A 144179-nucleotide genomic window follows, 5' to 3' on the forward strand; every position below is an offset into this window, starting at 1 on the left:
CAGACACGGAAATAAAATTTGGAGCTCTCTTATTGTACAGGGACATAATTTTATTTTTACTTCAATTTTTATTGTACCTGAGTTTTTGAATGTACTTCACTCTCACCCCTCTACTAGTAAACTTCCAACCGTCCATCACACAGAACCGTCCACCACAGTACGTTCCAGAAATATGTTCCCGTTTTCCAGTGACGAAAGAGCTTTCAATATTGAATCATATATTCGCACAGATACTGTCGTCCGTTTGCCTAGGTCGCATCCCGGGGGAAACCTGCTTCTGTTCGCCCCTCTGCAAAGTCTAGTAGCTGGGCTGTCTTAGCTCTTTTCTGAAAACATTAATTTCTGTTAGGAATTGGACATGTACGTAATATTATAAAATTGTTTAAAATAACTTAAATAAAAGGGCCTCGTTAAGTCATTAACTGTCACGTGATTCCCCTCCCCCTTTCTACGACCCTCCGACAAAACCACTTGAATGGACAGAAGATAGCATTTCTGAGTAATTTTATTTTTTCGGATCGGGCAGAAGTGAAGATTAAATTTACAGTACGTAAGGTACTCTTTTATAGAGTAGGTATAGAATTATTTCAACATGAGTTACTCGTACGAAGGACGAAAATGGTAATTGGCATTAGGTTCCTTAGTCTATAGTGCGATAATATGCACAAAAGAATTGAAGCCTGTTTCGAAATGAACGGCCACCATTTTCAAAATTGTGTTTAAATATCCATATTATGATTATTTTTTAATTTAACTTCATTCTCTATATTGTACGCTAATGTGCTGTAGACAGTATAATATACACTGATAATGAATACGTTCGCATGGATAACTCAGTTCGTGAGTAAAAACACTCATTCTTAATAGAGTACTGTATTTTGATTAAACAAAAACCTAATGAAAATTATCAAACTCAAAATCGTGATATTTCCTAGTTTACATAAAGGATGAACTACTTTTCTTCCCTCCTATACCTAGTAGAGTGATTTCTATTTTACGCCAGTATCATCGAACTTCAGTCTTGGAAGGGGGAGCAAGCGGTGTTTCCGGTTCTAGATCTTTAATCCGAAGATATAGCCCGGTTAATGTTAAAAATGTTAGTAAAAATAAAATGATGTCCCTGTATAAGTTTCGCTTACAACACACAGCGCGTATGCAGTAAACAAGAGCCCCTGTATATATGCTACTTGTGGACAGTCGTGCGAAATTCTTGCCTACATACAGGTGAACTCCCATCAAGACTCGCTCCAAATTTTAATTCTGTATCTGTACCTACATATCAACCATAACCTCAATCAGAAGTACTTTGGATAGAGTACAACAAAACTTTGTAATACCTTTATTAGTCACAAATGAACATTTTTCTAAGAAAAAAACTATTTTTCCCCTAAATGATAATAATATTTTACTTGATAAGCACTATCTATTTTTTACTCTTATTATTAGAAAAACTGTTGAGGGAATCCACGATCGAGGGCATTAGCACATAATTGCACCTACCGATTGAGCTAAACCGGTGGATTAAATAGGATAAACTCATTGTAAATCTTCGATCTCATTCGCCAGGTACCATTTCGCTATCACCATTTAGGCCTAAACACTGTAGCCATAAAATTATTGAAACTAATTCATTCGCAATCATTATCTGAATTTGTCTCCGTTCTACCGATTCTTCTCCATATTATCTGTTAATCTGAAATATTTGTTAGTTCAATTTATTTCAAATAGCTGTAGAGGAAATGGTAGAAATATGAAATAGGAATACAAATATGAAATTGTGTGACATATGACCTGAGATGTGTTGTACTCTAGCAAAAGCCTTCTAAATTACTACGCACTATACTCTCTTTCGCGAGAATATGTTTGTTTGCAGTTAGCAGCTGAACTGTTGAAGCGTTTGTCATTATTGTGCTTTCGAGGAAAGTGAACATTTTGGCGGCAAGTTCTTTTCTTGAATATACCTTGTTATTCCTCAATGTTAGAAATATTAATTATTTACATTCTTAGAGGGAAATAATGTACGTTTACAGAAATGTATGTTTAATTGATTTTGTTTTTAAATTATGATATGTTTTGAGGCAATGACTTACAACATCAGTGTGTCACAAATATGAAATACTAGTATTATTAGTATTCCATCTTTATTCCCTGGTTTTCTGTTTCGTTACTAGTGTTGGCATCTGTAGGAGGAGGGTAAACCGCACCTTCCAACAAACTTAGAAAACAGTGGAATAAAAAGGCAATGCAAGAACCATAAAATAATATATATTATTTAATGTACCGAAGCACATATGATATTTCCATGCAGATATTCTGCGTCATCATACGATGAAGGAGTAATGGAACGGAGAAAAATTCTCTCCGGCGCCGGGATTTGAACCCGGGTTTTCAGCTCTACGTACTGATGCTTTATCCACTAAGCCATACCGGATACCCACCCCGAATTTTTCTCCGTTCCATTACTCTTCATCGTATGATGACGCAGAATATCTGCATGGAAATATCATATGTACTTCGGTACATTAAATAATATATATGATATGCGTAAATCACTCCGTGATTTAAGACGGCGCTTATTCCGTCGGATCCCGGCCAACTAGTCACTCATAACGAGTGCACCTCAGCACATGTATGGACTTCGTTCCTACGTTCATAGACCTCTATGACGTAGTGCAGAGGGTGGCCACTAGAGGGAACCCAAGAGTTGGAACTTAAAACTGAGACGATTCTGTCCGGCTTCGGGGTAGGTATCCGATGTGGCTTAGTGGATAAAGCATCAGCACGTAGAGCTGAAAACCCGGGTTCAAATCCCGGCGCCGGAGAGAATTTTTCTCCGTTCCATTACTCTTTCATCGTACCATAAAATAAGTTCGAGAAAATACGTGAAATACGATTCATCTGGATTCAGTATTAATGAAGGTGCTGCATGTTTGTTTTGTGCGTTTCTTAGTAGACGAAATACTGACTGCAATTTTGCTATTCTTGTAACTTTTTAAGAGTACTCCATAACTATACGTCTATTTTTGTGAAGAAAATATGTCCGATTTTAAGGAATTTATTTTTTTTTCAAACATTTTATAACGTTTTACGAACTTCTAAGTCCGGTGTATCAATCACAGGGACATTCAGCAATAAACAGGACGATACTTTACGTTCAGTATTCAAAACATGTAGGTTCCAAAACGAAAAAAACAATATGGTATTCCATATTTGTAACACTTTCTCTGTATGCAAATATTATATAAGGAGATTGTAATTCAAGCAAATTAACTGTTTACCGCGAACAATATGAACGCAATTTAAATTCTTTGCTATGACGGTGGCCTGCAAACCGCTATCGCATCCTATAACAAAATCCTCTTTGTCTTCCCTAATAGACACTTGAGTATAAATAGATTTGCGCGTAAACTTTTCTTGTTAAAACACTGACTACCAAAGAGCGGTAATTGAATCGCAGTACACCATCCACTCTTTCGCCGTACACTAACGTTGAGTGTCTGCCGTCGTTATCACGCGAATTTGCAAGTGGAGTGTCTCTGTGTTCACAAAGTTCAAACTCACGATATTGTTCTCGAATACTTCACAGATGAAATGCTTATTCCTGGAATACGAAAATAATAAAAACACGAAGTCAATATTATATTATTTCATATTCATATGTTATAAGAGGACGTGAATTAATATTAACATTATCAACATCATCATCTAGGCTTAATTCTAAGGATTATATAGCTTGTCTCATTTTGTCCCCATTCGTGTTGAATTTTATCAACAGTAATCTCACTAGAGGTTTTGATTTATCTAGAGAAAATCAAAACTCGAGTGGGATTTAATTGACTATTACACGATTAGAAGAAAGTAGGCTATATAAAGATTAGAAGTAACAAAGTGTACAATAAAATATTAATTGGCTTACGAAAATACAACTGTCTTCAAATGTATTATTGTACCATCTCAACATTACGCTAGATGGCAATAGTGTTTTATGATGATGTTTTCTTGTTACCGGTATCAGTTGTGCCAACTATGGAATCATCATTGAACTCTGTGGACTGTTACTAGGCAAGAAGGCTTTGTTGATTCAGTTTCATTTTTATTAAAACATTCGCATTCCATTTCAATCATCCGGATCCCAGTAATCAACGTCACTTGACAGATGATTTTCAATAAATCTTAGTATTAAACAATCTCTGATACATGATTATCCATAATATCATATAGCAGAAGCTATAACATAACCTAAATAATATAAACGAGTGTTAGAAAAGTTTTATTAGGGATGATGAAATAAACAAGAAACGATTTAATTAACGATGATGGCATAAAAAATAAACATGAATAATTTTAAAAGAAACAATTATTGAAAGTACAATTTTCAAATTTGAATGTTTTAGTGGTTGGTGGTTCAGTTGATGTTATATTGGACGTGTGCGTAAAAGAAGTGAACTCGTTGGTGTACATGGTGTATCCCTCAACTCATTCAGGATTTCCGAATGATGCTCTTCATATATGACCAGTGATCTTTATTAATTCTTGTTCTTGAATGTCAAAATGCGAGTCATATTTGAAAGTGATGTGCATCGACTGGAGTGGTTTGTAATTTTCTGTTTTTTGACGGCCAGACCAGTACAGTTTGAAATGTTGGCAAACAAATAAACAAATGCTAGGGTAGTGATAAAATTAAACAAATGCTAGGGACGCTATAAAATTAAACAAATGCTAGGGACGCGATAAAATTGTGCGATAAGCAGCCATGATTGGTTGAAAGACGTCCTTTCGTACCGTTTTATTGGTCGAAAGTAGTGTGACGTAGTAAAAGTGTAATAGTCAAAAGTAATCTCACTAGAGGTTTTGATTTATCTAAGAAAATCAAAACTCGAGTGGGATTTAATTGACTATTACACGATTAGAAGACAGTATATAAAGATTAGAAGTAACGAAGTACTCCAATACAATAAAATATTAATTGACTTACGAAAATACAAAACTGTCTTCAAATTTGTACCATCTCAACATTGTAAATATTACGCTAGTAGATGGCAGTAGTGTGTTATGATTAACTGTTTTCTTGTTATCAGTTATTCAGTTGTGCCAACTATGGAATCTTCATTGAACTCTGTGGACGGTTACTATGCAAGAAGGCTTTGTTGATTCAGTTTCATTTTTATTAAAACAGTTGCATTCCACTTCAATTATCCGATCCCAGTAATCAACGTCACTTGACAGATGATTTTCAATAAATCTTAGGATTAAACAATCTCTGATACGTGACTATCCATAATATCATATAGCAGGAGCTATAACATAACCTAAATAATATAAACGAGTGTTAGAAAAGTTTTAATTAGGGATAATGAAATAAACAAAAAAAGGTTTAATTAACGATGATGAAATAAAATATAAACATGAATAATTTTAAAAGAAACAATTATTGAAAGTACAATTTTCAAATTTGAATGTTTTAGTGGTTGGTGGTTCAGTTGATGTTATATTGGACGTGTGCGTAAAAGAAGTGAACTCGTTGATGTACATGGTGTATCCCTCAACTTATTCAGGATTTTCGAATGGTGCTCTTCATTTATTTGTAAATAGGGTTTCAGGGAAGATGTATAGCTATGACCAGTGATCTTTATTAATTCTTGTTCTTGAATGCCAATGCGAGACACATTTGAAAGTGCTGTGCATCGACTGGAGTGGTTTGTAATTTTCTGTATTTTTACGTTCAGACCAATGCAGTTTGAAATATTGACAAACAAAGAAACAAATCTAGGGTAGTGATAAAATTAAACAAATGCTAGGGATGCGATAAATTGTGCGATAAGCATACATGATTGGTTGAAAGACGTCCTTTCGTACCGTTTTATTGGTCAAAAGTAGTGTGACGTAGTAAAAGTGTAATAGTCAAAAGAAATCTCACTAGAGGTTTTGATTTATCTAGAGAAAATCAAAACTCGAGTGTGATTTAATTGACTATTACACGATTAAGAGAATAGTATATAAAGATAAGAAGAAATAAAGTACTCCAATACATAAAATATTAATTGACTTACTGTAATTATATTTCACTAATGTTAGCTTCACTAAAACGATTGAACGGAGTCGCCATTTTCAGGTGACTGTCTATGCTGTGAACAAATGACAATCACAAAGCATGTTTTATAGTACCCTAAATAATTTGCAATTTGAAATGTTGGCAAACAAAGAAACAAATGTTAGGGAGGTGATAAAAGCAGAAGAAAGTATATAAAGATTAGAAGAAATAAAGTACTCTAATACAATATATATTGACTTAATAAAATTCTATTTCACTAATGTTATCTTCACCAAAATGTTTGAACGGAGCTGCCTCTTTCAGTCGACTATCTATGCGGGAAACAAATGACGATAGCAAAGCATGTTTTATAATACCGCAAAGAATTTACAGTTTGAAATGTTGGCAAACAAAGAAACAAATGCTAGGACAGTGATAAAACAAACAAATGGTAGGGAAGCGATAAAATTAAACAAATGCTAGGGAAGGGATAAAATTGTGCGGTGAGCAACATGATTGGTTGAAAGATGTCCTTTCGTACCGTTTTATTGGTCAAAAGTAATATGACATAGTAAAAGTATAATAGTCAACCAAAAGCATCCGCAAGTAGACAGATTCCAGTCCCATCCAGTAATTATGGAGCATCACTATCGCTTAAGAAAATAAAAACATGGCGTAATACAATGAATACACACTAGTTCTTATGAAGGGAATATGAACATTCATTTCGCCATAGTAATCAAAACATATCCTCTGGAATAAAAACAATAAGAACTTAAGCGTAAGGAAAAAAACAGGGAATGTCCAGGAAACCATTACTGAAAAAATCAAGTGTTATGATTGGACATTCTGTAGTCCCAGTTGCCACCAATACAATGCAATCCACACCACAAAAGCTAAAAATAGACATTCCCAGTTTTCCATTACTCTTCAATTGTATCTACAAACGGGTATGGAGCTTGCTAATACGAGTAACTACATTGGCTCGGCTCTTGTAGGGCCGAATTCTGGAAGGATTCATATAGTTAAGTTTGCTTTATTGTGCGTCCTATAAATGCGATGATTTTCCTAGTCCGGCGGGTGGTCTGGGTGGCATTCGTGAATTCGATGCTGACAGGTGAGCCATCCTGCCTTCGCTGTAACAAAGCCAGTCCCATCTTCTGACGAGCACTGTGTTAAGCCCCAAGTCCGCCTATATTAACATCGGAAAAATCCTCTGCAACCACTGCTTTGTCCACCATAAATACCATCATAACCTAGCCTGGGATCGAACCCGGACCGCATGGATTGAAGATGAAAGCCATAGAAGCGATGCTAAAACAGTGAGGATCACGTAAGAGAAGGCTAATGTTACCTTCTCTCCAGTGTTGCCAACCAATACCAGATAGGTGTAGGCCTGTAAGAATATGGTTGTCGAATACTCCTTTGTCACAATTTTACGTAAAACATAAGCTTTATCTCTTACTGTAAAATTTATAATGGGAAAGCATGCCACCGCTTTTTAATCCTCGTTATATTTTGAATACGGGTTCATCGACTCTAACATCTGGACGAGTTAACAGGGAGCTAGTTATTCGACAGCGACGTAATTAACAACTGAAAGAGAAAGTAGATTATAATTTTTGTCTCTCTGAGCTTCATCCGCCAGAAATTCCATATGAGCTTTCGCGAATCTTGCTTCCAGGTAAATAGCAAAAAAGCTTAATAAATGTCACTCGACAATGACTTCATTATACAGGTATGCTATAAACAGTAAGTATATACCCAAAAATCCCTAGAAAATAAGTATTTTAAAAATGCTATACAAATACAAGCACAAGTATACGCACAAAATACATATTTATATTAAATACATACGTAAATGCATCCATACATAATAATAATAATAATAATAATAATAATAATAATAATAATAATAATAATAATAATAATAATACTTGCAATTGGCTTTTAAGGAACCCGAAGTTTCATTGCCGCCCTCACACAAGCCCGGCATCGGTCCCCATCCTGTGCAAGATTAATCCAGTCTCTATCATCATATCCCTCATCTTTCAAATCCATTTTAATATTATCCTGCCTTCTACGTCTCGGCCTCCCCAAAGGCCTTTTTCCCCTCCGGTCTCCCAACTAACACTCTATAATATGCATATCTAGATTCGTCCATACGTGCTACATGCCCTGCCCATCTCAAACGTCTGGATTTAATATTCTTAATTATGTCAGGTGAAAAATACAATGCGTGCAGTTCTGCGTTGTGTAACTTTCTCCATTCTCCTGTAACTTCATCCCTCTTAGCCTCAAATATTTTCCTAAGCATCTTATTCTCAAACACCACTAACCTATGTTTCTCTCTCAAAGAGATAGTCCAAGTTTCACAACCATAAAAAACAACGGATAATATAACTGTTTTATAAATTCTAACTTTCAGATTTTTTGACAACAGACTGGATGATAAAAGCTTCTCAGCCGAATAATAACAGGCATTTACCATATTCATTCTGTGTTTAATTTCCTCCCGAGTGTCATATTTGTTACTGTTGCTCCAAGATATTTGAATTTTTCCACCTCTTCAAAAAGATAAATTTCCAAGTTACTATAATATATTAAAATTATACACAAAAGATAACATGTTAAAAAGCAGACAATTGAGTAGCTTAATATCAAAGACGGACATCTGACCTCAATCGAAATTTAGATAGCTGTGGTTTTTTATACAATTTTTCATGCTCTTTCCAGTTACAGTGAAACCATATGTAAACTCTAACACTACATTTATAAAATAAATTGTGTTAAGTATTACAAAGAACACTGTGAATTAAAAAATTGCCTCTAGATCAAAACTATGGAGACGACAGATGTCCGTCTTTGATATTAAGCTACTCAAATGTGCTAATGTTGAATGTGAGATTTTAACAATACAAATCAGAACGACTCTTTATGTAATCATATATGGAGTTGCATGATATCTACATTTACAAACGTCTGGTTGAATTGTTGCAAAATAGCTGAGAAGAGTAGAAAGGCGAATATGCAGCGCCATGTACAGTGAACTATATAATAATAATAATAATAATAATAATAATAATAATAATAATAATAATAATAATAATAATAATAATAATAATTCTTTATTTATACTGGCAGAATTAAGGCCATAGGGCCTTCTCTTACACTCTACCAGGTCACAAAAGTATACAAGCAGTGAAAATTTAAAAAGTTAAAGAACAGAATACTAGCATATTACAAAAAATAAATATACGCAACGCTCGCAACACGTGTGGTCTTGTAATTGGAAATGCGTGGAAATGACAATCGTATGTATGTTCTCAGGAAAAGTGCCCGAAAAATTACGTAATTAATCTTCATACCTCTACCGAGAATCGAACTACGGTAAAGTTTCAAATAGTCTGCTGCCTGAAATGCTTAAAAGAACTTAAAGAGAAGTTGAAGAGCACATCGAGTGATGCCCCACTTATGCAAATTGTTTCGTAGACGTCAAAAAAGTACGGTAAGAATGGAGGACCTGGTCCTTGAAAGTTTCACTATTGCGTGACATTTTAAGGAAAAAAGCGTAAGTTATTTTATATCAGAAGACTAAATGGCGTGTTCCATATCACCTCACGTCCAATTAAGTTTTTATAACTTTCTTTATGAAGACGTCGCTGCCGTTTCACGGCCTGTTATGAGTGGTGTGGAGGGACGTGGGGTGTGCGAGTGCGACAAGTTTTACGTATCTCCTCTTCAGAGCGAGAGAGAGGGAGAGGGGAAAAAATTATATCAGTTCAACGAGAAATGGCTGTGAGATTAGGAGCGGTCGTACATTCGCTTGTGAGATGGCCCAAGGCAAGGTGAAAACTAGTTAGTCTTGTGCTGTCCGCCTGCTCAGAGCCCGCTCTCCCGTGTAAAGGCACTTGTTATCCGGCGAGTGATAACTGTTGTTGCTCTACAGTCCACCGTGAAAACATATCTCCAACTTTAGTACAGAACAGTTGCAAAACATTCTTTCATTTTTGTGTTACAGACGAGGCTATATTACATTTCCACTAGCATACGGATTAGTCCGGCATGTTTTTTTTTTATTTTTAATTGGTTATTTTACGACGCTTTATCAACTGCTGTGGTTATCTAGCGTCCGAGTGAGATGTACAAAAGTGATAATTAGGGTCCGTATTCCAGCTACATAAAGACTGAAGTTTTTATTTTATTTTATTTTATTTTATTTTAAATCCATCACCAACAGAAGCAGGCTTCCAATTACAGGTGGCTTACATAGATATATACACAAAATACATAATAAGAGAAAAAAACCAACAAAACAAACAACACAAACGAAAGAAAGAAAATACATAATGGTAATAGATGCTAGAATATAATATTACTGTTAATATAGCGCCAAATGTCAATATAATGATGCAAAATTATTTAAAACTAGAGTAAAAACATTATAATACACTTCTTCATAATTTAAATATCTAAGGAAATACAATTCTTTTTAATATTGTATGAAATTTTTTAATTGTTAAACTGAAATCCAATTGAGAATCACAGTTTAAAGACAGAGAGTTGTAAGTAGTACACATAATAAACAATGGAGAGTTCTTGAAGAAAACAGTTCTAGGAATAGGAATAATAAAAGGTTGCCTATGACGTAATTCTGTTCTGTTTACATTGAACTGAAGGAATTTAAGAAAATCACAGTTATTCAATATACCGTTAACAGTCTTATAGAGTAAAATTTGGCTATTTATTATTGGGTATATAGCACGCTGAACACAGATGATGCAACGGATAAGGATATAAACAAACAGGTCGTCGCTGCGTGTTCGAGTAGTACAGTCAACTCCCGACATTCTGAAGCTATACTAGTGAACACATGCTTGAGCCGCGATGTTCATTTTCGTCGTGATCTTTGCAATGAATAATAACGTGCATTCGTAAGTTACGGAACTTGAACATATGCAGATGTCACTTGAAATTATTTTATATTGAAAGAAATTCTTTCAATAGCACATGACGTCATTGGTGCGTGATGTACTGTAGTAGTAGATATTTTTTTCGTGTTTCATTAGCATATTGCATGTCGCTCATCACTGAAAACCCACTAATTTTCTACGTACTTTTCTAGAAATTCCCTAAAATGTAGATTATGTAATTTATGAATTGGGATGTTGGTACTGAACATCAAGGTAGGTTACATAAATCCATGTTCGAGTTAATAACTTCATACTTTTCAGATTTTTATGGTACTCTTTCTTTTGGATTATTTTCAACATACTTTGTGTGCCTTTTGATATTGCAGTTTCTGTCATTGCACTGTTTTTGTCACTTTTGCGTTTATTTTACACAATTTATATTTAATGTTGTCTATATTGACAGTGAAAATATTAGTTCAAATACCTCAACTACGCCCTGCAATATTACACGTTTGAGCGTCTTACCTAAGGCATTTTACCTCTGCAATGAATCTTCAATCAGCCGCAAAGATGTAGTTACTTAAATAATACGACTAGTAACAGCTGTGATCGATAAGACTACTCACTTTGACTGCATCCCGGTTTTGACTTTCTAGAGAAAGAGGACAGAGGATGCCTAACTCTTTTGTATATGAAGGAACTTTTACCTGCGCTGTGACGCCACATAGGCCTATACTTCGAATAAGGCAACTTCATTCCAATTTATAGGCAGTTGGAATATGAAGCCTAGTGATAATGCTAGCGAGATGAGTCCAGGGTCCATCCCCGAAAGTTACCCAACATTTGCTCTTAACGGGTTGAGGAAAAACCTTAGAAAAAAATCTCAAACATTTAACTTATCCCAACCAGGATTTGAACCAGGGCCTGCTAATTTCACATTCATACGTGCTAACCCTTACTCCACAGCGGTGGACTTCCGGAATGTTCTCAATTGTTACCGAGGACACTCAGACACAAGTAAAGTGATTAGGAAACCAAATTGATGTAGAAACATCATATGAATTCTTTATGTGTTAAATTCTCAAGAGTAATTTATTTATTAAGGCATTTAAAACCTCTCATACCCAAACATATCTAAAAAAAAACATGTTCTGCATTTTTCAATGAGGGTAGCAGCGAATATATTGAATAAGCAGTAGCTTCTGTAGATCTAAGTATTTTTCAGTAATGTATCTTGTTAATACTATTTTGAATTATATTTTTATTTTAAACTAGCCGTACCCATGCGCTCCGCTGCACCAGTTAGAAATAAATATAAAGTAATTACATAATTAAAATAGGACATTTGATCCAGGGAATATTCGTGTTTGATAGAAGGATAAATTCTTTTAATATGTTACTTAATTTAAATTGCATCCAAATAATTAAAATGCGATCATTTTGGTCCAGAGACACTCATTTGGTGCAATGACAATCCCTTTAACATGTTTCTTAATTTTTATTACATGCAACCATAGTTTAATGAAGATTTACATCATTTAGATTTAATGTGTATATTTTATTTTACTTGTTATAGGTTTCCATTGAATTATGGTAATAACTTAATTTTAACCCTTGTTTTCTACGTACTCAGTAAATGGCGCTTGGCCCACTATGGTTCTGAACCCTTCAAATAACTTAAATTATATTATATAATATTACATATTATATTATATTATATTATATTATATTATATTATATTATATTATATTATATTATATTATATTATATTATATTATATTATATTATATTATATTATATTATATTGTATTATTTCAGAAGTTAGTGTAATAACATTATAGCATTATGTCCATCTAGAGAAACTACACTTTCCAATGGTGAAATAATAATTAATTATACAAATCGGTTAATTTAGCTTCCGATATTACTTCATACAAACACAGAAACATTCTCTGTAGGCTATCTTTCATAGCTTTCGATTGTTGCTGTCCAAGGCCCCTTATAGACGAAGTCATTTGTTTTTTAATTCATTACACGGCCTTACATGGCAGTTATTTTAATTTTAAAACTCATTTATCTCATTAAATATCAGGCCTATCAACATTTTTCAAGGAATAAAACTTATCGGAAATTATTTTTAAAGAAACGTTTGTTATGTAACATTTTTCACAAAAATCAATAATACGCGAGATATTTCGATTTATTTAATTCAGGCCCCTCATAACCCCCCTTTTAAATAATGTATTTTGAATGACATATAGTCTAAAATCTAAGTTACAGCGAACTTAATTTATATTCCAATTTTCATTGAAATCCGTTCAGCCATTATCGCGTGAAAATGTAACAAACAGACAGACAGACAGACAGACAGACAGACAGACAGACAGACAGACATACAAACAAAAATTTCAAAAAAGCGATTTTCGGTTTCAGGGTGGTTAATTATATATGTTAGGACCAATTATTTTTGGAAAATCGAAAATTACCATAAAAATTTCGATTAGACTTATTATTAGTATAGATGTATTTGTTCTATCTTGGTTTTGTGTTTTTCTCAAAAGCAAAATATCCCTAGATAAATTATTTTTTATGTAATATGACCATTTGTGAATAAATTATGTTTTACCTAATAAATAACAGAATCACTGAAATTTGCATGAAAAATCAAGCAGAAATAATTGATAACGTGAAGCTCGGCTTCATAAGGAAAAAAGTATCCCAGCAAAATATCCTTGTAAATGGGAAGTAGAAGTGTAGACAATAATTAAAGTAAAACTCCTACCTTGTCTCATAATTTTAGATCTTTGATGAAATGTCTCATTCCTCATGGAATTGTCCTGTAGTATATGAAATAGATTTTTATAATTTCATAACCTCCTGAAGTGGTGGAAGATTTACCAGTGTTATTGTATATAATCCAGAAACATGGGCGCCTTGTGACATAGCTTTTATGTCAAGAAACCGCCACCGCCGCTTAGATCCAGACCGCATTAGCGATATACTAATGATCAACAATAACTAAACAACTATGTCTGTTTCAAATCAGTGAAGAGTTCTGATCATGTTTCAGAAAACGCAATAATTTATTTAATTATCATCTTTTTTATCCCGTGAGGGGTTTGTGCTAGTCCCCCATCGGGTGCCTCCCTAGGTGGCGGATTAGGGAATGCCTCCTATATATAGGTGATACCGAGGAAATGAAATACTCGGGTGGACCAAAACTAGCACCCCATGCCCGGGGTAACAAGGGTGAAGACTTCAACGGCTGGAAAGGCGGAGGGAGCACCCCTTCATACAGTGTTAATATACATGATGGCCTGATTGGATACCATAAGGTAGCAGCCCTGACACCAATCTAGCTCTGCGTGGTGCTGGTAACACCACCAGAGGACTCCAATTACTCTAAAGCTCCAAAGATGGATACAAGAAATAAAGGAGCCGCAACGGGCTTAAAGCCTACAGCTTGAAGCAGAAGAAGAAGAAGAAGAAGATCATCTTTTTATAGTAGTATCCTCATAGGTGGATGAGAAACTAGTACCGATACCGGTACGTAGTGATATAATAAAACACTGTTATTTGATTTATAACTAATGTGATAAATAAAGCGCGTTTTCCTAGTCCCACATCGTATATACGTCACTGTAGGTACGTTAACAGAAAACCACATTTCAAGTCACACAGAGTTTGTGTGCACTCGAAAGTTGGGTTTCTGGCGCATTGTCAGTCCACTTGACTTGTGTGGATATAAAGGGAGAAATTGGGACAATGTCGGGTGTAGGCCTAGTTCCTGAGTAGCTCAGTCGGTAGAGCATTCGTGCACTAAGAGAATTTTTTTATTGGTTTATTTTACGACGCTGTATCAACATCTAGGTTATTTAGCGTCTGAATGATATGAAGGTGATAATGCCGGTGAAATGAGTCCGGGGTCCAGCACCAAAAGTTACCCAGCATTTGCTCCTATTGAGTTGAGGGAAAACCCCGGAAAAAACCTCAACCAGGTAACTTGCCCCGACCGGGATTCGAACCCGGGCCACCTGGTTTCGCAGCCAGACGCGCTGACTGTTACTCCACAGGTGTGGACACTAAGAGAAGGATCCCTGGATCGATACCCGGCCCCGGGAAAAATTTTTCCCTTGATATTATTCAAGTCTGCTTTACATGGAGCTATACCTGAAAGCCAGATTTGCATCATCAATATTACTATTAATGGATATCGATGAATAAAACTACTTAGCTGAAATTCCTCCGAGGTAAGATCGTTTCTCATAAAAAGCATCGGATATTCGAAATTCACAGCTATATCATTTAGCAGAATGTGATTTCTTAAATACAAGAGTGTTAAATGTGTCAACCGGATGATCACTGAAATGTGATGCTATTGACCTCGATTCGGTTCGTCGCAAGTTCGATCGAGAGGTCAGCATCACCATTAACTGCTGTGGTTATATACATCATGTGTCATTCCTCTAGGTTTAACATGGAGTCACAAGGCAACCTTGACCGCAGAAAAGAAACTTTCTACCATGCATAGCACCTTATTTGTTACGATAAAAACGAAATCGTCATAAATATCATTTAGTTAAGGACTACACTTGAAATGCTAGTCCTGCGCCATGGCTGAAGTACTAGTGGTTCGGGCTGCAATCCCAGAATACTGGAATTCGATTCCTCGTAAGAAGTAGAGAGTAGTTTCTTTTTTGTTCTACTATATTAATTTCCCTGGCCTTATATGTAAGATTTAAACATTAATTACTGTCTGGAGGTTCCACGCTTTCACGGCGATGACGTTGTAAATATTTTGGGAGTTTCAACCACACACGGAGAATGCAGTGCTTCGACGATCCAGAAATATGCTAGAAGTTCCACCTTCAGAATCACACCATTTTATATTAGGAAAGTCTTTTATTATGGAATCTAGTCCTTCAAAGTTATGAGCGATTTCATTTCTCAGAGTAATATAATTCAGGTTCTAAACAATTTTGAGATTAAATTTAATTTCTGTTACGTTAGGTCAGATCACGGTGGCTACAGGCGGGTTAGGACGATCCCTTGGCATGTCGGCCATACTGAGGCCTATTGTGCACCCCGAATTTATGGGATGAATGAGGATGAGAGTGTACCAGCCCACCGGCCACATGTGACCCCTCCACCCCCACTGCGGAACAATGACCTCAAGAAGCGTTGCTGCGTTACAACATGTTACATTTCGTGTTCTCAAAACTATTGGACATATCAAAAACTCATTTCATAAAACTTTTTCGCATTGACTTTATCTCTTACCACTGCGAATTGATGTAATAGGTTTCTTACCACGCTGTATAGTACTGGTGGCAGACTAGCCTTGCGAGGGCACGACCCGGAATATATTCGTGTATTTAGGCTTACAATGGCCCATTCTGCGTCCTAACTACATACGATTAGGCCTATTGCTCAGTCCAAGAGGTGATACGAGTGGCATTCATGAATATAATTTTTCTGACAGGTGGGCCGTTCTGCCTCAGGCGTGACAGAGCTAGGTCCCATCTCCAGATAAGTAGAGTAACGGTGCTTAATTCCGTAAAAACCCTAATCCCGTGAAAAAATTTCAATTGACTGTCATGGAAATGATATCTCTGACTTTTAAGTTTTTGAAATACCTAACAGATGCCAGGAGATGTCTTCTTTTCAATTCTATTGACTACCCCCTTTTGAATAGAAGCAGTCGACTGCAGAAGCTTTTGTTCAGTGAAAGGTGGTTGACCAGTAAGTTCTTCTTTCTCTTGTGACCGCTCCAGAAGAAACATTTTATATTTGAGGAAAGAATTAATGTAGCATTATAAAAATTATATATTAATGTAGATTAAAGTCAGTTGAATCAATGTGTGTGATTGTTTAAACATTATGAGACAATAACAATGCTACAGGAGCTTTCCCAATTTCGGATTTATTTTCACATTTCTCTTTCCTGGTTCACTTGACCAGTCATGCCAACGCTAAATTGTGAAAACTAATGCTTGTGAAAGAAAATAGTTCGTGGAAATAATAATAGAAATAAGTTATAGAAAACATCAATTATAATTATAATAAAGTAATAGGGCATATATTTAACTTAATTACTGCTGTTGTTAGAAGTATAAATAATGAGAAATAATTGTGTTATAATTCAATTTATTCAAATTTAATTTTGTATTGAATTTAACTTTCAGTTTATTTTGTTTATAATATATTAATAAGTAATATGTGTTTCTGTAGTTACACAAGTATTTTATATGAAATTTGTCACTTAAGCCCTTTTTCTATGTTGTAATTTTTTGCTTAATTCATATTAAAACAATATACCATGACTTTAAAATGTTTTTCCAAATACACGTTTGTTTTCTCAGCAGTTAATGAGGATTATTTTAGTATCATGGAATTAGGAAACCACTATCACGGAATTTGGATACCTGTCACGGATTTAGGAGCCACTGTATAACATTGAAGAATCACATATTATATATCAAACTAGTGAAACTGTTGACACTGAATGTTCTAAAAACTGTAGCTAAAGGTCCAAATAACGTCATTCAGGTGTTATTGAAAATTTTTAGTACAATTTTGGCTGAAATATAGACTTTATTAAATATGTCACGGAATTAGGCAACTTTACCCTGCTTGATGAGATCCATGTCCTTCCCGTATCAGGATCTGAGACCAGTAGTACTCCCCCAAGACTTCACGGAAGAGATTTTAACTATAGAAGATGATAGATGAAATAAGAGATAGATAGAGAGTGTTGGTGGACTGAAATGAAGGAAAGGACGTATCCGGAGAAAACTCTTTTCAACATCTGTTTTGTACAACCAGCACAACGATCTGGCCGGGGATAGAATCCTAGCCGCCTAGATGCAGACTAGATTTCTATCTCTAAACCACAAAGGCGGAAAGAAATAACAAGAAATACAACATAAATACCCAATATGTAATTTTACTCGTAATTTCAGTTCGTGGCCTCCACGGAACATTAAAACACTCGTCTATGAGAATAATGCCATCGGGGATTGAAATACGGCTAAGCTACAGGAATGAAAAATTCTCTGTTCTTGCTCGATATACAGCCACATATTCGTTTACACCAGAATAGTAAAGCAACTACAATATATATTTTTAAAATAAACCTGGCTTTTTACCTCTGTTATGTATGCAACAAAGCTTCAACACCATTCTTGCTCCCAAAGGTAAAATTTACATATTCAACTATTAAAATCTTTGTAACTACATGGAAACTTTCAGTATACAGCGTATAATTAAGATTTCCCTGCCAAACAAAACATTGTTGTTTCTAATTTTTTTTACTTTCAAAGTTAAGGACTTAATTAAAAAGTTTCGTACTCCATTAATCTCAGTCAAAATTATAAGCCACAACTCACCTCATCTAGCCTCCAGATTAACAAAATGAGGATATATATTTTAATCACATTCATGATCGCTGTTTAATTACTCTCCAACTCTACATGTCTCTATATTATTCGTGGTATACTAGGTTTTATTCAAGAAGTACTGGCTAATAAAGAACCACCTAACACCTATTGAAAATACCTCCACTTCTAATTTCATTATAAGTGTCATTTAATAACAGTAATGAACCCAAAATATTTAGGTGTCAGTTTTGGTGACGAAATTATTTTCGATAAGAAAACAAGTATAATGACCAAATTTATATAAAATATTACAAAACGCTATATGCTACCCCTTATTAAAACCAGACAAAAAACCTTCAATTATTAATGAATAGGCCTATATTTGGCTACTCCTAATATTCTTTGCAGTGTGCTCTGTTATTTGAAATTAAAGGTAGTTTTCTGACTGATATTAATGAATACGATTGTAATGTTGGGGACCGATTACAAATGAAGGTTTCAGAGCCATAGTGGTCCAAGCGTCATTTATTAAAAACGGAGAAAGCGAGGTTTAAAGTTAAGTGAATACCATATTTTAATGAAGATTGACATATCATTCAGGTTTAATATGTATACTTTATATTATTTGATATATGTTTCCATTGAATTATGATAATTACTTCATTCTAACCCTTGTTTTCTACGGTTTTAGTAAATGGCGCTTGGCCCAGCTGAACCCTTCAAATGTTACTGCAGCATGGTACTTAGGCCGGGGACGTGAGCTAGTACGAGGACATTGATTTGGTTCTGTGATCGATTACGGGAATAAGAAAGTGAACATAAACAAATCTGGACAGCTCTAAAAGTAAATACTGTACGAGTATAAGCTACATAGCATTAGAAAGATATATTTTTACGTCCTTTCGTTATGTGCAGAAGAATTATCATAGAATTATTCGTGGGTTAGAGTTTCCTTCTTTCTTTTCTTGTGTTACAATGTGCCTGTGTATAATATCGCTTGTAAACCTCGTATGTCTGTATTATATAATTTAGCCTACGTATAATGTTCCCATCATTCACTTCAAAACATCAAATTCCGCTGCAAAAATAAGCGCCAGAAAACCTTTAACCATCGGCATTATTATTCAACAGGTACACTGTTTACGCATGCTACGGTAGTGATTGGCGAAAGGAGTATTCTGCAGGTACACTGTTTACGCTCCCTAGAGTACTGACTGGTGAACGGATAGTAAACTTGAAACCACTGTAACGTCCCTATCGGTCCCCAACATTACCAGCCTATTGATAAATTATTGCAAAATACTCTAAAAGATGTAGCATGTTTACTTCATACCATGGGATCAATTTTGTATCCTTGTGTTGTAGAAGTCAATCGACTGGGATCGGAATCAGCGTTTGACAGCCGTCTGCACCTCTCTGTCGATCTCATGATATGACATAAGAGTATGTCTCGTTCCGGTGAGAAATATGTTGAAAAATAGCTCAACAATTGCTGTGTCTCTTCCAATAAATTTTTCCAATGAAATTGTGTTTTCTTTTCTGTTAACGGCCCTTGGCATATTTATTTTTTACGGCCCTCGTAATTGCGGTCGAATGGTAAAAATTTGTATCTGCCCTCATCAGAATGTTTGGTTGTGAGGAAGTGAGGTAGAATGGGACGTTATGATTTATCTCGAACTAAACACTGTTATTAATATTAATAATAATCCGAGGCACGACAGCCCATGAAGGACCACGACCGACCAGCCGGCTGCTGGCCTCTCGTTCACATGCCGAAGCAGAGGTGGACGATCATCCAACCAGAATGGAGATATCGTGTGGTTAGCACTATGATCCCCCCAGCTGTTATAGCTTGCTTTCATAAACGGATTTCGCTACCTATCGTAGTTTCCCCAAGTGCATCACGATGCTGTGTGAACACCGGTTCCATACACTGGCTGAAATTACATGAGAATATTTCTGTTGTGTTTGGGTAAAGGGAGATAAGTCATAAAAATGAGTTCGGATATAAGTGAAAATTAAACTTGGAACCCTTATTACAAATAATTTTCTACACAAATAAAACACATCAACTGCTAGTATTCTTTGATTTTTTTTTTTTTTGTATAATTTAACTTGTGTGTTCATCTGGGGAACAAAATTCCATCTGCACAAAAAAATGACTTATACCCCTTTACCGAACACCACAGATTTCTTCCCCCCCCCCCCCATGATGAGTCTAACCAGCGTGCATTCTGTAACGCGAGTTCTAGACAGGATGCCTTAGACCACGACGCCACTGCACGGAACCTTATTAGTCAAGTAAATATTTGGAAAATTGAAGCCGTAGCTGTCTTCAGGACCCAGTAATAATTGTGGCAGAACCATGGTATTACGATTATTTTTCCGAAATTAGTAGGCCTATATAAGTAGGCACTACCAACGAATCTCGATAAAAACTATTTTCCAAATGTGAATTCGCCGGCGAGGAACTACACTGTTATTGTTAGGTATTTATTAGAGTATGCGTGCTAAAAAATCTACAAATTTTTCACAATCAGTGAAAGCCACAGCGGGAGCAGTAAAAAATGAAAACATGTATGAAAAAAAGAATTTCTGTTCTCTTAACCGGAGTTCCTACTGTCACAGCAAGAGCGATGTAGTAGTAGTAGCGAAGTATCTAAAGCCAATGCCTGGATTTTTAATAAGTCTGGGCTATCTACATCTGAATGGGTAACCTGCCTTAAAATGGATGCAATTTAGCAGCAGTTAGAGGAGTACCTGGCCGCTCTTTGGACGGATCCCGGTGCAGACAGGGATGCCCGGAGACTGAAACCCTTGCCCACGTCCAAGGCCAGTGTAACAGAGGCTTACTCCTACGAAATGCCAGACACCATCATGCTCGATCCTTAACTGCAGCTGTTTTGAAAAACAAAAGTCTTGGATAGTAGAAGAGGAAGGTTTTTTTGCCTTGCTACTAATGGCTCCTCTAGACGTATTGACATCATAGCGTATTCCCAGACTACCAAAAAAGGTTATATAATTGATCCTACCATAAGGACTGAAACGGAGAGTAGCCTGCCGAAGGATGTGAATCAAAAAAAGATAAACATTTATCTGCCAACAGTTGATTACTTCAAAGCAAACTACCAGCTTGAAAACATTGATGTGATTGGTCTTCTTATTGGAGCTCGTGGAATGATTCCCAAGTTCTTTGAAAGCTTCAGGAAGACTTTTGAACTACCACAGACACTTACTACTGACATCATAACTTCAGTTTTGAAACGCTCTTGCCAAATTCTGAGTCATCATATTTACTCTCTTTAATTCTTTTTTCTTCACTTTATAATTCTGCAGTGCCTGGGAAAATTGACATAAGTCAGTTTCCACAAACCTTTTTTGATAATTTATTGACAACTTTTACTGGTTTATGTCGATTTGATTTTTTTCTGTATGAATTATTGTAATGGGAGAAATACTTATGTCTCTTTTTCCAAGCGAGCAGATGTTCCGTAAGTTGTCAATAAATTATCAAAAAAGGTTTGTGGAAACTGACTTATGTCACTTTTCCCAGGCACTGCAGAATTCATATATGTTTATTTTAATTTTCTGTCAACAAAATTTATGTAAACATTTAATATTGTAAAATTCATGTAGGAGAGTATAGGCCTACTGAGTCCTTCTGGGCTACCTCCAATGGGAGGCAGTTAACAAAATTAATTTATAGTATATGAAAGCATCTATGAACATCTTCAGCAACTGGAAGAAGCAGAAGTACTTCTTCATCAGAAGAATCCATACCTATTCGCGACTGCGTCCCGCTTTAATGTGAAGACAACGACGAATTTCGTAGCGATCGCGGGATTGCAAGTTTCGCTTTCGCTCCCGCGTACCGCGTTGGTGTGTGTAAGCAAGTCTGTCCTTTGTACACTATTGTCTTAAAATTTAACTGGATTATTTTCAAATCACTAGAAAGCTACTTCAAAATAATGATGGGACAAAATACAATGATTATAGCATATGTCTAAGTCAATATAATTAGTTAGCACTTTGAAAACGTCATTAGAATACAATGACCCCCTTCCGGTAGGAAAATCTTTATAAACCTCCTGGGCACGCTGCCAAGAGCGAGGCTGGAAGACAAAACTCTAGAATCATGCACCCGTAATTTAAGAGATATAATGAAGACCGGTTACAGTGAAGGCTACTGTAATATATAATAATCAGTCTTCCTCCCGGATCTGAAATCAGGAGTAATCCACAGTGTTTCTAGTACCGTCTACATCGCTGAGCGGTCAGTTGATATAAAAGTAATAAACAAGTGCAAGGCAGCCTGAATAATAAAAAAGGGGGACGACTTCTAAAGACGGGTAAGGCCTCCAGTCAAACAGAAGAAAGAGAAACCCGCTTGTGAAAACTTGACTAGTTAAGTGTCCAGTTATTCGATACTCGACAGTGATGCTACAAACACTTAACAACGCGCACCAAAACACAAGTGAGGGACACTTATCACCGAGAAGTGACCAGTCTATTCACCATTTCGTGTGCTGAACTTGTCAAGTCATTATCACTTGGCGTATTAGCTAATAAATTCGGTTTTATATCGTGACTTTACATTTATTTCAATTCGCGATTTTATTTACTATAAAAACAATTCTGAACGTAATACTGCAAATGAGGTTATTTCTAAGTTAATATAGACTTTTAAACATTAATTTTTAACGACTCTTAAATACAAGCGAGTGTTGAGGTATCCCGCATCTGGTACACCAGACTTTCAAAAGACGTCAACGAAGCTGAAGAAATGAAACTTTTACAGGTAAGTGTAGTAATAGTAGTAGTAGTGGTAATAGTAGTAGAAGTAGTAGTAGTAGTAGTAGTAGTAGTAGTAGTAGTAGTAATAGTAGTAGTAATAGCTTGCATTACTTAGCGGATCATAGCATTTCTGAGCCATTAAATTATGTTTCTGTTATTTATGAGCATATAGATTTTGTCAAAGATAATTTTTTCCGTCTATTTATGTAACTGAGGTTCTCTTCAAGAATTTTTTAAGTCTTATTTTTTTTAAGTTATATTTCCGACATAAATGTATTAATATATAAATATGTTGCAGCATTTTATTGATATTAATTTATATTTTCTAATTTTAAAATAAATATTTTATAAATTCGTTCACAAAAGTTACTTTAATTTAATCGAATTAATTTTATAATTTTATTTTAGTTTTATTTCATTTCATTTCACATTTTTATTTCGTAAAAATAAATAAATAATTATTTTGTATTCTTATTTATACGCCATACTTATTCTTCTACCTAGTAGTAACAATAGCATATCTGAGAACTTTCGTCTTTGAATTCTGTTTCCATCATTTGTGTATAACCTATTCTCTCAAGGATTATCCTTGCGCTCTATTTAATCAACTACAGTACCCTTCTGATTTTCCTGCATTAACATCTAAGTATTTATAGGAATTTATTGATGTTATATTTCCTTTTAAATGGATCTCAAGTGAAATTCCGACACGTTTAAAATAAATACTTTAAAATTTCGTTTTTAAACTAATTTTGATTTATTTCAAATCATGCCTTTAAATTTATATGTTTAGTTTTATTTAATATCTTCAACATTTAATTGTAATGGAATTAATTAATTGTTATTATAATTCCGTACCTATATGCCATAGCCATTCTTCGAGCTAGAGGTAGAACAGAAGAATTTTTACATCCCTAATGAAATAAGTAAAAGCAGTGAAGCTTGGATCTCTCCTACCAATAAGAGAAAAGTACCTACTTAGAATAAATTGATAGTATAAAATTCTTACAAAAAACAACAGACTTTATCATGTTAAGATATAAATATATTCTAGAGAAATTATAGACTGGTCCACAGTGGTGGCTATATGATAACGCGTGTTCTTCCCAAAAAAGAATTTAGACAGAATTAATAACTTCTCTTCCTTCTAACAGATTTTTATTAAACATTGTACGGAAGTTACAGGTAGCATATATTTTTCGTGCACAAACTATATTTATGGTTCCATAAGAAGAACTACCCCTTTAAACAAAATTTATAACTTCTCTCCTATCTAACAGGTTTTTATGAAAATTCATACAGAATTAAATTAAGGTTAGACAAAAATGTGTCCAATGTTTCTTTAACCTGATGTTTGATGTGATGTCAATAATTTTACAGGCCTAAAACACTCACACAGTAATTAAAATAGGCATATTCCTTATTCCATTATTATTTTCTGCCAAACATGGAACAGTTTCCGTATGCCTACCACAGAAAAAAAAAAACATTAATTACTGATAAAGTTACAGGTGGAATATATTTTTTGTCTACAAAGTCTGATTATATTAATTACTGATAAAGTTACAGGTGGAATATATTTTTTGTCTACAAAGTCTGATTATATTAATTACTGATAAAGTTACAGGTGGAATATATTTTGTGTCTACAAAGTCTGATTATATTAATTACTGATAAAGTTACAGGTGGAATATATTTTTTGTCTACAAAGTCTGATTATATTAATTACTGATAAAGTTACAGGTGGAATATATTTTGTGTCTACAAAGTCTGATTATATTAATTACTGATAAAGTTACAGGTGGAATATATTTTTTGTCTACAAAGTCTGATTATATTAATTACTGATAAAGTTACAGGTGGAATATATTTTTTGTCTACAAAGTCTGATTATATTAATTACTGATAAAGTTACAGGTGGAATATATTTTTTGTCTACAAAGTCTGATTATATTAATTACTGATAAAGTTACAGGTGAAATATATTTTGTGTCTACAAAGTCTGATTATATTTCTATAAGAGTAACTGCCTCTTTATAGTGGTACATTTACACAAAATTAATAACTCCTATCCTACATAATATGTTTTTATGAGACTTGTATAATAATTAGACCTACAGGTAGCATATAGTTGTAATCAGAATTTGTACATAAAAATATATGCTACCTGTAACTTCTGTACAAAGTTTCATAAAAATCTGTTATGTAGGAGAAAGTTAATTTTGTGTAAATCCATCCCCTATAAAGGAGCACTTCCTCTTATGGAACCGTAAATATAGTTTTTACACAAAAATTAAATAATCAAATAAGGATCTAGCAATAATGAGTGTATTTAATAACAGTGCACTTAATCTCATCCCACAATGTTAATTTTTCAGACCATTGCACTCATTAAGTTACGTACCTAGATGGGAATAAATTTTAATTGTATTAGTTTCCGTATTTTTAATGAAGTTTTGATAGACATAAAGACGATGCTTGAATTGAAAGCAGCATGTGCAATGTATTTTGCGCTTTATTTCGACACTGCAATTGTAATGTAATGTTTGTAATTTTGAATAGAATTACATTTATTTTTAAGGTAGTGTCTTAAAAATGTTTACAAATTAAAAGGTAAGAACATTCCGATTCAGATTTTAGTATCCTCTGTAACTTAAATTACTTAACATACTGAACAAAAACATTTTAACAACACCTCTAACGAACAATAAATCTCGTTTTTATATTTATTTATATTTTGTGCAATAATTTGTAATATTAATTTTATTTATTTAGATTTTAGATCTAAAAATAGAGTTCCAAAAGTAATGTGCAAAAAAGTTACAGACGATGTCAAATGTAATTCTTGAAATGGGAATGAAAGTGTTTGCATAGAGACGAAATTCAACTACTAGCTCTGATAACCTATCTCGGAACGGAACTCTACCATGTCCCAACATATTTTGAAAGTAACTTTACTTCAAAACTGACCGCGGAACATTTTTTTTCTTTTCTGTGTATTTCGTAATTTCAAAATCTGGTAATCATAAAAAACAGCCCCGGAAGATTCATCCCCACATGTCTATGTTTAATAGCTGGCAAAAGTATCAGAGGCCTATCTTTATTAAAAGTGAAAATACTGAATTTTAAAAATGATATGTTTTTAAGGACACATTGCAATAGAATTAATGCCTGGGTTCCTTAAATAAGTATTCTCTGAAATCAAAAATACAATTGAAAACCTCCGTCGAATAAGGGTGTAAGCAACAAATCTACAGCCTAATATATGTTTCAGGAGAAAATAAATAATTTCAGAGGCACATTTATTTTCGTTAAAACCATTTGATTAATCAAGGATGCAAGTTTATTCAGCTATTAGTTGTATTCATTTATTGTTATACGTGAATACTTTTTGTACCGAAGTAACATTTTTCATTAATTTGATGTTACAGCCTTTTTCGAGGGAAGTCTTCAGTTGTAATTAGAAATTAACTATTATTTAATTTTCTAAATTACTTTTCATAATTCCAATTAAAAGAGAATTTAAGAGAAAAAAGACATTGAATACCAAAATCAAATATTCGTATTTTAATGTACAAGCTTTAGTTTTACTACGCTCAATTATTATAAAAAGCAATACTAAAGGAATATATAGGCCTATTATAATGTCTAATAATCCTTTCACCGATATTTTATTCTATTTGGAGGAATCTGTCCCTTAATCGGTAATCAGTGTTCGCAAACAAATAGTAACAACACAATAACTTGCACTACACTAAGCAAGAAAGAGTATTTCCTTCAGAGTACGCTAAAAAGTAGGCAAAGCAAAATAAAATTACAAATATGTATGGATTTATTACCGTCAGAATTACTTATCAATAATCAAACATTAAACCAATAGATTATTACATGAAATGGTACATAATGACCGACGAACATTTTCGCCATGAATATGGCATCCTCAGGTCTCATCGAAGCAATGACACATAATGAACACTTATAATTTCTGGTTTAAATGGAAACGTTAAAAATGTTTGAAAAAGTTAATATGATAGGCAGTGTAAGCATATGCAATTAAGAACATACGTGTAACATAAAATTTAAAACCATACAAAGTATAGAAGAAACAAACAATGTGCTGATGGTTAAATGTACAACGAGATAATAGTAATATGCGTTACAAGAGCGGTATGTTGAAGTTTCCATGTTCGAGGAAAAGTGTGAAAAAGCGAAACGTAGTTGAGGTTTTTTCAATTTCCGAGAATTGAAAGAAAACGTACCGCTCGTGTATCGTACATTATTTTGTGCGAAGATCGTTTATTACATACCTGAAAGAGGAATTTCTAATTAGTTGGAATGAAATCTCCATCTTGGTTTCTGTTCAATGACGGCAAATTTGCAAAACAAAAATATATATCTTCAACATTGTTGCTTTAAAATGTTTTCTGTGTTTACTATACTCCAGCAGGCAGTGATATACGTCTGTCTTTTTTTTTTCCCCAGTCTATAAATGCGAACTTAAAACAAACAGTAAGGTTATGTATTGATTTACTTTTCATTTTAATATTTTAACAATATTATTTATATAACATATTGCAGTAATGACATCGGCATCTGGAATCTTGTTGATTTTTTCACGGCTTCCTTAATGTTACTTGCATCACGAATCCAATAACTTTAGTGGAGTTGTAGAGTTTACTTAACTTTTGCAAATATTTAAAAACAATAATTAACAGTGCAATTTAGGTGAAATTGCAGTGGTAAGTTTCCAATTTATAATTATTAATATATTGAACGTCTCTAAAAATAATATGTTAAAAGCCTAAAGCAGTAAAATGAATGTCGCGCTTGAGCGGTAAGAAGAGGGAAATTGTTATGTGTGTTAGGTTGGGAATACTGAATGTGGAATTTTAGACTTACCGCGGATTCGTTTTGTGCGGAAACCAAGCAAATACGCACGATCTCGCACAAAATAATTTGACAATATTCAATTGCAGGTGGTCATAAATCACAAAATAGTAGAACATGCTATGGTATATAGCTCGCTCATGCTGCTGTTCGTTGGTCAGTATGTACCATTTCATGTAATAATCTAATGGTTTAATTTTGATTATTGATAAGTAATTCTGACGGTAATAAATCCATACATATTTGTAATTTTACTATTATACTTATCGGACCCAACATGCCTTTGAAATTGTAGAGCAAAGTAGCTTTCACTATACTACGCACAAATAAGTAAATTCTTCAGTGTTCTCAAATACTTACAAAAAACAATAGAATGCACTACATTACGTAATATTTTAAGTAGCTCACAACAGACTGAAGTGAACTGCACACATGCAATGCCCGACAAAGTGCGCCGTGTGAAGCAAAGTTTCTGTTTAAATTCAGAACTGTATTTTTTTTATGATTTATGACTGCATAGAGGCACAAGCCCCACGAAAATCTGTTTCACTAATATGGATCCATTGTGTCGCCTCCAAATTTTTAGAAATACTGTAGCTTGTAAATATTTGCATAATACATTGTTATTCCGGAGCACGATTTCTTAGTTTCACGCAATACCCGTCTTCATTTCCCTTCCAAGGGAAGCTATGTTAAGCATTTTGTATCGCCCTTCACTGGAATTGAACTCGCGAACTACTGGCCCAATGGCATGCTAGATCAGCGAGAGCGATCCTGTTTTATAGAAAAACAAAGTTTATTGGCAGTTCAAGATTCTATAAAAAGTAAAGTGCTCTGGTTAGGTTTCATGCATAAAATCATGTTTTTGTTCTTGTTAAAATGCCCACGCCTTCCTGTTCCATTAGCGTTGTAGAAATTCAAGGACTGGGAAGTGAGGGGAGAGTTGTGGGAGTTGGGGCAAACGAACGTAGTCTAACTGATGGAAATGTCAATACTAATTAACGGTAACTGCAAAGTTAATGTGCTCATATTTCAATAATAAATTCAGATTACTTTTATAGATAGCTGAAATTTTCTTTCCTTTTTTGTTGAAATATGTAACGCGAACGAGGAAAATAACAACAAAACCGCATGGCTGTAAATTATTTCTCTCTGACCAACATTTACCTATAAATGAATACAAATATGTAGCATATAAAACATTTACTCTGTTAGTATGCCACAGAATCCCGTACTAGTAACATTTATACTACGCAGGAGAGAAAAAATAACCTCAAACAGAATATACAAATAATATTTTCAAAGTTTCTGGAATGATACAATGGTAAGAGCCGTCAATTGAGTTTCTGAAGAAACGAACAATCCGATTCGTATAAAAAGGTACTGACAACTCATCAACAAGGTTCGATTTCGATTCCGAGTAGATTATCGTAGATTTGTTGTTATTAAAGTAGGTTTGGGGCAGGTTTTTCCACGAAATTTGGATTTTTCTCACATTTCAATTTCCCTATTCCTCCCTTAGTCAATCGCTTTAGTATACCGATTGTTTCAAAATGAATATCGCGGTTTTAAGACTTTGTAGTATTTATTACATTTAACGTACAAGAATAAATAATACATGAAATGAAAGAGCAATTCAAACAGTTTTGTACGCTCATGCACTGTTTCCTCTGTATGCCGTTGAACGAGTGAGAGAGTCTTTCACGCGTAGCCCCTAGAAATCTGTTCGGAAGGCTAGTCGTGAATTAGTTATTTCAGCGACGTCTGTGTGGAGAGTTTTAAGAAGACTCATATGGAAGAACGCAATTGGTTAAACGACGTTGTACCCGACCGCTGGATTGGCCGAAAGGGGCCGAATGACAGAGCTTGTTTCGTATGGTCTCCACGTTCACCAGATCTTGCTCCATGCGATTTTTACCTTTGGGGATTCATAAAGGATGGATACCAGCTGACCTACCAGCCTTAAGACAGAGGATTGAAGCAGTTGTTGCAACAATTACTCCAGACACGCTGCTCAAGGTTAAGGAAGAACTCGCTTATCGACTTGATGTGTGGCGTTTGACGAATGGTGCTCACATTGAGCACTTGTAGCAAAACTATTTGAGTTGCTCTTTCATTTGGTGTATTATTTATAATTGTACATTAAATTTAATTAATATTACAAAGCTTTAAAACGCCGATATTCATTTTGAAACACCCTACATATTAAAATCTTGAATAGTTTAAAGAAATTCTACAATAAAAAACATTAAGTAACAAATCAACGATATATAATATACCCAACATTGTTCTATCTGAAATGAATACTTTTAGCCTATATGCAATATATTGGAGGCTCATTAGAAGATGGAAGACGTAACTTATGTAAATGGAAATGAAGTTGGTACCCTCCTGTTTGCTTATTAGCTTAGTACACTCCTTTTCGCTGATCATCAGTTAACAATGGCCAATTCAGAGGTAGACTGTAGAAAGCTGTAAGTTCTTATAAAAATTGGACATTTATTATGCTCTGAATACAATATGCAAATATCCACAGACAGAACAAAAGTTTTTGCTTTTAGATCGAAGGACCATAAAGAATTAAGGTTGTAATAATAATAATAATAATAATAATAATAATAATAATAATAATAATAATATTATTATTATTATTATTATTATTATTATTAATAATCAATCAATCAATTTAGGGCATTTCAAAACCTAAGAGGTTTTTAGCCTCATTCACGATATATCGTCATTCGTCTCTGTTCTCTGCATCTTCTTGTCGTCCTCTTACTGTAGAAACATTATCATATACTTGGTCTTGCCAACGGAGACGAGATCTACCAAGAGGTCTTGTACATCTTGGAGAATAGTGGAAAGCTTTCCGTAGAAGATAGTTTTCATCACGCTGTAGAACGTATCCTAGCCAACGTTGTCTTCGATTTTTTATTAAGGCCATTATGTCCGGATCTTTATAAATATCCCTTAGTTCCCTGTCGTTCAAAATATTCTCCATGTGTTATTTTCTTGAATGGGACCAAAAATCTTCAAGATTTTGTTCTCAAAAGTAAAAAGGGATTTTGTTGGTTTTTTTTTCTTTTTTTGTTTGTTAATATCCAAGTTTCATAGCAATATAGGAGAGTTGGTAGGATTATTGTTTCATAGCATCTTAATTTTGCTAATCTAGAAAGGAGTTAGGAACTAAGCAATTTATGAAGGGAGTAGTAACACTCATTTGCCGTAACGAGTCTATGTTCAATTTCCTTCCTAAATAAGCCTGTTTCATTAATTATACTTCCTAAGTATTTAACTTTTTGAAACTCCCAACCATCTATTATAAGTGACCCTCTATTATTTGAGGTACGTGATATATTCATGTATTTAGTTTTATCAGAATTAATTTTTAACCCTGTTATTCTTGTTTCTTCTACTAAGAGTCTAAAAAGTTTCTTGATATCATCTTCTGTTTGTCCTAGAAGGACAATATCATCAGCATATGCTAATAAATTAATTTTACCATTGCCCAATGAAATTCAAATATTTTCATTCCTAAGTTTCTGTAATGCCTTTTCTAAGACAAAATTAAGAAGTATGGGTGACAAACCATCTTCCTGTCTCACACCAGATTGAACTTCAAAACTATCTGAAATAACAGTCCCAACTTTAATTTTACATTTCGAATTACTCATACATTCTTTTATTAATTGTATTAATTTTTGTGGTATTCCAATAATAATAATAATAATAATAATAATAGTAATAATAATAATAATAATAATAATAATAATAATTTATTGCTAGATCAAAGATAAGTCACATATTCTATTAATAAAAAAATCAATTTACGAGTAGTAACTCCAGAAAGAGTAGCTAGATATTAGTGTTCAGAGGGTATTCCACAAAATTTTAAGACGTTTTATTAATTAACATAATAAAAAGTAAAAAGAAGACAGATAATGAAGTGATTGAAACTATTTTATACCTTCTCCCTAAACAATAATTTTAAAATATTTTTCAAATGAGAAGCATTAGCAAATTGAATGTTCGGTAATTTAACTGCGTCAGTTATTATAGAGCCTTGGATCGAAGTTGCTACTGTGATTATAAGCTACAGTTGTGGTTCCGCCTCTTGTGATCTAAATCAGTGTTCTGGGTCCTGAAGAAACCAATTTATAAGCTCAGGTAAATTTAAGGGAGTTAGAATTACAGTGAAGGAAGTAATGTTTCCAGAATAAATTGTGTCTCAACAGAGGACAACTAATTATACCGTAACAAAATAAGGGTGTTAATCGGTGTAGAGACAAGAACTACAGTAACAATGAAATATATCTATAACAATAGTCTATGCACGAAAGTACAGTCAACTCGTTTTGTGAACAGTGACTTGCTTCGTTGTCATTGTCATCTCATTTATGCAATCATTTATGTTTATACAAATCAAGATTTCAGGTATAACTCCCTGTAAAGTTGATTTGAATAATTTCGAGGGAAAAATTGTTCCGGAGCCGGGTATCGAACCCGGGACCTTTGGTTTAACGTACCAACGCTGTCTGAGTAATTTTATCAGTGCGGGTCGGACAGAAGTGAAGATTGAATTCACAGTACGTAGAGTAGGTACAGAATTATTTCAACATGAGTTACTAGTACGAAGGACGAAATTGGTAATTGGAATTAGGTACAATATTCTATAGTGCGATAACATGCACAATAGAACTGCAGCCTGTATCGAAATGAACTGCCACCATTTTCAAAAATGTGTTTAAATACCCTTATTATGAGTATTTTTCAATTTAACTTCATTCTCTTTAGTGTACGATAATGTGCTATAGACAGTATAATATACACTGCATAATGAATATGTCCGCATGGACAGCTTAGTTGGTGAGTAAAAACACTTATTGTTAATACAGTACCGTATTTTGATTAAACAAAAACCTAATGAAAATTATCAAACTCAAAATCGCGATATTTCCTAGTTTACGTAAATGGGTGAACTACTTTTCTTCCCTCCTATACCTAGTAAAGTGATTTGTTTGTATATTACGCCAGTATCATCGAATTCTAGTCGTGGAAAGGGGTAGCAAACCGTTGAACCAAAGGTATAGCCAGGTTAATATCAGAAATGTTAGTAAAAATAAAATTATGTCCCTGTATTATTAATATAAGAGGAATATAGAAAATGAAATAAAATAGGAACTAAAATTAAAATTACAGATACAATGAAATTATATACTATAATATTAACATAGGGAAAAATAATATCGTACGTGAATAAAGTAGGACGATTTATGAAAAATATATACAGTATTCCGAAATTATAGAATATAAATATAATATAGGCTGATTAATTCATAAACATAGGCTATAAATTTATTTCATCAAATTGAAGACATTAACACGTTTCTAATTTTCTTGTTATATATTAGTGGGTTACATGTTAGAAGTTCTGGGTGTAATTCAGCTAAAAATTTATACAACCGAAGGCCAAAATTAATGCCATGCATTAGTCCAGCAGATGTGAAACATTGAGGTTCTAATAATGTTGAATTAGTATTTCGTCTTAAGTCATGATTATGCGCCTGTAATATAAACTTATTACGATTTTTATGATAAAATTTTAATAGAGTATATTTATAAATGTGTCGTTTCTTGAAACAAATTTTAATTATTCGTTTTTGTAGTAAATTTAACGGACTAAGATTAATTCTTGTACTTCTACCCCAAACAATAATGACGTATTGAATAATAGACTGAAAAAACGACCAAATAAACATTTCGTAGAACTCTAATGGGTAAATACACCAAAACTCATAGTAGATCCATCGCGAAACTAGGAATTTCTTAATTGAAAATATTTTCAAATTCTAAGGTTGGTTAATCAGAGAAAATAAGATGATGATATGGCGATAATGAAGCAATGTTCGAGTAAGAAAGGAAAGAAAACATACCACACAGCCTTTCTGTATTCCAAAAACCTTTTAGAATCTGCCCGGTATCGAATCCTGGTCCCTTCTAATGAGAAACTCTCAAGTGACATACTGCAACAAGAGAAAATTTGGTGTTAGACACATCAACATCTGTCAAAGAGACAATTTCGCGTCTCTTGATTACTAGCACTACAGCATAACATCTATTGTTGTGCATCTTGTTGTCTGCTAACACAGCTTTGTCGAAATATAGGTACAATCTGTACGTACTCCGAGTTCTACATGGCATCACATGCAAGCTATTCACACCATGGCTTTCTTCCCATTGCCACACCTCAATTCACAGCTAGCTAGAGACGTAGTAGCTGCACCGTTACACCTATTCGCTCTGTACAATGAATATAGATAGATCTACTGTAACTCGCATGCTACATTGTTCCGTAAGACAGTATTTTCGACAGGAACCGTCTGTCACGAAAAGATCCTTCATGATGTCAGTGTATCTTTATATTCTTCTTGTCTATTTTTCATTTTATGATCTGTGTGCAAGGAAGACCTTCTTCATTTCTATTATAATTAATCAACTATGTATACGAGCACCGGACGGGTCAAATGACGTCAATAGAATAACGATTTATATATATTTAGCACCGAAGGTGCAAAAAATGAACCTGGCAGTTTTATAACGGTGACCAGATATAATAATGCTTCTATAATGTGAAACTTATAAATCCAATTTTATCCGTTAATTTTACTACAGAAAAAAAGTTTTAAAAATTTGTTTAAAAAAGCAGAAAGATTACCCAACTAAATTGTTGTTTAAATACTTCAAAGCTTTCAATATTAAAAAAATGTATTATTTCATTTTATTAAAATGTTTTCATAGAAATTTTAATAACTTTGAAAGATATACAGTACACATAAATATAGAACAAAAAATATGAATTCTCTGCGTTTGTGTGAACCAAAATGTCAAACCAATGCAGCTTTTTTATCATAGCATGAGTCAAGGTCCCACATTATTAAACAAATTTTATTCAAATATTATTTTAACCACGAATCCTCTCGAAATTAATAAAAAAAAAGGTAAAAATATTGTATTGGATTTATAGTTCGGGTTTAACCATATTAAACACTTTTTAATCTGTATTCACTTTCAATTTTAATTTTGTTTTTGTTTGTATTGGAATCCCCTCCTGAGCACGAGTCTTACTCATTCAGGAGTGGGCTAGTTTATCTTTCTTTGTATTTATTAATTCGTATTCATCTCAGATTTACTAGCAATAAAATAAATAATAAATAAATCTAATGACTTAAACTCAATCAAGTAATAATATACTAATGTAAGTTATACCCTAGATCATTTACCCCAGATAGGTCGGCCTTATAGGCTTTGACGTTAACAACTTTTGTCAGGTTTACTACGCTGCCATCTAGTTGTTACATAAGGAGTCACGTCATAATTCCCATTTGCATTACATTAGCAACTGTACTGCCATCTCGTGTTCGTTTACGGCGGACGGATGGCGATCCTGGCGGTTGTTCTCTTCAAAGTGCAAACGATTTTAACATAGCGATGACTTATCTGTTAGTCTACATATATGATCCAGGGTTATACAAACGCAGATTAATCTAGGCTGAGTATTTATGCAAATTAGTTGGAACTCAGGACAGGGATATGGCATGTCGCCGATATATATTCTAAAAACTGCTATTCATATGTATTATACAAAATAATTACAAATAATGAACCAATACAATAAGAAGGGTAAAATTTTCATTGTACACCACAAGTTTCCCTTCTAGATAGATAGTAGATAGATTTATTCGTTCCATAATATTCTTACATTTGCTTTATAGCATAGAATAAAGAACATGTCCAATTCTTACCTTTAACATACTGTATAAATGTAATACATATAAACTGCAAATATGAGATATGTAGAGAATTAATACTTTAATAATAATAATATTTTAACAATGTAATATGTTTACCATTTAATAGTATTGTAATATTTACACAGTACTGTGAAATGCCAAGAATTCATCTGCAGAATAGAAAGTGTGAGATATTAAGTAATTTTTTAGTTTTACCTTAAATAATGCAGGGCTTTGGCTATGATTCTTAATGTCTTCAGGAAGACTATTGAACATTTTTTTCGCCATGTAACGTACTCCCCTTTGATAACATGATGAATTTGATGATGGCGTATGAAAATCATTCTTTCTGTGGGTATTTATACTATGTATAGCTGAATTAGTTGGAAAATTTTCTTTATTACATAAGAGGAAATTTATTAAAGAGTATATGTATTGATTTGTTAAGGTTAGAATCTGTAATTTTTTTTTAAATAATCTACATGATTCTCTAGCCTTTGCTCCAACTATTATTCTAATGGCCCTTTTTTGTAATGGGAATATATTTTTACTATCTGCAGAATTTCCCCAAAATATCATTCCGTTGGACATAATGGAATGAAAATAGGCAAAATATATTGTCTTTAATATACTGCTGTTTAGAAATTGTTGTAATGACCTAATTGCCAAGCATGCTGAGTTAAGTTTGGGGGTTGTTTCTTTGATATAATTTTTCCAATTTATTGCATTACTAATATGCAAACCAAGAAATTTGGTTGTTGATGTTTCTAGTAGAGGTATATTGTTGATAGTTGTGTCCAATGTTTTAGAGATTAAATTTGAAGTGGTTTTAAATTGAATTATGTTAGTTTTATTAATGTTTCTGTCAAAGTCGTGAATCGAATCCGAATTCGGAAAAAGCTTTTCCCAAGAGGGTATTTCGACTTTACTAATTCTAGCACGATCAGTAGCACAACGGACCAAACTGTGACTAAATGTACGGACCAATTAGCGTCCACCCCACGTAAAGCCAAGCCAGGCTACACTAGAGCTCTCACAAATGCTGAGCTCCCTGTTCATGGGATCTAATGAAATGACAACGGACAGACACCCAGTCCAGTGTAAGAAAGATATAATTATGTCTTCCATTGCCCACGCCGGGCTTGGTCGGGAGGTACACGTGCTATGAACATACCCACAAATTATAATTAAGCCTGTTTTGTCTATTTTAACGAGTCTTGTAATACAAGTTTGCTACAAACTATAGAGAAACGTGTTTTAAAGTAACTTTCAATGCACTCATGTTCATGAACGTATCTCCGAAAAGGGTTGCCCCTCCGTGTACTTTGTATGTTAATACCTTGCTAATTAATGGATTTTCCGTTCAGTACAGGCGTAAGCTGACTATCGCTCTTAACAACATGAACAAAAGCATGTGGCTGCCTGCCTTTTGTTACGACAAAATAAACGAACTACAGGACATGAGCCTTCAGACCTGAACCTGAACACAATTCGCAATCTGACCGCGTGACCTAAATAAACTGCCAGCGTTTTCTCACATTGTTTCCAACACGAATTGGTCGATACACAGATTATCATGATGGCATATGGCGAATATTTGTAGACTGGCTAATGATACATCGACAGACGTGAGTGCAAGTTTCCTCCCTTTTCCTCTTCCTTTTGGTCTTCACTTCCACTTTCTTCTCCTCCCCATCCACTTCCTCTTCATAATGTTTATTCATACACATATCCTTCCATAACGCCTTGCTCTCTATTCTTTCTGCCTCCACCAGCACTACTTCTTTCTGTACGTCAAGAACTGTCTGATCACAAATACAGTACGATTATTTAGTCCTGACAGTCCCCGGCGATGTGCGCCTGGGTCAGGCAAGTCCATTTAGTTTCGCCAAGGGGTGTTTGGGTTAGTCTCTCGCATGCCGTTGGAGCGATCGGATGTCATGCGTGCGGTACAGCAGCATGTTTCTAGTACAATTAAGCTGTACTGCGTTCCTTTACCGACCGCTCGCCCTTATATCTACTCCAGAGCTCTCCCCACTACTCCTATTACTTCCCCTCTTTCGCATCGCTGAGGTGCCAGACTAAATAATCGGTCTGTACTTACCTTAATTTTTTATCTACCTGTCCCTTCTCTCCAAATCTTTTTATGTCCCCAAAGGCTTTGTTCATAAACATTCCCATTTTTTTTCTACATTACTTCCTTCTTTTACGTGATGCAAAGGGAGTGTCCATAACCATTTCATCTCCTCTTTAGTCCCTCTTCTTCCTCTTGTTCTCCACTCTATTCATCCAGTTCTCCTAAACTACTTCCTTCCCTGTACGTCATACATCACGTGTTCATGAACATTCACATTCTTTCTGTCCCACCTTCCTTCCTTTCATCCTGTTATTTCTTCTTGTCCTTTTTACAGGAACTGTTCATGATTATTACAGCTCATATTAAAAAATTTGCCTCCCTTCCCTCCTTTTACAAAGATCCTTCAATATTTACTTCCTCTTCTTTCTTATTTCCTGTCTTTCCTTCACTTATGCACCTCAAAGAGAATGTCCACGATTATTTTACCTCCTCTTTATCCTCATGTTTCTCCTGTTACTCTACTATATCCTAACCTCTTCTCTTAAACCTTCTGTTTCTCATTCTGCTTTTCACTTAACTCCCTCCTCCTACTTCATTCCCTTCTACTATGCGTCTCAAAAAGCGATTATAGCCAATGCCAGCGTTTCTGGCGCGTTTCCTTGAGTAAAAAGCCAGTTATTGAGCACTTGCTGCCAGTGCAGCTGAGAACATTACCACCCAGCACGTCACGTGAGCAATCTGCCCACTGCATCAAAGGCAAGACACTCGCACTTCGCGTTTCTGGGGTGTGTCCTTGAGTACACCTTCCAGTCAGTGGCATCTGCTGCCACTTCGGCTGAGAGTGGTACTACCTCCTTAACAGGTTTGACGTCAGTAATCTGCCAATCACAGTTGTCAGATTTCTTGCCCAAAATTTGTGAGAAAGGTAAGATACTCACTCTCAACGTTCCCATTACTTATTTCACACGCCAGAAACGGTGGCACTGGCTTTACATGAACATTTTACCTTCTCTGTGTAAGTTACATGAACTTTACATCTCTTCATCCTTCCATTTCTCCATCTACTACTTACTTCGTTCCGCTCCACCTACTTCATTACGTTCCACTTTGCGTCCCAAAGGATGTATACATTAATATTTTAGCTCATCTTTATCCTTCTATTTTCCTTCTGCTACTTAATTCGTCTCCCTCTCCCTACTTCATTTTACCTTCCTTTTGTCCTTCCATTTCTCTTCATACTTGCTTCCTTTCCCTCCTTCTACTTCATTACGTTATACTTTGCGTCTCAAATGGCGTGTAAAGAAAATTTTTACATCATCTTTATCTTCCTATTTCCTTTCCGCTTCTTATTTCGTCCCCCTTTTCTTATTACGTTATTTTACCTAATTTATATTCTTTCTTTTCTCCTGCTACTTACTTCGCTCCTCTCATCTTACTTCACATCCTTGTACTGTGCGTATCAAAGGGTGTGTTCATGATAATTTTACCTTCTCCTTATCTCTCTATTTCTCCTTCTCGTACTCATTTCGTTCCCCTCCTCATACTTCACTTCCTTCTACTTTACGTCTCAATTGACGTGTTCATGTACATTTTTGTCACCTCTTTATCCTTCTCTTTTTTTCTCCTGCTACCCATTTAGTTCTCCTTATCCTACTTTACTTCCTTTTACTGTGCTCCTCAAAGGACTACTTTTTACCCTGTTATCCGTCTTTCGTCTACCTTCCCATTCTCTACTTCGTTCTCTTGTAAATCACCTTATTCTCTCGTCCTTTTTCTGCGCCTCATTTCGTCTTCCTTCTCCATTTCTACTTTTTTTTCTCCGATTATCCTCAAATTCGGTGTCCATGGTTATTTTCTTTGTCCTTAACTCTCTGTTCTTTATCTTTTCACTATTCTTAATAAATACTGACATGAATAATAATTGTCGTCTGTCGAAGTTTATCATTGTGGTAGCCTATATATTTATTTATTTTTTTATTTTATTGTTATTTTACGACGCTATATCAACATCTAGATTATTTAGCGTCTGAATGAAATGAAGGTGATAATGCCGGTGAAATGAGTCCGGGGTCCAGCATCCAAAATTACCCAGCCATTGTAGTATAGCGCGTACCTATCAAAATAGTCTAAATTCGATCAGGTAAAGCATTCAGTATTAGAAAATATAACATTGTAATAGTAAATAACAAAACAATGAGAAACCAAAGAAAAACATCTCAAATTTTTATCTTTTCCCAAGAATCAAGACTGTATACGTGGAGTTTTGAATCTCGTTCCAACTTCCAGGATGACTTCAGTGTTCGCTCGTTTTTCTGCAGACTTTTATAGTTTATTTTCCTAGAATAAAAGACGATTGCATTATGATGCTGAAAACATCAATTCCTTCCACTTCCGAGGTTCAGAAGGCGAGAGTATTCTACCTTCCTTCTGCCGTCCACTTCAATAGCGTGTTTACGCACAATTCACCTTCTTTTTCTTCTCTTAGTATTGACTAAGAGGAACTTTTTTATCTTTGTATAGAGAGTGCCTACGTATTCCAGTGAGCTTTCTATAGAACTCTGTATAAAAATACCTTGTATTTTCCGGTAGTTAATGGCGGTGTCGTCCACATAACTTTTTCTGGAACCGAAGTCCAGAAAACAAGAGAGCTTCACTTCTTTGCCCCTCGTCTCCCTAGGTGTTGTGATCTCAGTTATTTCGATCTCTGTACGAATCAAGCAGGTTCCTGCATTATTGAGATTTTTTTTAAAGGGAGAGAGATGAATATAGATATTCTCTGTATATATTTGAAATAGGAAAGTTGGTACTCCTCTATTTTCTAATGTAAGATTAATACTGATATTCACTGCCTTTAACTTAGAAGAAGTAAAATAACTTAATTAACTCGGATGTATGATTAACGATAAAACTTTTTCAGCAGAAAACAGCGCACCGATTAGCTAATGAAAACAAACTCCTCTCAAGAATAAAACTAAGAGTATACACAGGAGTAACATTACCTTGCTTTTATTCTCAGGACAAAAGTGGATTCTAAAACAAAAGTAATAAAATCCAGGACATCCGAAAACAAAAATTTGGAAAGATTTTTTGCCCCGTCCTATGTAAGGATACATGAGAATAAAAAAAAAATTAGGAACTGAAATGCCTGCATAAAGATCCAGATACAGTAGTACTGGTGAAAAGCCGAAGACCACAATTGCTATGTCATAATTTATGTCGAGACCTAACAAATTTCCTCAGAAGAGGAACGGAGAAGATTCTGTGAGGGAAATGCCATTCGGTAGACCACAACCGCCACGAGAAGACTAAGTAGACAATGATCTCGAGTTATTGAAAGGTTTTCAAGACAAAGCTGAAGGCAAGAATCCGTGAAGAGGTCAAAAACCACTTCCGATTTGAGTGACCATAAATTGCTTTCAATTCATTCCCGTTTCTCTTTTCTTTTATGGTTTAAAAATAATGTTACTTCGAATGACTTCATTTATTCTAACTTTATCAATAGCATTCTTATTTGTAATCTAGCACGCACTATTGTATCGACATACATACATACATACATACATACATACATACATACATACATACATACTGCCCATGGGGAAGTATTTCACTGCAAACCCAGCATTCTCCAATCATTCCTATTTTCTGTCTCGTTGTTAGTCTCCACATATGATCCACATATCTTAATGTCGTCTATTATCTGATATCTTCTTCTACCCCGAACTCTTCTCCCGTTCACCATTCCTTCCAGTGCATCTTTCTGTAGGTAGTTTCTTCCTTTTTCTCTTTCTGATCAGTTTCAGCATCATTTTTTCTTCACCCACTCTTTCCAACACAACTTCATTTCTCATTCTTTCTGTCCAATTCACACGCTCCAGTCTTCTCTATGTCCACATTTCAAATACTTCTATTCGTTTCTCTTCACTGCGTCGTATTGTCCATGTTTCTTCCCCATACAATGCCACATTCCATACAAAGCACTTCATTAGTCTCTTCCTTAGTTCTTTTTCCAGAGGTCCGCAGATGATGCTATTTTTCTATTAAAAGCTTCCTTTGCCATTGCTATCCTCCTCTTGACTTCCTGGCTGCAGCTCATGTTACTGCTTATAGTATATCTCAAGTATTTGAAGCTGTCCACTTGCTCTACTGCCTCATTTAGAATTCGCAAGTTTACCTTTTTTACTTTTCTTCCTATGACCATGGTTTTCGTCTTGTTGGCATTTATCTTCATTCCATACTGCTCACAGCTGTCATTTAGCTCCAGTAGCGTATTCCTTAGTATCATCTCTTCTTCTGTTAACACCGTCATATCAGCAAATCTTACACGCTTTATTCTTCTTCCTCCTACTTTTACTCCTCCCATGTTCTGAAAAGAGTTCTTGACTAAATCCTCCAAGTAGATGTTGAACAGGGTAGATAATAAAGGGCATCCTTGTCGTATTCATCTCCCTATTTAACTTACTTCAGACATTTTTTCCTTCTATCCTGACTTTGACTCGTTGTTTCAGGTTACTGAACAGCCCAATGTCTTTCCAATCCAAATTTATTTTCTTCAGGATGTCCATCAGTTTGTTCCAATCCACTCTGTCAAACGGCTTTTCTATGTCCACAAATAATGCATTTAAGGGTGATGTCATCATCTAATTAAGTATATTACTGCAAACATTAGTGTTTTTCTTATCAGATCAGGTAAAGGAAAATTATCATCACGGATACAGTTAACCTTTCCTACTTTTTCATTAGAATCAGCAATAAATTTTGCAGTAATATACTGAATTAGAAGATAACATCATCTTTAAGAGAATTTTGAATTTGATTGTTTGTCTCCTGTACTCTTCAATTCATATTTTCGAAAGCGTTTTATAACGTACTGCGTATGACTACCATTTTCTTTCCCCTGCTTTTCCTAATCACAGTCATAGGCTTCCCACAATCTTTTGAAGGAGCTTAATCAGAGACATTTGGTTCTGCACTGGCTCCTATTTCCAATTCTCAGATTGCACACTGTTATTCTATACCGCGTTCCCAACTTAATTAGCTAGTGTGGAAACCAAGCAGCAAAGTGCAAATGGATTAGCGTGGGTAGTTAGACAAAATAGTTACCTGTCTCTCTCTTGCGAGCGGTTGAGTGTCGAGTTGCATTTCCAAGACAAGATCGGAGATATCAAGCCTGAAAGTTGCAGATATTAAGTCTCGAAGACTCTTGGTTGGATTTATAAAATTCGTGATGTGCATAATATATAGAATGTATATATTGTAGGCCCATACACTATTAAATTTAAAGTATAGATACACATTTTTAAACAGTTTCGAATAATAATAATAATAATAATAATAATAATAATAATAATAATAATAATAATAATAATAATTATTATTATTATTATTATTATTATTATTATTATTATTATTATTATTACTATTACTACTACCACTGGTAGAGAGAAATCAATAAACATAAATAAATAAACAAAAATAAATAAACGTATGAATAAATAATAAATAAATAATACTTTCATTGCTAGAATAAAGACATATTATTTCTTTTATGTATACAAATCACCCTAGCACTCCCACAAAGAGCACATACTCGTGCTCAGGAGGCAATCTACGAAATATCAAAACAAGTAATTAATTAATTAACTTCTTCTTCTGCCTGACAAGTGTCAGGCCACAAGGCCTGTTACGGTCTCACATAAAATTTTCACGCCATCTCTTAGCAGGACGACCCACAGATCTTTGGCCATGTGGGAGTCTACTATTAATCATTCTTTCCAAATGATGTTTTTCCAATTAGACTGATATTGAACAATGTAATCTAAAACTGGTTGAGTTTTATTTCCTTTAAAATTTCACAAATTCTTTTCAGATCCCATTTAGTATAGCCCGCTGTTCTTCGCATGAATCGCATTTCACAAGCCGTTATTCTGCTTTTATCTGCTTTCCTCAGTGTCCATGCTTCGCTGCCATAACTAAGCATCGGTCGTGCCAATGTGTTGTAGAGACGTATGCGGGTGTGTTTCTGAACCCAGGATGGTTTCATCACACTATTTATAATGCCCATAGCTCTTGTGTATTTATTAATTTTCTGTGATATGTCCATTTCTTCAAAACTGGAAAGATTGTAACCTAAAAACATAAAAAGTAAAAAAAAAAAATAAAAAGAAAACCACAGATATTACAGTAATTGAAGCTTTATATTGCCTCCAAAAACGATATTTTTTTATTGATTTTTTTTTAAGAACGAGGATTAGCAAATTGTATGTTTGATAATTTAGCTACTATCTTGCTATAGAACCTTCGACCGGAGATACTACTGTGATTATAAGCTACAGTTGTGGTATATTTAGTTCTGTCAATCATATGTTATCTGATCTTTTAGTTTTATATTTATGTGAAAACAAATTAAATATATTACGGTTTTTATGTACGAAATTCAATAAAACATTGGCACAAATTTTATGGATATTAAATGTTTTAAATTCAGAATACAACAGTTCTGTGAGAGAATCAAGAAGCTTCTTAAGACATATTTTATTATTATTTTCTGTCCTAGTGTTATTAGCATGCGGGAGGTACTAAAGCACAATGCCATCCTATAATACCGTATTGTAATATAGCTTGTAAAAGTTCGAAGTTAAAATTGTGTGTAATGAGTTAGGTACATAACAATTATGACAGTTAGAGAAAGAGTAATATTTAAAGATACATTAATGTAGTAATGTAATAAAGAAGTCTTCATAGATAGGCCTATTTATAAAGAGGTACCATTGTGTGGAGAGAAGCTACTTCAGCTCTGAAGGGTATCACTTTATCATCTGTGCAGAATCAGTACCCTGTTAGAGCTTTTTCTAAGAGTTAAAGCAAATGAAAATCGCATGGTAACAAATCGGAACTGTAAGTTCGGTGGTCTAGAATTACCCATTTTTTCGTCTCAGCAATTCTTCTTTGGATAGATCTATAACACGGATAGTCATGTAAACAGGCGTCTGACTTCTTCACACTTCCTCTGTATCCGAATTGTTCTCGATTGTTCTATCACGCCACATATCACATGACTATAATTCGAGATCAGTAGACTTTTGAGAAGGAAAGAACGCGTTAAATTTTGCCCTTCTTATACAGGGTGATTCACGAGGATTTACCGTCCCTTACGGAGCTTATTTCCGAAGACATTCTGAGCACGAAATGTCATATAAACAAGTGTTGTAATCTCAATATTTTCAGAGTTACATTAATTTGAAGTTGTTAGTAAAATACCTTTTTCTTTAGTTTTAAGGGTAAAAATATTTTACCAATAGAGAATGAACTATTCAGAAGTGTTATTTCTTTAATTGACTAGTGTTCTGAAGCTAAAAATATATTCTTAATTGCTTTGTACAGATTTTGTTTTCCAATTCTTAACTAACAATTACATCATCCTTACGCACTTATCACAAAAATTGTTACAAATCGTACGACTTTAGGAACTTGATTCTTTACAGCTTAATTATGCATCCTGATGTACAACCTTGAAGAATTTACAAGAGCGGCGTGATTTTTAACAATTTTATTGTTGTGATAAATTCGTAAGGAAATGTAATTTTTTTGTTAAAAATAGGGAAGAAATGATACCCCTGAATAGTTCATTCTTTATCTGTAATATTTTTTTACCCTTAAAACTCAAGAATAATAGTATTTTACAAACAATTTCAAATTAGTGTAGCTCTGAAACTATTTATATTAGGAAAAATGTTCATATGACATTTTTTTGCTCAGAATATCTTTGGAAATAAGCTCCGTAAGGGAGGGTAAATCCTCGTGAATCACCCTATATAAATATTGAAGCAAATCCCTGTTATTAATATAATTTTCTTCCTTTTCTTGATTGAGTAGCCAGAAGATAGCTACTAAATGTATTTGTGAATGTAAGATATTTTCATTATAATAGAATGTAAGCCTATAATATATGTCACTATAAGTTTCCTTCTTATTACAGACACTGCTGTTTCTTCTGGTTCTCATCGGATCAGTTCTACCCAGGAAAGTTGCATCAGTGAAGAAAGATGCAAGTGAAATTAAATTTATACCAACAATACCACCAGAGGACAGAAAAGAAATCTCTCGAATAAGCCGGCAATCTTCTCAGCTTTACACACCGACTGGCAATGTAAAATATCAATACCAACTGATTCCAGTCTCTGTGCATTCTAACGGAGGGGATGGAGCAGAAAACGAAGGTAATGAAGCCCATTACGTCACGCAGCACGTACAAGAACACTATCAAAATCTGCCCCAAAAGCAACAAGAACAGATTCTGGCAGCAATCCGTGCATCCAAGCAACCCAAGTCTCCAGTTTATCATGCCACGCCTCTAGAACCTTACGGTGCCTTGTTGAAACATTCTCCTGGAACCCAATATGAAGAGAAGACGATACTGGTGACACCGAAACCTATTGTGGAACATCACCAAGGTGACAGCAACGGTGGACAAGAGGAAGAAGCAGCAGGAGGTCATGCTTACTATACCAGTAACAATGCGGTTGGGAAACTAACGGAAGCTGTGATTTCAGAGCCAAAACATGCACCTCTAGTCTACAAGACACATCACCATCATCATCAGACTCTTCATCACCACGATGAACATGAAGAGCCTAAAAATGTAAGTCAAAATCTATCCTTAAGGCCAGAATGTCGAGTAAATATATGTTTCATTTACTGAGTTTTCCGTTTGAATTACTAAGCCATATATGAAACCAGTTGACAATTAATCATACTGTGATTCGTTGAAAAAATTGATTCTTTCTGTCTAAAATACACATTTATCAAAACCTGTCGGATCAGAGTCCATCGTCGGTCATCCCACAAGTATCGGATTATAGGCAGAGGAGAATTTAAGTGTGAAATACAAGCTATAAGGCAAGCTAAACTCTTTATTGACACACCTTCTGACGTAACAAAATTATTTAGGGAAAATATTAAATTACAGTTATAACGCATTGATAAAATTTTCTTCAGGCGACAGTGATCTACCAATTATTATGTAGATAGATAGATGGATTCATTGAGTAATATTATACATACAGATTTTATATTATCATAATTTTCTCTAAAATCCAATGCACGGATCTTCTGACCGTACGTGCTTTGTACCTAAAACAAGTCCTACTTTGTAGGTACCCCCCCAACCTACGATTATATCCACTCACTCTCTAAAAGAAGACATAAAAAGTGTACAGTTGGGTAGATACTATTATTCCTTCCTCAGTTCGTGTCACAAACTTCAACAGCTGAAGTTCTAATCTTTCTCGCCTTCAAGAGGAACAATCCAGTCTTTTGTTCCCATTCTCTATTCCCTATGAGGTCCAGACATCCAAGCGAACTCCTATTCTGACTTACCATCGAGGGTGGTAGATATTTTCTCCGTACATGTTTCAATACGACACACTGTAATAAAATATGTTTATAGGAGTCCTTTTCTCTGCAAAGCGGACAAAGACGCTCCCCTTCTTCGTTGACAATTTTATTACTATTCCATGCCCCCAATCTTAGCTAAACCTGCTCTGTATACTACTAACGTTCCAATATGTTTATGTTACAGTAATAAAAAATTAAACTTACATGTTCTGCTCCAACATTATGAATTGGATATAGGAAAGTATAATAACTACTACCTACTCTTTTCTTGAGAATTACTTTCTGATTCCTGAGATTCTGAACTGGATGAAACCAGCTAACATACTAGGTGACCATTTTGTATGTGGAACGTAAACAGCGACGCTGCGATCTCTTATGAGAGAGAAAGACATAGTATATGGCACAGTCTAGTACATACAGTCACGAAGCTTGAGTTGTGAGGGTGCTAGGAATAATACACTGTGCCGATACTATTTCGCATTTTCTATAATGAGGCTATATTAGCGTTCCTAGTGGTTAGCAACTATCTATGGATGCATATTTACTACGTATTGAGCTTCGTGACTGTATATACTAGACTGTAGTATATGGCTAGATCACTGGAATAAAGGACCGATCGTACTGTACTGGTGACGTAAGAGCGGCGCGTCGTGTAGTGCAAGCGACTACCGTTCCACAAACAGAATGGTGGGTAATACGCAAGCTCTTCCCTCTAATACAGGTTGTCTGTTTATCGAATTAAGAGGACGGAATGGTATAAATAAACATTACAAGACAGACGTATAAAATTTATTCCAACCCTATCAACCCTGCATAGATTTACTCAGAAATAATCAAATATTCAGAGTCAACATTTTATACACAAATTACTCGAGTGCTCCAATCGTTATATAAGATTTTAATTAAGCCTGAGTAATATTACGAGCGAGAATAATACAAGAATAATACCTAATACAAGAGTAATATCTGCCATGTAGAGATTAAAACTAAACATTCTAAATAATGATTTAATCACATGGGAATAAATATTAGTATTAAATGAACTAGAGCTTATTCACATATGTACTATAGTTTTTAGAAGATATTATGTGTAAGATTTGAGAACTATAGCTTTAATCATTTCTGAAAAAGCGGGAAATATATTTCTGAAAATGTGAATTAAGAAATCGAATTGAAAATTTATTATTCGGCATTTAAAAGACAATTTTAGCCCTAACAATAGCTAATAGTAATAATGTAAATCTATATATTTTTAATTAACAGAAATTACTGAAATTTATGTATAAATCCATAGGCTAAACTGAAAATGTGTTTTTTCGGTCATATACCTAAATTATCGAGTTCCCTTAATATAACTAGTGATTCACACAATTTCAAATAGTCCTATCTAATAAGATGGTTGTTTGTTGATTCCCAGCACATCTAGATATGGTCGACCAAGACATTATATTCTGCTAAATCTGCCTAAATTTAATTCCAATAGCTGACGGAACCCATTATGCAAGGTAGAATTCATTACCCATCTTCTGATTGAGGTTCTGGCTGATATGTACTTCTATTATCAGGCAGTACCTCTCACTTGACGATATGTGTTTGTATACATCTGAAGCCTAATAGGTATGTGTAATATGTAGCTAGTTGGCGATGTATGCAATGGAGGGGAAAACGAACTGGCACCCTATCCCATTATCTCCTGGCCTAATTGTCTCATAAGTGGTGCCTTCTTGGTATCATTTCTGAGGTTCAGACCTGTCTACAGATAAGTTGACTAAACATAACTGAGAATGTGATAGACGAAGACGGTAACTAGGAGAGGAATTTTCACATTTTTTCTTACTTTCTACACCAGAGGGTACCACTGGGGATTAGTCAACAGAGCCACCTATGCCTGAAAGTGGAAACAATACATTTACGGCAATTTTAAGAATTTTATGATCGCTATTGTTACAATGTTATGTTTTACTTAACGACGCTCGCAACTGCAGAGGTTATATCAGCTTCGCCGGATGTGCCGGAATTTTGTCCCGCAGGAGTTCTTTTACATGCCAGTAAATCTACTGACATAAGCCTGTCGCATTTAAGCACACTTAAATTCCATCGACCTGGACCGGGATCGAACCCGCAACCTTGGGCATAGAATGCCAGCTTTATACGAACTCGCCAACCAGGTTGACGATCGATATTAATCTGTTGAACATTTCAAAGTGCTTTCATATGCCGTAAACTTAGTACAGTACGATTATTTAGTCCTGACAGTCGCTGGCGATCTGCGCCTGGGTCAGGCGAGTCCATTAAGTTACGCCAAGGGATGTTCAAGTTAGTTAGTCTGTTGCCTGCAGTCAAAGCGATCGGATGTCTCACATGCGTTGTGTTTCGAGTACAGTTGAGCTGTACTGCATTCCTTTAAGGACCGCTGCCCCTTATCTCTACTCTGAAACTCTCCCCACTACTCCTATTACTTCCCCTCTTTCGCGTCGTTGAGCTGTCAGGACTAAATAATCGGGCTGTACAGTACAAAACACATTTCAATTTTTCGTCGTAATATGTTGGTTATTGTAAATGAATCTGTACCCAAGTGTCAAGGATTCAAATCCGGTTCAGGATCATGCCTTTTTGTATTATTATTTACAAAAAATCATTTTCCGTGGAAACCGCGGTAACAGATTTTGTTTCCTGGGTGGAGAGTACTGTCTTCCTTTCATTGACATTATAACAATATGAATAAAATTATTAACAATAGCATTTCGCCTATATTTTTCATGGTTAAATAATACTTAAATAGTCATTGATGCGTAAATACAGTAATATATTATCCTTTATAAACCTGAAGAGAAAGATTCCTATTGATTAGAAATGTAATGCTAACCGTTTAAGATTAAAACTGTGATCAACTTTCATGCATTCAGGAAAATAAAAGTGGCTTCACGCTTTCTGTTAAATTAATGAAAGGGAAAAGAAATTTTAAATCATCCCTTTGCAACTCAGGCTCATAATTAAGTATGAAATAACTTAAGTTTCTTCTCTAAATCCTTCCTGGTGGCAGATAAAGTGTACTAGGAATTATGCAAAGTCTATTTCAACTTTCTCTTTAAGCTGATTTCCAGATGAGAAAGTGATTATTGTAAAAGATTTCAAATCTTGTTTGCACCATTACAATCATAACACTCGTGTTTTCATTCCATTAAAAAATTATAATCACGAAAGACGATCTTCAGTTATACGAAACCTGATTCAACACGAGTTATTTCTTCACTCTCTATGCTCTGCTTTTAAAACAAGCTAGACAAGTTTGCGCACACTTCAACTGTCATTATTGGATTAGACAAAAAAGAACGTTTGATAGAAGCAGCTGGAATATCACATTCTTAAGCAAGACGATATTTTCTTTTTTCTAATAATTAATCTGTGCCGATAATTATATATTTTACGTCTTTCAGTTTAATTTTATGTCATATTAGACTATAACTTACGAAAGAAAGTCTTTAATTTACCTTCACATTTCTCCACAAGTATTACTTCAAACGCAGGATTTTTTATATTTCTGAATAGTATAAAACGCTTAAAAGTGTTGAAAACAAATCGAATTTGGCAGAGATTTCTATTCTAATGTACTTACAGCCAATCTATGATGAAAGATTTAATACATTGCATCACTTGTAGCATTTCTATTGGTCAGTATCCCTTCAAGGTCAACACTTGTGTTCACTTGTCAGATACTATAGTTCTACCCTTCTTTTCCTCGTCTTACTTATGGAGAAATTTATGTCCGGTTTTACTTGTCCTTCATACGAAATATAAAGGGAAAGTATTTTCACGGTGCAAAAATCGATATTTCCGGTAAAAATACAAAGCGAACTGTAAGTAATGTCATTAATTTCAGCAGCTAATCTTTGAGATACTTCAAACAAAAAAGTTTAATACAATTTTGCTCGTTTCTCTTCCTTCTTGAGATAAAAATTGTTTTATATGAAACATTTCATAGCGCGTTTTGGGAAAGCCATTGATTGCATCACCAATATCCGCAGTCAATTTAAAAGAGCAATGTTCTATGATAATGAATGATTTAAAGAATTTTAGTTTTGTCGTTAAAATGTGGAGAAATTTGAATCCTAAAAAATGTAACATTTTAAAATTCATTTTCGGATCGAAAACTTACAATTTCCCGTATCAATTTTCTGCACATTTAAAGAAGAAAACTAAAATTCTTTCAATCATTTATTATCATAATACACTGTTCTATTAAATTGACTTAGCATATTGGAAATTCAATCAACGGGTTTCCCAAATCTCGCTATGAAATGTTTCATATAAAATAATTTTTATCTCGAAAAAGGAAGGGAAAACGAGGAAAACTGCATTAAACATTTTGTTTGAAATAGCCTATCTCAATGAATAGCAACCTGAAATTAATGACGTTACTTACGATTCACCATGTATATGTTTTCACAATCCCTGATAACGAAAAAATTAATTTTTGATATTCTATTTTAGGAATGATTGCTCCATTTATAATAACATTTTTCATTTCAATTAAACTAATATAAATGCAATATTTAATAGGTGAAATTCATTTTTATTATATTCCAATCAATGGGAGTTTTATTTTCCATGGCCCCTGGCTTAGTGATATAAATTAATTAGAGGATTAACAATAATTCCAAAAAGATTAAAAGTTAAATTTGTAATAATTATATTACTGAGAATTGTTTTGTTTCGCTATTTTGCAATATCCATATCATTTTAATTAAAAACCCAATGCAATCCTGTACTTTCTGCAGCCGTTCTTGATGCATTCATTTTTTTTTCGTAATTTTGTTTTCTTTCTTTCGTTTCATGACTGGTTTTCATTCTGTAAGTCAATATTATTCTTTTTCTAATATTGATATTGCGACATTCAAACAAAGAGTGCATCTGTTACAGAGGAACTAGTGGAATCTCTAAAAAAAATCCACGTTCAAGCTAGTGATGACCAGAGCTAGGAAGTTGGTACCAAAATTGTTAAATTGTGTGAGCTTGGACTCTATCTCTACCGAGTGAAAAGTAATAGCGCATCTCTCAATGCCAGTGAACCAGACCGACAAACATGTACAGCCGGATGGTAACAAAACCATGTATTCCAATCGTCCACAGCCTTAGAACAAGAACATAATAAAGAAATAACATAAAAAACAATAATTTTTAATTATAACATTCGTAACACCCGAACCAAAATATTTTACCCAGACTTATAAAAATAACATACATAGTATACAATGACGATGCTATCCTCATTATAACAAATAACAATGAACATTTTCATTTTATAAAAAGAAATACTCCTTTAATGTTGAAAATAAAAAGATGCAGTACCGGTATATCTTACTATCATCAGGAGGACAACTACTTTGTAAATATATTAGAGTATCTCGTATGTGGCATATAATATTAAATCCATAATTCTTTTCAAGAAAAATTTTCATTTCTATTGTAATGACAGCTAGGAAGTTCGTATCGTAATTCCGATGTTGAACTTGAATGCAACCGAATGCATAGCAGGACGACACGTCAACATTTAACGAAGAATAATCCTGAGAAAAATAAATCTGTTACACATTCCTGTTTCCATAATTATATAACAGATGAGTTTATATTTTAGGAATCATGCATGATATTAACATTACGTAAATAATCTATACTAATAATAAATCTGTAGCCAAAATTTTTCTGGTAATTTTAGATTTTCCAAAAATTAATTGGTGTTAACATGTATAATTAACCACCCTGAAACCGAAAATCGCTTTTTTGAAATTTTTGTTTGTATGTCTGTCTGTCTGTCTGGATGTTTGTTACCTTTTCACGTGATAATGGCTGAACCGATTTATATGAAAATTGGAATATAAATTAAGTTCGTTGTAACCTAGATTTTAGGCTATATGGCATTCAAAATACTTTATTTAAAAGGGGGGTTATAAGGGGGCCTGAATTAAATAAATCGAAATATCTCCCTTATTATTGATTTTCATTGAAAATATTACATAACAAAAGTTTCTTTAAAAATGATTTCCGATAAGTTTTATTCTATATAAAAATTTGATAGGACTGATATTTAATGAGATAAATGAGTTTTAAAATTACAATAACAACGCTACCTAAGACGCTGTACTGAAATAAAAACAGAGAACTTCGTCTATAAGGGCCTTGGACAACAACAATCGAAAGCTATTAAACATAGCCTAAGGGAATGTTTCTGTGTTTGTATAAAATAATATCGGAAGCTAATTGTTAAATTATTATTTCACCATTGGAAAGTGTATTTTCTCTAGATGGACATAATTCTATAATGTTATTACAGTAACTTCTGAAACATATAGCAAGTAATATAAAGTATACACATTAAAACTAAATGATATGTCAATCTTCATTAAACTATGGTTGCATGTAATAACAATATTAAAAACATGTGAAAAGAATTGTCATTGCACCAAATGATTGCTCTCTGGACCGAAATGACCGCATTTTATTTATTTAAATACAATGTAAATTAAGAAACATATTAAACGATTTATCCTTCTATCAAACACGAATGTTCCCTGGATCAAACGTCCTATTTTAATTATGTAATTACTTTATATTTATTTCTAACAGGTGCAGCGGAGCGCACGGGTACGGGTAGTACAATAATAACAGAATAGCTCACTTTGTTCAGAACCTAAAATGTTCATATAAATTAGCAATACCCTTCAAACTATTCACGACTCTACAGAGCTCCACAGAATGCTACTATGCGTTGTTTATGTGAACATACTGTGTATCGTCTGTAGCGAGCGGGAGCAGGGCGAGGCGCGGGTGAGATCTATACTCCTCGCTGTATTCAGCTGAAATCTACTGTTCTGGTACGAACTTCCTATAACTCAAGCGAGGCGAGTGGAGACGCGGGCGTAATGTGAACTATCTCGATGTCGCTATATGAACGCAGGGAGAGTATAAGTGGCGCTCAGAGCTGCAGGACTCCACTGGCCTTGGTCGAGTAATACCTATCGCGATGACAGGACAGTATCCTTCTTGCATAACACGAGAAACACATTTAGTACTTGAGATGTAAGTAGGAAGAACAAATGCTTTTCGAGTCTCCTGCATGGTGAAAACCCAAATTGCAGAAATAATAACAAATGCCTGTCTATCAGGCCTTACAACACGAAATAATTTTTTTATATAACTTATTGATCAATCACTATTTGTAACTTACTCTTTCTGGGGATGCTAGAGAGGTCTTATATTAAAAAAATCAATATGTATCTTTGTTCTGGCAATAAAGTATTATTATTATTATTATTATTATTATTATTATTATTATTATTAATCAGCGTCTGTCAAAAAATCTGAAAGTTAGAATTTATAAAACGGTTATATTACCGGTTGTACTTTATGGTTGTGAAACTTGGATTCTTACTTTGAGAGAGGAACATAGGTTAAGGGTTAAAAATAAAAAAATAATGGAGATAATTATTACAGTTGTCTGAACACTATTTATTGATAAAATAAATAAAATAATAAAACTGGTTAGAAACCATACATGTTTCGGGGGCTATGCTCCCCCATCTTCAGTGGTTGTACCACGACTACGGTGTAGATGTTCTACCGCGTGTCGTATCTTAAACAGGACTGTGGTACAACCACTGAAGATGGGGGAGCATAGCCCCCGAAACATGTATGGTTTCTAACCAGTTTTATTATTTTATTTATTTTATCAATAAATAGTGTTCAGACAACTGTAATAATTATCTCCATTATTTTTAATCTTCACTTATGAACACTGTTGTATTTTGACTTTTTAAGTATTTAATAGGTTAAGGGTGTTTGAGAAAAATATTTGGGGCTAAGAGGGATGAAGTTAGGCCTACAGGAGAATGGAGAAAGTTACACAACACAGAACTGCACGCATTGTATTCTTCACCTGACATAATTAGGAACATTAAATCCAGACGTTTGAGATGGGCAGGGTATGTAGCACTTATGGGCGAATCCAGAAATGCATATAGAATGTTAGTTGGGAGGCCGGAGGGAAAAAGACCTTTAGGGAGGCCGAGACGTAGATGGGAAGATAATATTTAAAATGGATTTGAGGGAGGTGGGCTATGATGATAGAGAATGGATTAATCTTGCTCAGGATAGGGACCAATGGCGGGCTTATGTGAGGGCGGCAATGAACCTCCGGGTTCCTTAAAAGCCAGTAAGTAAGTAAGTATTATTAATCAGCGTAATTAACGCTATACAGACCACTTATAAATATAATACAAATACAATACGTGACATAGAATTGAGGGCAGCCTTCATTGGGCTTCTCAGTGAACAAAAAAATTGTTAATAAAATTATATACAATGGTTGGTGTGATGATACATTTTTTATTTTAATATGAGGTCCATTGGAAGTCGGCTCTCGATTCTAGTGGGAACTGTGGACTTTCTTCCGAGAGAGTAGCGGACGGCGCCTGGAACATTTTCTAGGTTGTTATAGAACTTCTTAGCTTGTGAATGAATAAACTGTTTGATTGTGTCAATACCAGTTTCTCTGTGTAGTTGGCTGTTACGGAAAAAAACAAGGAGAATTGAGTGAAATTCGTAGGACTTGATTTTGAAATGACTGGATGTGTTTAATTTTACTTATTCCAAAGAATACAGAACATCCTTCTACTCAACGTCTTTCAGCATATCTCTTCCACGCCTCTGGAATTCTCTCCCTGACCATGTTAGAGACTTTCGGACAAAAACAAAATTCAAATTTAAATTTAAAAATCACATTCTAGTTCATGGAATTGCTTGTTGAACACCTGTCAGATTGCGCAACTTCGTCTTAACCCATGACATATATGTAGTAAATATTGTAACTATGCTTTTGTAAAATTGATAGTTAATATGTAATGTATATATTATTATTATTATTATTATTACTATTATTATTATTATTATTATTATTATTATTATTATTAATATCAGTTATCACTATCATCATTGCTATCTCTGTTTTCTTTCTTTTTTCTTGTATTAGCTCGATGAGTGCTCTATAATGTTCTGTAGACTCTCTTGACCCTCTATAGGGCTTTAACTTAATTTGTATTATTTTCATCAGTGTTTGTATTTCTTTTTTGTATTTATATGTGCTAACTGGTAGGATGGAAGAGAAGGCTTTATGGCCTTAATCCTGTCAGATTAAATAAATAAATAAATAAATCAATGATTATTATTATTAGAATTTAGGCTCCTAGGAAAGCAACTAAGTATTTTCAGCCCTCACTTTCTTATCTAAAATTATTTATTTCGGCCTAATCTATCGTCCTTGAAAGTTTATAAAATGAGTTTTTTTGCACCCTGTATTTATTTTCACGGTCACAGCACGGTTTCATTTTTCTACTGCCAATTTTTATTGGGCAGAAAGGGGCTTAACATTTTGTGGATTGTAAGTAGTTTAGTGTTGGTCTACAGGGATGTAGTAGCGATAGTTCTCTTGCATTAATGCTCGTTGTCATCGCCATCACGCATAGCTCTTACAGTAGCTTCTGGCGGATCAAGAGAGACGAAACACAAGGTAGTAGATGCCGAGAGGGAGACGGAAAATGGTGCACGGTGTGGTTTTGGACGGCGCTCTGACTGACGGATGGTAGGCATTTAAAGCAGCTCTGAGGGTGGAGGCTCGGTTGAAAGTCATAAAGTACTAAGTGGAGAGGATTCCATTCCCGCATATACATACATACGTACACACGTACCCAGAGCGATAAATTGGATGTGCTATTTCGCACGATTTGATGAAGGCTGTGTGGGTATAGTTTAGTGCGGGCTGCAGGCATTCAGACCTACTTGAAATCCCTGGCTGGATGCACCCGCGCTCTTCAGGTATATTGCCGAGGGAATTAGTCTTTTCCAGACAGCCAGCATGATTTAACGCCGCATACTTCACGTCCCTGTAGTAGGCTGCACATTGTGAATTCGTTAGTGTTATATTACTCAATGGGGGAAAAAAAATTCATTGTTTCACACGAAATCTCAAATAGTACCGGTAATGAATTTTTTATTTTTGTCGGAGGAGCGTAAAAAGGTACTATTAAAAATTTAAATGTGCATTTTAGAACACATCATCATCATTATCATCACCATAACCATTATCATTTTCAACATATCCTGAATTAAGAAACGAACTTCTTTCATTCTCGATTGGTCGACGTTGTATCAGTCATTCTCGAGTTTTGCAGCAATTCCTGTCCATGGCAAATGTCACTACTATGTTTCATATTTACTATATAAATTAAATTTTAAAATAATCAATAGAATACAAAGAACAATTGGGACAACTTTTTAATTGTGCTTCAAAGTATTATATATTTAAATGATTTCTATAAGCTATTTGAAGTACTTGTAAATATAAATTGTCCAAAACCACAAAATTGAAATAATATTGCTTTTTAACTAGGGACCGGATTTTTATGTAATATCAAGGTGTGAAATATGTCCATATTTACGTAAGAAAAATAAGTTGAATATGTACCAAAATATGTAAAATCATGAAAATATTTAATATCAATATCTGCGCCGGTTTGTATTGTTAAGCCTAGATATTTGTAGTCTGGTACAATTTTTAATTTTCTGTTCTTCATGACGATTTCTACTGTTTCTGGTGCTCTTCCGCCGTTTCAGAGTATCATCATTTCTGTCTTGTTCACATTTATATCAAATTTGTTTTTATTACATCAATTTACCATGATGTTTATTGTTCCTTTTAACTTTGTTACGTCTTTAGAACCTACTACTATGTCGTCCGTTTATGCGTATGAGATTATTCCCTCCTTGATTTTTACAATACAAAGTAGTTGTATGAGAAAAGTTGCCTTTAGTTCATTCATATTTACAGTGGGCGGTAAGGTGTGAGTGCCTCTTTTACTTCCTGGAGCTTAGAGGTTATGTTTCGTCCCGAAATATCCTATCCTTTCTCGGGTAGGTAAAAAGGCTTATTTCAAATTGTAAACTTCTTTTTTCTTTTAAAGAAGTAAAAATGAATAAAACCTCTAAATATGAAGATTTATGTAATATCAAGCCATAATATGCAATGTTGGGAAATATGTAAAAATAGGCTATGTAGTATCAAATTTTAATATATTAATGCTAATTACAAGATTCGCAGAGATTTATTATTTATATACAGCTAGGTTCAAAGGAATATAATATGTAATTACATAAAAATTCGTTTCACAAATGGTGAGAAAGATTCAGATGCTCTTGTTTGAAAACTAACTCCTACTAAATTAATACCAAACCTAGGGACTTTACATGCTCACTTTATGAAATTTAAACGTAGAAAGTAATTTTCAAATGCGTCATAGAATATTGATGTCCTTGATGTTACCTAATATGCTTGTGGTAATAGGCCTATTTATGTGTTTGCAATTTGTTTCTGGACTCTACTATAAAGTGTGCTGATATTAGAGCATATTCCTCCCAGATATACAGGTGGAAAAAAGAAGAATTGCTTTGAAATGTGTAATTGTGCTTCAAGTGTTTATATTATATATATATATATATATATATATATATATATATATATAAAGGTAGGTTAGATCAATTGTATGGCCTTTGAGTTACTTAATATTTTGACAGTAATAATAATAATAATACTGAAATGTCCATTATTTTTGGTAAATGTACGACTTGTTCCTTTGTGTATATAACATAAGTTCAACTTGATACAGATAGTTTTTAAATTATAAAAAATCGAAGCATAATCAAATGTCCTCTGAGTTATTATCCTTTGTGTTAGCATAAAATAAGAACCAAAAAGACTGGGTACCACCAACCATATGAGTATTTCAATTCATTGCGTTGATAAATATAAAAAGTGTGTGCAATAAACCAATTAGCTTAAACTGAAGTATTTCAAGTACCTTGGGGAGTTTATAATTTTCCATTTCTGATCCTCTCAATTGCTGCGAACTCAGAGAATGAGCCATATAATCATCATCATCATTAGGGTTTTCAACTTTTCAGAAGAAAATATAAAATACTGAGAAATGGACAAAATTTCAGATAGAAAATTTGACAAATTATTATTACACTTACTGGAAAACTATTTTATTCTACACTATTAAAAATTAAAATGAACACTTTAGGAGGTATCATCATCATTATCACCATCACCATCAATATTATGATTATCAACATATCCTTAATTGAACACTGCAAATGGGAAGCACTGAAAGTGCAAAAAAGCCTTTTATATTATCGGCAAACACGAAAAAAACATAAAAATTGATATTACAATAATTTGTATGTAATAAACATTGAAGTTCTTAGGCCCGGTTGCAGAAAAACCGATCAGATATGATCAACTATCAAGAAGGGTTTGATTGGACATTAGTTCTATTTTGTTGCATTTAGAAAAATCAGTATTTGATCTGAAATTAATATTCCATCAGATATGATCAACAGATTTTTGCTGATTAGTGATTGATCGTTGATCAAGTGTATGTTGTTTATAATGAAATTGTAGTAATTTATATACGAAATACTGGTAGTACGTAGGTATACCACAGTCTAGTATATATAGTCACGAACCTCAATATGTAGTAAATATGCATCCATAGATAGTTGCTAACCACTAGAATCGTTACTATCGCCTCATTACAGACAATGCGAAATAGTATCTGCACAGTCCATTGTTCCTAGTACCCTCATCAACTCAAGCTTCGTGACTTTAGGCCTATATACTAGACTGTGGTTATACTGTACTGAAATGGCCTAATACATTCTTCCAGTGAAGAAAGCTTCAAATAATACGAAGAATATTCGATAAATATTCATAAATGATGTCTGACGTCATATGATGAATGACGACGTGATTTCCGACCGGGACCGAAAAATTGTTTTTTTTATTTATTTATTTTTTATTTTTTATTTTTTTCCACCGAAACACTATCCGTCTTATTTTCTATTTCATTCATAAAGCCCTATAAGATCCATACTATTAATAAATATGTAGCCGAAATTTTTCTGGTAATTTTCGATTTTCCAAAAATAATTGGTCCTAACATGTATAATTAACCACCTTGAAACCGAAAATCGCTTTTTTGACATTTTTGTTTGTATGTCTGTCTGTCTGTCTGTCTGGATGTTTCTTACCTTTTCACGCGATAATGGCTGAACCGATTTATATCAAAATTGGAATATAAATTACGTTCGTTGTAACTAGATTTTAGACTATACGACATTCAAAATACTTTATTTAAAAGAGGGGTTATAAGGAGGCTTGAATTAAATAAATCTAAATATCTCCCTTATTATTGATTTTTATGGAAAATATTACATAACAAAAGTTTCTTTAAAAATGATTTCCGATAAGTTTTATTCTAAGCAAAATTTTTATAGGACTGATATTTAATGAGATAAATGAGTTTTAAAATTAAAATGACGATGCCACCTATTGAAGTGCAATGAAATAGAAACAAATGACTTCGTCTATAAGGGGCCTTGGACAACAACAATCGAAAGCTATGAAACATAGCCTACAGAGAATGTTTCTGTTTGTATGAAGTAATATCGAAAGCTAATTAAACATTTGTATAATTAATTATTATTTCAGCATTGGAAAGTGTAGTTTTTCTAGACGGACATAATGCTATAATGTTACTACAGTAACTTCTGAGTGAATGGAGGACAGGTAAGATTAAAATAGCTTCTTATGCACAAAAAAACTTGATAGAAAGAAATATAATTGCGTATCACTACATATGCTGTATCACTATTTAAGTTATTTGAAGGGTTCAGAACCATAGTGGGCCAAGCGCCATTTACTGAAAACGTAAAAAAGAAGGGTTAAAATTAAGTCATTACCATAATTCAATGGAAACATATAGCAAGTAATATAAAGTATACACATTAAAACTAAATGATATGTCAATCTTCATTAAACTATGGTTGCATGTAATAAAAATTAAGAAACATGTTAAAGGAATTGTCATTGCACCAAATGAGTGGAATCTGGATCAAAATGATCGCATTTTAATTTTTTTAAACAATTAATTTAAGTAACATATTAAACGATTTATCTTTCTATCAAAGACGAATGTTCCCTGGACCAAATGTCCTATTTTAATTATGTAATTACTTTATATTTATTTCTAACGGATGCAGCGGAGCGCATGGGTACGGCTAATTTTTAATAAGAGGGGTCTATTGTTATCAGAAAAATTTTACCTCTCACGTTTTTAGTTCGGTTTACATCTTTTACTTATTTTGTTGTCCATACAGATGGAATCCGCCTGCTTTACTCCTACAAGGAATATCAAAACTGCAAAGCATTCACTTGTTTTTTTGATCAGCGACCACTCGATCACATTCGTTTCTCCCCTCTTGAAGAGCATCAAATTGGCCGTGGTTGCTAAATAGCTCTGATGCCAAATGCATTCCTTTCTCAAATCAGCAATTAGTAGATCGAGACAAGTTGATTGGAGATTCAGTTTCGTGTAACGCAATGAACAATCAATTAAATCAGACATCAACTGATTGGTGATCAGTGACTGATCTGATTCGAATTTCTGCAACAGGGCCTTATAGTTTCACATCACATTCAACACCTAACTTGAAAAATATCTCAAAATTATATTAATTTAGGGATGCATTTTCATACAAAAATGAACATTTTGGTAAAGATATGTGTGCTATGCTGCATTGCCAAGAAAACTCTGAATGCGTTCTGCATCACCACACTCAAAATTCTTACAGAGTAACACCACTGTACAGTAGACCTATTTCACATCAAGAAATTCAACTATGGTAAATAAGTCCTTCAAATGAGGTGATTTTATTCATATTCAGCTTATTGCATAATAATTTTATTGACATGTGTCGGTCTTCAGCTTACAAAAAGAAATACGAAGATAATAATAATAATAATAATAATAATAATAATAATAATAATAATAATAATAATACTTACAAATGGATTTTAAGGCACCCGAAGGTTCATTGCCGCCCTCACATAAGCCCGCCATAGGTCCCTATCCTGTGCAAGATTAATCCACTCTCCATCATCATAACCCATCTCCCTCAAATTCATTTTAATATTATCCTCCCCTCTACGTTTCGGCCTCCCTAAAGATCATTTTCCCTCCGGCCTCCCAACTAACACTCTATATGCATGTCTGGATTCGCCCATACGTGCTACATGCCCTGCCCATCTCAAACGCCTGGATTTAATGTTCCTAATTATGTCAGATGAAGAATACAATGCGTGAAGTTCTGCGTTGTGTAACTTTCTCCATTCTCCTGTAACTTCATCTCTCTTAGCCCTAAATATTTTCCTAAGAATCTTATTCTCAAACACCCTTAATCTCTGTTCCTCTCTCAAAGTGAGAGTCCAAGTTTCACAACCATACAAAACAACCAGTAATGTAACTGTTTCATAAATTCTAACTTTCAGATTTTTTGACAGCAGAGTAGATGACAAAAGCTTCTCAACCGAATAATAACAGGTATTTCCCATATTTATTCTGCGTCTAATTTCCTCCCGAGTGTCATTTATATTTATTACTGTTGCTTCAAGATATTTGAATTTTTCCACCTCTTCGAAGAATAAATCTCCAATTTTTATATTTCCATTTCGAATAATATAATAATAATAATAATAATAATAATAATAATAATAATAATAATAATAATGCCGAATAATTTGTGTTACTTGATGTAAATCCGATTTTAAAAATAGATTAACTTATGAAGACGAATTCTGCAATCTTCTTTGCCCACCAAAAATTACATCACGATCTGATCGGGAATGAAACCGAGGTCCCCAGATGGAAGATCAGCACGCTATATTTTGAGCCACAAATGTGTCACTCCAATAATATAATTTGATGTGATAAAAAGGTTTTATGATACAAGAACTACCTTAAATGACAGCAGTAAAAGTTTGGTCATAAGCTGCAGTTCATTTCTGATTTTAAACATAGAAACTACTTTTGCTTCAACGTCTCAGGGATAAATGTAGGCCAATTTTCACGTTCGCTTAGTATTAGAGTTGTTACAGGAAATGTAATCTTGTTGATTTATTAGCATGTAGTCTTTAGCAGATTTTTAACATCTTAACTTTTTGAAGTTATAATTACAAGCATATTTCATAGGTTTTTAAGGCACGAACTTCCGGCCCCAAATAATTAAGAACACTAGCCATTATTAATTATTAAAAGAAAAGCGAAAAGACTACTTTAAAATGAAATATGCTTCGAGTCTATCGTCATTTCCTAATGTAAATTTGGCCTACTTTCATTTCGCATTATTCCCGTCTAGCTTATTCTTATGCTGGGTGACGTCATTTTCAGCAGGAAACATCCATCGCGACTGCTTGAAGACGAAACATTCTACACATTACGCTGGCAGGAAGCAGTGGTGCTTATAGTGAAGTATGAAGCAGCAACTTGGGCCTCAGCGCCTCCTAGCGTCTGGGTTTTCACAATGCAGCCCTGCAGATGTCTTACCATATTTCTATCCGACTTACCCTGCATAATGTACAATCAAAGGAGACAACTTGAGAAACCCTCCTGCTTCAGCGAATTGACAGCATGTAGAGAATGCATGTGTATAGGAAGAACAGACCACAGGGTGCCTCGAAAAGTGAGCAACCACAAGCTTTCATTAACTACAAGCATTTAGGCAGGGTTGGCCGTGTAAATTACATTATAGAGGGACATCATTTTATTTTTACTTCAATTTTTATTGTAACTGAGTTTTTAAATGTACTTCACTCCCACCCCTTCTACTAATGAAGTTCAATCGTCCTCCACACAGATCCAAGACCGCATATACCAACCATGGAGAAAAATAGCTCCGAAGGGTCACTGCACTCAAAGCCGCTTTACCTCACTCCACCAACCCTCTCCTCCGCCTGGTGCTTCTCTAGAGACGCTTCATTCAGTGGCGGGTATGGCTTCGATCTCGGGACGTCCGTTTCAGGAAGAGTGGCAGAAAGAATTTTTTGTTACTTACAAAAAGAAGAAAGTCTGTTGCTTAATATGTAGGTTTAAAATTGCGCACATAAAACGCTTCAATATTAAACGCCACTTTGATCGGAAGCATAAAGCAGACTTTGGTGATCTTACAGGTATTTATTTACAATTTTAAAAGCTATTTTCGTAATATTTGTGAAAAGATACAGAACAAGATATGTTTATGGTATTTTAGGGATTTAGATACTTATTATTTTATTAAGTATCTGGAACTGAACTTATTTAAAACTTTGAGTGCATATTATGCCTACCTGATGCGTCGTCTTTCCATGAAAGATCTTCATAAGTAACCGCAATGGACATTGAGATGTGCCTGTTCAATAATCCATTTGTATTTGATGTTGTCCAAGCAGCAGAGCCACTATAGAGATGCAAAAGAGCACGCCACTAAAGTGTTTAGAAAAAATGTATTAGATCTTTAAATACTTACCAGAGGAGCAATTCCCTAATCTGCGCACATTTTCAGTGCCTATTGTATCTATGTTTGGCTCAACTTACTGTTGTGAGCAGTTTTTCTTTTCAAAATGAATATGACCAAAAGTATCTCCAGGTCTAGGATCACAGACATGCATTTAGTTTCAGTATGACGGTTGAGTTGTTCTATTTTAGAGCCAAATATATCCTTTTTAGTTAATAACAAGAAATTTCGAGGGCAATCAATAACAAAAAATGAAAACCAGCAGTATAGGCTATAGTAGTATTTCGTTTCATTCATATCTCATATATTTTGTTTAATATGTTTTAAAGTTAAATGACAGTGGAGCTTAGTTTTACTTTCTTTAGTATTTATAAGAAGAAACAATTGATTTTGTTAATCATTATATTGTGTTTAATATGTTTTCAAGTTAAATAACAATGGAGCTTAGTTACTTTATTGTTTTTAAAAAGAAACAATTTATTATGTTGAGCATTGTATCGTTTAATATATTGTGCAGTTAAATGACAATGGAGCTTAGCTTTTTTCTTTATTGTTTTTAAAAAAGAAATACTTTATTATGTCGATCACAAGGCAGTTCAAGAATTTTTTGTGCACATGATAAAGGAATAGTTATACAATTGAAAGATATATAATTTGCCTAATGACAGTAGGTGGTCGTCATAATTATTTTATGATACGTGTACTTCCTATAAACAAAATACTTTAAAGATTTTGAAACAAGAAATAAGAGCGGAGAAATTACTGATGCGCAAGGTGTGTTGAATCCACCACTGCACTTGACTTACCAAAACAACTGCGTTACCCCTCGCCTGTCAATCAAACGAATGTGGGGTGAATAGGAACGTTCCCTCCCTACTTTGCTGATAGTCCCCATAGCTGGCATATACATTCATAGTAGCCTTACGGTCATAGTAAACAGTATGTTCCAAAAATATGTTCACGTTTTCCAGTGACGAAAGAGCTTTCAATATTGAATCATTTTCGCACAGGTACTGTCGTCCATTTCCCTACGTCGCATCCCGGTTTCCCCCACCTGCTTCTATTCGCCTCTCTGTAAAGACTAGTGGCTGGGCTGTCTTAGCTCTTTTCTGAGAACATTAATTTCTGTTATTCTACGTAATATTATACCCACACAACTGTTTAAAATAACTTAAATAAAAGGACCTCGTTAAGTAATTAACTGTCACATGATTTTCCCCTTTCTACGCCCTGCGATATAACTACTTGGATGAACAGTAGATAGCATGTCTGAGTAATTTTATCTTTTCGGATCGGGCAGAAGTGAAGATTGAATTTACAGTGCGTAAGGTACTCTTTTATAGAGTAGGTACAGAATTATTTCAACATGAGTTACTGGTACGAAACTGGTAATTGGAATTACACACATTAGAACTGAAGCCTGTATCGAAATGAACGGCCACCATTTTCAAAAATGTGTTCAGATATCCATATTATGATTATTTTTCAATTTAACTTCATTCTCTATAGTGTACGCTTATGTGCTGTAGACGGTATAATATACACTGCATAATGAATACGTCCGCATGGACAGCTCAGTTCGTGAGAAAAAACAGTCATTGTTAACACTGTACTGTATTTTGATTAAACAAAAACCTAATGAAAATTATCAAACTTAAAAGCGTGATATTTCCTAGTTTACGTAAATGGATGAACTACTTTTCTTCCCTCCTATACTTAATAAAGTGATTTGTTTGTGTATGACACCAGTATCATCGAACTCCAGTCTTGGAAGAGGGTAGCAAACGGTGTTTTCGGTTCTTAACCGTTTATCCAAAGGTATAGCCAGGTTAATATTAGAAATGTTAGTAAAAATAAAATGATGTCCTGTACATATTTTGCCATAATTCACGTCTTGTGGGAAAAACTAATTTTTACATGATTTTCTAAGTGACGTAATAAATTATTTTCATTAGCATAAAATAATAATTTGGATACTCTTCTCGTATGCGCTTGAAGACGTGTGTTTTAAAATACAGAGACACTGACTCTGTCGCATTGGCACTTAATGCTTTCTGTGGTAAAATAGATAACTGTTGCAAACAATGGATAGTAGTGATGAACCTACAGAAGTCAAAGCTTGTTAAGTTAACTTATAAAAGAAATATTTGGAAAATGTATAATGTGTCTTTTACGTGTTAAATTTTATTATCTGTTAACATGTTTCGGCCTGCTATTGGCCATCTTCAGAACAGGCTGTTGCTGGTCTTGGCGCCTTTTGTTTTGTAGATTGCACCACATAGTTGAGTCACGGTATCTACAAAGAAAGAGGCCGTACGGACTTCAACAAACATTATTAAGTCAGTCTCAGAAAGACCATTGAAGGTGCAGTGCTAGTCTTTGAACCCGTGCACCGTACAAATCAGAACCCAAAAGCGTCAGTTATCAGTAAGGTTCTAGATCTAACAAACTCTATTTCTTACAAAAACGACTATGATTATGATTATGAAAAAGGAAAATAATAAGAATAATATATTGTGAGTTTTTCTTGCCTCGTAATGTTCAAGATTTGTTTTGAGGGAAAAACATAGCATCAAATGTGGTAGGAAAACAGTAACGCCTTTCTTTCAGTATACAGTACATCATGTCTAATAGACAGAAAGAGGCATTTCCTCGCGGTGGTGTTCGGTTTGCCGATACTTCTAATGCGCTTACGCCTATTACCTCATTATTGCTACCGACACGGAGCATTGAGAGTACCATAAATTGCAGCTGTAGGCTATGAAAGCGTCCGATTTTATGGTCCATAATCCCTCCGACTGGTGGTAGCGACATCCTTCACTTTCCTGCATCTACGTCCCATCAAAATCTTTTGTTTTACCCAACATGGGTGACAGTCGCAGTTTCAGCCCGCAGATTCCTCGCTGGAGCTTAAATATCACCGCCACTCATTTTCCTGCTTTGAATCGATTATTTCAACTTTTCGAGAGCTGTAATTTTATTGTAGAGCCCGGATGTTTAGGCATTTAAAACAATTAGAATAGACAGGCAAAAAAGGCAATAAAACGCAAAAAAGCACATAATCTTTAAAAAGGCATTATAAATCTAAAAAAGGCATAATACATTTTAGCAATAAATTTAAATTATATCAACATAACTCACATATTTACTTCGTAGGTGACATATGTTTACTTTAAAAATGCTTTTTTTTTTCGTGACTAAATATCTTTTCACAAACCTTACGTAACAAAACTGTTCCATCGGTTGAAAACACATGGGCACCAAATTCACTAACGCAAGCATGAAGTTTACTTTGCAATGGTTCTTCAATTTAGGCATTCTAGCTAACCGATCTTATACCTTCTGTCACCCGACAATAACTGACTGTTCCTCACTCAAATTTCTTTCTCCTACAATAATAAACACGTTAACACAAAATTGTAACAGTAAGATTTGAAAATATGAAAGCAAACAATTGTAAATGCTACGTGACAACTTCTATGAGAACGAGCATAATATTTAATATTATAAAGCTGATTGTTGATATCATGAAGACATGACAATATTATATCTGTAACTGTGGATTGTCGATCATTATTCATATTACACCAATAGTATTAAAGCACGATTATTAGCAGATTAAGCACCGAAATAAATTACTTATATTTACTATTGTTAGTAAAGTTAGTCATTGTTTCAAATATTTAAATTCATACACATTATATTTCAATTAACTACAAAATTGCAAATAAACCAGAAATGTTGCTTCATAATGACAAAAAAGGCATTTATTAGTAAGAAACACCTTAAAAAGGCAAAATAGGCAAAATAAAAATTGACCCTATCACTTTGATTTACTCCAATTCACATTCATATCTATTCAAATAATGATTTACTTCCACCCAGTAAAAAGGCATTTTGCCAAACATCCGGGCTCTATTTATTTATTAGCTATGTTTTTTCTCTCTGATGCAGTATTTTCTCTAATTACTTCCTTGATATTTTGAGAATTCTAATTTTTTCTATATTACTCATCTTCTTCCCGTATTGCATCATAGACATAGGTAAGCTAACTGGGTTATCCGCTACACAACTTTGTTACACAATAATAAATCAATATCACAAGCAAAAATTACTTTATGCTCGACCATGCCGAAATGTAGTAATTATACACCTGGTAGCAGTCCTTTAATGAAGTTCAGGTTTTCGATTATTCTCGGATATGCAATCGAAAGACAGCTAGCAAAACGTCACGGAGGCTGAAAATCCAATACTGTCGCAGAAGATTATGTTCTGTTACTATAATAATTAGCATTAATTGTAAATAATATTAAAATAAATTCAATTTGTCATCTCGTTTTTCAATTCTAAATCAATTTCCAGGTTATATCAAAATTATTACTCTTCTCTAGATTATATATCAAGGTCAATGACATTATTGTTCCTCGAAAAAAATCAATACTTTCGCGTCTGCGCACATCTCACAATTTACTAGCTATGTACAAGGTCACTTCTGCTCTTCAGTCAGATACGAATAAAATGAATACTTCTGAATAATTTCAAGTTAGAAATATGGTCGAGCATAAAAAGTCGTATGAAACGTGTCTATAATGGTAATTAAGACGCTCGTATCAAAATTATGAAACTCGCTTGCGCTCGTTTCATAAACAAACATACTCGCATCTTAATTACTATCATTATAGGCTCGTTGCATAATGTACTATTTGTATTTAATTAAACTTGTTTAAAAATTACGTTATTTAACGTACCATAAACTTCACAAAAATCTGTTTTCCTCATTCATGAACTTCATTTCAGTCTACTGTTTTCGTATTATATACCGGATACTTATATTTCTGTATACTTATATTTCATTCTTTCATAGGAACACTAACAATATACTGAGTTACTACACAAAATCTTGTTTTTCGGAAGTATTCAAGCTATTCACTCAGCTTTTTCAAGAAATTTCAATTTATATTTCTTAAGAGGGCATTTTTCTCTAATCAGCTTATAGATACTGTATTTAAAAATCTGCAAATTGTCGTTTGATTAAATCATCCTCATAAGTATAGCTATAAGTAATTATTCCATAACTTGTTGCCTATTACATTACAAATCTCACACAAAGTAACTATTTCTACATTAAGTCTACATTAAACCTGTTAAAATTAATTAATTCAGTATATTATTATTGTTCTTAATATATGTTTCACTCTTTCATAAAATTCATTTCAATTTTCATTATAAGGAAAAATAGTTGCCTTATATACATATTGGACATTGTGCCACTGTCACATATTCTCTGACACAGTACATGCAGGTAGGCCACCAAAGGCAAAACTGAGAGGTAGAACTTAAACTGAGGGGATTGGATCTGGCATCGGAACTGAAATCCGGTGTGGCTTAATGGATAAAGCGTCACAACGTAGAGCTGAAGACCCGGGTTCGAGTCCCGGTGCCGGGGAGAATTTTTCTCTGTTTTATCCATCCTTCATCATATTGCTCATATAAATTTTTTATAAGAATTTCTAAAAAAAAAAAACATTTTTTTTCTTCTCCAAGAAGTGACTGTTTCTCCACAATTCCTTATCAGCGCCTTTGGTCTCTAAGATCATAGAAAAACATATTTCGCCTATATACATCACTCCATTTTTTATTTTTTGTCTTTTCATTTCTTATTTCTCGTTTAACATGGGAATCAAAAAATTTGTTTAAAATTCTCCGGTACGACAATTTTTATGTGATCATACCATCTTATCTTTTGTCATCCTGTAGTACTTCGTTAATAGTCTTCCTCATATTCACAGTCATTCTCACAACGGTAACAACTTTCCAGTTGACAACGAACCCAGTCTAGCAAATTATGTAGGAAATTTTATCCGTCAACATTGGCGTGGCGACGGGAAAGTAAAGCCCTGACCTTCCGCTAATGTATCCGACGAAAGTGAGTTTCTCTTTGTTTTGTCCATGAATACCTGACGAAGAGAGCTCACCTTGACTCTTTCATATCATGTCTGAGAACAAGTATATAGAGAAGTGACAGTCATGTTTCCAGTCTACCCAGACGGCGGTCTTTATTTTGATACTGCGTCATTGAAACCTACGTAGCTATACGTGATTACTATACTCCGTTTCATATTGTCTGACAGGAGAAGTAAACATTGCCGGCAGAGGACGAAAGAAATATAACTATTGCTATTCAACCAATGACAGAGGTCTCATTCCACACTTGTCTTGAAGTTGGACACGGTTGAACGTTTCAGACCGCCCAACTTGAAGTCAAGCATGGACTAAGACCTCTGCCATTGGTTCAAGAGCAATTATACTTCTCTCCTCATCTACTGACATTTATGGGACGAAGTATAGTACCAGGATTCACATGCACAAATAAGGTATGAAATATGCATAATAATTCACGGGAATGCGAAAACATGCAAAGTCTGATTTTTTTAAGTTTACTATATTTTTAAAACAAAATGTGATTATGTCAGGAAGGTAAATAATATATTAAACTGTATTTTAGTAATCTAGTTAGTAGGCCTATAACAATTTTCTTGTGTTGAAATAAACTAAGTTGTAATTACCTGGTTGATTAAATTCAGATTACGTCAGCCATCATCAGAACTAGTGGGGTTTTTGCTTATTCCGGTGTCTTCAGTTGTTTTGCTGTAGGGTGCTTTTGTTTATGGTAGTGTGGAGTAAAATAGGGTTGTGTTCGGAGATTCAGTTGTGTATTTAGGATATGTTGTGTATTTATGTGTGTATATATTTCGTACTGTTATAGTATGTTTAATTTCTGTTTTTTTTTTTTTCGCTTGAATATGTAGGATTTTCTTGTCTGTTTTTGTAGCTATGGTTGGTGTTTGTGACGTGTTCTGTGTATGTGAAGATATTGTGTGATTTGGTTATGGCTGTTATGTGTTTTTTGTATCGTGTTTGAAATGATCTCCGAATCTGTCTAATGTAAAAGTCGTTACAACCAATAAATATGAGTTTTTATACTCCTGTTAAGTTTTTGTTTGCTTTGTTTGCATGTTGAGATTTTTTGTAGAGTGTTTTGTGTTGGTGTTGCCTTATATAAGCTGAAACTAATCAACTAGGTCATTACAATTTTATTTAGTTTATTCTAAGACATGAATGTGGCTATATTAACTATATTACTACGTGAAATAAAGGTTAAAAGTGTGTAATCAAGACAAATACTCCATATTTATTGACATTAAGGTTCAATGTGTTTACTTTATTGCTTTATTCACATTACTTTCTCTGGTTGCAAAACACAACTAATTATTTTTGAAGGTTTTTTTGTTGTTATACTTCGTTGTCTACTAGAACATGTTTAATTTTGAAAATGATCGTTCAGCAACACATGAGTTCGCTGGACAAAATTTTAGTGAACAAATTGTCAAATTGTGAAAATCCATGTTCAAGTAAGCCACACTTTTTTTTGGCACAAGAACTTCTTTATTTTGAGCACAGTGCTGTAACCGGATTGTTTTGATAATCCCACATCTATACTGCGTTACATAATGTATGAGAAGTGATGTAAACATTGCTGGCAAACGAAGAAAGAAGGATAATTTCTATTCAACCAATGCTGGCAGAAGTCACATTCCAGTCTTATCTTGAAGTTGGGCGGTGTGAAGCGTTTACCTACGCTCCACTTCAAAAGAAGCCTGAATTGTTACCTCTGTCATTGGTTGAATAGCAATAAATCCTTCCCCCTTCGTTTGCTTGCATTTTTTACGTCGTCTGTCAGGCAATATGGAACGAAGTATAGTTTTATCTTGATAGTCTCACAGTGTGTTGGGAATTCCTTCTGTTAGAGATTCTACAGGGTCATCATTTTATTTTTACTTCAATTTTTATTGTACCTGAGTTTTTGTATGTACTTCACTCCCATCCCTTCTACTAATGAAGTTCCAACTGTCCTCCACACAGAACCAAGGTCGCATATAGTACTGAGTTAGTGAGTATAGTATGTTTCAGAAATATGTTCGCATTTTCCAGTGACGAAAGAGCGTTCAATATTGAATCATATTTTCGCACAGGTACTGTAGTCCGTAGTGGCTGGGCTGTCTTGGCTCTTTTCCGAAAACATTAATTACTGTTGTAATATTATACAACTGTTTAAAATAACTTAAATAAAAGACCCTCGTTAAGTAATTAACTGTCACGTGATTTCCCCTCTTTCTACGATCCTGCGACATAACTACTTGAACGGACAGTAGATAGCATATCTGAGTAATTTTATCTTTTCGGATCGGGAAGAAGTGAAGATTGAATTTACAGTACGTAAGGTACTCTTTTATAGACTAGGTACAGAATTAGTTCAGTATGAGTTACTAGTACGAAGGACGAAACTGGTAATTGGAATTGGATGCAATAGTCTATATTGAGATAATATGCACAAAAAAACTGAAGTCTGTATCGAAATGAACGGCCACCATTTTCAAAAATGTGTTTAAATATCCATATTATGATTATTTTCAATTTAACTTTATTCTCTACATTGTACGCTAATGTGCTGTAGACAGTATAATATACACTGCATAATGAATACGTTCGCATGGATAACTCAGTTCGTGAATAAAAACACTTATTGTTAATACTGTACTGTATTTTGATTAAACCAAAACCTAATGAAAATTATTAAACTCAAACTTGCAACATTTCCTAGTTTACATAAATGGACGAACTATTTTTCTCGCCTCCTATATCTAGTAGAGTGATTTGTTAGTGTTTACGTCAGTATCCTCGAACTCCGTTCGTGGAAGGGCTATCAAACGGTGTTTTCTGTTTTCATCCGTTAATCCAAAGGTATAACCAGGTTAATATTAAAAATATTAGTAAAAATAAAATGATGTCCCTGTACTATTTTACTTGCAATAATTATGCAGGAGGCATTACAAACTAACCCACTTATACAAATCGCAGAAGAAAAAACAAAACAAAACAAAACAAAACATGCATTTGATACTCGGAATGCAGACTTACCAACTAAGAATAACTTAAAAAAGGGAAAGCTGGATAAGGTACGAGTATATTAGAGACAAGTAGATAGGAATATTTGGCTGTGTTAATTCCCGACTCGAGGGCAAGTGAAGCACATGCAAGAAGTGTTTAAGTTTTTTCCATAGGCATTCTTTACATCAGGGCTGGGCACATTACGTGATTCTGAGAAATGAGCGCTGTGTGCTTTAAAGAGCGCGTCTTGCGAGCGCTGTGACGTAAGCATACTGTACGTCATTCAGTGTCGGTGCAGTGGTGACTCTGCAGTATGAGACGAACTTTGAAGACGGAGCTTCCGCTCATACACTAAAGTGGCCCGCTACTCCCAATGCTTTTAATGTATCATGGGAGGAGGTGTTCTTTTTTGGTAGAGAGCAGTGGATTAGCAAAGTGTTTAATTTGGCATAAAACACTCCAACTGATTAAGAAGTTCAATATCCAACGACATTATTCTTTACAACATGCTACTGAATATGACAGATATGTTGGTAATGAACGCCATAAATAATTGATACAGCTTAAAGAAAATGATCTCAGGTACATTATATTACAGTATCTATTTGATATTTACATTGCATTATAAGTTATTATACATTTAGTAATACACATTTTAAATTATACAAGTATTATGATATATCATAGTATAGTATATTACAGTTCATGATATATCATATATAATATTATATATCATGAACTGTAATATGCTATACTATGATATATCATAATACTTGTATAATTTATAATTATATATTACTAAATGTACTATAATAACTTATAATACAATATAAATATCGAATAGATACTCTAATATAATGTACCTGAGAAACATGTTTTTTAAGTTGTATTAATTTATGGTCATATCATATCATATCATATCATATCATATCATATCATATCATATCATATCATATCATATCATATCATATCATATCATATCATATCATATCATATCATATCATATCATATCATATCATATCATATCACATCATATCATACCATTATATTATATTATATTATATTATATTATATTATATTATATTATATTATATATTAACAGGATGACAATAATGCACTTAGTGAATCGGCTATGAGAATTAGCTACAAAATTTGCCACGAAATTGCAAAGGAATTGAAAACATTCAAAAGGTGAATTCATCAAGCGATGTTTAATTATATTGGCAGATGAACTCTGTCCACAGCAAGTAGGTGAAGTGGAAGCCATACGCCTGTCTCGTAGAACCGTGGTGAGGAGATTGCAGTATGCGCGTATGGGTTATGTAAATAAACCTAATGATTTGAGTGTGTGCATAGAGCGAAGTTTATTTCATTAAATTAATAAGAGTGTTATAAATCTGTATGTACAATGGATTGATATCATATCCTTATAAACTGTTATGTACTGACAGACTGAATGACTAGAACAACAGTGGCTCTTGTTATATTAATGAAGGGAAGGTAGCTGTAATGCAAGTCCGCCACTGAGTGAGCGTTCTGCTCTAGCTTGGAATTGAAGTGCCTTGCGGAGCGAGAGCAGCTCTGGCCGGCTAGACTGAGCCGCTCTCATGCCCGGCCCTGCTTTATATGCAAAGGAATTTTCAGCTATCGAGTATACTGTAGTTAAGCAAAAAATATTGTTAAGTTTGGTCACATTGTACTACTGTCAAGCCTAAAGTAATTTTAATTCTTTTATTTAACGATGCTGTGAATGAATGAATGAATGAATGAATGAATGAATAACGAATAAGCTAACATACGAATAAAAGAATAAACAAATAAATAAATGCATTTATTAATTAAAATGAATAAACAAACTAACACATAAATAAATAAATTAATGAAAAAATAAATAAATAAATTTTACAGTAGCACAAATACAATTTGGGAACAAATATAGCTTTGACGAGACGATTCTCAATTATTCAAAATTTAATCTCTTCACCACAGTTCAAGTATGCCATTCATACACAATAAAAGGGGGACATTTGTTTTGATACCGCACTAATACTTGAATGAAATGAGATTACACTTGTTCAATTGCTTTGCTATGTTTATTAATTGTATGTTATTCGAGAGGGTGGAGGGTATTGCAGCCATCCCCATATAAAAGAAAACCGATAGCCATCGAAAGCACATTTCATTCTATAATGGAGCAATAAAAGGATTATTGTATAATAATTTATTTTAATTTTATTGTTCTGGTTTTATAGGCATCAATAACATGTGTACTGGTTTACAATTTGATGAAGCATTAATGTATCTTTTAATCTGCCATCCATTTCTTTCCTTTCAATAAACACCCACAGTATTGCATTCGTCACACAAAATGAATATTAATTAATTCCTGTGCTTATACGTATAATTAAAGCTCATTATTATGCGCACAACGTTCTTTTCCACTAGAATAGTCTAATTTAAAACTAAGATACATATTATCGGAAAGGAAGCTAACAAGCAAATATTCTGATGGGGACTCATAAAAAAGTTACATTTTTTCCTTTCACCATGTTAATAATGTCAAAACAAGTGCTAATACAAATTTTGGCCACTCGATCGCAATTACGAGAGCCGTAAAAAAATAAGTTCGCCAGGGGCCGTTAACAGAATGAAAACACAATTTCAATGAAAAAATTTATTGGAACAGACACAACAATTGTTGAGCTATTTTTCAACACATTTCCCACCGGAATTGAGACATTTGTCATATCGGTCGACAGAGAGGTGCAGACTGCTGTCAAACGCAGTATCTGATCCCAGGCGGCTGACTTCTACGACACAAGGATACAAAAATTGATCCCATGGTATGATAAATGTCTCAATTCCAGTGGGGGATATGTCGACAAATATCTCAACAATTGCTATATCTGTTTCAATAAATCTATCCATACAATTGTGCTTTTTTCTGTAAACGATCCCAGGGAAAATCACTTTCTGGACGGCCTCGTAATTGTGGTCGAGTGGCCAAAATTTGTATAAGAACTTCTTTTGACATTATTAACATGATGGAAGAAAAAATGTAACTTTTTTATATGCCCCCATCAGAACGTTTGCTTCTAAGAGATTAATTCTGATAACTCAAAGAGAAAGAATGGCATGGAAAAATAACAAACGATAAAATTAGGATAGGATAGGATAGGATGATAATAATAATAATAATAATAATAATAATAATAATAATAATAATAATAATAATAATAATAAAATGAAAACGAGTTTAGTTATATGTCATTCTAAGAATCAAACAATTACAGTACTGTGAATCGAAGTAATTGTTAAAATAATGGAGAAAATTTGTATATTAAAAATAAAAATCTTATATTAGAAAAATTGTATTTTAGGAAATCTCACAGTCTAAGCAATCTATTTGACAACCGGGTTTTGAAATTAGTAAATGTCTGACAGCCCCTTAAGATATGAGGTAGGAAGTTGCAATGACGAAAAACTGAAACGGTGAATGATAAAGAGTACCAGGAAGTGTTATGATGAGGTATACTCAATGTACCGGTGATCTAAGATCGAGTATTTAGTTATGACTAGAGCATAAATACACAAGACGAGACGACAGATAACTTGGGGTTGAGTTGCGCAAAATTTGAAATAGAAGAGAGGAGAGAGGACACGATTTGTTTCAATTCTTCCATACTATGCGAACCTTAAGTTAGCTGCCATAAAAGGACAGTGAGGACTGAATTACAAAGAAGATGAAAAGTAGATCTATAATTACGGATTTATTTTGAGTGATGTGTGAACAATTTTTCCCAAATATGCCACGGCGAGCAAATATAAAAAAAAAAGAAAAAAAAAATGATTTGCTCACATTCAAAAGGCAGAGCATATGTATTGGTAGTCCGATGCATCAATGAACGAGACAATAGATTCTATCGTCGTAAATCCGGGGTGTGAAACTGGCACTACTGCCAGTGGTATTTCAATAGATGAGTTGGACGAGTTTATTGCACCCTCTTAAGATACACCAGCTTCGTCTTCAACTGGCCACGTGATTAATACATAAAAATAAGTCTGTCTGGTGAATTGACATTCTGTAATGTTCCTCAGATCTATAAAAACAATCTCTAACGAGTTATATCTAAGTTATATCTACTCGTATTTCTCCTCTTCTAATAGTTATAGCTGTTATATTCACTTAAAATTGACGCACGTCATGGAAATAACATTGTTACATATAGCATAAAACATTACATTACAGGTAGACATCGTTCGACGTAATTTAATTTCATGGGAATGATTTTGTGTTGCGTGACAAATTCAAAATAATTAATTAATTATTATTTGTATCACTTTTTTCACTTGGGTGTACTATAAGCAGTAACACGAGCTGCTGCCAAAAGGGGGATAGCAATGACAAAGGAGCATTTTCTGCGGACCTCTGGAGAAAGAAAAGGGAAGAGACTAGCGAAGTGCTTTGTGTGGAGTGTAGCATTGTATGTGGCAGAAACATGGGCATTACGACGAAGTGAAGAGAAGCGAATAGAAGAATTTGAAATGTGGATATGGAGAAGGATGGAGCGTGTGAAATGGACAGACAGAATAAGAAATGTAGCTGTGCTGGACAGTGTGGGTGAAGAAAGAATGTTGCTGAAACTGATCAGAAAGAGGAAAAGGAATTGGCTGGGTCACTGGTTGAGAAGAAACTGCCTTCTGAAGAATGCACAGGAAGGAATGGTGAACGGGAGAAGAGTTCGGGGCAGAAGAAGATATCAGATGTTAGACGACATTAAGATAGACTCTAAGGATCATATGCGGAAACTAAGATGAAGGCAGAAAATAGGAAAGACTGGAGCAGTGAAAGACTTGCTCTTGGGCAGAATATCATGAATGAATGAAAATGAATGTATCACTTTTCGTTTTTATGTAAATATTTTTATAATAGTATCCAAAGAATATTTAAGTAAAAGACGGACCGACCGATTGACTTTGAAGAGCTTTATACTTCTCATTTTTGGGTTCTTTTAACCTGACATCATTCAGTCATATGACAATACTAGTGTCTTGATTCAACTCGATGCCTAGTCTCGGCCTAACCCACCTCAGTGCATTACAATAACAACGGAAAAACGCCCATATCCTGGACAGGATTTTAAATAAAATGCACGTTTTCAGCTCAGTGACAAAGCTGCGACAATTTACCAGTTGTTTATACAGTACCGTCATTGGCTTACAAGAGCTTGTCTAAGTAAATATTTTACAGTTCAGGTAAAGTGCACATAGATATTAAGACGAAGTGAAGAGAAATGAATGAAAGCATTTGAAATGTGGATATGGAGAAGAACAGAGCGTGTGAAATGGAATAAGATGAAGCTGTGTTGAAAAAAGAGGGTAAAACTGGTCAGGAAAAGAAAAAGAAATTGGCTGGGTCACTGGTTAACAAGAAACTTCCTACTGATAAACGATATTAAGATGCATGGATCGTATGTGGAGACTAAGAACATGGCAGAAAATAGGTAAGATTTTAGAATGCTGGGTTTGCAGTGACAGACATAAATCTTTCCTGCTCTTTTACATACTCATTTCCCGACCCTCCCTTTTCTTCCTCTTTCCTTTCTCTCTTTCTCTTTTTTATTTCTTTCTCTCTCTTTTTATTCTTACTTTCTCTCTCTTTTCTTTCCCTTTACTTTTCGCTCTTTATATTTCTATCTTTCTTTCACTTTCATTTTTTCTCTGTTTTCTTTCTTTCTCTCTTTCTCGTATATTTCTTTCTTCCTCTTTTTCCTTTCTCTTCTTTCCTATCTTTCTCTCTTCCTTTTACCTTTCTTTCTCTTTTTCTCTCTTTTTCATTTCTTTCTCTCTTTCTCTTTTTCTCTCTTTTTCATTTCTTTCTCTCTTTCTCTTTTTCTCTCTTTTTCATTTCTTTCTCTCTTTTTCTTACCTTTCTTTCTCACTTTCTCTTTCTTTTCTTTCTCTCTTTCTCTTATCTTTCTTTCTCTTTTCCTTTCTCTTTTTTACAATCTTTCTCTCTTTCTCTTACCTTTCTTTCTCACTTTTTCTTTCTTTTCTTTCTCTTTCTTTCTTTCCCTTACCTTTCTTCCTCTCTTTCTCTTTCTTTCATTCTTTCTCTGTTTGCTTTCTTTCCCTTTTTCCATTACCTTTTCTTCTCTCTTTCCTTTCTTTCTCTTTCTTTATTTCTTTTCTTTCTCTCTTTCTCTTCTTTCTTTTGTTTCTCTCTCATTCTTTCTTCCACCCCGAGGACAAGGTAACGGACAACATGCACTCCGGTAGGCCGAAAACTATGAATTAATTTGTTTTTATTGTAGTAGGTTATTTTACGACGCTTTATCAACAACTTAGGTTATTTAGCATCTGAATGAGATGGTGATAATGCCGGTGAAATGAGTCCGGGGTTCCAACACCGAAAGTTACCCAGCATTTGCTCAACTATGACTGAATGAATTTCGGAAAAGTAAATCGGTTACTTCACAGGTGTGAAGAACTGGTACCCTGAAGACAGATTTTACGTGTGGAAATGTATACATTTATATAATGTTTTGTTAGTATTATTCATAGCTTAATCAAGTTTGTTTGCATAATCTTTACTAACATTAGAAATAAGATGTCATGAATCTAATAACTTACAAAACTTAGCTGTAATGAAGTAGTTCAGACGCCTGTTATGATGTAAATTTCGATTTCAGATTTTTTATATAATGAAAGAAATATTCCGCTCTCTCAACGGTTTTTTATTACAATTTTAAAACTCAATAAAACCGTTTTGAAATGAGTATGAACACAAGACACGAACCTCCGTTTCGTCCAGCGAGATAAACTGAGGGAATATAAAACATGTTATAGCCCATTATTATGTTTGCGGTAATATACTGTAGGTAATAAAAATTTCCGACATAGCTTAAAATATCTTAAATTTCCCTCTGCACTGTTTATAAAATCGCCATTTTATTACGTTAGCATACAAAGTTATGTCGTTTAAAATAGTGCGCATATCATGGATTTCTGTGAAATTTGAACTTTTCAGATAACAATTAATTTGCATGTCTCGGATTGCAACATAAATAGGCTACAATACGAGACAGAGCAGGACAAAATCAGACACACAATATAGAGTTTTCGAAAAGTCAATGTGCACTTGTATGATTCATTCAAAGAATTTTGTAAACTTGCTAAAGCCACGTCCATGTCGATTCCAGAATAAAATTATATCACTCATTTTCAACACACAGTAATTAGTTGACAAATATAAGTTTCAGCAACTATAATAAATTGTATCAGTTGCTGCGTTATCGAGTAGACGCCATGGTTCTTTTCTAATGTGACGTGGTTTCTTTTTCTCGCCAAATATGTGTTTCAAGAATGAAATAAATATACGGAATTAGTGTAGAAGAAATTTCCAGAAAAACAAGTTCCACATCGTAAAGGATTTCATACTCTTATCGATAAGTTTCGTGAAAAATGCTCAGTGGAGGTCGCCGAACGGAGTGGGTAACCACCTAACTGACCAAGGATAAGATATTGTATATTTATATGATATAGAACACGTCAAAACCATTACTTAAGTTGGCATAACAGACAGTATCGGTCTTGCAATAGTCCACAGAGCCAAAATATTTAAAACTCTTTCCATATAAAGTAATGGCAGTATAAGAACTCAAAGTGGCTGACCGCGAAAGACAATTAAGCTATTATGACAAAATTTAATTCGACAGAGAGTGGTTACATTTTTCACGGATGAGACCTTGTTTCACCTTTCCGGCTGCAAGAATTGGAATTTTCTTCGGAATATACATACAACTCCACTACTTGATCAGAAATTTGAAATTTGGGTTGACATTTTCTCATGTTTTTTATCCTACTTCTTTAAATAAAACAAATAGTAAACGTTACTGCATTGCTACGTTGTATTATTTTTGTTATAAATTGAAGATGAAATTTTGTACGCACGGTTATAAAAAACACCAGCACTGTAAACAAAGCTGAGAGATTTTTATTACCGTACTCTTAAATTACATTTTTTGGAGAACACATCTCTAAAATGTCTATGGCCTCCACGTTCCCCAATCCTGTTATCACCAAATTTTCATCTATGGAGATTAGCAAAATGTACAGGGTATCGAGATTGCATACGCACTCTTGATGAACTGGAAGTTGCAGTAAAACTCACTGTTTGTAGATTTAATTAAACAATGTGCTTTGCAGTATTACATTTTATCGTGTCAAGCTAAGTTAATTAATACGATCGTAAGCATTAGAGCAGATGCTCAAAACGATACCCTCGATGCAGATGTTGCAATATCGCACTAAGTACTATCGATTCCTCTCCGGAATCGTTCGGATGAATCACAGACAACTACTGTCAGTGACACAGTTCATCTGCCCTGGAAGGAATGCGGGGTTGGGGTAGTAGTTTCGCACTAGTAGTGGATGGAGGGAAAGTTAGAAATACAATGTAGCATCCATTAAAAAAACATTGATTTACCAATTTCGCGCCACGTTACTATGGAGTACACTACACATGAAAGTTATATTGCTACGTCTTAACTTTGAATATATATTTACACCAGCAATTCTATTAAGCAAACGTTCACCTTCGTCTTCCAAATACAAATGAACAGAGAGAAATGTTTTTGGAGAAAATAGAAAGGGGATTAAGCAGAGGGTATTCACACCAAAAGTACCGTTAGCCACCAACTTGTTCCAAAGTTAGCCTCACACCCCTCTAAACAACACCCCTAACTTTCCTAAGGTTCAGAGCAGATGAGCTGTGTCATCGACAGTATGTCCGTCCCAGTAGTTATGTCGCATTTCGGTTTCCCCCACCCGTTTCTGCTAGCCCCTCTGTAAAGGCTTGTGGCTGGACTATCTCAGGTATTTCCTGAAAACATTTACTGTTCGGAATTGGACTTCTACGTAATATTATACAATTGTTTTAAATAACTTGAAGGAAAGGATCCGGTATAAAAATAACTGCCACGTGATTTGCTCCATTTCGATGACTCTGCGACATAACCAATCGGACCGACAGTAGGTATATGGGTATTTTCAAAACGAATAAATGAAATTAAATCAATCGTGCATATATATAATTCTGTATCGTGTTTTCCAAATATTCTGCAGCAAAATCCATAAATTTGGAACACGAAATGTAGTTACTTTCACTGAAATGTAAATACTTGCTAAGATGCCAACATTAATCTAAGTATAAGCCTGAATCAAAATTTATTACTTTTTTGGGATTATAAGGGAACTTTCCCTTGGAATCTAGAAGGAAAAGTTTATTGGCTGTACACTAAATGGTTTCATTTATGCATGCCTTAAATTACAGTTGAAGAAAACTATAAAGCGGTATCATACACAATAAGATGAAGGAATTAAATTGTTGTGAAAAGCGACAATCTTTCTTTCTTTCGCTGTTTCTGTCTTTGTCTCTTCCCTTCCTTTTTATCTTTCTTTTCTTTCCATCTCATCTTTTTTGCTTTCTTTCTTTTCTTTCCCTCTTTCCGTATCTTTCTTTGTTTCTTTCTCTTTTTCCTTCCTTTTCACTTCCTCTCTTCGTCTTTTTCTCTCTTTCCTTCCTTTTTCTTTCCCTCTATTTCCTTTCTATATCCTTTTTCTCCCTTTACTTCCTTCTCTTTTTCCTTTTTCTCTCTTTCTTTCCTTTTATTTATCTTTCTCTCTTTCCTTTATTTTCTCTTTTCTTTCTGTCTTTTTCTTTCTTTCTTTCCTTTTCTTTTTCCTTTCTTTGTCCTTTTTCTCTCTTTCCTTCCTTTTGTTTTTCCATTCTTTGTCTTTTTTCTCTCTTTCCTTTCCTGTCTTTTTCTCTCTTTCTTTCCTTTTCTCTTTCCTTTCTTTGTCTTTTTTCTCTTTCTATTGTTTTTCTTTTCTTTGTCTTTTTCTCTTTTTCATTCCTTTTCTCTTTCCTTTCTTTGTCTTTTTTTCTTTCCTCTTCCTTTCTTTGTCTTTTTCTCTCTTTCATTCCTTTTCTCTTTCCTTTCTTTGTCCTTTTCTCTCTTTCCTTCCTTTTCTCTTTTCTTTCTTTGTCTTTTTCTCTCTTTCCTTCCTTTTCTCTTTTCTTTCTTTGTCTTTTTTCTCTTTTCTTTTCCTTTCCTTTTTTGTCTTTTTCTTCTTTCCTTCCTTTTCTCTTTCCTTTCTTTGTCTTTTTCTCTCTTTCCTTCCTTTGGCTTTTTCTCTCTTTCCTTCCTTTGTCTTTTTCTCTCTTTCCTTCCTTTGTCTTTTTCTCTCTTTCCTTCCTTTTCTTTTTCCTTTCTTTGTCTTTTTCTCTCTTTCCTTCCTTTTATCTTTTCTTTCTTTGTCTTTTTCTCTTTCCTTTTCCTTTCCTTTCTTTGTCTTTTTCTCTCTTTCCTTCCTTTTCTCTTTCCTTTCTTTGTCTTTTTCTCTCTTTCTTTCCATTTCTCTTTCCTTTCTTTGTCTTTTTCTCTCTTTCCTTCCTTTTCCTTTCCTTTCTTTGTCTTTTTCTCTCTTTCCTTCCTCTTCTCTTTCTCTCTTTCCATTCTTCGTCTCTTTTCTCTTTCCTTTCTTTGTATTTCTTTCTCTTTTTCCGACATCACCAAGACATCACAGCACAAGGTAATGAGACAACCAACCAATCCGGTAGGTAGAAGATCATTTCTTTCAATGCCTACGCTGGGGATGAAACCATACATAAATTCTTGCTCTGAATGCGCTAAACAACACCTCGCTACCATAAATTTCAACGACTCTAAACAATCTTGTAAGTAGGCCCTAATAAAATATCGCTAAATAATCAATAATATTACTAAGATAAAGAAATAAAAATCATATCTTAGTTAATTTACTTAATGGCTGAGTTGCCTTCATAGAAGTTGAAGTCAAATACACGAACGTCTTAACCTCAGACGTTTGCAGACTGTGAATGATGGGTACAATATTTGAGATTCTTGCTGCGTACATATCGAACTTCGCTCCTGTTCCAGAGTTGTTATAAACAGCCTACTTATTAATAGAATAAATTACGATGACAGACTTAGAAGGATTTGCGAGTAGCACGCTGAAGGCAACAGGAATCCACTACTGCTACTAACTAGGTTAAGACATTCATAACTATAAAGTTTGATACTCTGTGCTCTCCACTGAGAAGTGATGTACAGTAATACAACACGTATCGCTATACCGAGTTCAGCACAAAGGCCTTCAGTTACATTCGTGTATGGATATGACAAGTAAGGTATTGGTAACATCTATTCATTCCACACAAAGAGGAAAATGGTTGTCATAAATTTATTTATAAATGTGGCGTATACAGTTGAGATACAATGCATTACAAATAAATACAAGATTGGAGAAAATACAAAATACAAATAGAGTAGAATAATAATAGCCTAAAATAATATAAGAAAAATCCAGTGAATATAATAATTTTAATAAAATAACGGACGACCGTATGAGCAGATTTCGTATTCAGTCACAGTTCCAAAACTATTATAAATTACGAGATGAATAAATAAATAAACTAGAAACAAAACTAAAATAGGTACAATGAAATACAACAAATAATACAGTGTGTCCACCATGAACCTGACACATTTCATTTGGCTGCCAAAAATCAATTAATGGAAATAAGTTGGTAACATGCATTGCAATATGTAGAGAAACTGTGGAAATTTCGTTGGCTATTTTTAAAAACCCGCGCGAGAGGTTGTACGTGGCGCTGCGGTAGCTTAAGTCAAAATGGCGACAGCGCAAGAGCGAGCACAAGCGATCTGGTGGTATGCTGAAACAAATTCGGTGATTCAAGTGCAACGCAACGTTCGGCGCGTGTTCCAGAAGGACCCACCATCACGGAACATCATTAAGACATGGAAACAGCACTTTTTGGCAACGGGAAGTGTGGTGAAATTGCATGGTGGCGGTAATGTGCGCGTATCAGAGGAGCGTGTAGCAGCAGTGAGACAGGCGTATGACCGAAGTCCACGCAAGTGAAATTAAATGTGTGGTGCGGATTGATGCACAATTTGAACATCGGCCCCTTTTTCTTTGCAGAAAAAACAGTTATGCGCAATACCTACCTCGACATGTTGGATCAATTTGTTGTGCCTCAGTTAATGCATTTGCAGCCAAACGCCATCTTTCAACAGGACGGCGCCCCACCACATTGGAGCCTGATCGTTCAAGAATTTCTCGACACACAATTTCCCGGTCGCTGGATTGGGCGTGATGGACCGAAAAGATGGCCACCTCGATCACCGGATATTACTCCTCTAGACTTTTTCTTGTGGGGATATGTCAAGAACAAAGTGTATACAGGCCACAAAATTCGGCCGCATAAGAGATGCCGTCAATTCCGTTACGCCCGAGATGCTTCAGAAGACCTGGCAGGAAATTGAATTTAGGCTAGATGTTCTTTGTGCAACGAGAGGATCTCGTGTTGAGGTGTACTGATTTTTTATTAAAACTTGGTGAGTTACTCTTGATATTGCAAGCATTCTTTTCTTTTTACCCCAAGCAGTATGAATTATACAGCAATTTCAAATGTGTCAGGTTCATGGTGGACACTCTGTATAATATTAAATTAGAAAGCAACTACATAATTACGTGAGTTAATCAAATAAAAATTATGAAAAAGAAATTATTATAAACTATAATTTTTCGGAAGTTAGAGAATACAAATATAATACAATTAATTTACGAAAAAGAAAAACTTACTTAATCTTATTGAAGACATATAACACATTTTTTTTATTTTCTTGCTATATTGCACTCCATTAGCCTACGTGTTAAAGGTTACGTGAAAAATTCACTTACACAATTCCTTTAACCAAGGGCCAAAATTAATGTTATGTTTGAATCAGCAGATGAGAAACACTAGGGTCCATTAATGCTAAATTATAATTTCGTTTTGTGCCATGATTATGTGCCTATAATACATACTCACTTCGATGTTTATAACATTTTAACAGCGTGCATATTTTATTTTAAATTGGAAATACATTAAATTCCGAATAAACTCTTTCGTTCATAGTGTTCTCTTCTTCTTTAATTACTCCTCTCCTCTCTTCACTCTTCACACTCGTTGGCCCTGGATTCACTTCAGTTCCTCACATTATTAATATCACTATGACTGCTCTAATCGCTTATTTTAATTCTTTCTTCTCCCCATTCTCCCGTTTTCTCTCTTCTTTAATTCTTCTTATGCTGAACCTTCCAATTCTTGAACTATAACACATAAATCCACACCCATTTTACTTTCGTCTACTGCTGTTCCTGTTGTCCGACTACTCTTTTTTTTTACTTTAGATTAGACCATCGCTCTCTCTCTCTCTCTATGTTGATTCTGTAAAGGCAAGTTCACAATAAACTGAGAACGGAAACGACAACGGTAACGAGAACGGAAATAATGTTAAAATAAATGCACTTAAATGTGAGCATTCACAATAGTTAATTGTAGCCTAAATGATAACATTTAAATACATGTATTTTAATTTTTTCGTTCTCGTTCTCGTTCTCGTTTCCGTTACCGTTCCCGGTTTATTGTGAACCAGTCTTAATTCATAGCGCATTACAGTACGTCCATGCGGCTTGACTTCTAGGTACTGACTGTTGGATAAATCAAATTATCGTTTATTTAACGACGCTCGCAACTGCAGAGGTTATGTCAGCGTCGCCGGTGTGCCGGAATTTTGTCTCGCAGGAGTTCTTTTACATGCCAGTAAATCTTCTGATATGAGCATGTCGCATTTAAACACACTTAAATGCCATCGACCTCGACCGGGATCGAACCCGCAACCTCGAGCATAGAAGGCCAGCGCTACACCAACTACACTATCGAGGGTGACACTGTTGGATATGATTTAGAAGAGGATTATGATAATGAATAAAAGAACGAAAATCTTTTATTATGTTAAAGACTGTAGTAACTTCAGAGATTTGAAAGTCTCTGTGAAGTGTAACATTGGAGATAAACCATGGTGCATCAGGAATCATCCCAAGCACCAGCTTGCACTGTCTAGATCAGTGGTCGTCAGTACTCGTTGAAATGGGTAACGAGTAAAGAGTGTATTGGAATATGTATCGTGCAGAAGGGAGAGGGAGAAAGCATACCTGCCAGCAGCCACGGATGCGCCCTAGCGCACCTCTTATCCGCGAATAAGAGACACTAGACCGAGGATGCACTGTGCTGATGACCGCTGCTCTAGACTCTAGATCAGGGATGCAGAACTGGGAGCGAGATAGAGGAGTGGAAGAATGGGAAAAGCATTGTTTCTCCCTCCACAGTTTACAGACGTTGAATGACTCTCCGTGATTGGTCCGCATCTATTAGCGCTAGACATTAAATGCAAATCCCCTCTACCCTACCATGTCAATGTCGCGTGGGGTTAAAGGAAGGGGGTGAACGACGTATTCCGGTTTGTGACGTCTGCCACAATTGTCGCCCAATTATGCATGCCTGCTCGAAATTCTCTTGATGCTTGAATTGGTTGCAGAACCCCTCATTCAACATTTATAAGTCGAAATTGGGCTTAAAATCGAGAAGCATATCAGTCTCTTGAGATGCAGAGGAAACGATAATTTTATGAGAAATTTTATCTGCTTTATTCCTATATTAACAGTCATAAATTAATTGTTGTCAAGAATTCAGAAAGGGACAACAGCAATTTCAAAATTAAACAGAATTCTTTGCCATAATAAAGATATCACAACAAAAACAAAACAAACATCTACAATGCAATTTTTAACTCAATATCACACGGCTCAGAAACGTGGTAGTTGAAGTTAAAGACATTAGCAAAACTACATTCTACAGAGATGGATTTCTGGCTGAGATTTACAAGAGTATAAAGGAAGGATAAAATTATAAATAATTATAAGATAAAAAATAAAAATGTAAGGATCGCTTGTAGAATAAATCAAAACAAAAATAATTAAGATAGTTTGGTCAATACGAAGAGAATGACTGAAGATAGATTGCCAAAGATGTTGTATGATTGAATTATAACGGCAAAAAGATTAAGGGAAAGAGCAGGATTAACATGGACACAAGGAATAATTAGAACAATTAAAGAAAAGGGATTGGAAGATGGAATGAGGAAATAGACGAGAATGGAGAAAGGCTGAGGAATCCTGAAAATGGGTACAGGAAGATGTTTTAGGACATTATAAATCCCTCATGGTCCACACCTGTGGAGTAACGATCAGCGCGTCTGGCCGCGAAACCAGGTGGCCCGGGTTCGAATCCCGGTTGGGGCAAGTTACTTGGTTGAGGTTTTTTCCGGGGTTTTCCCTCAACCCAATACGAGCAAATGCTGGGTAACTTTCGGTGTTGGACGCCGGACTCATTTCACCGTAATTACCACCTTCATCTCATTCAGACGCTAAATAACCGAGCTGTTGATACAGCGTCGTAAAATAACCTAATAAAAAAAGAAGAAGAAACAAAGGACGTGTGAACGCAACTGGTTATCACAGCATTATTAGTATTATTTAGCCGGCCTGGGTGGCGCAAGCGCTAGAGGCACGGACTGTCTCTACCGCTTGCTCCAAAGGGCTGTGGGTTCGAGTCCCGCCTTGGGCATGGGTGTTGTGTTTGTATTAGTTTAAGTAGAAGGAAACAAATGAAAGAAAACAGGAAAACAAAGATAACTTCGGTAAACGGCTTCGGGCCGGTCAAAGAAAAAAAAAGATAGGAAGTAAATAAATAATAAACAAACAAACATATGAATAAATGAATGAATAAATAAATAAATAAATAAAGTGTTGTGTTCACTCCAGGTTAATCTAAATCAACCCTAAATATTATACGGATTGAATCTGAGGTGACGTATGAATAATATTCCGAACAAAATGGGGATAAAAACCAATTTATATTCTTGTTGTAGGTGAAAATTTCTATTTTGGATTTTATTGGATTCAACTTTCAAAATTATATTATTTGTACGTGAGATATGTTAAAGTGAAGTATTCCTCGAACAAGGACCTGAACAATTTTTGTTTGAATCACTGCGTGACCAGAACTGCGCTGAAACAGACTCTGTGTACATACTCCGTGTCGGTCTACATGAGTGTGTTTGTTATAGGGAGCGTCAACCCTCAATTTTGTGATGATGAACCATCGGGATCAATAATGGCAGAGGGTTAGTTATATTAGTTACGGTAATTGTGCGTGACTATAAAATACATATAGGCCTATTGACATGAACAATATGAGATAATGCAGTAGAAAATCTAATTTTTCAGGACTAGCTACGGCATGTAACTTTAAAAATTCGTGTTATAACACAACACAAAGCAAAAGAACAACAAATTCAAGTCGAATGAGAACCATAGTGTAGTAGTCCTGTTTTCTGTTGTTTTGTAAAACAAACATCAGTATTTGCTCTTCGTATTTCCTCATTTCCAATTTTATTAAATTAAAAAAAAAAATTCTGTTCTGTAAAACGTCAATTTCTATTGACCGTATATTTAAAATATGTTTTTTCTGTGTTCTTATTTCACGTTCCGGTCATTCTGGCATAAAAATGGTTTTTATAAACCTTGCTTTGTTTGTTTCCTACTTCTATTTTCAGAGTATTTCATGAAGCATTTAGAAGCCGTACTGATTAACTCCGCTAACAAGAGACCAATCCAAAATGATCAGGTAGAAACCCCTTTGAAGAGTTGTGCATGTTTAGAGACTGCAAAGGGAAGCTTAAATACAAAAAATAGCTGCAAATATCAACTTGTAGTCATAATAAATAGCTTAAAATACAGTATACCGGCATTTGAGTAGCTTTTTGTCAAGCTGTTGGAACATATTTTATACGCTTGATATGGCTTCCTACGATCTTCTGTTCTCATCATTTAGATCTGGTGACTTTATGCAAACATTCGATCTTGAACCTATTTTATAATTCTAGATAACTATTGGCAGAGAGTACAATAAATAATTCATAGTACTGTTGTATTTAGATAGAGCTTGGCTGGTGTTATGCGCGAAAATTTGAGTGGGGGGTGATGGGGAGTGAGTCAGTTTCTCGGCATATTCAGTGGAATAAGAGGGGGAAGCAGGAGAACTGCAGACATTGTGACGTAAGTTATAGCTATGTTGAAAAACATTGGTCACTTACTTGCACTTCACGGGCGATCACAGTTTTTGCACTCACTGATATCCAAATACTCGTACTTAACACAATGCAGTCTTTTCTTTTCACTCTTCCACTCACTAAACTGATTTTTATTGCAATAGTTTGATGTTTCCAAGCACTTGCACAACGAGAAGAAGTGAACTCCACAAAAGCTCCACAGCGACTAACCCAACATATACAGGGACTGGCTCGGGTTCGATTCCCGATCGGGGCAAGTTACCTGGTTGAGGTTTTTTCCGGGGTTTTCTCTCAACCCAATATGAGCAAATGCTAGGTAACTTTCGGTGTTGGACCCCGGACTCATTTCACCGGCATTATCACCTTCATCTCATTCAGACGCTAAATAACCTAAGATGTTGATAAAGCGTCGTAAAATAACCTACTAAAATAAAAAAATATATATACAGGGACATCCATGTATTGTGGGTCCCTATCACCACGGCATGGCGCGTCCTCAGGTTGCGGATAGAGGAGACGGCCTCCAGATATGGAGGGTAGCTGCGAATATATTGAATAAGCAGTCGTGGACAGCCGATAAGGGGTGGTCCTCCAGCTTGGGGGTTGGGCGAAGGGCTAACAACCCATCACCGTAAAAAACAGCTTGTTACGTATCCCTATAATAAGCCTCGGAATAGGACTGATTCTCTGGCACGACCACAGCAAAGGAATAAGGTTTTGAGATTTGGCACTTGGAACGTAACTAGTCTTTATAGAACAGGAGGGGTAACATTAGTAGCTAAAGAACTAGCTAGATATAGAATAGACTTCGTGGGAGTACAAGAGGTTAGGTTAGATGGGAATGGCATATCACAAATAGGAGATTACTTGTTGTATTATGGGGAAGGAAACAATAATCACCAATTAGGAACAGGATTCTTTGTTCATAAAAGAATAAAATCAGCAGTAAAAAAGGTCGAATTTATCAGTGACAGGTTATCGTATTTAGTACTTAAGGGTAGATGGTGCGACATCATAGTTATAAATGCTCACGCCCCTACAGAAGAGAAAGACGACCATATAAAGAATAGCTTCTATGAGGAATTGGAACATACTTTTGATCATTTCCCTAGATATCACATAAAAATTTTATTGGGGGATTTCAATGCTAAAGTAGGACGGGAGGATATTTTTAGACCAACTATTGGAAAAGAGAGCCTACACGCAATTAGTAGTGACAATGGAGTTAGATTAGTCAACTTTGCCACATCGAAAAATTTAATTGTCAAAAGTACAACATTCCCCCATAAGGATATACATAAATATACTTGGACTTCTCCAGATGGATTGACACACAACCAAATAGATCACATCTTGATAGATAAACGGAGACATACTAGTATAGTAGACATTCGAACTTTCAGGGGTGCAGACTGTAATTCTGACCATTATTTGGTGATTGGAGAATTAAGAGAAAGATTATCAGTAGCCAAGCGAGTAGAGCAACAAGTTAATATTACTAAATTCAATATTTTGAAATTAAAGGACGAGGAAGCTAAGCAAAATTATCAGGTCGAAATTTCGAATAGGTTTGCCACTTTAGAAAGTTCCGACGAAGTTAAGAAGAAATTAGATGTTAATAGCGTGTGGGAAAATATCAGAGATAGTATCAAAATTGCAGCTGAGCAGAGCATAGGTTATTATGAAACTAAGAAAAAGAAACCGTGGTTTGATGAAGATTGTTGCATGGTAGTAGAAAGAAGGAAACAGGCAAAATTGAAATTCTTACAGGATCCAGTCGAGGAGAAGAGAGATAATTATTTCAATGAAAGACGGGAAGCAAGTCGTACAATTAGGAATAAAAAGAGAGGTTACTTGAAGGAAAAACTGAATGAGGTAGAAACAAATAGTAAGAATAAAAACATTCGAGATTTATATAAGGGTATAAAGGAATTTAAGAACGGATATCAGCCAAGGGTAAACGTGATCAAGGATGAGAATGGTGACTTGCTTGCAGACTCTCCATCAATCCTAAACAGATGGAAAAACTATTTTGCGCAACTACTAAATGTACATAGACCAAATAGAAATGATCGGGACGAAATTGAAATACAAACTGCTGAGCCATTTATACCCGAACCCACGCTTTCAGAAGTCGAAATTGCGATAGAAAATCTGAAAAAGTACAAGTCTCCAGGTATCGATCAAATTCCAGCAGAATTAATACAAGAGGGCGGAAGCGCATTATATAGCGAAATTTATAAACTTGTACTTGCTATTTGGGAAAAGGAAATTGTACCAGAACAATGGAAGGAGTCCATAATTGTACCTATTTTTAAAAAGGGGGACAAAACCAACTGTGGTAACTTTCGAGGAATATCACTTTTGTTGACGTCGTACAAAATTTTGTCCAATATTCTTTTGAGAAGATTAACTCCGTACGTAGATGAAATTATTGGGGATCATCAGTGCGGTTTTCGGCGTAATAGATCGACTATTGATCAGATTTTTTGTATTCGACAGATAATGGAGAAAAAATGGGAGTATAAGGGTACAGTACATCAGTTATTCATAGATTTCAAAAAGGCATATGACTCGGTTAAGAGGGAAGTATTATATGATATTCTTATTGAATTTGGTATTCCCAAGAAACTAGTTCGATTAATTAAAATGTGTCTCAGTCAAACATACAGCACAGTCCGTATAGGTCAGTTTCTATCTGATGCTTTTCCAATTCACTGCGGGCTAAAGCAGGGAGATGCACTATCACCTTTACTTTTTAACTTCGCGCTAGAATATGCCATTAGGAAAGTTCAGGATAACAGGCAGGGTTTGGAATTGAACGGGTTACATCAGCTTCTTGTCTATGCGGATGACGTGAATATATTAGGAGAAAATACACAAACGATTAGGGAAAACACGGAAATTTTATTTGAAGCAAGTAGAGCGATCGGTTTGGAAGTAAATCCCGAAAAGACAAAGTATATGATTATGTCTCGTGACCAGAATATTGTACGAAATGAAAATATAAAAATTGGAGATTTATCCTTCGAAGAGGTGGAAAAATTCAAATATCTTGGAGCAACAGTAACAAATATAAATGACACTCGGGAGGAAATTAAACGCAGAATAAATATGGGAAATGCGTGTTATTATTCGGTTGAGAAGCTCTTATCATCCAGTCTGCTGTCCAAAAATCTGAAAGTTAGAATTTATAAAACAGTTATATTACCGGTTCTTCTGTATGGTTGTGAAACTTGGACTCTCACTCTGAGAGAGGAACATAGGTTCAGGGTGTTTGAGAATAAGGTGCTTAGGAAAATATTTGGGGCTAAGCGGGATGAAGTTACAGGAGAATGGAGAAAGTTACACAACACAGAACTGCACGCATTGTATTCTTCACCTGACATAATTAGGAACATTAAATCCAGACGCTTGAGATGGGCAGGGCATGTAGCACGTATGGGCGAATCCAGAAATGCATATAGAGTGTTAGTTGGGAGACCGGAGGGAAAAAGACCTTTAGGGAGGCCGAGACGTAGATGGGAGGATAATATTAAAATGGATTTGAGGGAGGTGGGGTATGATGATAGAGACTGGATTAATCTTGCTCAGGATAGGGACCGCTGGCGGGCTTATGTGAGGGCGGCAATGAACCTTCGGGTTCCTTAAAAGCCATTTGTAAGTAAGTAAGTATACAGGGACATCATTTTATTTTTACTAACATTTCTAATATTAACCTGGCTATACCTTTGGATCAACAATTAAGAACCGGAAACACCGTTTGCTACCCCCTTCCACGACTGATACTGGCGTAATATACAAACAAATCACTTTACTATAATAATAATAATAATAATAATAATAATAATAATAATAATAATAATAATAATAATAATAATAATAATAATGATTTATTTTAGCTGGCAGGGTATAGGTATAGGAGGGAAGAAAAGTAGTTCATCCACTTACGTAAACTAGGAAATATCGCGATTTTGAGTTTGATAATTTTCATTAGGTTTTCGTTTAATCAAAATACAGTACAGTATTAACAATAACTGTTTTTAATCACGAACTGAGCTTTCAATGCAGACGTATTCATTATGCAGTGTATATTATACTGTCTACATCACATCAGCGTAAACTATAGGGAATGAAGTTAAATCGAAAAATAATCATAATATGGATATTTAAACACATTTTTGAAAATGATGGCCGTTCATTTCGATACAGGCTTCAGTTCTAAGTGCATATTATCGCGCTATACACTATTTTAGACCTACGTAATTCCAATTATCAGGTTCGTCCTTCGTATCAGTAACTCATGTTGAAATAATTCTGTACCTACTCTATAAAAGAGACCTTACGTACTGTAAATTCAATCTTTACTTCTGACCGATCCGAAAAGATAAAATTACTCAGACATGCTATCTACTGTCCGTACAAGTGGTTACGTCGCAGCGTCGTAGAAAGAGAGGAAATCACGTGAGTTAATTACTTAACGAGGCCCTTTTATTTAACTTATTTTAAACAATTGTATGGGTATAATATTACGTAGACGTCCAATTCCTAACAGAAATTAATGTTCTCAGAAAAGAGCTAAGACAGCCCAGCCACTAGCATTTACAGAGAGGCGAATAGAAGCAGGTGAGGGAAACCGGGATGCGACGTAGGAAAATGATGCAATATTGAAAGCTCTTTCGTCACTGGAAAACGCGAACATATTTTTGGAACGTACTGTTTACTATGACCGTAAGGCTACTATGACTGTATTATGCGATCTTGGATCTGTGTGGAGGACGGTTGAACTTCATTAGTAGAAGGGGTGCGAGTGAAGTACATTCAAAAACTCAGGTACAATAAAAATTGAAGTAAAAATAAAATGATGTCCCTGTATATAATTACTAAAGCGCAGATTTCTGAGCATAATCAAACAGTAAAATAAGCAAGCAAATAAGCACGAAAAATGTTGAAAATAAGCACCAAAATAAGCAAAAACGAATACACGGAAACAGTAAAATAAGCATTAAGTATGGTGAAAATGAGCACAAAAGTAATCAAAAACGAATACACGGGAATATGATAATAAATTATTCTTGAAAACACTGTGGCATATAGCTTTGCGCGATGTAGATTCGTCCGACAGCCTTTTGTTTGTGTACTTTTCTAAAAATACTCGGAGCTGCACATTATTCAATTATTTCCATAAAGAAATGTCGAAACCCGCTAATGCCAAACACAAGTCTTCGAAAAATGTATCCTAGAACTCGATTGTTCATCCACATTGCTTTTAATCAGTTGCTGGTTTAACTTAGATTTATTCTTAAACCTCTCCTTATGCCGCGTTGTATTAATATGCCACACAATGTCATATTTTTTCTTCCCAGAAACGCTCTTTTCACACACCAAACAAAATAAGACTGCCGTCCTCACTGAAAATATTACTTCCAAACTCATTCACACATTTGCGTAAGAATGGTGATTGAGAGGTTTTTGTGGGTGGCATTCCTTAACTACAACAGTGAGCAATCACACACATCTTACTGAACCAACGCGTGTTGCACAATTTGCACACTGCAGCTTGGAACTCGGGGATTCACTACCCATGCACATGACACCATTCCGATAACGCGATAAGTGCGATAATTGACCTGCCTAGTCGCAGAAACTTGGCTGGGAATCCCAAGGTTCTCTCCTAACTAGAACTACGCATTATTATTTCACAACATCCTGGGTCATTCCCTAGCATTGCTTTCTTACGCATTCAACTGAAGTTAATTTTTATTAGCCAAATAAAAGAAAGGAAATCGGTGATAAATTACTGCTAGGAGTGAGATTTGCGCTTTTAAAATTACATTTTTGGGTAAAATATGTTGTTATCATTAAAAATCGTAAAATACGTGAGCAAAAACGTTTTCTTGCGAAATAAACATTTATCAGCAATAACAAACATAGTTAAAACTACTTATCTAGGTGTGTCTTACGGAGTATAACCTTTTTTCTTATCTTTAAAAGTGTAGAAAAGAATATGCATTTTGCTTAGAAATCCGGGGTTATATATATTACTATCAAATTAACTTGTCGGGTTTACTGCGCAGAATGTTACGACGGGCCAAACTACCTAAACATAACTCTGTGTTGTGTGCATTCGATGTGGCTTCTCGTCAGGCCACGCAAGTTTTGTCGATATAAAGGATAAAATTGAGACTGTGTCGGGTAGAGTTCCTGGGTAGCTCAGTTGGTAGAGCGATGGTACCAGATCGATACCCGGCCTCGGAACAATTTTTCCCTTGAAATTATTCAAATCTTCTTTACAGGGAGCTTTGCCTAAAGAACTAGATTTGCAGAAGTAGAAATGTTATTCAGCACCAGAACTTTATGTTATGTTTCGAATGTATTTTTGTGTCTCACTGTTTGTATTGGCACCTTTGTTTTTATAGATAATAAATTCACAGTGATTAATAGTGTATAAACTTGCAAGGGGATTTCGACCTCATGTGGAAGATTTCCTTGTGAGATTAAAACTAAGAAATTAGGTTCTAAAGTTAAAAGCCGCTCAAAGTTTCAATACTATATTCAGTGGACAGACGAGGTACTGTAATCCGCAGGCCTGCAGCTTAAGTTAATCGGTTTGAGAACTGATAAACTTTGTTCCAACCGCGTAATTCAATTATAAAAAAAGTGGAGTTAAGTCACTTTGGCTTCAGAAAGCTTCATATAGTGATCATCATAACAAAATCATGAAACTTTAAAAATACTTTCTCATTATCCCCTTGTTACCGCATCATCGTCATTATCATATATTAAGGATCAGGTGAATCTACTGAAAATTCTTCATTCCTCTCTGGAGCATAAATGGTCGATTCTCTTTAACTGTAGCTGATTCCACTCTCTTCACTTTAACTCCAAGTAGCAAATCATCTTTTGGTTTTGATCCTTTTTTAGTTTGGAAAAACAATCTGAAATTGTAATCAAATAATCGGTATTATAATTTCAGTCAAACACTTATCATATTATAAGAAGGCAGAAAATTAAATTCTGTTACATCGAAGTGCAGTTGTAAACTATCACGAATATTTTCGACTTATTTTTGTAAACCATCCTCAGGTGAGTTTTCTGACAAACAATTATTAGAACTGGGTAAAATATTTGACAAACACATTTGTACACTAGTAATTAAACTGCTCATGCATGCATTTACATGAATTGTTGAGTGGCGTCCATGGCCTTAGAATTAAAATTGAAATTGATTAATATACAAAGTCAGGAATTTAAAAACACATATTTGTACATTGGTGATTAATCTGCCCATGCATGCTTTTACATAAAGGTTAAATGGCGCCTTTGGCCTTACACTAAACACATAGAATCAAAATCTTTGAAACAATCTGAGTTTATCATTTATTTTGTCTCTTTACTTGATTGATTTCTCACATATCCCTCTAATTTTATTTTTAGAATATTTCATGTGGGCCTAGAATTTTAATGCACTAAGATATATGTTTAGACGCCGAAAATGTGGAAAAAAATATTAGACTCGTAAAATAATTAAATATGCACTTCAAATATTATAACATACATTCAAAATGATGTTTTTCCTTCTATGCAGAAGGACGATAATCATATTCAAATAATTGATGAAATTTTCCAGTAGATCAAAATATTTATCGAATATAATCATTAATTCAACAAATAATGAGGACAAAAATATATGAAAATAATGTATGACTTGAGGCTTTCCCGGCGTTTGATGTAGAATAACTCTTCTCGAGTTCTCAGCCAGGTAAGTTGGAAATTAGCTTCCAAGCTTTCGATGGCTAGCTCTGCCATCTTCTTCAGGGAATGAAGTGATGTGGGACCATGTCTAGCCGGTATATATGCAATAGTAGGGCTTCCCGCTGCGGGCCAATCAGGAGCTAGTTCCTAGTCCCGACCGCCAGGCGCATTGTGATTGGTGGAAACGGTAGCCAATCAGGAGCTAGTTGCTGGTCCCGACTGTCTGCCGTGTGCTGGTGGTCGAAGCGTATTGATGGCAGGTTTCCATGCTGTACTCAGCTAGAATAACATCAGCTGTAGACCCCCGTCTCTGTTGAAATTATTGCCATCTAGCTGGATTTCGATGGCTTCCTGGATAACAGTGTGTTGTTGGACAGTGTGCCACTGTCACACACCTGTGACACAGTACATGTGGGTTGGCCACCAAAGTGAAACTTAGAGGTGGAACTTAAAGTGAGGGGATTCAATCCGGCATAACTGAAATTCGGTGTGGCTTAGTGGATAAAGCGTCAGCACGTAGAGCTGAAAACCCGAGTTCGAGTCCCGGTGTCGGAGAGAGTTTTTCTCCGTTACAACCATCCTTCATCACTGTAAGTTTTTTTGTTTTGTAATATTTTTATTGTGTGTTTCAGTATGCTGCGAAATACCAGTTCGGCTATCAGGTTAGAGACCCGAAACATGGAACATTTTTCGGCCATTCAGAGGCACGTGACGGACACCATACCAAAGGCCACTACCACGTGCTACTTCCAGACGGCAGGCTACAGAACGTGCAGTACTGGGCTGACCTGAGTGGATACCACGCACAGGTCTCCTACAACGCGGCTGCGAAACATCCCACAGGACATCAGCATCAGCATCACTAACGACATTTCTGATGTCAGCAGCGCGCTCCTCTGCTTTACAAGTGCATTTTAATGAACTAAATATTCTCCAAAAGCAGTAAATATACCATCACATCTTCATCATCACCATCATCGTTATTAACCTTATCTTATTCTTCATCTGCTTCTGTACTGTGCCTCTTACTTTTGTAAGTTTCGGGATGTTTTACTCCTTGTATAGATTTTTCTCTATATCAACAACTTTACAGAGACAGGTGTTCCTTAAAGATCTTATTGCGAATATTTTTTATTAAGTAATGTCCAAAAATATTTGCTGTGACATATACAGAATTTTCTACATTCAATTATATATATTCATTTTACTTCACCACACATACAGCTTGTCCAAGTCAAGTCTGCGAGTGGGGATATCGGGATGGAATGTAGAGGCAAAACACAGTTGTCACATAGGTCACTTGACGCTCAGATTTCAACGTGTGCACATCGTTTAAAATACACTACGGAGCGCACGGATTTTTTGTTCTTGTCTTCAGATAAAGGCAACAGTTACGCTGTCTCCCAGCCTCCCCCCTCATGCAACTTTCTCTCCTACGCCAACGCTTGCCAATCAGAACGCCAAACCTCACTGTCAAGTAGAAGTAGAAGTACAGTCTATTTCAAAGCGTCTTAAATTGTTACCGCTCTATGAACTGAAGCGCAGTAGGAAAACTTTGCTGTCATATGAGACTGTACTGGTCTCCTCTCGTTACCGCCTCCTTTCACTGCAGAACTGCCTCCAACTTCCCCTCTCGGCTCGCAGACTTAACTTGGTCGAGCTGTAGTAGTAGTAGTAGTAGTAGTAGTAGTAGTAGCAGTAGTAGTAGTAGTAGTAGTAGTAGTAGTAGTAGTAGTAGTAGTAGTAGTAACGAAAAAGTTCTGAAAAAGCAAAAACTCAATTTCGAGATTTTAGCGGAAATACACGTGTTTTCTAGCACACTGCCTTCATGTGTCTATACAGTACTTACTTACAAACGGCTTTCAGAAAACCTGGAGATTAATTGCCCCCTCACATAAGCCCTCCATCAGTCTCTAACCTAAGAAAGATTAATCCAGTCCCTAGCATCATATCCAGCCTCCCTCAAATCCATTTTAATATTATCCACCCATCTAGTTCCCGGCCTCCCCAAAGGTCTTTTTCCACTCAGGTCTCCCAACTAACACTCAATATGCATTTCTGGATTCGCCCATTCATGCCACATGCCCTGCTCATCTCTCTTTCTGTACAGCATTCTCATAAAGTATTATGCGGGTTTCGTTTCTTGTTCAGTAGGTTAAAGTTTCCTAATCCTTTTTATACGTACTCTCCTCTATGGACATTGGTTTCTCTATGACCATGAACCTTATTTTCCCTCCCAGATAAAGAGTCCATTAACAGATGTTACTCATTGGTCTAGTGTATTTTGGGACTATATAAAGAGTGGCTTAAATATACCCACGGATGAGCTGTCTTCTGATTTTATTTAATATATTTCTTACATCTCTTCATAACACTTCAAAATGTTATTTCTCATGCTTCAATTTTTTACATTCTATTTTCCTTTCTCTAAATTCCATAATCATATCCATAAATTAAACTGAACACTCAGAGTCTGTATGAAATTCTATTTCTCCTCGATTTCATTCATTTTAAATATTTGTGTACTTTCCGCAAAATGTATCGAAATTTATGAAGTGTAGTGCTATATATCTCTAACTTTTTGACATGTATTTCACATTCAAAGAAAGCCTAGGTGGAACAGTTAACTTGGCTTCGCACATTGCTCTCATTCTTGTCTCTATAATTATAAAATATTTTATCTATTACATTTTTGGTTTTTCTATTCTACTGTCATAAATGACATGTCTTTTGTTATGACTACAAATCCTGTTTTAGATTAATTTTTCGTTTCCTTGAATGTTATACAAGTCCTCAGAGTCAAAATTTGTGTGAAGACGAGTAGCTTACATGGAAAATAATGCATTTAATTTTTTCACTTAGGGGAATCGTGGGCAGAATGGAACCAGTAACATTAAATTGACCATCCAATGTTAAATATGACGTAGAGAAATCTGAAAATTTGTAGATGTGTTCATAAATCTTCATAAAATAATACAAAAATGACAAAATATAATATATAATGCACATCATATAACAAGAAGATATCAAAATGGAAATGGGCTGTCTCACAGTCTTGACTTTATGATTTTTATTTTCATTTTTTTAAGATATCTGCGAATGTACGTTTTTTAAGAGTTGAATTTCAGTCAATTCTTGGGGCGTTCTTCTTGTTTCTCTATATTTCTTTTAGTATCTCCGACGATCTCTCTAATTCCATTTTTGTATGGAGATTAGTCTTTCGTTCGTAATTTCTAACCATCTATGAAAATAAACAAAACTATCACTACTACTATCGCGAACAACTCAATTTTTAGTTACAAAATGATATATTATACACCTTTTATTTTCGTAAGCAATTTGTATATTTAATTTACTTGAAATTTATAGTAAAACGTACTATACAAGTAGGATCTGCTATGGAAAATATGGTTATAAAAGTGATAGGTAACAAAAGCTGGGGAAGAACGGAACCAAGGCCAGTACCGCCCCGGACCGTCCTGTCCCACACTATGAGGTTAGGTTTCATTTTTACAACCCCGCAAAATTTGTGATGAAACACATTTTAAATAATATATCAAAATGTAGTAAACAGTATAGGTTTTTGGCTTATATAGAGAAGAATTGTAATAAATACTTTCATTGTTGGTAAGTTTTGTCACGAAAATTACAACTCAGAATATAAAAACAATTTTGTTGTTTAAGTTGTAGATATTCAGTGATTGCCTAATTTCTTCGTTTCGTATTCTGTCCCTCCTTGTTACACCCATCACTGAGCGAAGGAACCGCATTTCTGAAGCTTGAATTCCACTTTTATCTCTACTAGCGAGGACCCACGATTCTGCTCCATATAAACCCGCTGGTACTGCCATCGTCTTATAAAACTTCAACATTGTTTCCCTCCTTGCCTTGTTTTTTAAAGTTCTAGTTATTGAACCACACATTCGGTTGAATATTTCCGTTTTTTTTTTACATCCGCTTCTTCAAAAGGCGATAGTGTGTAACCAAGGAATTTGAAATGGTTGACTTGTTTAATCAATTTATTATTAATAACAAACTTGCAACGAATTTACGTTGGACTGGAGATCCCATGTGGAACGAATGAGTGATGAAAGAATGCCTAAATTAATCTTCGGGTATCAACCTAAGGGCTTCCGTAGTATTGGCAGACCAAGAAAACGATGGCAAGACCAAGAATAAGGAATATGTGAAGTTCGCAACAGGTCGAGAGGCCTAAAGCGTGATGGTGATGATGATCATGATGATGATGAGGATGATGATGAATATAAAAACAAAACACAATGAAATTCAGCATGAATCTACATGTTCCAAGCCTTCTAAAATGGCGTCCCTTGCTTGTTAGCGCTTCACATGTAGCACTTGAAAGTTATTCTAGAGATTACCACCTTTCAGTAAAAAATAAACGAGCAGTTCCGTTTCGCCCCGGGGTTCCGTTCTACCCGGTTATCCCCCAAATGTATTTTCGTAAGGAATTAATTGACTTCTATTCCATAGTATAATACAATAGCATTATCATTTTACCACATAGGTTATTTCATATGAATATGATTATGATGGTGGAGAATGTGAAATAGAAAGCAGTTTCACAGAGAGCAGATATGGACATTGAAAGTACGAGTATGTTACCTACACATTTTTGGACATGATGAAAAAATTTCGAAACAGCATTAAGGTGTTCTTAATGAGTCTAGTACTTTCTAACAAACAATTCCGAGATATGAAGTACATTACAAAAGAACACGAAATTATATCGTATGAATCAGCAAAACTGCTATATAATGAATTACTAACTCATCTAAGATGTAGAGCAGAGGACGGCTTTTCAGAATAGCTTTCCTGTTGTACAATGTTAGACAACTTAAATTCATACCTAATAATTTTAAGATAGTGTCATGTTTTGTGACAATGCTACCAAAAAACGAATATCGATCATTTTCCTAATATTTCTTAAATAATTTACAATTAGTATTTTAATATTGGCGGATAACTCTGCTGGGGTATGTGCAATATTGAGTTGATCTCAATAACTCAAGTAAGGGGTGAAAATAATCCCACCTTTGTTATAATGAATTCTTGTTATATTTGTTGAAGTTTTTTAGGCGTTATGAAGATGTTTATTTGAGTGTATTCTTAGTCATGACATGTGCAATATTTTTTTTTACATATTATTAATTTTTGTATTGTAAAACTAAGTTTTTTTAATAAATATTATCTTTAAAACCTCAAAAGTGACTCCTATTTCTTTGTGTTGATTTAATAAACGTTACCCAAATATCACAGCAATTAATACATACGTATATTAAATCCATATTCCCCTTATAATATAACATAATATAATGTAATGTAATGTAGTATAATATAATATAAATATAATATAATATAATATAATATAATATAATATAATATAATATAAATATAATGTAATGTAATGTAATATAATATAATATAATATAATTAATATAATATAATATAAATATAATGTAATGTAATGTAATGTAATATAATATAATATAATTAATATAAATATAACATCAATATAATATAATATAATATAATATAATATAATATAAAATATAATATAAAATATAATATGATATTATTTACAAATCACAAAAATTAACAAAAAATTTCTACAACAAAGTTATTCACCATTCTATAGGAATGTAATGCACTTCGGTACTCAATAACTATTTACAAATAATACTATGAGTAAAAATATAATTACATTATACATAAATTAATTGTATTATATTATAATGATATTAATAATTATAACAAGGGCAAAGCTATCTCATTCCCAAGCTACGAAAGGCTGTGGCATGTTAAGGTTCCCATTTCACGAGGCAATTGGCACTTAGTAGCGTAGGGGTGTCAGTCTTACTGTACATGTTGGACTCCTTGGCTCCTAGGAAAACGCCTTCTTACTCATTTTTCACAGAAGCTGAATGAATTCCAAGACCATAGTACGAATGGAAGAATTGAATATGTGCAATTTTCAAAAGGGCAAATACCTGAAGAGAGAAAATGTTCATAATTTTACTCTGAACAACAAAGCTTCAGAGTTAGCATTTTTGGGCCAAAACACATTATAATATGAAAGAAAAAACATATTTAAGGCATTATCATATGATTTTCTGGCTTTTTTATTTTGGATATGTGCCCTTTTAGATATGCATGGACAATTTTTTTATATAAATAAGCAAGAATTTAAAAACAAAATTGGTTAAAACAATAACATAAGGTATTCACACTGCAAATGGATAAATACCCGGCGGCAGAGGTAAGTAAAATTACACTCATTAATGATAATTAATAATGAACACAATTAATAAAAAATACAATTAATAATAAATTAATAATACTAATAATAATAATAATAGAAGATTAACTCCATATGTAGATGAAATTATTGGGGATCATCAATGTGGTTTTAGGTGTAACAGATCGACTATTGATCAGATTTTTTGTATTCGACAGATATTTAAGAAAAAATAGGAGTATAAGGGTACAGTACATCAATTATTCATAGATTTCAAAAAGGCGTATGACTCGGTTAAGAGAGAAGTTTTATATAAGATTCTTATTGAATTTGGTATTCCCAAGAAACTAGTTCGATTAATTACAATGTGTCTTCGTGAAACTTACAGCAGAGTCAGTATAGGCCACTTTCTATCTGATGCTTTTCCAATTCACTGCGGGCTAAAGCAGGGAGATGCACTATCACCTTTACTTTTTAATTCGCTCTAGAATATGCCACTAGGAAAGTTCAGGATAATAGAGTTTGGAGTTCAATGGGTTACATCAGCTTCTTGTCTATGCGGATGACGTGAATTTGCTAGGAGAAAATCAACAAACGATTAGGGAAAACGCGGAAATTCTAGTTGAAGCAAGTAAAGCGATAGGGTTGGAAGTAAATCCAGAAAAGACTAAGTATATGATTATGTCTCGTGACCAGAACGTTGTACGAAATATAACTATAAAAATTGGAGATTTATCTTTCGAAGAGGTGGAAAAATTCAAATACCTTGGAGCAACAGTAACAAATATAAATGACACTCGGGAGGAAATTAAACGCAGAATAAATATGGGAGATGCGTGTTATTATTCGGTTGAGAAGCTTTCGTCATCTAGTCTTCTGTCAAAAAATGTGAAAGTTATAATTTATAAAACAGTTATATTACCGGCTGTTCTATATGGTTGTGAAACTTGGACTCTCTCTTTGAGAGAGGAACAGAGATTAAGGGTGTTTGAGAATAAGGTTCTTAGGAAAATATTTGGGGCTAAGAGGGATGAAGTTACAGGAGAATGGAAAAAGTTACACAACGCAGAGCTGCACGCATTGTATACTTCACCTGACATAATTAGGAATATAAAATCCAGACGTTTGAGATGGGCAGGACATGTAGCACGTATGAGCGATTCCAGAAATGCATATAGAGTGTTAGTTGGGATGCCGGCGGGAATAAGACCTTTGGGGAGGCCGAGACGTAGGTGGGAAGATAATATAAAATGGATTTGAGGGAGGTGGGATATGATCGTAGATACTGGATTAATTTTGCTCAGGATAGGGACCAATGGCGGGCTTATGTGAGGGCGGCAATGAACCTCCGGGTTCCTTAAAAGCCAGAAAGTAAGTAAGTAATAATAATAATAATAATAATAATAATAATAGTTAATAGCAATAATAATAATATTAATAATAATAATAATAAAAATAACAAGGAGCATCCTAAATTAAATGAAGCACGATCACTTAAAATAACATTTAAATTAAATCTAATTTTACCTTAAACCTAAGTTCGAACTAAAATCCACGAGTATGATATGTTCATACATGCCAAATGTCTTGCAGCACTACACTCATTTCGCTGTCAACTCACTTACTGCACTGGAACTACGACACATTTCACTGATACTATCCTGATTTCACTAACACTTCAAAAACATTTCACTGTTCAAATACTTTGCACTACCACTATAAACTATAAAACTCCACTAACACAAACACACTTTACTCACACAAGACACTTCACTAACAAAACACACTTCACTAACAAAGCACAGTTCACACTTCACTGACACAACACACTTCTTCACTGATACAATACTTTAAATAAAAAAACATCAATTACGCCCTTTAAATAGTGTGTATAATACACTACCGCCTATTAGTAGAGTCCTTAAGCCTATTTTTAAATAGCCTACATTTTTGGTTATTGGTAAAGCCTTTAGTAAGTCTGCAGGTAAAGCATTCCAATCCCTGATAGTACGATTGAGAAAAGAAAATTTTCCAGTGTCCGTCCTATGTCTTCTTTCCCTTAATTTATATGAGTGTCGTTCCTTGAAGAGTAATTTGGCGGCTGCAACCTATGTCGGAGCCTTAACCTCATACTAGCCACCGGGCCTACATGGCTTACAACAGGGATAATCTACTCTTATTATTTTCTTTACTAAATATGTATGTACTTATCACCCAATGTCAAATGCTATAACTAATTATTATATTTATCCCTAATTAATTGAAGATTCAAATGAGACAAATTACTATTACAAATAATACTCTTGTAGCTTATGTGTACTATAGAGTATCAGACATGTACTGCAATTTCGCGATCGTGTAACTTGGCTGAATTCGCAGTAAGGTTTCATTAGAAGAGCAAGTAACTCGACGAAGTACAGTGCATTTGATAGTGTTCCACTTCCTTTGCAAGACAATTAATTCCCAGACATTATAAAGCTAAGTCTGTGTGCAGTTGCTGAGAACTATTGTAATTTACCCCAGTACGCTTCATCGCAGTATCCCAGATGAGAACCACATTGATGCAGGGTTGAGCAAATACATTTGAATCTCTGATTTCAAAAACAACCTATACGCCATTTTGAGAACAAAAATACCCGAAAGTTCCGGATAGTTTCCGGTTACACACGATATTCAGCATTGCTATGAGTGTAAAAGCTACCTACTTGGTGGATATAGATTGTTTTTTTCACTCAACTTATTTCAAGCTAATGTGTCGCTTGTACCACAATTTTCTACAAAGAAGAGAATGAGGTAAGTCGCTTTGGTAAATGTGTGTTATACCTTAATTAATTGTTTTAATCACCTGCTTATAGCGAGCAAAGTTTTGATTCAAGCATATCAGTGCCCTGTACAAGTCCCTGTACTACCCTCAGTTGATGTAAACAACACGACTTGTATAATACGCAACGTAGTTAACTTTATAGGTTCGGTGTCCGAACTTCAATCCTTACTATGGGAGTAGTGATTTATTTATTTATTTATTTATTTATTTATTCATAACAGGGCAAAGCCCCAATTACAATAGACAGTACAGATATTTGTTAAAAATCATAGAATTGCATATAACATGAAAAAAGATAAAACAGATACAAATGCAAAATACAAGTGTAATTACAAATTAAAAATTAAAAAAATAACAAATGGATACGGCCTAAATAAGAGAGACAGATAGGCCTATAGATATAAATGAAAAACACCAAATAAAAATAAATTAAAAAGAGTTAAGTATAAACAACATAGCCAAAAATGTAAAATGTAGCTATAATTGGCAAATTACAGAGTAAATATAACATTATGTTAATAAATTCAATATGCAGTATTATATAGTAGGCCTAATAGGCTTAATTTATTTAAGAAATTCACTACTATAGAACACGTGTTCCAATTAGTAGGATATGTCATTATAACTATAACTAAAATGCAACTAGAATTTAACATATGAAACTATTGCTGTAATATAACTTTTTCTTGTACATATTGTACGATAACGAAAAATCTAAATCCTGTTTATTTGATAGATGATTGTAAGTTCGAAGCATTAATAAAAGTGGAGACATTTTATGAGATTGTGTTTTTGATGTCTGTAAATAAAAGAGAGATCGCTTTCTCAAATTTGATTTACCAATATTAAAACTAATTAGCTGTAGAAGATCAGGGTTGTCTATTAAACCATTTATGGTTTTGAACAAATGCATTTGTTGTGTACTTATCCTGCGACTACTGAGAGATGGTACATTAAATGCAACCAGCATGGATTCATAAGATTGGAATATGTTGTAATATGAATGTTTTTTCATATGTAGCAGTTTTAGGATTTTATTTATTTATTTATTTGTTTATTTATTTATTTATTTGATGCTACAGTTATCACAATAGAGATAAGAACGATCACGGTAGAGATGATAATGGCGATTTTATATACTGATACTCTGGAGATAGTTTTACTTATAGAGCTATCTCCCAAACATTAATACCGTTTATGTGACTGAAAAAAGCTATACTGAAGAGGAAAAAATGCTTGCTCTTCGATTTGCAAAATCCACCGCAGTGCCTGGAACACAATTTTCATACAGTCCTGCTGTTTAGGATGGGTATTATACTTGCTAAGCAGTTTTAAAATGCAGCTGAAACAACGGAGCATCCTGTCTGGAAAGATGATCAGGCTATTTCATCTCAGCAATGAAAGGTAAGCATTTCTTACAGAACTTCAGGTTTAACTAAATCCATGTGACAATAATTTATTTCAGGTAATAATTAAAAAAATTCGAATTATGTGCTACATGTTAAATTACATAGCGACATTCAAGAATATGATCAAATATAATTATTAAATACAACGAAGGTGTGTGACATAATTATCGCGACTTACACGGTTAGCTTACGCTTGCAGTGACATAATTTTTATCTTTGTAACCTATGACGATTCCAAGTTGAAATTTATCAGTTCATTATGCCACTAATTGAGGCGTACTATATATTTTTTTGCTTAAAATAGAACCCCCGCATTTTTAAATATGAATATATGAAAATTGTTTCACCATGTTTTTTTTTAGTGTAATTGAATATATGCAGAAAACAATATAAGCAATAGAAACTATCACATATTAAGAATGTATCACTCAATTTTTGTAAATTTATGTGGAGACGTTGTTGATATATATAATTTTAATTGAAGCGGCGTGCTTACAAAAAATATGATTTTTCTTCATGTTTGAAACGCCACTGACAGAAAACGAAAAGCACAGGACATATGAAACTCGGCAGTTTTAGTTAGCGCGGCAGGTTAAACAAACTTTCAAATTTTGAAAGAAATCTGAGTCGGTCGGGTTGAGCGCCTTATTGATTTGATATGGAATGACCCAGCTGTCAGACTGAGATCGGAGTAGAAATGATTCAGGCGACGTTTTTCACTGTTATCTGGTGGCAGCGATTAATGGTGAAAGTAGCGATGGGAGGGATTATACCTAGAGGTGATATTGGCGACGTCTTTGATTGTTACTCTGGTGGTAGCGGCGATTAAAGTGGTAAGGATATAATTATATGGAATTGATTAAAGTGGAGATGATAATATGGTGGTTGCAATAATGATAGTAGTGGGGAAGTGTTAACAGCGATCATTGTAAAGGGGATATTGGAGAGTAAATGTTACTATGGTATTAGTGATGATTATAGTGGTCAGGATTAGGATAGGAGTGGTGAAAGTAGAAGTAATAAATGTCTCAGTTATTTGTAATTACTCGGTTGACAGTTTTGGTTACAACTGTTCTCAGGTTGGGGCAGGAATAATTAAAGTATAGTCCGAATCAGCTTACTTAATTCCCTAAGAGTGAAACCTAATCATTTTTCCCCTATTACTACATAAGCTAGTGGATCACCATTATTTTCTAGTTGATAGGTTGAATTTTCTTTTATGGGTCTCGTAAGCAGGGATTACCGACGACAGGAATGCGAACGAAACAAATCGATAAGGAAGAACGGCCAACAGGAAAGGTCACGAGATAACGTGAATGAAATTCAAGAGTACAGTCAGAAGAGAAACGACATCGATAGAATCAGTCTTACATTGAGATAATTACATTACGATTATAATTTCAGCTCCACTGCATGGGAATAAATGTCTTGTTCCAATTGTTTTATTTTATTATGTAGTGATGGAGCGTTCCCCTCACAGAGTATCATTATTTTATTCGTAAACGTAATGTTGCACGTTTAATTCGCTTCGCATTTTTCTCTTGCTACGCTCTTCATTTCCACAAGCGATGTTCCCATCTGTTCATCTTCTTGGAAGAGGCAGTACTTCCATCGGCCCGTACCTCTCGCTCCTTCGACGTGCCTACATATACACGTCAGAACAGATAATAACGCCACCAGTGTTTTTCGGTAATCGTTCCTTATGCGAGCTATACCAACTTTGTTTAGAATTTCGAGTACTGACAAATACTAAAACTGGCAGTTATTTTTTAACTGTTATGTTGGCAGTAATAATTTCCGTTTGCAGTAGAAGAACACTGGGGAAATGAAAGTAACTAGTCTCGTGAAATTTCAGTTTAATTAATATTAATTAGTAACACCGGTATTAATATTAATATCAATATATATATATTTCTGTTGTGTTGCGTTGTGATATCAATCTGACACTATATTCATAGCAATAATCCGATGCACTACAGTCCATGAAGGACCATGACCGACCAGTCGGCTGCTGGTCTTACGTCCACATGCCGAAGCAGAGATGGACGATCATCCAACCAGAATGGAGGCATCATGTGGTTAGCAAGATGATCCCCCCAGCCGTATACCTGGCTTTCGTAACCGGATTTCGCTACCTATCGTAGCTTCCCCAAATGCATCACGATGCTGGGTAGGCACCGGTCCCATACACTGGCCAAAATTTCATGAGAAATTTCTTCCCCCATGAGGACTCCAACCAGCGCGCCTTCTGTAACACGAGTCCTAGGGAGGATGCTTTAGACCACAACGCACGGCGCGGGGCACACTACTGTATATTCAGGTAAGTGTATTTAAATACGAGTAAGATTTAACTTATAGATCTACTTGGTATGAAACATGCACGTGGCTAATCGCGAGAATAGCGAGAATTTTAACAACATTATTAGGAGAAATTATTTTAAGTATGCTATACATTTTAAAGTGGTATTCAGCTCTCTGAGTTCATACTGATCATTTCACATGATGCAACCAAACGCACTTTTAGGTTAGATCTCATAATCGTAAACTGTTCAGTAAAAGCAATGAATTTCATGTTTCCAGACAAAATACATTTTAATATTTTATCACACTAATGACCAAAATTATGCGTGAAGTTCAGGAGGAAAAATTACTATTTCATAAATTATTAAACCACTTACAAAACACCTCCCAACATAAAGATGAGACGTGTAAAAAGATAAATGAACAAGGCATTGTTGTTTTTATATTAAAATATTATTATTATTATTATTATTATTATTATTATTATTATTATTATTATTATTTCAGTTTATGGTATTGTAATTTTACCTTCCTTTGTAATATATGGTATTAGGGCCTAGTTGGCAATACTGGAGAGACGGCCAAATTAGTCCTTTAGTAACCACTCTTACGTGGTCCTCACTACAGAGGTCATACTGGTAATATTGATTGTTGTTCTGGTGGCTTCTTTGGTTATTACTTCTACGAATAGACGGAAAAGATAACAGTCAGTGTCACCAATAGTACATAAATATACCCGCATTATAGAATTCTAAATTTCATCCCCATCAGATGACTTTATAAAGCGATATGTTTAGCGGAAAACCGCTAATATTGTTAAATATGAGAATAATTTATACTTACTCTACCGGCACATCGTTATTTTCTTCAACACATTTTTACCGATCTCAATAACAGTAATACCTATTGATAACTAGTAGAACTATTTCAAAGTTTGTCCATTTGTTTTATCTAAGGTTCGGATAAAATTAGCTGTATCAGGATAGACATCCTTGGTCTGTGCGTTTTGTATAAAAACATTAACTAGTTGTCGTGTGTCCCCCAGCCGTCAGAAGTGACGTCGTGTTTTCAGTTCCTAATGGCTATACTGTCCATTCACTGATGTTTTTGCTATAGGGTGGGGAGAGCTCATCCCAGCAGGTAGAGTTTTAGCTAGTGGAAGGGGGTAATGTTTACTTAGTCTGAAATAAATCAAGGCCCTATCTTGTACAGTTATACAGTCTATTCTAATACAGCTACTTTTTCCGAACCTTGGTTATATCTTTAGTTCTGACTTATATCGTGGTAAAAATTTCGCTTACGCTATCACAAAGTTCTAGGTAAGATATTTTTGAACGCCAATGTACACTTCTTTTTGTCTAAAGGTAATGCTTTATTAGTGAAATCAGTCTTCTGTTTTTTGGCTACTCTTTTCATTTCTCGATATTCTTGACATCTTAGGCTATGATTCCATTGCATCTTCCAGAATCGTCTTTCGATATCTTCGTTTTATTCTTTTCCCAAAATTTTGCCTTTAAAATTGAAGGGTTCAGAGCCATAGTGGGCCAAGCGCCACTTATTAAAAACGGAGAAAGCGAGGGTTAAAGTTAAGTGAATACCATAGTTTAATGAAGATTTACATATCATTTAGTTTGAACGTGTATACTTTATATTACTTGCTACATGTTTCTATTGTATTATGGTGATAACTTCATTTTAACCCTTGTTTTCTACGGTTTTAGTAAATGGTGCTTGGACCACTATGGCTCTGAACCCTGCAATTGTTATAAGAAAATTATTGTGAGTGACCGATAAAGGACATTTTTCTATTGGTAAATTTTTTATTAGTATTCTATCTTCTTCTAACCTATCAACTACTGCTCTTTTTGATCTGTTTTCTTATCTGTTCAGCTATGTCCTATCATTCTTCTTGAAAGCCACATTTCCACTGCATTCAAAATATTTCTATAACTTTTAACAGCTCCATCTTTCACATGTAAATAACCGAACATTGCACACATACATTTTATTTAAAATATCGCATTCACCGTATGTGCTGCATATGTGCGCCATATTCTAGGAGAAGTAGTATTCTCTTTTCAGTGCTGTAAACATTAGCTATGCGTGTGGTACATGTAAACTCTACTGAAATAACTGCTACTGTTTGCGTGATGGATTCCTTCAGTAATTAATTGATGTGGGTCTGCTTGAAAACAGACAGCTGACTTGCAGGGTTTTAACTTCTGTACCGGTACTGCTCACAGAGAGACATAAGCTAAGTACACCACTAATTTGTATTTCAGACACGAGAGCAGAATATAACAAAACAGTAATGGGAGTGCACTCCACACAAACATCTTTCGTGAATGTTAATTTTAGAAATATTTTAGCTACAAAACTACAACAAAGGTTTGTTTCTATAAAAGTAACTAATTCAAAGACAGAAAGTTATTCTAAAACTTAAAATTATGTCAATGTAATTATATGTCTACGATAAAGTAAGTACAGTGCATATCCCTTTTAGTTCTTTGGTAAAAAATCTTGGCATTCACATGGATAATAATCTCAACTGGGACATGCAAATCACAGAAACCTGCAGAAAAGTATATTCTATTATCCATGTGCTAAAAAGGATAAAAGTTCATCTTCCCCCTTGCTTAAAAAAGTCCCTTGTGCAGACCCTTGTATTTCCCTATTTTGACTATGCTGACATTTTACTGACTGACCTTTCCAGCGACAACAAAACGAAACTTCAACGTGCTCATAATTTGTGTGTACGTTTTGTAAGCAATGTTCTTAAATATGATCACATTACCCCATCCCTGGAAGCAATAGTTGGCTTAAACTAGATAAGAAAAGAAATTTACATTCACTTCTCCTTCTCTTCGAAATCTTGAACTCTACAATTCCTTCGTACCTGTCGTCTCGCTTAACTTACCTTTCTTCCCGCCACAATCTGAACACACGCTCTCGCCATGAAACAATACTAACAATACCATCCCATCGCACCTCCTCATACTCATCCTCTTTCACAATAGCCCTGCCAAGACTCTGGAATTCGTTACCTGCTAGCATCAGGGACTGTCGAAATAAAATTCAATTCAAACGCAAACTTACTAGGCACTTGGTCAGTAATTGAGACTCGTTCAGACATGGTTTCTTGTAAATAGTTCTCTTAATCTATCACAAAATATTTCAATATCCGGTAATTTCATCACTATAGAATTTTGTTATTGTAGGTTTAATTTGTAATTCAGTAAATACAAAAATATTATTTGTTCTTAACTCTTATGATAAAATGTCTAGCTTTCATTAATCAGGTATTCTTGTCGTACTTTAATTTTTATTGTAATTGTAATTGTAAATTTAATATTAATTGTAATTTTATTGTTCATGTTATAGTTGTAATCTCCTGGTAGAGGGGCAGAGAAGGCCTGACGGCCTTATCTCTACCAGGTTAAATAAATAAATACTACTACTATTAATATTGTCCAATGTTGGCAATTAGACCTTTTAAATGATTTCGGACCACTACCGCAATAGAGCGCTACAAATACTATTTCTTTTCCTGCTTAATGGTGCTTCATCAAAGGAAAAGAGTAGTAGAAGTTCTGTTATATTTAACATGTAGAATCACCTCTTAAATTTGGGATCCGGAATTCTCGTTACCGGAGCCCTAGTCATTGTCCCTCATCACTGCTTTTTAGTAACCAGTTTTCTGATCACCACGAATTTTCCTATCACCAGAGTTCTTTGTCATTTCGACATTTTTGTCTTTGCCTCATTGGTAACCTGTTTTGTAGAAATGAAAGGTGAATAAAATTATCGTACATACGACACAAATTTAATTTAATACATATAGTATTTTGTAATTTATGCTTCTAAATTTCCAGCTAGATTACGTCCGATGGCTTTTCTTTATAATCTGGGTATTATTCAATAACATGATAAATCCTTTTACCCAAATCACCGTATTTATTTTTACACGGAGGGGATTGTCCTCCTTCTAATCGCTCAATATCTTGACGTGTCCTTTCTGTTTCACTTCGCAGTAACTGAAGGACATAAGGAAGAATGAGGTTTTCCCATGAGAGTGTTCAGGCGCCTATGTCATAACTCATATGTATTAATGGCTCGAGGAAGATTCTCTCTAATCCTTATACAGGGTGTTAAAAAGTATCCAATATTTTAGGAGCTGACAGTATGCATCAAAACAAGAAAATAATGTCTAATAAACATGGACCCTACAACACATACTTTCTGAGATCTGAACACTTGTTCTTAGGAGGTGCTCAATGTGACATCCATTTATGGCAATGCATTTCTCTGACCTAGAATACAGCAGACTACCAGGTAATCATACCGTAGTTGACACTTCTGGCATGGAATTATGATACGTCGCAAGGAATACTGAAAACAAAAGTCTAGTTGCGGATATGAGCGATGGTTAAGCAGAGTTTATATTGTGAATTTTGGTAATTAGCATGTGTGGGCTGATGAAAATCCCCGTGTATTTGAAGAAACAAAGCATCAGCACCTATTCTCAATCAATGCATGGGCAAGCGTTCTTGGTGATAGATTAATATGGCCATACGTGTTACTACAGAGATTAACTGGGGCTCGTTATCAAGACTTTATTATTAACGTATTACCGATGGATTGGTCGGGGAAGCTCCACACCTTGGCCTACTCGTTCCCCAAACCTAAATCCCCTAGACTTTTGGTTATAGGGACACATGAAGAAATTGGTCTATGCCACTCCAATCAACGACGTGCAGACACTACAGGATCGCGTCTTCCAAGCATGTCAGCACATTTCAATTTCAAAGAGTGAGTGATTCCTCACGCCGAAGGGCAGGGGAATGCATTGCCATGAGTGGACGTCACATTGACCACCTCCTATGAACAAGTGTTCGGATCTCAGAAAGTATGTGTTGTAAGATCCATGTTTATTAGACATTATTTTCTTGTTTTGATACATACTAAAAAAATCCATGGCGTTACAGCCCTTTGAAGGGCCAAGACCGACAAGCCAGCTGCTGGCCTCACGTCCACATGCCGAAGCAGAGGTGGACGATCATCCAACCAGAATTGAGGTATCGTGTGGTTAGCACGATGATCCCCCCAGCGGTTATAGCTGGTTTGCGAAGCCGGATTTTCGCTACCTATCAGATGCTGAGTGGGAACTAGTCCCATACACTGGCAGAAATTTCATGAGAAAATTTCTTCTCCCATGAGGACTCGAACCAGCACGCATTCCGTAGCGTGAGACCTAGGCGGGATGCCTTAGACAGCGACGCCACGGCGCGGGACTGATACATACTAGCACCTCTTAAAATATTGGGTTGCAGAGGTTACAATTCACCCTGTATAACATAGGCTAAATGCAAGACAACTTATACAAGTTCAGTTCATATAAATGAAGATATATCTTCAGTCCTTCTGACAAGAGTTCAATCAAATTCCTCTGTATTTGTATGTTGAAAGGCTATTACAATTTTAGCAACCTCAACGGTTATAGGATAAACGAAAGCAATTGCAGATCACTCAGTAGTCGATGAGTTCTCAACACGCCACAATGTGCAGAGGCGATACTCTGTGACCGGAAGGCTCCAGGTCTGACACAAACGTGTAATAGCTTTCCTCTGTGCACGTGTGCACGAGCCCTGATGGGCACAACAGGTGACGACATTATCACGCCGTTCCGAACACGTCAAGCCTGCAGCCTGCAGTCCTGCATTCCATTACACACGACTCAGTAACTCCTACATTCAAGCTGTTATACAGTATAATAACCTCCCATTGTTCACTGCGACTTTCAGCTTGTTCACTTTTTTGCCTTTATGCCCGTACATGCCTTCGATAAATCGCTATTACATAATATATTTTTTAGCTGTTCATAGGACGGGCTATTTCCCGTAAGTCTGTAATTGCTGTCACTAATTTTACGAAGTATTGTGATCCTGAAGATGTGTGAAGTATTTTCACACGATATCTGTTTTCAGTTTTTTCTTAGCCTATACATGTCGTCTATTGTCATTCCGACCATCTGTCCTTATTTTTGAAACTCTAAGTCTGATTTCGTTTAAGTATTATCCCGGATGAAAGTAGCCTAATATATCTTTGATGGGCGATCATAAGAGTACAAGTCAATGTTTGGCGAAATTGAGATATGTACAGTTTTGTCATCATCAGCTCGATATCTATGTCTGGTAAAAAGAGTACAAGTCAAAACCTGCTGTAGAACGCCGCATTCTCTGATGCACATAACAGTATCTTCAAAATCATGTACGATGTTAAACAGTTTTTTTTTTTGCTCTCCTGTAAAATAAGGTTTTTTGACTTGTACTCTTATGATCGCCCATCAAAGATATAATCCCATCGCTCTAATTTCCGGCAACCAATCACGTTGCAGTTCGGCTACATTTAAACGTATACGTCTTCTGATTCGCTGATGAAGACGTTATGCATTTCCTAATGCTCGATAAATGCTTAATATAATCGCCCGCCATTTTGTCTCTTTCGTTGGCGTTCGCAGAAAGCACACGAGGACGTCATTTGCCGCTCAATTACATGCTGAATAACAGTGCGTTTCATTTATTATCATAGGAGCTACGACATGATAATGTTTAACGGTGTGGCAAATAGATTCCTCGTCTGGTAGCTCGGCAACGAAAGAACAAAAAATGGGGAACGATACTACCTACCTAGACTTTATAGAGCCTTCACTTCCACAGACGTAAGCAAAGAGCAGGAGTCACGCCGGGAATAACAGCGTCGCGACTATAACTGTGCGGCCACCGGCGTAACTCAGTTGGCTAAGGCGCTTGTCTGCTGATCCCGAGTTGCGCTCGGGCGCGGGTTCAATTCCCGCTTGGGCTTATTATCTAGCTCGGTTTTTTCCGAGGTTTTACCCAACCATAAATCGAATGTCAGGTAAATAATCTATGACGAAACCTCGGCCTCATCTCACCAAATACAATCTCGCTGTCACCAATCCCATTGTGAGGCCCGCCCCTCTACGGCGGCCACGGATCGACCCTCTCTCTGTTCATAACGATTTTCCCGAGTTGCATTCAGCTTTTTTGAGAGCAGATTCGATGACAGAATGTTCTCAACCGAATATTAACAGGCATTTCCCATATTTATTATAAGTTTAATTTCCTCCCGAGTGTCATTTATATTTGATACTGTTACTCCAAGATATTTCGTTCTTTGTTTAAATTTCTACACTAGGTTTTGTAAATTATCTTCAGAATACGCTAAACGTACAGAGTCGTTTGATTAAGTGATTAAATTTAAATGTATGCTTTGTCTGAATGCAATTTTTTACTTCTTTATTTAATTTCCTTGTAATTTTATCAATAATGATATTAAAGATTTATTTAGATAAACAGTATTTTGTCTCAATTATTGTCATTTTATGTCTTCTTTTTCTTCTTCTTCTTCTTCCCTTTAAGTATTAGGCCATATGGCATGTTACGATCTCACAGTTGAATTTCCAATCCAGTGCTTCTTTGGACGACCGAGAGATCCCTTCCCGTTTGGACGATAGTGGAGCATGACTTTTGGGATTCTACGCATGCGACGCAGATGATTTATCCAGTTGTTCCGATAATGTTATGCGTGATCATTTACATCTTCATTGCGTTTGTGATCCCATTTCGTATATCCCGCTGTATATCTCATAAATTTAATTTCATTAGCCGTTATTCTGCTTTCGTCTTTCTTCCTCAATGTCCACGCCTCACTGCCGTAATAAAGTTCAGGTCTCTCCAATGTCTTATATAGGCGAATTATACTATGCCTTTATACGAGGAAAGATTTCATAATGTTGTTAATTATTCCTATTATTTTGGTGTATTTAGAAATTTTCTGTGAAATGTCAACTTCATCGAAAAAAGATAATGTGTATCCGAGATATTTAAATAATTTACTCTTTCTAATATTTTTAAATCTAAACTTATTTTGCTAAGCACAGGATATTTTATCTATGTATATCTCCTGAATGATGCAGACCCTATGCAAGATTTCGTGTGATGTTTCTTCTTTCCAGAATATTAAATACACCCTCTAATCATAGGCCTACTATTTGAATCATTATATAACACACAAAAATTCAACCTGCCATCATTTTCCAAAACATTCCAAGACACAAATCGGCATAAACTTCTGCTAACGTCTAGTTAGTTTCAATATTTCCTCTTCAAATAACATCTTTTGTTCGCTCTGTAATCTTTCCCATACTTCCTTCATCACCAGTTCATTCGTTGCTAATGTTTTCCCTCCTAGGCCTAAGCTTTTCTTCAGCGGTTCAAACAGGTGAGTTTCTCGCACGGGGATAAAGCTGGGATGTATTGGAAGTTTGCGGCGGCATTTGCAGCTACGTTCAGTAGGACTTCCAGTGTGATTTTTTCGCTGGGAGGACGGGCCTTCTACAGAGGGAAATAATGCCTTTAGAGAATTTTTCACGTTTTCTGAACCTCATGGTTTCTTACAATTCGAATTAGTAAAATTTTTTTATTCAGTACGTCTATAACTAATCATTGATAAATACGCATAAATATTGGCCATATTTAATTTTCAAGTTTCAATTCAACAAACGTTTTCAACTCTACAGGTGGAAGAGTCTGCAGATTTTCAGAGCGAATAGCTCATGCGTATGTAAAAAAAAACTATAGTATCATATATATTGGTGAAAAATTCATAGTTTTTTAGAAAAAAAAAGTTTTTTTTAGAAAAAATGTTTTTTTTTCCCAAATGTTTAACAATCTCTTATTAGGTAACTATTGTAAATAGGATCGTGATTTTTGTCCATATCGATAGCAAATCTAATAAATAATAATTTATCCCTCTTGCATATTCAATAGCGTGGACGGTTTTCGTGTAAATTTAATTTTAAAAACCTATAATTTCAAGCCACTGCACGATGCTAGCAAGTGGCATCGTCAAGGCAGAGAGATACACAGAGTTCGTTCACCTCTTACATCTGTATCACGAGTAAAGTGTGTTAGCGGCGATGTTGCCGGACTGCTGAAACATCAAACTTAATTTTCTAATTAACCGTGCATTCAATCACAATAAGTAATATAGCTTTTCTATTCATCCCTTTCAATCTGAAAGGTTATTTCACTTCCAGCCCGTATAACAATTACCTTCAGGTCAATATGTTATTGATATAATTTATGAACACAAAATTTGTTAAAGTCGTTATATGTTTCCAGGAATATTTTCCTGTATATAAATACATAAGTTCATAATTTCTGATGGCCTATGTAGATTTATATTATAGCAAATAAAAAATGTTAAACATGTTAACATTACAATGACACACTAATATAAATTACACAATTAGGCCTACAGACCGATTATTTAATCCTGACAGTTCAGCGACGCGAAAGAGGGGAAGTAATAGGAGTGGTGGAGAGAGTTCCGGAGTAGAGATAAGGGCGAGCGGTCAGTAAGGAAATGTAGTACAGCTTAACTGTACTGGAAATACAACGTTCTACCGCATGCGTGAGATCCGATCGCTCTGAATACAAGCGACTGATTAACCTGAATAATAATAATAATAATAATAATAATAATAATAATAATAATAATAATGTCTTAATAATAGTAAGAGGAAAATGTTGATATGTTTAGACATATGTAATTGTAAGAGTTAAACAACTACAATTTAGTATTAAATAAGAAATTTCGGACCAAAGAATGATTAACATAATGAAGGAAAACTAAAATGTTAAAAATATAAATCTTATCCTACAAAAGTAATATTTGAAGAAAAATCATATTCTAGAGACGAAAGCAGTTATTTGACAATCGGCTTTTGAAAGTAGTTGATTCCTGACAGCCCCTTTACACTATGTACACTTGAATACGTTATTTTTACTATTTACACTTTCATAAAGAATGTAGGCTTACATTGATCGAACATATTTATACTACACTATTGTACACTATTTACAAAATAAGTAGGCTATATTTTTATTATATAAAAAGTGTTGCATTAGAAAATACAACACTGTACAAAAATTGTACATAATGTGTGATCAATGTAATGTAGGCCTGCAGTCTTTATGATAGTGTCGATAGTAAAAATAACGTATTCTAGTGTACATAGTATAAATAATTTATATAGTAAATATTAGTGTAATAAGTTAAAGCTATTTATGATTTGTTCTGCCCAACTTGACCAAACAGAAGTCGCGTGAGCAGCCCGCCAATTACTACGCTTGTAGCCTCATGGGACAAAGTACGATCTCTAGTAATATCAGCACTGACACTAAAATATCAATCCATAGACGAAATCTGGAGTTAAACGAGGACATATTGGAGCTGGAGCAGACTTTAATGCCCAAATCATGGCGTGTTTATGATGGTGATGGCGATAATAATGATGTATGCAAACATTATTTAATTTAATTTTCTAAGGGAAATATCTAAATAATAAATTCTTGAGTTTTCCGAATAATCTTTTGAGTTTAAATGAGACGTTAAGAGTAAGGAATGAAATTGAATTTATAAACTTTTGTTGTATCTGTATTGTATGTTTGTTCTGAAATTTCACCTTAATGACATTACGGAGAAATTCTGTGTGTTGTTTATTTAACGAATTTATATATTTAGCAGAGAATGCAGGTTTTGATCTGCACATTATTCCAGCAGCTGCTAAGCCACTCGGCGTCCCACGACTCCATCCGCTGAAAGCCGTGTAAGCTTCAGTAAAACCCTTTGACATGGAGACAACTGAAGAGATACAAAAAAAATCCTCTAGCCATAAAACGTATTTAAATGAATGGACTGTTGGTTCAGACGAAAGAACTTCAATTCACAACAAACGGTGTTCGGGAATTTTATTCACGTGTAATTACTTAAAAATAGCCTCATTTTTGTCATCAGAATAATTGATATCAATCCCCAGTGTTGTGAAGTAGTGGTTAGAATACCTGGCTACAAAAGTAGTGTTTTGGGTTTGAATCTTACGGGCCAAATTGTCTGTTTAGGTTTTTCCCGGAGTTTCTCATCAACTGATTCGAAGCAAATGTTGGGAAATTATGGGTCGATTTCTAAAACACGGACGAAATCGTGGTTCCAAACCTCGGCTTTTAAACCGCGATCGAGGTCTGAAGCCTTATGCGATTTCTAAAAGGAAGTCGAGACGCGGCTTGAGAAGAAACCGAGGTTCGTGGGTTTCATATATGGCAACGCAGCTAAGAATCGATTTTTATTCCTCTACACAGTCGATATTAGAAATAAATGAACATCGGGATTAATATTTTTATTGAATATTGTAGTAAGTCACGTTCTTTTGTGCGAGATCGTGCGTATTTGCTTGGTTTTCGCACAAAACCAATACGCGAAAAGTCGAAAATTCCACATTCAGTATTTCCAATATAACACACACAACAATTTCCCTCTTCTTACCGCTTAAGTAACATATTGATTTTACTGCTTTAGGATTTTAACATTATTTTTAGAGACATTCAATATAGTAATAATTATAAATTGGAAACTTACCACTGCAATTTCACCTAAATTTCACTGTTAATTATTGTTTTTAAATATTTGCAAAAATTAAGCAAACTCTACAACTCCACTAAAGTTACTGCATTCGTGATGCAAGTAACATTAAGGAAGCCGTGAAAAAATCAACAAGATTCCAGACTCATCATGACGGCTACTTTGACCGGCAAAATTAAACTTGCCGATGTTATTACTGCAATATGTTATATAAATAATATTGTTAAAATATTAAAATGAAAAATAAATCATTACATAACCTTACCGTTTGTTTTAAGTTCGCATTTATAGACTGGGGGGAAAAAAAAGACAGACGTATATCACGGCCTGCTGGAGTATAGTAAACACAGAAAACATTTTAAAGCAACAATGTTGAAGATAGATGTACTATATATATATATATATATATATATATATATATATATATATATATATATTTGCAAATTTGCCGTCATTGAATAGAAACCAAGATGGAGATTTCATTGCAACTAATTAGAAATTCCTCTTTCAGGTATGTCATAAACGATCTTCGCACAAAATAATGTACGATACACGAGCGGTATGTTTTCTTTCAATTCTCGGAAATTAAAGAAGCTCAACTACGTTTCGCTTTTTCAAACTTTTCCTCGAACATGAAAACGTCAACATACCGCACTTATAATGCATATTACTATTGTTCTCAGCTAAGGTATTGTTATATTTACTAATTTATAGAATATACGTGCGTTTAAAATACTATCATTACTTAGTATTTAATAGGGAACGGATTTTTAGGTACCAGAATGATATTACACAAATAATTAGCACAAGTCGAGCGTTTATGATGTAGTTTATCGTTTGTTCATAACTACTACCAACATTAACAACCTGAAAACCCGGTTCTGAGAAATTAATAACCTAAATATTAACTGGATTAAAATTTCAATTGAAACTAAGATATAGTATGGTTTTGTTTTGACATATAATAGGCTAGTACTACGTGGAAAGCCCCAGTAGCATAAAACTTAAAATAAGAAGACAAAATTACGTTTGCTTCATATTCTTGTAGGCCCACAACATTTTCGACTATTAAATGAAATGTCCAATACTACTGTAAAGACTAAGAATTAAGATATATCGTCCTATAGTAATAAAGGTATAATTAATATAAAAAAATTATATCTTACATCCCTGAAAGCAATAAGAAGATGTAAAAATATTGTCAACCTGTCGCCTCTTGCATTTCGTTGCAGTTTATTATTTAGCATTCCTGCTGAATTTTGTGTTGATTTCTTCGAAAATCGAAATATTCGCCAGAAATTATCGTCGTTATATAGTTACAAAGGATTATTCTTCTCTCTCATCACTCTAATCCGAAGATTTAATACTCGTAGACACAAATTTTCCTTTGATAAATAATCATCCAGCTGATCTACTACCTCCATCTTGTATACATGAAGCCGTGGTTTTAAACCTGCCCCAGCCGTGGTCTCTGCTTCAGACCATGGTTTCGAGCCGTGGCTCAGAAAAATGAAAAAGACCTCGTTCTATAAATAAATACGCGGTTTAAAGCCATGGTCGTGGTCTAGACCTCGTTTTAAAAATCGACGCTATAAGAGTTGAAGCCGTGGTCTAATTTTCCATCATTAATCTCAACTTTATCTGTTATAATTCAATATTTTTAAGGGGACATGTCGGTCAAAATTATCAAAATTCACAAAAAAAAAATATTGTCTCATTTAATAGTATGTACATTCAAGAATCTTACTTCAAAATTTCATGGCAAAATTCGGTCTTGATTACGGATATAGAAAATTTTTAGGCATATGAGGAGCATAAGATCCTGAAGAATTTTTTTTTAATTTATTGAGTACGCCCCAACGAGTATAACTCATATGTAGGGGCTATACAAGAACACATACATATGTTATAAGATGTAATTGAAAAAGTCATGAAACTACAGTCTGTGAAAACAAACAATAACACAAGAATTTATTAAAGAAAGAAAGCGAAATAAGAACAAATAGTAAGATGACATAAAGTTTTGGGCAGAAGGAAGAAAAAGTTTGAAATCATGAAATAAATAAATCTACTGAGAATTAAAATAATTAATCTTTCCAAAAACGTATTTTTAAACAATTCTTAAAACACCGACAATTTGGTAAAATTCTCTATTCTAAAGGAAGTTGGTGAAAAGTTGTTGTTAAAAATGGTTAAGGCCTATCGTTCCATAAGTTACTGAGCTATGCTGAGAAAAAAATATACTCGTATTGTCTTTTTGTCTTGTTAAATAAGTATGTATATCTTCATTAAACTGAAATATAATATTGCTATATTATAAATTGTTAATAACTTTTTACATGAAAATGGCAGTACCTAATTTGATAATTGATTCAACTGGTAGCACGAAAGAAAATTGATATAGATATTTAACTGGAGTCAAATAATGAAAACCCAATAAATTTCTTAAAGCTCAATTTTGAATAATTTGTAAAGGTCTCAAAGCAGTTTTCTTATTATGTCCCCAAATAAATTACATATACATTCATTAAGTGAGAATGGATAAAAGCATAATATACATCCAAGAGACAGGATATAGGCAAAGATCTTTTAAGCCTTTTCAAAATACCAGACATTGGAGCAATTTTCTCACAGACAGCCAAAATATGCTTATCCCATGTTAAATGTTCATCAACAATCAAATCTAAAAATTTAACTGATGCAACTTTTTGTATTACAGAATCATTAAATTTTAATTCTTTCGGAATAATATAATAAAATGAAGGTTTAATGAAAATCGTATACACAGTTTTTTCAAATTCAAAGAAAGCCTATTTGCGCTTAACCAGTTTTCAAGAGTAATAATGTCTGCCTCAAACTTTTCAAACAGTTCTTCAATGGAGTCAGTAATATAAAATACAGTAGTACCATCTGCAAACAGAGTGGCAGTTCCATGTAAATGAAGAAATTTTGTCATTGACATAAATTAGAAAGAGAAGAGGTCCCAAAATTGATCCTTGCGGCACACCACATGATAATAAGAGAGTGTCACTTTCCAATTTATTCACTGAGACATATTGATACCGTTCACTTAAATAACTCCGAAACCTCTGTAAAACAATACCTCTAATACCATTAGATTCCAGTTTACGCAAAAAAAATTGAATAATTAACGGTATCAAATGCTTTTCTAAGATCAATAAACAAACCTGCTGGAATCTTATTTTCGTCCAGAGCTTGTTCTATACAAGTAGCCATGTCAACAGCAGCATTTAAACTAAATGATGATTTCCGGAAACCATATTGATGAGTGTAGAAAAATTCTATTCTTATCAAATAATTATATAGTCTTTTCCATACATTTTTCCAAAATTTTATAAATAACAGGCAATATCGAAATAGGACTTTGTCCGCTCTTTCCCGTAACTTAAATTTATCAATAATCCTTTACCATTTTCTCAGAAAGCTGGATTGAATCTGAGTTCAAAGAATGAGCTGAACAAGACGAGCGGTAAGCTATATAATTACCGAACTTCAAACGGCATGACTCGGTAACGAAAAATCAGATTTTCGCATGGTTTTCAGCAACGCTTGTGGGACTATTATTTTAAAGAGCAACATTTTTATTATTTCCGGAAACTAATTTGTGCGCCACGACAGTGTAAAATGATATCAGCAGCACATTTCGGCCCTTTTTTTGCCCTTGAAGAGTTAGGAATCATTTTAAGTTCAGGTGGACTCCTGAGCTAATCCAAAGTTATACAGAAAATAAAAAATCTCATTACAATATTATATAATTAGATATGGAGGTACTACACATCACACCAAAGAGTCCAAACTATGGGCGAATGCAGACTAGAAGGAAAACTATTAGTAAACACGAATAACTAGTACTGTAATATTAATTCCAATCACGCAACTTGAGTTTGTACAATTCACAAACAATATTAGTATTTTTACTTGTAATTTGTAAGTTATCTTTCTAGCATTATGCAACAGAAATATTCTACATATCCACAGGTTACAAATATCATGTAAATTTATTAATTGTATTGGTTTGTAAATATTATGTAACAGAGCCCAGATCATTAGACCAAGCAGAAATTGATTCCTTGCCCGAAAGTAGCTCCGGATCAGGAAAAAAATGCGCTTACTGTCGGAGCTAAATCAGTGGCTTTATAAACTACCTGACACTCGTATTCCGCTTGTGGAACACTTGGGAAAAATCCGAACAAATTAATCCTACACAATTCTTCATTTATTGTTGTATTCTAGTAAAATAAGAATTGTCTTTTTTTGTGCTATGTCGATCACTACAACTTTTTTTCCGGGTTGCCAGGTGATCTCTCTCATTTCTAACGCAAGAGAAGTGATTTCAGTTGGCATATCATCTCTGTTCATGACATTATTAAAGGGATACATAAACCGAGACAAAATACAAAGAGTGAAAAATATGGTGATAAATTCAAATTGCCCAACGTAAGATTCATGTAGATATTAACTGAATTTCTGTTCTGTACTATAAGAAATTTTATCCCTGATTTCGCCTGTGAAAACACTAAATACCTCCCACATGTCGCAACTGTTATTTGGTTTGCCTGCACAAAGGTGAAAGACTAAGTCAGACACTGCATAAAATAGAGAATTGGGAGTTACGTTTCTAGTCTCATTTTATGTGCTTTGACACACTCTCCCATGTTTTGTGTGCTTCTTGAACTCCTTTTGCTAACACACTTTTTATTTTCTTGTTCAATTACGTAACTCTAATTGTTGCCTTATTCAGTGTAATTGTCCGATTATTGAGTCCTCTGAAGTTAAGTATTTAAGCATAATTTTCGACAGTCATTTAAAATGGAACCAACACATTAATTACTTTCGTAATAAATTACGTAAAATAATATATTATTTTGTTTTATTAAGAAATTACTTGTCAATAAGTTCATTACACACAATATACTTAAGTTTATTTCAATAAGTAATTATGTACGGAATTATAGGATGGGGTAGCTTATTTAAATCCAATTTTAATTCAATTTATTTTTTACAGAAGAAAATAATTAATAATAATAATAATAATAATATTTATTAATACTATACACTTGAGCTACATTAGGCATTGCAGCCCGAAAGAGCAGAAGCTCGTGCTCGGGCGCAGTTCAGATCAGTTATACAAAATATATCACAAAATTACGAGAGTTCATTGAGCACAATCACATTAATAAATGGTAAAATACATACAGCATGTAATAACAGGGTCTATATACAAATAGAAAATACAGAAGTACATGAATATTAGAGTAACAATTTTAACTCAATTAGCTTAAACAATTAAATAATTAATCTGATTTGTTTCTTAAATCTATGTGTGTTAAGTGTACTTAGCTCAGGGTAAGCTCTAATTAATGTATTATATATTTTGGGTCCAAAATTTCTGCTGTGTTTTAATCCAGCAGTTGTGTGGCATTTGGGAGTATTTAGAAAGAAACTGTAGTTTTGTCTCGTCTGGTATTCATGAGGATCATATTTAAATTTATTGTGGTTTTTATGGAAGTAAATCAGCAATTTTTGTTTATAAATTTGCTCTAGATTTGATACGCCAAATTCCTGAAAAATTAATTTTGTTGGGTAATCAAAAGGTTTATATAGACAAATTTTGATAATTCTTTTTTGGAGCAGATTTAAAGGACGGAGAGTCGATTTTGCCATTCCTCCCCAACCTAAAATACCATACTGAATTATTGATTGAAACAGAGCTAAGTACACAGTACGCAGAACATAAACAGGTAAAAAAGAGCGTAGAATGGAAAATTTGTGGATTGTTTTACGCAATCTGTTACACAGAAAGGAGATATGCTTGTCCCATTTTAAATGTTGGTCAATAATAATGCCTAAATATTTAACTTGTGAGGATATACTCAAAGCGTTACATGAGCAAGTAGGTAGGTTACAATCATGTATAGTTATACTTATATTATTATTTATTTCTAGTTGCTCAAGGCCATGTGATGTTAATGAAAATGGTATTAATTTTGTTTTAGAAACGTTCAAAGAAAGTAAGTGAGCATCCAGCCATTCTTTAATAATATTAATACCACTGTTAGAATTTTGATAAGTTTCATTCCAACTCGAACCGCTAAATATAACCACAGTATCATCAGCATAAGAATACAGAGTACCAGAATATTTCTCAATGTCAATTTTAAGTAAATCGTTGATATATATTAAAAACAAAACAGGACCTAAAATTAAAATATGTCTTCATAAACCTATTGATTTTCCATCTCAAAAATCGTTTTTTAGACTTTAATGTTCTTAAAATAAAACAAATTTATTATATTGTATTAATAAAACTCAGACATAAAAATCAAAATAATTTTTAATTGTATTCTCATACGTTATGAAACAAAAGGTATGAACTCTTTAAGATTGTTTGAGCCAAAATGCAACACTGCTAGAGTATTTGAGGGAGGTGGGATATGATTGTAGGGAATGGATTGATCTTGCTCAGGATAGGGACAGTTGGCGGGCTTATGTGAGGGCGGAAATGTACCTCAGGGTTCTGTAAGAGCCATTTTTAAGTAAGTAAATGTATACTACCTGTTATGTTACGTAAGTTTTAAGAAATAAACATGAAACATGCAGAATGGCGTAGAAGCAAACAGCTAATTTTAAAATAATGTTATCCATTGCATGTGAAAAGCAACTGTAATTATGTATGTGACAAACAATAGCTTAACCGTTTTAGATTCATTAACCGTAACTTCCTATACGTTAATAAACAACTTTCATAGTAAATATCACACGAAGCTTCATAATCTCAATTGTTAACAACAAGAAATTAGTAAGTTATCTTTGTTTCTTATGAATGAATACATTTGAACGAATATAGCTTGAAGATCTCTTCTTCCTACACATCAGCGCCATACAGAAAGTTACGTAAGAAATATAACTGTGAGTATATGGAGCGTGCACAATTTTCTACTTCCTCGAATTCATACAAAAGAGAGCACAGCAATGCTGCGCTTTGCATTCAACGACTCACAATATTTCTGTTATCATATGATACATTACATCCATTTCTTGAGAATGTGTTGACTTCCTGGGAATATTTTTCAAATGAATACTGTTCCAATCTCGGAGTTATTATTGTAAGAGATTACCATCGCAGAAAGAGTATTGAAAAAGGTTTAGATATTATTAAATGCACACGGTACCTGATCCGATTCTAAAGGAAAAGATATTCTATGCACGAGATGAAAAGATTTAATATAAAGTCCATTCTAAGAACACCGATTTTATATGTATTTCATTGCAATATAAAGTATTGGACAGGGTGGGTATATATTCGAGTTTCTGTGCAATCTAGTTAAACTGCACGTTTTATCCGTTACAATTGCGAAGAAGAGAGGAAGGAATATATGCTCTTCCACTGTTTAGTTTTAGCTTTCGAGTAGATATAGAACTGTAATTTTTACAATATTAGCCTATAGTCTGATACTTCACGTAAAATACCAATTACGATTTTTCTGATAAATGTACGTTTATTTGATTTTTGACGCAGAAAAAATTGCTTTTATATCATCTGTCTGCCCTTCTGTCTTCTCAGCTATTGTGGAATAAAATAGTTATCTATTCTAATTATGTACAATACAGTCATACGCTCTGCCTCCTTTCTGGGACTTATAAAGTTATAAAATTGGTTTTGACATTAGCAAAACAAAAATGCAAAGTGAATTTTTATGAACAGGGATAGTTTTGTAATAAATACTCCCTAATTCCGTTCTATCTGTTAAAATGCCACAGTTTTCTCCATGAACCGGTGTCATCCAGACCTCGATTCCATAAAGCGACAGAAATGTATCACATGGAATTTTACCAAAACTCTAAATTAATGGAGTTCCCGTGCAACAAGTAATCAATATTTCTTAGAAGTAATATCAGCGCCTGAAATGAGGAAAGATTTGTCAAGGAGAAGAGCGGAAATTGGAACAGCTCTTTCGAATATATAATGAAGGTGTTTGCTCTGCTCTAGGATAAGAGGTTCGAAAATTCAGAATCACGTACTCAGTACTGAAATTATCTTTCTCAACAGTTCTCACTGTCATATCTCTAAGAATCTATCACCATTACATGTACAATGACACAAGAAGCGTGGTCATTCGAAAAAAAAAAATGTATATTTAAGGAAACAGACGATTCATCAATCAACATACAGTATCAAAATAGGAATCTAACACCTAATCTCTTTGAATATATCCACTTTCATATTATTTATCATTCTAAATATATTCCTAAGAATCTACATCCTTTACTTTGAAATTATGCGTAATTTATATAGTACTATATTATTTCATATTTTCGTAGTCATTTCTTTGCGACAATGTTCTTTTTTTCAATTTCAACGATATATAGCTACAGAATAAAATATTTATTATTATATATTTTAAATAAACAGATACTTTATCCCATGTAATTTGAAAAGGACGCTATTTTCAACATTCTCATCCCGTATAAACTTATGAAGTTATATTGTATGACGTTAAAATACACAATTTATGTAGAAAATATTTATTTTATTATTTTGCTAATAATTGTAACATAAAATATAGTATGCACAGACAATAGTACATTATGCAACGAGCCTATAATGATAGTAATTAAGACGCAAGTATGTTTGTTTATGAAACTCGCTTGCGCTCGTTTCATAATTTTCATACGAGCGTCTTAATTACCATTATAGGCAAGTTTCATACGACTTTTTATGCTCGACCATATTTCTAACTTGAAATAATTCAGAAGTATTCATTTTATTTGTATCTGACTGAAGATCGGAAGTGACCTTGTGCATAGCTCGTAAATTGTGAGATGTGCGCAGAAGCGAAAGTATTGATTTTTTTCCGAGGAACAATAATGTCATTGACCTTGATGTAATGTAGAGAATAACATGAACTAATTTTGATATAACCTGGAAATTGATTTAGAATTGAAAAACGAGATGACAAATTGAATTTAGTTGAATATTATTTACAATTAACGCTAATTATTATAGTAACAGAACATAACCTTCTGCGACAGTATTGGATTTCCAGCCTCCGTGACGTTTCCCTCGTTGTCTTTCGATTGCATATCCGAGAATAATCGAAAACCTGAACTTTAATCAATAGGTGTACTTTAATAACATGCATTAAAGGACTGCTACCAGGTGTATAATTACTACATTTCGGCATGGTCGAGCATAAAATTAATTTTGACATCTTATGGTACGGCATCTTACTCTTAATATCCTGCAATAAACTGATATTTGTATATTTATATAGTGATAGTTAAGCTACTGGTTTCTTTTAACATGTTACTTATATATAACTTTGATCGAAAATTCTGTGTCGTACATACTATATTACTAGTTGTACTCTGCAAGTTGATTGTTTTCTAGTTATCGAGTCTATTGTAATTAATGAACTAGGTAATATTACATAATATAGTTATAATCAGTGTTAATTTACCTTCGTGTGACACAGTGATATCTGGAAATTAAAGTAAAATTGAAGGGAGAAAGTAAGAAACCAAGAAACTATGAATATGATAAGTTACGTGATAAGCATAAATATAAATATAAACTTACAGGATAAACAGAATAAAATTTATAAACTAAAAATACTTCATATATTTTCGTCGAAAAATTCATAATATCAAAGTATTTCAGGATATTATACTGTAGTCTCTCTTCATCTTTAAACCAGGCAACGCTTAATAAATTCCAGCGCAAGAAAGTCGTGTATATATCTGACTTAGGTTTTCCAGGCATCATGTTTGCTTCAAGTCTGGTACAGAACACTATTCATAGATTTGACTCCTCAGTTGTACTATATGGGAGAAGTAATCCTGCTAACATTTTATACTATCGATCTCAGTCAATCACCTGTGTCAGCTCTATTGAGAAATACGTATTTCAACCACGATTAGATACGAAGTACAGTGACACATTTTCCTCGTTGTTGCCTACTGAAGAATTCCTAGACATTTGTTCATGGTAGTTTCGGTGATGTTTTCTAGGCTATATATCCGTCGAAACTGTGTGACGTTAAATTATTTAATGGTGGAAAAACAGGTTCCATTCTCGATAAAAAAAAAAGAGACATTGTCGGAAGCCTGTTCTAACAAGTGGTTCCTAAACTTCTTGAAGGCGCGATCCACTTTTGGGCGAGACTTCTGTGTGCGACCTCCACTACTGAACTGATAGGGTACTTAACCCCATTACAAAAAATACAAATCCTAGTAAAATAGAAATCATTTATAATTTTACTGAAAAATAGTAGTTATTACCCAAAGAACGATAACAATAGAAGAATATTGTGGAACACTATATCGGAGAAGTAATCCTGCTAACATTTTATACTATCGGTCTCAGTCAATCACCTGTGTCAGCTCTATTGACATATTACATGAACAACATATCTAATATTGGCGTAGGCTTCCACGGCCGGTGTGCATTGTCTGTGGAGAAACTTCCGGGCTTCTACCGCGTTGTCTTGGTGTTGGTGGCTGACGTTTCGACCGCTGTGTTGTGGTCATCCTCAGAGCAGTGGATAAGGAAATAGTGTGCGAGCTTATTTACATATAAAGTCTCAATGGCAAATGACTTTCGATGATAGCTCGTAGGTTCTCCTTCTAGCATATGATTGGTTCTTCATTGTCCAATCCGCTTGAAGTCCACTGCTCTAAGGATGACCACAACACAGCTGTCGAAACGTCAGCCACTAGCACCAAGACAACTCAGTATAAGCCCGGAAGTTTCTCCACAGACCACGCACACCAGCCGTGGAAGCCTACGCCAATACTAGAAGTGACAGTCACATATGGATACTAAATTTATTTTTAGACAGTTGCCTTCAACTGGTTAAACTTGCAAAAATAAATGAAAGAAAATTTTATTCGAATAATATGTGTGTACGTACTGATGGAAGACTTGGTAAGAATGCCGATAACTTAGGTTTGATTCTTTCTGTGTATGGAAGCGAGACATGGATAATTAAGAATAATGATAAAAGTAAACTACTGAAATCAGAATTTTAGAGCAAAATTGAGTGTACCTAAACAAGAGAAGATTATAAATGAGAATGTAAGGCAAGAGCTGGGAGTATTAAAAAAAAAGTGATGAAATAGTAAAAATATAAGCATAAATGGCTAAACAATGCAGAAGAAACTATAAAGATAAACTACCGTAACTTACGTATAACACTGAAACACACTCAAACATGTAAGCTATATAAAGAATAATTGATAGTTCAAACAGGAGATGATCGGACCAATGAGATAGACTAATCATCTGAAAAAGCAATGAACAATGTCCAAGAAATGAAGAAGAAGAAATCACAATAAGTCTTAAATTAAACACCATTCTCTTTTAGACTATTCGTACGTTGCCTGAACTAATCCTGCTCCTTGTTATGTTCTACCGTAAAAGACGTAATGCCAGTAGAAGAATACGTACTGGTCAAGAAGAAGATTTAACGCTGCTGTGGGTTCCAATCCAACTAGGCCATTAGTCTTTGTCCGTTATCCATGTGATACCGCAAGTGGCCCTAGGTGGAAACTCGGAATTGTGCCGACCCCTATGTGACGATAATCCACAGTGTGTCCGCCCAGAATTAGGTCAAGAAAGGGTTTGGATAAATAAAATGAAGAAGGACAGCCTTTAAATAACCATGCGCTTAGCGGCGAAACAGATTAATTCAAGATTTATAATAAACGCAGAAAAAGAGTGTAGAAACTAAGATTGCCAAAATATGCCCTAAATTACCAACCAGAAGAGAGATAGGATAATGAACGTCCGAGGAAAAGTTGAGGAATGCAGAACAGTAACTTTTTATTAAAATAGAAAAGTGGTGAAGGTAGTGGTAGTGGTTGTGATGATGAGGACGACGAAATTATATCAGGCCTATCTAGATTACACCTGAGCACTCTATCCACAACAGATCCATATAGCACCTCTTTTGAATCAAAATAACAGACTTAATTTAACAATCCTGTAAGCGGAAGTCAGATTTAGGAATTTGTCTTTGTTGTTCATCCAGACTAATGGTAATTGTATTCTTAATATTGTAGTTGAAATCCCCTGGTAGAGGGGAAGAGAAGGCCTGATGGCCTTATCTCTACCAGGTTAAATAAATAAATAAATAAATAAATAAATAAATAAATAAATAAATAAATAAATTATACAGGGCTTTCATTTCAAAACTTCCCAGTCTAAATAACTAATTATTTATGTTGAATTCAATTTAAAAAAAACACGTAAATTAGATATTAAGGGAAGTCTGAAACCAGGCTTAATTGCATTTTATATTTCACCCCCCGCCTTCAGCCACCACCACTCTGAAATTTCAAATGACACTCCTATATTTTTATACTTCAATGTGAAAGAGCTTTCAACTGTTCATACACCTCATTCGTTTTCGCACCTTTTGTTGTTACTGTTGATTAGAGCTGAAGAGAATAAAGCTACAAAAACTTATTGAGTAGCCTATTTCATGTACTAGTTGTGTTTCTGCATTAAATTATTTTAAAATTGTGTATACCCTTCAAGAAAGAACATAAATCATCCTTATTGATTAAATTTAGGAAATTACACAAAGTAAGCTGTGTTTTCATCCTACAATCAACCGTAAATCCGATCTTTCTCGTCTTCATGACTTTTTTTTTTTTTTTTTTTGACAGCTCCTTTTTTCTGTCTTCTTTCTCCAAATTATATATGAGTACCTTACTGTAAAATCTATCTTCGCGATTTTGCTTTGATTAATTTTTGTTACAAAATGTTAGACACATACCTATGTCATTGAAAGTAGGGCATGGCTCTTTGTTTTCAGTATACATTTAAATATTTTTACGCATTTATAGTTATAAGTCTAAAAATTTATATAATGTGTACAAAAAAGGGAAGAGATTCAACATTTCTTAAAATTAAAAATTAGATTTTTTGACTATCACTAAAATTTCCTCCCTTAAGGACAAAATTGCTTATAGACGAGACAATATCCAAATTTGAATTTCGACTCAGATTCACCTCGGTAGTGGCAATCAAACAAAAGAACAAAGATTACAAGATATGGTACATTAGCTTCTAAATAATTTTTACCCTCTTTCTTGTCTTTTATACCATCTTAATTTAGTTGAACCTAAATGTTTCACGTTTGCTGTTTTACTACACAGTACAAATTATGGTCCACGTCTACATATAATTTGATAATAAAATTTCATCCGAATTGAATACTTTAAGCAATGAAATTTTCAGATCCAGAATTAAAATATTTATATGACAGAGTTCCCTGTTTTATATGTACCATGTATTGTTAAACAAGTTTATTTCTATCCTAAGTATATTTTGTGCGAGATCGTGCGTATTTGCTTGGTTTCCGCACAAAACCAATCCGAGGAAAGTCGAAAATTCCACATTCAGTATTCCCAACCTAACACACATAACAATTTCCCCTCTTCTTACCGCTTAAGTGACATTGACTTTACTGCTTTAGACTTTTAACATATTATTTTTAGAGACGTTCAATATAGTAATAATTATAAATTGGAAACTTACCACTGCAATTTCACCTAAATTGCACTGTTAATTATTGTTTTTAAATATTTGCAAAAATTAAGTAAACTCTACAACTCCACTAAGGTTACTGCATTCGTGATGCAAGTAACATTAAGGAAGCCGTGAAAAAATCAACAAGATTCCAGGCTCATCATAGACTGGGGGAAAAAAAAGACAGGCGTATATCACGGCCTGCTGGAGTATAGTAAACACAGAAAACATTTTAAATCAACAATATTGAAGATAGATATTTTTGTTTTGCAAATTTGCCGTCATTGAACAGAAACCAAGATGGAGATTTCATTGCAACTAATTAGAAATTCCTCTTTCAGGTATGTAATAAACGATCTTCGCACAAAATAATGTACGATACACGAGCGGTATATTTTCTTTCAATTCTCGGAAATTAAAAAAAATCCACTACGTTTCGCTTTTTCAAACTTTTCCTCGAACATGAAAACTTCAACATACCGCTCTTGTAACGCATATTACTATTTTCTATCTATCTTTGTTACTATATCAACATGACCTGTACTAATTATACTACTAATAATAAATTAATATTAATCCATCATCCATCTCAACATCGTCTCCTTTTCACTCATTACTGGTATTATTATTACTAACTTTATTATTATCATCTTTATGTGACCTCTTTTCTTAAGTATTTTGTCTACAAAATATATATATTTATGTATGTTTCTATCTACTCTTCTTAAGAATGCGATCTTAGTGCAAGAAGTTTACATTTTATTTTAGAAATAGTAAAGATTTTTTTGGGGGGGGGATTACCGGTATGTATAATCTATGTAATAAAAATCTTAAATTTTAATTCAGGTTGAACAATGTAAAATTGTATGTCATTTTCAAGTCTTTCTATCAAAACGGAACTGTCCCCGAACACGAGCTTTGCTCTTTCGGAGGGAATACTTTCATGTAGCGTTTTTTATGTATATGTTATTATTAAATAAATCTAAATCTAAATATATGTATCGGTTTTATTCTATGACTGTTTACGTTAATCCAAGAAAGAGACTTTTCAGCCGTAACGTTATTTCTTTTTCCTTATACGGAGGTATAATGATTTCTTCTTTAAATAATGTGCCTTCTAACTTCGTTAACTTGTGTGTCTCTGTTTCAGTTTTAAACTAAGAGGATGCCGTGAAAAATTACTCAGTAAAAGTTTTATAGCCAAGGAGAGACATAAAAGTGTCGACAACGCAGTGTAGTGTATGTACGAATACAAGTCGGAGGTTTGCGGGGAAATGAGAGTCTTTTTCATTACATGTTTTTCCATTAAGGAAGCCTTTTTCTGCTCCCGAGAATGCAAAGGAGACTCCGCTAACTACGAATTTCCTGCAGTGAAAAGGAAGTGTCCACTAAACGCGTAATACGTCCGAATCTATTTACAACGCACCAAGTATTTGCGCATTCCATTGTCACTGGCTCACAGACTGGAGATAGATGCTGTCTGTGGAGTGGTGCAAGAACTACGTACACGAAGCCTTTGCCAAGTAGTTCGACTTTCCCTTCAGTAGATGACGCTTGCAAAGGATGCAACACAGAGCATTTGTATTCCTCATACAGCTTTGCAGTACGCGTCGCGATGGGAGCAACAACGACTTTAAGGACAGCAGTGACTGAAGAAAGTGCAATGGATGAATGTGAGAAGCTATAAATGGATTAATGGTGAGATGAAGGTTTGATGAACAAGTAAATTAAAATAATAAACACATGAGTAACTGAATAAAATGATTAAAACACGCGTAAGAAGTGAGTGCCTGACGAACTAATCAAATGAATGCCCTGTTAAGGCTGGTTCACAATAAACCGGGAACGGAAACGACAACGATAACTAGAAAGGAAATAATGTTAAAAAAACATATTTTTAAATGTGAGCATTCACAATTAACTATTGTGAATGCTCATATTTAAGTACATTTATTTTAACATTATTTCCGTTCTCGTTTACGTTCCCGGTTTATTGTGAACCAGCCTTTTTGATGCGCTTAGCAATGACGTATGCGCTGATCGGTTAAAATTTACATCTTTTAAAACAAATTCTTAACACCGACCTACTTCATCACTGTAAATGCTACATATTTAAGTAGTGGAACTGCTGTTGAAAAAAAAAAAGCATCAATAAAAAATAAAAACCGTAATATCATTTTTGTAATACACTGTCAAGCAAACAATTTGGGTCACTTGAATTTTACTATTTAAATGTATTTAATAGGTCACCAATATGTTTTAAATTGTGATTACTAAGATTATAATCTTACTATACAAAAAGAGAAAATGAACATGACTTCATAACATACGTTAAATTAAAAGGAAATATAACAGTTGTATGAACACGTATGCTTGTTGGAAAATGCTAATGATTACTCAAATTTAGTACTAGGAAGCTGAAATTTTGCATACTTGCTCAATATAATATGCTGAATAACGTGGTCATTGTAGATTTTTAAAATTCTACAATTTGCTAAAGTAATTATTCAATATGTATGTAACAAGCATAAAAATTTGAAAAATTTCATAGTTTCATTATATTTTATTTTTTATTTTTGAAATGAGGCCCTATTTGCAAAATGTGAAATGATTGTCCTTTTTATACATAAGATAGGCAGTATATATATTTTTTTTCATGTATATTATTACATTTGTACATGAGGAGTAGGATTTTGAAGAAAGGGCAATTTTTTTTAAAGAAGAATATCTCAAAAACTATTTGCGATAGGAAGATGGAACTTTAGGGAATGTATTAAGACACTACGGGGAATGTATGTACTAAAAATCAAGTCTCTAGCTAAAAAAATATGGAAAATACATTTTTCACTATAGTCCCCCCTTAAAACATTTCCTTTTTTAACATTTTAAATTCAAACAAATTATATTGTGTAATTATTGTAGCTTAAAGTTAAAACATTTAAATTTTTTTTACATTTTTAAATTTAAGTAAATTACATGCAATTATTTTAGTCGGTAATTTTAAATATTTTCATTACAGTCTTCAACATTCACTGATGATGGGGATGCAATCCCCGAAACATGTGTGATAAATAAGGAAGTTCAACAAGCATACGTGTTCATACAACTGTTATATCGCCTCTTAATTTTAATGTACTTTATGTATTTTAATGAACACTGTTGGAAAATTGACCAAATTGTGTATTTTATTGTCAAATATAACTTCACAACACCAACAATAATGTCCATTGTTATCACACTCTGCATAAGCACAATTTTCTTCAAATCTAGATTGCGATGTTAATGTTGATAATTGTTGGTGGCATGAAGTCATCATTTCCGTTTTCAGTCTATGTTACGTTCATAATCGTATAATTAAATTAATCACCATTTAAAATATATTGGTGACATATTAAATACAAAGTAAAATTCAAGTGTCCCAAATTTTTTGTCCGCCAGCATATAACAGAGTTATTGAATTTCCGAATTTTTCTTTGTCCTACAATGTTTCTTAACTTCTGATCCAGAGCTGCGCTCGAGCGTGAGTTCGATTTCCGCATGAGCTGATTACTGGTTGGGTTTTTTCCCGAGGTTTTCCCCAAACGTAAGGCAAATGTCAGGTAATATATGGCGAATTTTCTGCCTGATTTCGACAAATACAATCTCGTTTTCACAATTTCATCGGCGGTAAATAACCTAGTAGTTGATAAATGCAGCGTTGTTTAATAACAAAACAAAACTAATCTTCCTTGTTAGCTACTAGAGTCGACGGCAGTTCGGAAGGCGGTAGTTTGCTAGCGTTTGCGTCGAGAGAGAGAGAGACAGACAGAGAGAGCAGGGCAGCGTACAACATTGCCACGTCGTACATCACGCGCACGTGCAATACGAATAGCGCAGGAGAGAATTTAAATTATCAGAATACAATAATAACTTTAGCCGTTGATTACTGTAAGCATGATACCAAACAAACCCTCTTTCCTTCACTAACAATATTCTTTGCACGTTTCTCAATCCCACACCACATGCTTCTGCAGTCGTTTCTTGCGCGTTGACAACGTTGCAGTCAGCATCAAGATGGCCAGCAGCGTTCTTCTCGTAAACGTTTTTAAAATAATTACGAGTATACACTTTAAACACTATTTTCCGCGCCTGCCGGTGCAATATTTGTCTTTTTACAGTCTCTTCTTCCATTTATTTATCTTACACATACACAGTAAATGTTAGTTTTACTTATTCAATGTATTGAAACACTTACACGTGAACAAACGAACTCTGGAGGTACTTGTTATAGACTGATTCCGATTGGTTCTACTGTACAAGTTTGTGACGTCACATACCAGAAATGCTATGGCGCATGTAGCAGCTGACCGCCTTCCGAAATGCCGTCTAGTCTAATACTTGATCATCTGCATGTAACATGGTATCGAATGTATTATAAATTGAAACATAGTATCTCTATGTACTGTTAATCTTCTCGAACCCCATAATTGATAGATATTACATTCAGATGACTTTGTTTTAGTTCGAATGGCAATACAATTATTTGTGTATAAATTATAAAATACATGTATTACCTCTCTAAATTTTTCTTCCTTGGCAAAAATTTCTAAAATTTTTCTTTGATCTATTGTCTCAAAAGCCTTTTTGTAAAAAACTTACAATCTGCTATATTAATGACGCTGCATTTAGTGTGCGCTTATCTGGTTGGTATCGATGGAATTGGTGAGAGCGAGATGGTATTTTGGTGAGATAATGGTGATCTTTTGCTATGAAATTGCCTCTCATCTGTCTTACAGTTTGGGAAAATCTCGTAAAAGAACCAAATTGGGTAATCAGTCCGAGCAGGAATCGAACCAACGTCCGAGCGCAGCCCAGGAGCATGATATACTCGTATTTAAATATAGGTCATCGGACCGGAAACCTGTTTGGGTTAATTTTATGTATGTAATTTTTTAATCCTCTTCATTTTGTACACTTATTCTTGTACTCTGACTTATTTAATATGCCCCTTTACACCGATTTACAATCCATAGGTGTCTTTGGATAAATACTAAACTGTCTCATAATACAGGCCTCCATGACCGTACACGATACCGCAGAGACGTCACAGAAGTACAAGACAAGGGACAAACACATAAGGAGGCATTGTATTCAGCAATATCACTTGAACTCTACTTTCACTAAATTGTGACTTTAGTAGATACGTAGAATACGCATAATTTGTGTTCAAATTATTCACAACTTAACTTATATTTTAGTCGTAACTTAGCCAAAAGCCAGTAAGATTTAAATACGTGAACACCGCCCTTATTCCTCATTTAGTGATATAATTTTCCTGAATAACAAATAATAATCCATTTAGTTTACGACGATGAAGGTAAGTTTAATGACTGAAATGGATTTAGAAGATGAAAATTTCAAAGACTTCATGATTTATACGTTATGTCATAATACTGCTTCTTCTTTCTTGAGTTATACCTGTGTAATCATAACCTCAATCTTATCTCCAGTTTTATTAGTTTATTCAAAATTATGTGGTTCTAAAAGGTACTTCAAATTTCTTATTGCTGTTTTGTTATTGTTATTATTATTATTATTATTATTATTATTATTATTATTATTATTATTATTATTATTATTATTATTTCCATCTGAATATCAATGAAGGAGAAACGTCTGATTTTTTTTAAATTGTTTAACTTGTAAATGTTTATATAACACAGTAGAATTTGAAAAATGTTATCTACAATAAACTGTGATTTTTTACCTAACTACACTATAGAAATGACTTATAATACTACATTTTTATACACTTTATTCAACATAGGCCTAAGATTAAGAATCAAATTTGATTTCCTTGTAATTATGCTGCTGATTATTATTATTATTATTATTATTATTATTATTATTATTATTATTATTATTATTATTATTATTATGTCTTATTATACTTATGTTTGTGGTATAAATTTCGTACCATTTATTCTTCTTTCATGAAACATAAACAACGTGCTCTTATTTTCTAGCACGGCTTTTTATTCATAAGAAAGTTCTTTGATGTAGGCTCACACCTTCATCTGCGGATCCTTCCATTTAAATGGATGTTTTGGAAAAGAACAAGTTTGAAGCAAAGTTTAGCCACTAATGAATGAATGCCCTCGCTCTTTATACATGAAGCAGTTTCGGTCTGAAAGAACTACGGCATTATATGATGACGTCGAACACCAAGTTCTCATGCTTTTTTTTCCTACATTTAACTTTGACAAGGGAAAGGTAAGTACGGTAGTCTCTGAATACGGATCCAATACCTTACTTTATATAACCTGACTTCTTACTTGAGAAAGCCAAGAGGAAATGAAGTGGAAGTGACGTTGTTTATTACGGCTCATAGTCATGTGCATGGATGGGCAACTCGTGCTCCCAAAGTGCTAAAAAATCTTGAAACAAAGAAAGGTAGACGGAGCCAGCCGCAGCAGTTACACGTTGTTTGTAGTTTCGCTGCAAAAGCCACGGTGCGCTCTGGCGGCTCATGCAGGTGATCGTGATATCTATTCCATGATTTGAATTTCAGAATGACGCATGGTACAGTAATTATAGTAATTTTAGACAGACTATACCTGAACATATAACAAAATTACATTATTTTCTATTGTAAATTAGTTTAGTGCTGGAAACACAAACTGAATACTACCTTTTCAAGATACAACAAATATAGCTGCAACACTTATTTATTATTACACCATTTGTTAATATTTCTTATTATATGTCTTATTTAAAACATAGAACGCTAGAATTTACAAGTCTTTATACATTAAAGAGTAGTCCTCTGTTGTCAGAAAGGTAATAGTCTGTATTCGCAAACAATAACAAATTCAAGGAAGTATTTTTTACATGTCACGGCAGATGAAATAGGCTTACTTCTGAGCTCTTTCTTTACTTTGAGAGCTTTTACACTTCTTTCTTGTATTAAACTATGCCTGTAGCACATACAGTATATATGGAAGCAAAAAGTATATTTGGAAATTCTGACAAACAGTTCGATTCCTGATTTTGCTGGAATCTGAGTGGCGTGCAGTTCTGTAGATTTATTAATTTAAGCTATACATTTTCAGGATTTTCTATCGGCGTAAGCCAAAAAAGATTTCAGAAAAATTTCGATTCCTTGTCAATTGTCACTGTTTCTCCAAACTTAGCAGTGAATTCTGCTGTAGGTCTTGAAGTAGGGTCTTATATTTGATAAGAAGATTTTCTTATCACTCTTCAAGATAGTTTATAGTCAAAGAAAGTGAAGTTGTCTATGTTCTACATGATACTACCACATTTCAAATTTATCCATAAATGTTCTTAGCTAGTCGATTATATGTCGTGCAATTCTGTAACTCGCACGCACAACGTGCTAATGATATTTGATATCAGTCCCACCTTGTTGATATCTCATTTTTACCTTCAGCTGTTCTAAAGCAGATGCAGACAATATTTTTTTACTAAAGCCTTCACTGTTTATTTGTAACATAAAATGTCATGCGTAAGAAAGTGTAATAGAATACAAACTTTACCTCTCTTCTTAATAAAAAAAATCTCTAAAAAGGGAAATTATCTGGGAATTATATTGTTTTTAACTTAAAACGAGCCGCCACTTACTGCAGACGCGATCGAACTTGTGTCTTGAAAGAACCGCACACAGACAGGACAGCTAGTACAGAGTCCGTTCTACCTGCGCTGAGATTGTGTTGACACTTTGAGAGCACGAGTTGCCCACCCATGGTCATGTGGAATAAAGATAAATTTCCACCAACTTCGGGAATGGAACAAAGGACCACTCAGTTCGGAAGTGCATATGCTATCCATTACGTCATAGCTGCGGACTTCAT

The 144179-nt window shown here is 34.4% G+C and overlaps 1 protein-coding gene across 1 annotated transcript; it reads left to right on the forward strand.

Annotated features, from left to right (window-relative positions):
* Positions 1-22689: 22689 nt before the first annotated feature.
* Positions 22690-101226, forward strand: LOC138710845 (uncharacterized). The gene is made up of 3 exons (XM_069842008.1): positions 22690-23121; positions 45850-46512; positions 99109-101226. Exons 1-3 carry the CDS (start codon positions 23107-23109, stop codon positions 99340-99342), a joined length of 912 nt encoding a protein of 303 aa, XP_069698109.1. The 5' UTR covers positions 22690-23106; the 3' UTR covers positions 99343-101226.
* The last annotated feature ends 42953 nt before the right edge of the window (positions 101227-144179 follow it).

The sequence above is a fragment of the Periplaneta americana genome, chromosome 12, assembly GCF_040183065.1.
Source record: "Periplaneta americana isolate PAMFEO1 chromosome 12, P.americana_PAMFEO1_priV1, whole genome shotgun sequence".
In the NCBI taxonomy this organism is placed as follows: Eukaryota; Metazoa; Arthropoda; class Insecta; order Blattodea; family Blattidae; genus Periplaneta; species Periplaneta americana.

What these genes read in the sequence shown, in the direction of transcription:
- LOC138710845 (XM_069842008.1), top strand. An exon ending in AACATGAAGAGCCTAAAAAT is followed by an intron (nt 46,513 to 99,108) that starts GTAAGTCAAAAT and finishes TGTGTGTTTCAG; the next exon opens with TATGCTGCGAAATACCAGTT.